The 144,179-nt window shown below is 39.6% G+C and overlaps 2 protein-coding genes and 1 pseudogene across 10 annotated transcripts; 1 reads left to right on the top strand and 2 right to left on the bottom strand.

The window, feature by feature from the left end:
* The first annotated feature begins 70,700 nt into the window (after positions 1-70,700).
* On the top strand, positions 70,701-97,789 carry STARD3NL (STARD3 N-terminal like). Of its 5 annotated transcripts, none has more exons than XM_084896426.1 (10): positions 70,701-70,921; positions 83,732-84,014; positions 85,547-85,624; positions 88,060-88,137; positions 89,163-89,237; positions 89,978-90,031; positions 90,546-90,663; positions 91,183-91,278; positions 95,408-95,480; positions 96,711-97,789. In XM_084896426.1, exons 2-9 carry the CDS (start codon positions 83,790-83,792, stop codon positions 95,461-95,463), a joined length of 780 nt encoding a protein of 259 aa, XP_084752552.1. In that variant the 5' UTR covers positions 70,701-70,921; positions 83,732-83,789; the 3' UTR covers positions 95,464-95,480; positions 96,711-97,789. The 5 variants fall into 5 exon arrangements, with proteins under 5 accessions (XP_084752552.1, XP_084752553.1, XP_084752551.1 ...); XM_084896427.1 differs by adding an exon at positions 77,094-77,154 and having other exon boundaries at positions 95,408-97,789; XM_084896425.1 differs by having other exon boundaries at positions 95,408-97,789.
* Positions 97,790-98,002: 213 nt separating this feature from the next.
* LOC311629328 (cyclic AMP-dependent transcription factor ATF-4-like) lies at positions 98,003-99,002 on the bottom strand (annotated as a pseudogene). The gene has a single exon. The product of its transcript is annotated as a cyclic AMP-dependent transcription factor ATF-4-like (transcript).
* A 6,310-nt stretch (positions 99,003-105,312) lies between these two features.
* On the bottom strand, positions 105,313-133,864 carry TARP (TCR gamma alternate reading frame protein). Of its 4 annotated transcripts, XM_084897588.1 has the most exons (6): positions 133,831-133,845; positions 122,498-122,561; positions 112,877-113,200; positions 109,465-109,515; positions 108,092-108,142; positions 105,313-106,143 (listed from the first exon to the last, which is right to left on the bottom strand). In XM_084897588.1, the coding sequence occupies exons 3-6, from the start codon at positions 113,160-113,162 to the stop codon at positions 106,001-106,003; spliced, it is 531 nt and encodes a 176-aa protein (XP_084753714.1). In that variant the 5' UTR covers positions 113,163-113,200; positions 122,498-122,561; positions 133,831-133,845; the 3' UTR covers positions 105,313-106,000. The 4 variants fall into 4 exon arrangements, with proteins under 4 accessions (XP_084753714.1, XP_084753715.1, XP_084753716.1 ...); XM_084897589.1 differs by lacking the exon at positions 108,092-108,142 and having other exon boundaries at positions 133,831-133,864; XM_084897590.1 differs by lacking the exons at positions 122,498-122,561; positions 133,831-133,845 and adding an exon at positions 117,063-117,231.
* Between the last annotated feature and the right edge of the window lie 10,315 nt (positions 133,865-144,179).

Raw genomic sequence — 144,179 nt, 5'->3', positions numbered from 1 at the left:
CCAACTACCCAGATCAGCAGGCGTTTTTGCCTTTTGTGTGTGTGTTTTAAATATATTCCAATGTGAGCATTCACAACATCCTCAGCAGAAGCAAATTTAAGTCACTCCATATCTCCCTTGGGGCAGCATGAGAAGGGGCCAAATGGGGCAAATGAGCAATCTTAGGAACGCCCCGATGCAGACTCTGAGCAAAAGCAATGATTTAGAGAATGCCCGATCATCAAAAGCTTCACTGTCATCCTGGACACTAAAGATTAGGCTTAAAGGAATATAAATCTCTTTTCCAGACAAACAAAACCAAGCCAACCAATTATTAGGATGATTTTTTTTTTAAAACAACCCTCTATGCTAATATTCATCACTCTGTCTTGGGGAGACTCAATGGAACCTAGTCAGAGGGTCATAAACTTGAAGTTTGTAAGCTGGAAACACAGAAGACATTTTATTTTGGTCATTGTAAGTTATAAAAATATACAAGCTTTAATAGGTTTACGTGTTACTTAGACACCCACTTGGTTTATGCCTCTCAGTGCTTAAATTTTTCAACTTAAAATGTTGCTCCCTTGATTGTTTTGAGAAATTTGACTTTTATAATTAATGAGGGGCTGGTGTATCTTTCTAAATTATAATTATTTCCAAGTATACTTTACTCTGAGGTCCTTTAAAGTGCTGATCTATGTATACCAAATGAATTATTGAATAAACAATGAATGTGAGAAAGAGAGTAGAAAAAAAGGAGAAGAAAAGACAAAGAAATATTGCTGATAATATAGCTGGAAGGGCAGCACATGCCTTAGGTAATACCGTAGGCACAAAAACTTAAAAAAAAACACCCATCTTGTCAGGGTGAAATGATTGGCCAAATCTAGAGAAATGAGGTACAATGAATAAATAAGATGGATTTATTCTCAGTCCAAAACCAGCAGGATCAGAGCAACAACAAAAAAGAATGTCAACTGGTATGAGGACAAAGCGCATTTTATTTTTATTAGTCAGTGGTGTAACTGGGTATGGATAAGTCATTCAACAAACATTTATGGAGTGCCTCCTTTGCTTCAGGCACTGTGGAGTCAAAGATGTAAAAATAAGCAAGTGAAAGTCAATACTATTATGGAGCCCTCAGTACTGTAGAAAGATAGACACATAAGTATATCATTATAAAATAATCTGATAGATGCTTTAAATGTTTAAAAATTTTTAGGAAAAAAGGAGAGAGACTTTGATGAGAGAGAGAGAGAGAGAGAGAGAGAGAGAGAGAGAGAGAGAGAGAGAGAGAGAGAGACTTTGATTTGTTGTTCCACTTATTTATGCATTCATTGATTCTTATATGTGCCCTCACCAGGGATTGAGCCTGGTGTATCAGGACAATGCTCTAACCAACTGAGCTATCTGGCCAGGGTCTAGATGCTTTTAAACGAGTGTGAATGAAACACTTTTGTATAAACAGAAAAGAGAGTGAATAACTTTTCCTACTGTCAGGGGAAGAAGGTAGGGAAGACATTTGAAGTAAGATAAGAAAAAGGAGCTTGCAGAAAAGGGGGTTTGTGACAAACTAATAGGAATGATCAGTAAGTGAAAATTCAACATTATACAAAAGCTCAGGTCCGTTTGGAATGGCTGAAATGTAGGTTTACTAATGGTCAGATGCATATGATGAGGCTAAAAATCTGGGCTGGGGCTGGATTTTGAAGGACAGTGCAGTCAATGCTACAAGAAACCCAAAAGCTACTGTGTTGTGTGAAAAGGACAAGATGAGAAATTGTGAGTATTGAATCTTCATTCATTCTCAAACAAAAATATTTGTTGAGTGCCTACTATGATGGTCCAAGGTCTGGTGATATTGCAGTAAACATAAAAGACTGGATCTTTGCCATCAAGGGGCGTATATACATGCATATGTACAGATATTTAATAAAACATCATTCTGCAATAAAAAGGAAAAAAAAACAGAGAAAGAGAGTAGAAGGTGTCTTGATTATTTCTAATCTATCCTTCTGGATCAATTATCTCTTTTCTGCTTGCCTCCTGTTTTTCACTGGTCATGAGGACTCATCACTGGGTCCCTGAATGGCTATCCGGGAAGACAGATCTTAAGCCTTGTAGTGTGGCATTTTCTCTGAATCCACAGGTGAGTAGAGCTGTGGAATTGATGGGACTTTTGCAGATTCCTTCTGTGGTATGGCACAGCCCAGAAGATGGGTGGCATCTTCAGGACAAAGGAGACCCAGGCTGAACTGTGTTGTATAGAAAGAAATAGAAGAGGACAAATATAAACACTGAACATGGACAACTTGCAAGCACTTTCCCTGTGAATGGGCAGGAGAGAAAAAGATATGGGGTCATGACAAGACTCCTCTAAAATGGAAATTTTATGGTATATTTCCCCCTTGGGAATGACCCATTAAAGAAGGGATGAAATGATGAGCCAGGAGTGGAAATAAAATCCTGAGGAGGAGATGGGAATGGGACCAGTACAAAGTGGAGGGTTTGTCCTAAGAGCAGACAGAAGGCAAAGTGCATGGGATAAGACCTTTGCCTGTGTATTTTGTAGAGAGATCTGTTCTGAATGAGTTAAAGTCTTCAGCAGAGAGTAGGAACCAGAGTGGGAAGATAGTGTGAAACTGTTTTTTTTGGGGTAATGGGCAGATGACAAGGCTAGAATTGGGAGTACCAAGTGCTGTTAAGGGGATTAGCTACGTGAGAATACATAAAGATGGTAAAGTCTGCTAAAATATTGATGTCAGGTATCTCTAGTGATTATTTCTTTGTAGTTTTCTGATTCCCCATGATTTCCCCAATAGGCATACACTACTAACATAATTAACTTTTTAAACTGTATATGGAACTGTGAAAAGCAGGACATACATATGATATATGTGACAGGTGAGCAGGACATACATATGACATATGGGAGGTGATATATGGGAGGTGAGCAGGGAATCAGAAAGACAACAGAGACACCATCCTGGATGTAATGTCTGAAAGCAAAGTCTGCAAAGGAATGAGGAACAAGACAAAATACTGCAGGCCTTTCTCAGGCCATCAGCTTCACTCCTTGTATAGGCCTGAGCCCCCGATTGTGTTTTACACTTGAGGTTGATCGGCTTAAAGATGGAAACCTTCCCGGGTCTGGCACTAGGCTGGCTGCCACTCTTGGCTTTTTAGGGGTGATATGCATTCTCATTCTTGCCTGCAGTTTCAGGGGTGTTTTAGTGGGAAGATGGGTGAGGCTCTGTCAGGGACTAGCCAGCCATCTCTTACACCAGAAACTTATTAATATTTTTAAAAATATGTATTTTATTGATTTTTTACAGAGAGGAAGAGAGAGGGATAGAGAGTTGGAAACATCGATGTGAGAGAATCATTGATCGGCTGCCTCCTGCACACCCCCAATTGGGGATGTGCCCGCAACCAATGTACATGCCCTTGACTGAAATCGAACATGGGACCCTTCAGTCTGCAGGCAGATGCTCTCTACTGAGCCAAACCAGTTTCGGCAACTTATTAATATTTTTAAATATAGTTTTTATTGATTTCAGAGAGCAAGGGAGGAGAGAGAGAGATAGAAACATCAGTGATGAGAATCATTGATTGGCTGCCTCCTGCATGCACCATACTGGGAATTGAGCAAGCAACTCAGGCATGTACCCTTGTTGGGAATCAAACCCGGAACCCTTCAGTCTGCAGGCTGATGCAATATCATCTGAGTCAAACTGGCTAGGGCTTAACTTATTAATGTTTTTAAGTTTGCTTGTTAAAATGGTTAAATGTAAATATCTCTCCTAACAGTCTCCTTTTTTTCTTTTACCATTTATGTCTTAACAGCTTTGTTTGACATTTAAAAAAAATTTCAATTAAGATCATTGTTCCAAAAGGGAATTTCAGAGGTAATACAGTACTAAGAAAGGACTGTTAGCAGTTTTAGAACATTTTCACCCTGTTAGACCCTGTAATATTAGCCCATATGTGCTTTTATTTCAACCCATGATAAATGGGGTGGTGAGTGAGGAATTTTAAGGCAGTATTTTAAAATGAGTTCCTCAGAGCAATTTACCCTCATTTTTCTGTTGAAATCTTTATTAGGATCATAAATCTCAGCTCTCAGAGCAAGCTGTGGGAATTAGATCCCATGATTGCTAAAACACTCCAAAGAACTCAGCCGTGTGCGTTCAGAGACAGTAACTTCGCAAGGGGTGCAAGATAGGGTACGTTTTGGAACCCTGAGGATGGTGAGTTGAAGGTTTCAGAGCCAAGATACTGCTCTGAAAGCCAACTCCAGAATTTTACATTAGGATAAAGGGTTGGGGGAGATATTTCTCTTGGGGTGAAAATAATATTCACCTTGACAATGTGTATTTGGAATATATCAGTCTTCCTTCATGAAATGTACACACTCATTAATGAATGTTTTCCATGATTAAACTATTTCATAATGAAGTTCTTACATAATAAGTCTCTTTGATAAGTTGACCCATTATTTGCATTCACACACAAAGGTTAATTCTTAAAAGAACAGCACAGTTATTTTAATATTGGTATCTATAATGAGAAAAGCATAATATGCTAATTAGATTGGATGTCCTTCTGGACAACTTTCTGGACTAAGTGAGGGCTGTGAGGGGAGTCCAGGTACTGGGAGCTAGAGGGAAGCCAATGCAGGCAGCCAGGGGAAGGAAGGCTTACTCTTGCATGGATTTTGTACATCAGGCCTCTACTATATAAATATACTATATAGCTATTGAGACTAAAGATAAGTAGATGAAGAATACTGTGAGTTTTGGGTCTTATTTGAAAACCACAGCATGGAAAGTTGGGTGATGTTAATAGAACTGTCTACAAATCAATGGAAGGGAATTATTTGCAACTGGGCATTTCTTTTCCTGAAGGAATGTCTGTGACGTCTCACATTAGATAGGCTGGAGTGAGGAGGTGAGAGTGTAGTTATTGTGGATGAAAAACTCAAGATATGCTTAGTAGAAAATTGTTAGGACTTCATTAGGAAGGGCTCAAAGAACTGCAAGATCAGTAACTGTCTAGAAAATGATTCAAGTTACTTTGGAAGATGAGCAAAAGATAGTTTTCCTTAAGAAAACTGGATCCTCATTGTCTGGAACTCTTGGCAGTCAAGCCAGCTAAAAACAGTATCGTTGAGAAAGTCATTAAGAATTCTTTTTCATATTTGTGCAATGAAATACTTTCTGCATTATAGGTAGTAGGATTTAAATAAGAAAATATCACACACACACACACACACACACACACACACACACACACCCTGGGTATAGTACAAGTTTAAAATATTATAGTTTATTATCAGCTTCCTGAGAGATGGCATCTATGATAAAATGATGATCAAACTAACCCCTTTAGAATTAGAGAACAATCTCAACTTTTGGGGGCAACATGTGAGTCCAAGCACCTGTAGCATCTGTAAGCCTGTCCTCTATTTTCTCTGAGGGTCCTGGTCTCTATACCTATAATCCTAAATGCTTTGGGAGTTGCATTTTTTCAGTCCTGATAGACTAAAAAACTTTAAGTACCTCTCCTTTTTCATTAGGAGCACAGAGGGCTGATCTCAGGGTTTTTTTTTGGGGGGGGGGGGCAGGGAGGGATGGAGATAGTGATCCTCATCTGAGGGTGGATCTACAGAAGTCATAGGAGACCCTGACAGTTTGGGTGGCTGTCTGCAGGCCCCGCCTGGCTGGGCAGGGCGTCAGCCATTGACTCTGCTCCAGCCAGCCAGGGGTCTGGCAGTGAAGGAGGCATACAAGGCGATCTGATAAACTGCAGAAGGGGAAGATTAAGTCAACCTCTTCCAGACCTATTATAGTCCCCTGAAGCATTAATGACCTTTTTGCTTCATACTGATACAGGGAAAATTTTAGTTCTTTGACCTTAGAAACATTTATGGCTCTTTGGAAAGCTTTTGTTCATGGAAACTGGCTTCACTGCCAAACACATTAATGGTGTTTATTATTCTAATAGCACCTGTCCTTTATGCTACTTGCTTAAAAAAAAAAGTTAGCTAAAAGAGGGAATGATTCATTTTGTATCCTGATGTTTTCTTAGGACCACAGCTGTGGCCACTTCAGCGTCCAGCAAAGTCTTTCTTGGGTGAGTGATTTAGGGAGGGGTGGAGAGTGGAACAGAAGAGGTTACTGGAAAGTCTCTGACACTGGGGCGTATTCTCTCCCTATTTGACTCCCAGGAATTCCCACTCATAGAGTCTGGCTTATCATAAAGAACTTTCATTTTCTGTACTTTATCCAACTTAATAAATCACGTCAACAGACATGGTGAATGAGGACTGCTTTTCACACTACAGCACAACTGCCTTCCTAGCTGAAGCTCTGGAGGGCAGGAATCTTAGTTCTGATTCCTCCTGTGAGGCATGGTCTCTGTCTCCGCTAGCAGGACCCTCTTGCTCATCACTGAATTTGCCTTCACTGACTTCCTCTGCACACCTAGAGTCTCTCAAACAGTGACAGTGTCAGCATCCCACAGACAGTGATTTCTCTCCATAACTCCATTTATGTTCAACTCGAATTTTACCGGAGGCCTTATCATTTTTTGTTTCTTTCATCTTTGTTGCCCCTGATCTCTAAGCCAATCTTCTTTTTCAATTATCCATTGTTTCTAATATTATGTAGGATTATCAATGGAAGATAGGGAGGCAGCATAAGTACATGTCCGTGTATGAACTGAATAACAGATGTGTGGTGAACACTCACTGTTAGAGTTTGAAAGAAGTGATATGATTGGTCTGGTCACAATGTGCATCTGTTATGTATGTAGTGATTTGTGGATTGAATGTCTAGCAGTGAAGGTCACATGAATGTATTGTGGTAATTGAAATCCAAACTGTGGTGTCGTGGTACTGATATCACTTAACTAAAGGGTAGCACCGGAAATCTATGTATAATTGCAACTGGGCAAAGCAAGAATGGCCCGATTATTACTAGCACACTTTTCTGACTTTTCCTTTTTCTTTAGTGTCTTTAATCCATCTGATATGCACTGGTTCAGGTTTTCCTCTAGGATGACTGTTACCTTATTCATCGTTTAACTAAGGACCTCACAGAATCTTACATGTAGTATTCATCCCAACCTAGGTGTTATAACCATCTTCCTGGTTGGCCTGAAGATGTACTTACCTTCTGAGATTTCATCTCTATTAAGCCCCAGGGGCGGGGTAACAGCTGTTCCTGAAAGTTGCTGTAGGATTAGATAATGGAGCTGCTCTGATAACTTCTATAGAAAGTGAGTTAGAAGATTCTGGCCTTTGTTAATCCTGGACTTTCTAGGTCTAATGGCTCAGTGGTATCCCAGTAAGGTGAATTTGAAGAGTTGTTCCTTTTGTTTCCTCTGCTTACTCCACAAGATTTGTTCTTCAAAGATCCCCAGCACTGTGAGAGTAACTACTGTGATCCCAAGTGGGGAAACTCTCAGTTAGACTTCTTAAAGTTGTTGTTTTGTAGGTGACGTTCTGTTTGCTGTCTGAGTCTAGGACGAGCAATCTTGACTTATTTACTCAAGACACGCCTCTCCCCGATACTGCTGTAGTGAAATACCCATGCCTCCTTCATAGTCTCTCTTTTGGTTCCTAGGAAATAGGACAACATCCCTGCCATTTTCTTTGCATATACTATAAAACAACCTCTTAAGAATAAGAGGTGAGTAGGAGGAAAATGTGTCTGTCTTCTTATTTGGAGCCCCCAAAGGAAAACCTATAGAGTCAAGCTGGGCAGACCTGGGTGACTATCTCGGCCAACAGAGTACAAAGGGAGTGATGCCACATGCCTTTTGAAATTAGAAAATGAGAACATCCTGCACTTCTGCTCTGTCTTTTTAGGACATGAATTCTTAGAACCTAGAGGGTATGTATTCTGCATTGAAGCTCAAGCTAGCCCACAGGCAGAGACGATGCACAGGGGACTTGGCCAGTAACCCAGCTGCTGCCTCAGCCAATTAGCAGCATCAACTGCCAGACATGGGAGTGAAGATGCATCCAGATGATTCCTATGCTCAGTTGTTGTTATCCTGTTAATGCCCCAGACCTGGTATAACGGACCTAAGCAGTCCAGTTTGTGTCCAGGCTAACTTCCAGATCCACAAAAATTTATGAGTCATTGTTTCCATTTTTAATTCAATTATATGCCACTGAATTTGGGCATTAGCAACTGGAACAGAAACATTTGACTCTTTAAAGACATTGAAATTGTCTGCGTAGTGAGATAAGTGAGAACATCTTTTTTTGTACTTACTTCCTAACATGCACAATGCACATGGGTAACTGGTGTGGGCAATAGGACAAAGAGAAGTGGCTGATTACCTGGTAGATGTGGATGAGGGAGGGAAGTGTCTGGGATGCCGCCCAGATTTCATATCTTTGACTTTTAGTGAGAAGGAGGCTGTTCTAAATTAATTGTTCCCCTCATCTCATCCATATAAAGGACACCTGTAGCACATTACTTCTTGTTAAAGTGTTGCATTAAGTAACTTTTTAGAAATAGCCCCTAAACTGCAATAAAATTTGTTGTGGTCATTTTCCACCTTCACCAAATACTGCAAAGGTGTGAAAAAATTAGCAAGATGGCTAATCTTGGGAGAGGCCTATCTTAATCCTATATACCCCAATTAATCCTATATAATCCTATTTAATGATCATTATCCCCATCTCATCTCCTGATTTTGTGCTTGAACTAATTTGCTTCAGTTTTAGGATCTTTCTGACAAAAATCAAATAAGCCAGCTAGATAGACGTGGCCCTCAGAAGAATAAGAGGCCGTGTGAATAAGAAGGATCAGCTTGACTACCAATTCACCAAGCAAAGCCAAAACGGTAGCATCCATTGGTGGCATAAATGCCTGTGCCAGGAATTGCTCGTTTCAACTAATTGAATTAAGTATATCATTGCAACTAGGCAAATATAAGAACTTCATTTTTTCTTAGGAGGTGAGTATAACTTACTCTTCCATCTTCTGGAGAATAAAAGCATTTACCATTTCTAGAGTGGATGGATCTGGATTGGGAGGTTCCTCAATTCCCCAACTGCCAATATCAGCAGAAAGTAAATTCTATAGGCAAGTCTCTCTTCATTAGATCTTTAAGATTGTATTCTGGTGGTACTGCTTATAAAAGAGAAAGAAGTAACATTTCACCTGTGGAATAAATTACAGGTCAAATGTTTTCTTTCCATCTTCTTTTAAAAGATATAGTTTCTGCAAATCTAAAAAATGTCTATCTTCACCAATTGGGAATAAAATAGTTGGAGATTGAAGCAAGGAATGACCACAAAATCCTTGGAGGGAAAAAAAAAAGGAAGAAGAAAATAACCAAAATTAGATCTTTGTTACATGAGTGGCCAAAATCAGAAAGCTTCATGCAATTTTTTTTTTTTTTTTTTTTTTGTCTTGGCAGCAAGTATTGCCCTTACACCATTGAACGTCATTGCAATCATATGGTATCAATAACAAATGAATTATGGCCAGAGTGTCTACAGACTTGAGATCTGAATTCTCCTTCTCACAAGTCTCAAAAGCATGCTCATTCTGAACTCTGGCCAATTGCTTTTTGACCTTTCTGCTGACCTGAAAGGGTTATGTGACTGAGGTAAACATCCCTCAGAGTGGCCAAAATATTTTCTTTATGACAGTGAAGCAATTTCCAAATCACTTTGTTTTCTGTTGCAGAAGTTTCTAGATTATTGAGCTCCACAGTATATCCCAGTATAATCATTTCCAAATTCTATCTCAAGATTTGGGTTTGGTCCTAGTTGGTTTGGCTCAGTGGATATAGTGTCGGCCTACATACTGAAGGGTCCCGGCTTCTATTCAGTCAAGGTCAAAGGCACATACCTTAGTTGCAGGCTCCCGGGCTGGGCATATGTAGAAAACAACCAATCTCAGTGGAAAAATATCCTCCAGTGAGGATTAAATAAAAAAGACTAGAGTTAGGCTTTTTTTTTTAATTATTATTTTTTATTTTTTTATTAAATAGAAGAAACACTTTGCCAATTGATAGCATTATGTTGGGCCCACTGAATTAGATTTTGATGCCAGAAGACAGTTATAGGATCCTATGTCTATTTTTCACACCATTTTAATTCATCTTTGTGGACAACATGGTCAAGACATAAAAGCTTTCACTAAGGTGGTAGGAATGAAGAAAATAAAATAATGAAAGAACTTGATGACATTCTGAATGTGGTTGTAAGGGAGAAAGGAAACAAAGTTGAGGAAGTCTTCTGAATAACTGGGCTAAAATAAGGCTTTGTAAATGTCCCTTCTCTTACTTAGCAACCTCAAGTGTAAGAAATTCTGTTAAATTTAAAGACAAATCACTTTTGCCCTGGCCAGTGTGGCTCATTTGGTTGGGTGTCATCCATGCACCGAAGGCTGCTGATTCAATTCCTGATCAGGGCATATGCCTGGGTTGATCCCCAGCAGGGAGTGTGCAGGCAGCAGCCTGTCAATGTTATGCTCTCACATCAGTGTTCCTCTCTTCTACCATCCTCTCTCTCTAAAATTTTTTAAAAAAATTATTAAACTATTCTAAAAAACAACAACAAAAAACCTTTTTATTTAAATGAAAAATAATGAATTAAATGAGACTAAACATATAAGAATTGAACATAAATTATTTGCCACTGGATATGGTTTTTAGAAAATAAAAAAACAACGAATTTAGGGACAGATAAATGATAATATAAGACTTAGTTTTTAAAACAAGGAAATAAAAATTTTTGTAACTATAAGTGATGATAAATGTTAACTAACCTTATGGCAATAATGTCACTATATATATTGTTATATATATATTATATATAACCATTATATTGTACCTAAAACTAATGTAATTAAAGCTAATATAATGTTATATGTCAATTATATCTCAATTTTAAAATAAGATAATATGAAACTCAAGAGAATTATTACAAACCATCCTTAATCAAATTGAAATTTTAAAGATAAAAAGTTCTAATTCATATTGAGAACTCTAAAATATCTTATTATACACAGAATAAAAAAAACCACATGAGTATAACCACATGTATAAATCTATAAAATGTTACTTGGACTATAAGACTTAACTAAATGGAAAAAGACTAAATGAGAATACACAATATCATTATATGTTAATTATCCTAGCCTCCTACAGCTTATAACTATGTTTAACAGAATTTCAATCAAATTATCAACTCTATATTTTTGGAATTTGAGTACTTGACTCTAAATTTCTTCTAGAAAATAAATGTGTAGGAATATCTTACATTTTGTAAGAATGATGAAAATTTGTCCTAGAACATGCCAGAAAACATAAAGCTAACAAAAAAAACAAAAACAAAAAAAAACAAAAAAAAAATTAAAGGATAAACCATATGTAAATATTGGTTAAAATAATGATTAAGATCTTTTAAATGGAAAAGTGGGCAAAGCATTTGAACAAAAAAGTCACATGTGGAGAAAAAAAAATACACTCTCTTCTCGAAGTGAATATGCCATATAAAATTAGGAGTCAGCCAACTTTCTATAAAGTGCCAGATGGTAAATACTTTAGGCTGGCCATACAGTCTCTATCACAACCACTCTGCTCCACTGTTGTGGTGCAAAAGCAGCCCTAGACAATATAGAAGTGAAAGGATGTGGCTTGTTCCAAAAAATTTATTTGCAAGAACAGGTGCCAGGCTATAGTTTGCCAGCTCCTGTGCCAAGTTGTTTATAGGAGTTCCAGCTGGGGCTAGGTTGAGGGGTGGGATGCTTTTTACTCTTTGTATGTTTCCATAATGTCTAATAATTTACAATTAGCATTTTATTTAAAGCATATACTTCTATTAAAAGCTCACTGTTACAAATGTTTCCCTGAAACAAAAAACTGGGTCAAAAAGCAATCAGGGGACACCTCAAGGTAACAAAACAAATCTGACGCAAATAAGCAGCAAAATATTCAGCATATTATCTGTCACTTAAAATGCCTACAAGAATACAGCAGATTTTATTGCCAATTACTATCAGAGGAATTACATCTGTTAATAATAAAAAATCTAGTAACCAAGATTTTTTATCCATACTTGTAATTTTCCATTTAAACAGATATTAACGACGACACCCATAGAGACAACTATTCCATGTTGTAACAAAAAAATTCGTTGCTTTTTCTTTGTATTCAGCACATGTGTTTGGATCAATGAATAAGTATATCACAGCATAAATATGAATATGCAGAGGGAAGCAGCGATTCCTGGGCTAGGGAAAGTATTTGCAAATAAGCTGACAATTACTTTTGAACTTTAAGATCAAGTTCAACTGCTTTGTCTTATTAATAGGAAAATAAATGTAAGCCAGTGTCCATGGTTTCTAAAGATTTAAAACCCACTTGTAGACCCAAGATATACACAGACATTAACCTTAGACATCCTGTGCCTCTTATTTTGGCAGGTATATGCAAGTGCTATAAAAAAAACAAAACACAACAACAACACACACACACACACACACACAAAAAAAAACAACCCCAAACAAACAAGAAGATTGTGACCTAGCATAGAGCAATCAACTCTTCAAAGAAGCAGAATAGATTTGGAGAAGGACAGAGAAAAACAGACTAAGAGAACAAAGCTTCAAATGAACTTGACCTAAGGACATGACCTTAAAGGACAGCGAAACCAGTTTGCTTTGGGGGCAAGCCAGTTGAAAGATCATAGACTCTCTCCGGAGTGCAGCGGGAGATTGAGCAAGCAATTGACGAGTTATTGAGGAAGATTTTGAGAGTATGTGTATGGTTCATGACCTTTTCCCTGATGAGCCATTTCCTTCCAACTTACTAGTCCTCCAGCTGCAAAAATTCAGACCACGCTCTTAAAACTGAACCAGGAGACTGGACACTCCCATGAAATAATGACAGTACAGCCGAAACCGGTTTGACTCTATGGATAGAGCGTTGGCCTGCGGACCGAAGGGTCCCGTGTTCGATTTCGGTCAGGGCACATCCCCAGTGGGGAGTGTGCAGGAGGCAGTTGATCAATGATTCTCTCTCATCGATGTTTCTAACTCTCTATATCTCTTCCTTCCTCTCTGTAAAAAAATCAATAAAATATATATTTTTTAAAAGAAATAATAGTACAAATAGCTAGATAGGACAGGTAATTCACTTCTCTGTCTAAATGAACAGTACTTTGAGCAAAACTGTCCCTGAAAAAGGCAATAATAGTCCATGCTAATGCTGTTTGTTTGTTTTGATGTTAGTCCCTTGTCTCCATGACAATATCTCTGACAAGATTTAATTGGAGTTCAAATCTTAAGAACTCCTAACAGAAGGCCTGATCTCTAGTAAAAGCATTCTTTAAAAATTGTTTTAAAAATTTATTGGTGTGACCTTGATTAATAGGGTCACATAGGTATCAAGTATACATTTGTATGATATAAGATATGTATATTGCACTATGTGCTCACCACCCAAAGTCAAGCCATCTTCTGTCACCATATTTTAAGCCCCCTCCAACCTCTTACCCCACCCCCACCCACTTTCCTCTGCTGTCTGTGTTCATGAGTTTCAGTTTATATCCCACATATGAGTGAAATCACATGGTTCTCAGGTTTTTCTGGCTGACACATTTCACTTAGTTTAATATTCACAAGGTCCATCCATGTTGTCACACATGGCAGTATTTCATCTTTTCTTGTGGCTGAGTTGTATTCCACTGTATATATGTATCACATCTTCTTTTTCCAAGTCTAAGCTTACAGCAGATAAAAGGATGGCTACTCCAGGTAAATTCTGGTAGCTAAGAGTGTTTCTTGGCGGTGGCCATTCTTTTATCCCCAGGAGGCCTAGACTCTGTGACTAGCGTCAGAGCTAGACAAAATCTTGCTGAGGCTTCTCTCTCCCCACCCCCTGCCATCAGGAGACTGTCTTTGCATTTGCAGGGATAGTAGCCCTTTGAGAGCAGTCGAAGAGTAACCCAGCCGTTATCTATCCTGTTTTTCTACCTTGATCTGCTTAAAATGCCTGTCATTCCTAATATCTGGACTAGGGGAAGACCCAGGTCTAGAAGTTCTGGGGAGGAAGAGGTGAAGGATCTAAGATGATCCTGTCCTCTTTCAATAATACAGAGTAGACCTTTTTTTTCTTGAAAGGTAAAGGTAGAAATATGAGGGTGAAAAATAGGACTCTGACTCTGTAGGACCTGAGAGAAATGGAGTCAGAGCATGGCAACAAGAAACAGGAAAGAGGCAGGTGCTGCAAAAGCAGGCCTCCTGAAACCCAGTACCTTTGGCAAACACACCGGACAGACTTCAGGACGGCTGCAGTGAAAGGGGCTGGTGCAGTAACACTGCCCCCCACGGATATACCAGTTTTTCAAATTTTGAAAAAAAAAGTAACATTGTTTAATCTTTAAGAAAGCGGTCTTTTGGAAAGATGAGATCATGGGAACAAGTCCAATTTGATTTAGTCTCTAAACCAGTGGTCGGCAAACAGCGGCTCGTGAGCCACTTGTGGCTCTTTGGCCCCTTGAGTGTGGCTCTTCCACAAAATACTTCTGCCTGGGCGAGTCTATTTTGAAGAAGTGGCATTAGAAGAAGTATGAGTTTTAAAAATTTGGCTCTCAGAAGAAATTTTAATCATTGTACTGTTGATATTTTTTAATGATTAGGAGGGGATGGAGGTAGCATTCTGTTGTTGGTAGTAATTAACTGTCTGCTACAAATTGTGGTGTAGAAAACCTCTAAGCCACAGACAGTCTATATTGAGGATGAAATTTCTGGGAAATATCTGAACTCACCATAAACTGAGTTAATGTTGGTATTTGTGATAAACATTGTTACTTAAAATTGGTTAAAGAATAGAATGTACCCAGAATTTTTAAAAAATATGGTTATTGTAGAACCACCATAAAGATAGCATGGTGCCTGTGTGATTTTTTTCCCCCCTGAAAAATAGAGGCAACATTTTTTTTTTATTATGGTCTCACATAATTGTCCTTATTCCCCCATTCCCATCCCAAACCCTTCCCTAGATATGCCCCCCCACCCCCCGTTGTCCATGGCCACTGGCTAGGCCCATATGTATGCACACAAGTCCTTTGGTTGATCTCTTCCCCTTACCCCCACCCTCCCTTACTTTCCCTCTGAGGTTTGAGAGTCTGATCGCTGCTTCTCTTTCTCTGGGTCTGTTTTTGTTTATCAGTTTATGTTGTTCATTATTTCCTCTAGATGTGTGAGATCATGTGATCCAAGAAATACCCTTGTAAGAACCTAAACTGCAACAAGCCATAATGGTTATGCTCAGGCAAGGAGACAGAACTAAATCTCACATCACCCTGCGAGGCAACATTTTTTTAATTTAAAAAAAATCTGAATAAAATGAAAGGAAAGTATACTTTAGCTTATGAGTATTCTATTTCTACAGACGTACACAAACTCCAATGGCTTTGTTTTGAGTAACAGCCATTTCACACTTGAATTTAACCACTTAGACATCTATCATTAGTGGATTCCAAGATAGCTTCAGAGTAGGTGGAAGCTACACTCACCTGCTCCCCACCCCAAACCAAATTTAAAGCTAAATTATAGGACAATCAGCCTGAATAACCAACGGAAGGCTAGCTGAACTGAAATATTATAACCAAGGATTTACAGAAGAAGCCACGTAGAGACTGGTAAGGGCTGAGATGCGGAAAGGACCAGCCCCTGCACCCAGGTGTGGTGGCTGAGAAGCCAGAGGGATATTGTGGCTGTAAAACCCTGTCCCCACAGGAATGTGGGGCCTCAGTCCCATGCAGGGATCCCTTACTCAGAGCAACAGAGATGTGAAGATAATAATGGAGCATTGATAATAATGGAAAAAATTGGTATTGATTCAGCCCACCTGGGATATTCAGATACCACCTTCCCGGGGACAAGCATTCCTATTGCTATAGCACCTGCCTGGGGAGTGCGCTGCCAGGTTCCCAGCTGCTGGTGAGGGCTCTGCTGGCTGCACCAAGCAGTGATTTGGGGGACCCTGTATTTATGGGGAGGCTTTGACAGAGACTCAGAGAGTGACTAAACTGCGTATCTTTGGAAAGAGGGCCAGTCTCCCCCATATCAAGCCCACAGCTAACACCCCTTCCCCAACCTGTTGAATCACTTGCCAGCCCATTCTGCAGAGTTCAGCTGTGCAGGGAGATCAGAGTGCTGTGCAGAGCTGGGATTTTCAAGTATGTCTCTGGTGAAGCTTTTGTCCTGGAACAAGACAGGTGGGTGCAGAGATGTATGGATACATTGCAGAGGGCCGATCCTATTGTCCCTGCAAGTTCAGCCCATGCTATACCAGGAAGGGGAGAGAGAATCATTGATTGGCTGCTTCCTGCATGTCCCCTACTGGCAATTGATGCACACCCCTGTCCTACAGGCTTGTGGGCACCACTTCAATGAGAGACTGGATCAGCACTGCCAAATCCCATGTACCCCACTTCTCAGTTCTGCAGGGAGAAGAAAGAGGGGCTAAGAGCAGGAATATTCAAAGTATGAGTCCCTTAGAGGCTATTGTCTGGATCAGGGATGAAGGGCTTAGCTGCCTCCTGCAGACTGGGCTGGTATCATTCCCCAGTGGGAGATTCTTTGGATCTGTCCCTCTGAGCCCAGTGGTTCTGCCTGGCTAAGTTTGTTTCTGCAGAGGGAATGGCTGGCTGCACCCTATCTGAACCTCTAGTGTGCCCTCCTGGGGAAACTAGAGTTGGAGACTCTGGCAGAGACTGAGTGGTTTGGCTTTGGAACAAGGGCTACTCTCCCCAAATTGAGTGTCTGACCACATGACCCCCCAGTAGTGAACCCATTAAGGACTGTCCTTTTAACCCCGGCCCTTCTGAGCTCACAACCTGTGGAAGTGTTTATGGGATATGGCCAGCCTGGACCCATCTAGTCTTTCTTCAGGAGGCTATGGAAGAAGACCAGGCTACCTCAGGGGGAGGCAGAGGAACTGACAGGGGGAGATGGAGCTCAGGGAGCCTCAGTCCTTTTATAGATCTGTCGCTAGCTCTAAGCTAGAATAAGCCGACTAATACACAGATTGGCCCTTCCTATGCCCACATAGGCCCCCAGTAGACACCGCCACAAACAGTGAACAGTGTGGTAGCTTCAAACAAGTAACCCAAGTCTGGTGACATATGCTGTCTGACATCTACCAGTAGCTGAACCCCACCAAGTGAACCCAGAACCAACACAACCAATGGTGGGCTTCGGATCACATCAGAGCTCAACCCAACTAAACAAACAAATGAAACCCCCAAAGAAGAATCGCAGCAGGCACAAGACCCTGCTGGGAACAACTTGGGCCTCAGGGGCATCCCCTGCAGAGTGTCTCACACACAGTGATCAAGTTTTATAGTCAGCGAGCCTGAAGGATTAACTCCATCCATGAAAGGGCCAGCAGCATTCAAGACTCAACTACAACAGGAGAGTGCACATAACCCTTAAGAAACATTCCTGGAGCATGGAGCTTGGGTAATCTGGAAGATTGTGCCACTGACTTAACAAAACACCTTCATCATAAAGCCATCATAAAACATTTGGAAGACATAGGAGATCTACCTACTACACAGAGACAAAATGGGATACAAAGAAATATGCCCAAATGAAAGAGCAAGAGAAATCCCTAGGAGGAAAAAAAATCAAATGAAATGGAAGCAACCAAAACACCAGATTGCAGAGTTTAAAAGAATGGTTATAAGATGATCAAATTCTAGGGGAAGAATTGGTGATCTCAGTGAGAACTTAAAAAAGATAGTAAGCAATAAAAATGACATAGAGTACTGGCTGATTTGGCTCAGTGGATAGAGCATTGGCCTGTGAACTGAAGGGTCTCGGGTTCAATTCTGGTCACGGGCACATCAGATTGTGGGCTCGATCAGCAGTAGGGGGGATGCAGGAGGCAGCCAATCAATGATTCTCTCTCATCATTGATGTTTTTATCTTTCTATCCATCTCCCTTCCTCTCTGAAATCAATAAAAATGTATTTTATAGAAACCATTAAAGAAAGAATTAGTCAGAAATGAAAAATGAACTAGAAGGAATCAACAGCAGGTTAGATGAGTAGAGGATCAAATCATCAATTTAGAGGACAAGATGACAATAAGTATCCACCAAGAGCACCAAAAAGAAAAGAGAATTTTAAAAAGTGAGAAAAATGTAAGGGACCTCTAGGATATCAAGTGTAACAACATCATCATAGAAGTGCCAGAAGAGGAAGAGGGAGAGTAAGGCATCAAGGACCTGTTTGAAAAAAGAATAATAACTGAAAACGTCCCTTACCTGGTGAAGGAATAAGTCACAGAAGTTCAGGAAGCATAGAGAGTCCCAAGATGAACCCAAATAGGCCCTCACCAAGACATATCATAATTAAAATGCCAGAGATTAAAAACAGAGAGAATCTCAAAAGCAGCAAAAGAAAGATAGTTCCTTACAAAAGAACTACCATAAAAGCTGTCAGTACTATAAAAACATGAGGCGAGACAGTTTAAACCACCTTGAGTAATTATAAAGGCAGAGTTTATTAAAATAGATTTCATTTTCAGAATTGAACTATCAGCTGTTGTATACATTTTGGGGGGACACACCGTATTAATCCCTGAAGATCTGAGTAAAGGCATTTTAGTCTGAGGTAACACTTGCTTCTTGTTGGTTCATATCTCAGCCTCTACAACTTATTCTAAAGAATTAACTGAAAATTTGATGAGATGAATTTTAAAGAGCCCCAAATATTATCCAAATATATTCTTTTTTTTTTTTAATCACACCTAGAAAAATGCTTACTCTGGGCTGTCTAGAATAAAGAAGGTAGACAATTTTTCAACAAAAATTATTTGACATTATTTCCATTTATCATTTCTGTTCTCTTCCAAACACCCCAAGCCACCTATTCACACACCTCTCTTGTTTTGAAAAGAAGAGTTTCGGAACAAGGGCAAGACCGAAGACTTTCTAACTACTACTCATTGGTTGTCTGGCTTGGTATTTATTCTGCTTTGTCAGTGTCTCAAGTTATGTTTGGAAAAGGACTTCTTCATTTTTTTACCCCCACTTAATGGAAATCCTCCTCAAGGTAAACATGAAGAAACCCTAAGGCGGTAATACCTGCCCTTCCCTTAGAGTAATTACCTGGCCAAATTACCAATTGTAGAGTCTTGAGTGTTGATAGGGACCATTAGACAGGTTCTTTTTAAAAATAGGTATTGAGCCTTTAAAGGATAAAATCCTGCTTCTTAACATGCAATTTTGTTAACCATTCTGTTTAGAAAACCGGGCTCCGTGTGGTTTCCCAGCTCCTGGTATCTCCTCTTGACGCATGAGGTTGGGGCTGCGTCGGTCATGCCACTTTAGGTTACTGGAGCTCACAGGATGCTACGAGGCAGACACACCCCAGGCTGACTCACTGAGTGGGAAGTTTAAAAAGATGGTTTTCCTCAGCCATCAATTAGATAAACCACATTTTTCCAGGAGAAAAACAGAATTCTGAACAGTTCTTTACAAACAAAAACTCGCTTGCTCATTCATGATGTCTTCGGTTATGTTTTCTTGCGAAGGGAAGTATGACTTTAACCTTAATTGCACTTACAAATTAGCAAGTAAAATATAATGCCACCCTTTCCCCCTTCCATCCTTCCTTCCTTCCTTTTTTTTTTTTTTTTTCTCCTCTGAAGGAGATACTTTCATGATTTTAGCTCTGGTAAAATTAGAGCATTCTTCCTCTTTGCCTCTTCCCTCAAGGCTGTGGTTTGGACCGACCACGTGGTGAATACATTGTAGATGCAGGCTTGAGCTCTGTTTGCTCTGCTCTGGCTACTCGTCCTTATACATTTCTCTTTTTCTTTTTTACAACTTCCTCAAAAATATACTGAAGAAAGGACATTTATAGGTTGTGCCTTTTCAAAAACAGCAACGTAGATTGAAGATGCACATTGGGAGGGATCAAGCACTGACTAATGATTTAAGCCGTCTCACCTCATGTTTTTACAGTGCTGGATGCGGGTTTGGAAAACACTGGGTAAGTGGCTCCCACTAAATTGTAAGATTCCCAAGGACAAACGATGTGTTTGTGGTTTCTATCTCCTAATGTGCAATCTACCTAATACATGTTCAAAAAAGCAGCCCTTCATCATGTAAAAGAATAAATAAGAGGAAAACCACACAATCAAAAATCTCATTTCCTTACCCAAAACTTGAGACCAAGGTGACAATAGTTGGGGTTCCATGTAGATATTTAGACCCGAGGAGCCCCTGTGCAGGTGTTTAATAAGGATATCTGGATCTCAGACCAGGAGTAGATGATCACTGTCCCCTTTCTGTACTCCTCTTGTGAGGGAAAGTTGTCCTTGAGTATGTGGAAACCAGGGACCCAGGAACACGAAGGCATTCCTTTGTTTGATGATCTCTTAGAATTTTATTTCCATTTGGAGTCAATTTTCAGCAGCCAGTGGTAAAATGTGCTCAGTGAATTCGGCTAAAAGTAATAAATAAGAATGGTGTGACCAGGTTTTTGTGTAGTTATATGTGTGGGTATGTATATACCATCCTATTTAGGACTCATGATAATTGAGGAAGATAGTATCTCCACTTCAGCAATGAGAAAACAGGTTCAGCGGAATAGTTTGCTAAAAATCAGAACACTGAAGTTGTTGATTCTGGCTTCAAAATGTGTATTCTTAAATATTCAATAATGCTGCTCCTACCAAATTATATTTTCTCTCTGGTATTAGCTATTCTGCCACTCTTTTCCACTTTGATTCCATTAGTGTTGTGTTTTTTTTTTTGTTTGTTGTTGTTGTTGTTGTTGTTTTTTCCTTAGAGTTAATTCACAGCATAATGGTAGGAAAACAGATAACAGAGATTTTTTTTAAAGCCTGAACTAGTGTAATGGCCGTGTTATGATTCCTTTGTCGTGGCCAAAGGTTCCACCACTGCTTTTTCTAGGATATGGGTGAAAGGCAAATACAGCTCTTAGTATGGATCCAAACAATACTATCCAAACTTTTCCATATCGTCACTGCTTCCTTGGGTGTCTTGGGCCCATCCTCTACTTTGAGGGGCTTAGGAGTACCTGAGCTTATGGGGTAGTTGCCTACATAGAGTAACTTAGACAAGCCAACAATCTTAGGGCTTAATAGGGTACTTCCTTATTGTACAATAAACGGGCAATACAGGTGCCTGCAGAGGGAGCTCAACTGTAGAGCAAGGAATGGCACATGGGCATCACAGGCTGAGCCTGTAAAGGCTCCGTGGTGCTGCATGGTGCCAACAGAGCAAAGGCTGAGCAGACTTTGGATATGGATTTCGCTCCTCTCTGTGAAGTCCAGAAGGCCTTTCATAGTCCTTCATCCTACCTGCCTCCACCCTACTCTATATCCTAGCCCATCCATTTGATTCATTGCTTATGATTAAATGTTATGCTCTTTCAAGCAGCTTTAGGATCATGCTTTAGAAGTCAGCGCTGAGCACTGTGTTCTATGAATGTCTCATCACAACCATCTAATGTTCTCTTAAGTAATGGGTGGAATGGGGGAGTTCATAAACAGGGAAAAGGAGAAAATTGCATGATATCAAAATATCATATTTCACTTAGGACTTCAAAGGTTTTTACACAAGGGTTTTTTTTTTTTCTAAAGCATTTGAAAGATTTTTGAATACCATGTTAGCACAATGTTTTCAAAAGTTGTTTTTCAAATACAGAATTTACCAAATGTTGCGCCAATATATTTTTTGTCACATTAAACTTATCAATTTATATATTGTTATTTGCTGATTATATACTCTACTGACCCTGTCCCAAGATATCTAAACTTCAGCAAGCCTTTTTACAAAAAATCAACAAACAATAAGTGTTGGCAAGGATGTGGAAAAAAAGGAACCCTCATGCACTGTTGGTGGAAATGCAGATTGGTGCAGCCACTGTGGAAAGAAGTATGGAGTTTCTTCAAAAAACTAAAAATCAACTGCCTTATGGCCCAGTGATTCCACTTCTGGAAATATATCAGAAGAAATCTGAAACACTAATTTGAAAGCATATATGCATCCCTACGTTCATTGCATCATTATTTACAATAGTCAGAATTTGAAAGGAGCCCAAGTGCCCATCAGTAGATGACTGTATAAAAAAAGCAGTGGTACAACCCTAACTGGTTTGGCTCAGTGGGTAGAGTGTCAGCCTGTAAACTGAAAGGTCCCAGGTTCGATTCCGGTCAAAAGCATGTACCTTGGTTGCAGGCACATCCCTGGTAGGAGGTGTGCAGGAGGCAGCTGATTGATCTCTCTCTTCGATGTTTCTAACTCTCATCTCTCTTCCTTAGTCTCTGTAAAAAATCAATAATATATATATATATATATATATATATATATATATATATATATATATATATATTTTTTTTTTTTTTAAAGCACAGGTACATTCACACAATGGAATACTATGCGGGTGTGAAAAAGGAAATCTTACCTCTGTGTCAGCATGGATGGACCTGGAAATTATTATGCTTACTGAAATAAGCCAGTCAGAGAAGGACAAGAACCATATGATTTTAGTTGTATGTGTAACCTAATGAATAAAATAAACTAACAAACAAAATAGAAAGAGTCATAGATATAAAGAACAAAGTGACTGCTATCAGATGGAAGGGTGGTTGTGCGGCTGGTGAAAAAGATGAAAGGATTTTATAAAATCTCATACACCCAGATAACAGTATTGGATTACCAGCCATTCAATCAAAGTGTAATATGCTAATGTTATGCTAAGGATGCTCAACCACTCGTTATGATGTGCACCGACCACCAGGGGGCAGATGCTCCAAACAATAGCTTGCTGCTGGGGTCTGGCTGATCCCGACTGGGTGAGATGGGCCACATATGCCCTGGAGCTTTCACACAGTCCCTCTCTGGCTGGCCAACCTCCTGCATCTCTTCCCGGCTCTGATTGTGCACCTGTGGGGTTTCTCAGCGTGGCCTGTGCCCTCTCACGATCCAGGACTCCTCGGGGGATGTCAGAGAGCTGGTTTTGGCCCAATCCCACAGGTCAGACTGAGGGACCCCACTGGTTAACCAATTCATACACCAAGCCTCTAGTGTACAAATAATAATGATTGAAAATTGGTCTAAATAAACATAAATACCACACCAATTTTGCCACTCGGGAAATTTATCTTTTATTTTAATGTCACCACTTTCCAAATCTAGATTTCTAAAATATATACACTACACCGACATTTTTTTTTGTTACTTATATGTAAAATGTGAAGTTATTTCTGATGAGATGCCAGGAATACTGCTATAGAAATAGAATATTCAGTAATCTCCAGCCTCTGTTGGTAGTAATTCAGTAAGTATCTCCTTCCTCATAGATAATGACGCTGGTATAATTTGGTAAAGTAAAAATACTATGATTCACCTGCCAGGGAATTGGTGTCTCAGAAAATACCAAGAAATATATTTTTTTTTGAGTAAAGATGATTCAAAGTCAATAACAATTTTCCCACAAAGGAAACATCAGATCCAGACAATTTCACAAAAGTTCTACCACACATTCAAGGAAAAAAGAATTTCAGTTTTGTTATAAAACTCTTCCAAGAGAATAAAGAGATACTACACCCCAGAATTTTGATGTTCAAACCTGACCAGAATATTCAAATAAATAAAAATTACATAACTACACTCTTGAACAAAAATGCAAAGTGTTAGCAATCAAATAAAATACTAGCCATCTGTATATAGAAATATTTAAGAAATGAATACATCTTGAGTATGGTTAATTTTAATCCTAGTAATGCAATGTTGGTTTAACAATAGAAAATCAATTGATACAATTTATTACATTATTAAAGAAAGACACATGATTATCTTAATAGATGTAGAAAAAAAGCATCTTTTAAAATTCAGTATTCACAATATGATTTAAAAATATTTTATCAAATTAGGAAAAGGTTAGAAATTCATTAATTTTACAAAAGACAAATAAAAACACACAAACAAAACCTGTGCAGTAAATATCAAACTTAAAGATGTAATGTTAAAGGCATTTTTTTTAAGATCAGGAAAAAGAGAAGAATGCCTGTTCCCATCACTCCTATTCAACCATTGGCTGTGGGATATAGCTGGTACAATGGAGTAGAAAAAGGAGCAATAGGAAAGAAAAGTCTCATTTTCACAAGTACAATTTGTAATAAGCTGAGATGTCACTTCATATCACCCAGATATATACACAGTCAGGAAAGGTGTTTGTTGGTTTTCAGACTCTGAATGTAGACCACCACTTATACATTTTGTACTTCTATGTAAATTTCTTTATACTGTACTTCTCCAGTAATTTTAATCCTCACTAATAGCTCATCAAAAAATATTGCTAGCATATTATTTAACTGCTAAGCAAAATATGCTTTCATCTTAACTAGATATTTAAGGATAATTTCATAAAATTAATCAAAATTAATTAATTAAAATTCTTTCACTGTGCTGAAGAAGCATACACACATATGTGTGTGATAGCTGTGAAAGTGCACTTTATATAAATATTATACTTTATTTTTGAAAATCAGGCCACAGGGAATTCCTGACAGTAGATTCAAAGCATGGTTTAAACTACCCAGGAAATACCAGCTAGGAATAGCGTATTCTACCACGCCCCAAAGTCAGTATAGAAATATCCAATAAGCCTCTCCTCACTAACCTTTAGCATCTTTTCTAGCAGGGTACCAACTCTCTATCCCAGTTCTTTCCACAGAGCACTCCTGGAAGCCACTATCAATTCTTCAGAGTTGGCAAAATAAAAGAAACTCACTTCCCACCTCTACTCTAGACCAAGCAGCGTGATAAAATACACATTTTCCACTTTGTCTTTCAGGAACATTCTCTTCTTACAAGTAACAGACATAAAGTGTCTTCTCTGATCCCTGAGCACTCTTATTTACAATCCAAAGCGCCAAACCTAAGAACTCTGAAGGATCACTGGCACACACTGCCATCATCTAATGCTAGAAGGGTTTATTTTTGTAAAAACCAATCTTATTTTTAGTCCAAGTCACTTTAGTCACTGTAACCAAGATTATGTAAACTTCCTAAATAGACTAAATACCCTAAAAACACAGTAAAACATCAGCCTCCACACCAACCAAGTCACAATAGGGGTGTCTGACCCAAAGCCACAAAAAGAGAATGATGGGAAGGTCACTTATCAAACTACAGTGACCATAACATGCTCCCATCACTGTGACAAAAGCAAAGGCAACCAAACAGCTACTACTTAGAGAAATTCCACATAATTATTTTTTTAAAATTAGAAATTTGCATACACTACAGCCCAGCAATGTAGCATTAGGGACTGTATCCCATGGGCATTAGGGTGTCAGAATATATAAAGAGAAACATATAAAAAATAAAGATATTACAGTATTGTTTAAAGTGGACAAAAATAAAGTGTAAGCACGATAAAGGCCAACCAAATGGAAAATGGTTAAATGAATCATGTGTAAATATTATGCGATAGTAACAGCTTTTATTAAAGAATAATTAAGCTATGTGAACTGCCTTGGGACTTGTGGTACTTCGAAATGTGTTGAATGAGGAAAATGACCTGTAGGAAAGAGTATTTAATATTCCACTTTTGTAAACTAAACAATGACAAAAATGTATGTGGAATGTATATGTATATAAAATTACAAAGGATACATAATGTAGGGGCAGGGTAGGGGCAATGAGAGCAAGAAATAGAGTGGGAAAGTGAGGTAAGTAGAAAGTCAAAGTCAGAAGAAGACTACTAATAAAGAATACATAACACTATGACATGATTTATATGTGCATATGTATGCTTACAGAAATTCAAACAAGTTGGATCTCTACATCTAACTTACAGAAAACAGTAAGTATCTAGTAAGGGATATCATGATTCTCTCTCAGTATAAAGGAAATAAACCACACTCTGTATAGATATATATCTATCACTATATGTGTGGGGCTATATGTATATACTGGTGGAAGAAATATCAGTGAGTTAAGATATGCAGATAGCAGTATCTTACTGGTGAAAGCAATAATGATTTGAAATGACTTCTGATGAAAGTAAAAGAAGAAACTGCCAAAGCAGGACTGCGCTTGAACATGAGACAAAAATCTTAACTATAGAAGAAATACACAACATAGACTATGAAGACATTGAAATTGTTAATGATTTTGCTTACGCTAGTTCTGTCGTCAATCTGAATGCAGACTGCAGCCAAGATATCAAGAGAAGACTAAGACTTTCAAGGGTGGCAATGGAAGAAATAAGGAAAGATTTCCAAGAGCAAAAACGTGTCATTAGAGACCCAGGTTAAGATCATCCGCATTCTTGTGTTCCTGATTACTGCTATTGGTGCAAAAGTTGGATCCTGAAGAAGGCTAATGAGACAGAAATGGATTCATTAGAAATCCGGCGTTGGAGGGAAGCTCTAGAGATACCCTGGACTGCCAGATATAGAAAAAACTTGTTCCAGAGCAAATTAAACGTGAAATATTGCTGGAAGCAAAAATGACAAAACCGAAGCTGTCCTACTTTAGGCACATCATGAGAAAGCAGGGTTCTTTGGAAAAGACAATAATGCAGGGAAAAATAGAAGGCAGCAGGAAAAGAGCAAGACCAAATATGAGATGGACTGACTGCATGAAAGAAGCCTTAGTCATGAGTCTAAAGCAGTTGAGCAGGGCTATTGTGGACATCACTCACACATAGGATCGCCAGGAATTGGAGTCAACTCAACTAGCATGTAATACATATATGTGTTTGTATGAGCAAAAATAAGGGCATTACACTGGCAAGTGTTTGTTGTTGCTTTTCATTTTAGCCATTATAATAGTTTAGTTGTTTCCCACTGCTATCTTTTACACAAAACTATATAAACAACCCTACATGGCAGGTGAAATCTATAGAACTGATTTGTTTTGAATAGCTTGGCCATAGCAACTCAGAGCTGGACTGATCTTTAAAATGGTGTCTGAAGTCACAGGTAACCTGTGTCTCCAGGATCCTGAGTCTCCCTTCCATGATGGTTAGATGTGAATGTATGTGGTTACTCAGAAGCAATCTGGCACAGAATATATTTCCTGGTTATTTCTGCAGTTTAAAGAGGTGATCACATCACAAAACCTTTTGAAGCTTTATGCAGGCTTATTTTTTTGATAGTGGGACTTACAGAAAATATAGAGAAATAGGAAACAGATGAAAAGTCAATCATAGTCTATTTAGGGTAGAACATAAGTTTAAATTGAGGTTAATTGAGATAGAGGGTAAAAATTATTGAAAAATAACATCCATAGTAAGCAGAGTGAGGCTATTATAAAATGAGTTGTTTATTAAATTAAATTTTCTCTGATGTGCTTCGCATGTAGTGATGACAGATTACCAGAAATCACTCTTGGTTTTTTCAAACCATAGGACAAAATGCAGAAGAAATAACAGTATGTGAATAATGTTTAACCCTCTGTCTTTATGATTCTGACTTTTGTTAAATTAATAGAATGATTCTACTGAAAATCAGCATTATTAATCATGATGTCACCTCTAAGGAATTCATTTGATGAAAGGTGGGGTGGAAAGAAAAATAAATAAAAATTTTGTTGGGTTTTCTCTGATGTAGTTTGAGTCCTTTGTTTTGGCAGGTGTTAGAGTACAGTTGGGGAAAATAAGACGTAGTAAAGAAATAGGATTGTGCGGTTTAGGGATAAATAACTGAATAATATGGCCCCAGTGAGACCTAGAGGTTAGAGTGGGTGTGAGAGAATGTGAACTGAATGCTGGTCAATTTTTGTTACTTTTTTTGAGGGAAAGGGCGAGATGGGGTGTTACTTTTTGCTTTTTAAATCCAGGATTACAGTTGAAGCTGTATTTATCCCGTTAGAAAATTATCAGTGGAATATAGAAACAAAAAATATGGAACTAGACTTTATTTCAGACCTCATGAGTGTGTGTGTGCAAACTGGCAAGCTATAATCTCTAGTGAGTTTAGTAAAAAAGTATGCCAGCTTCTATCTAACCAGAGCATCAGTGCTTACCTACCTCTCACACGGTTAAAAGCACATGTTTCTGATAACAGAAACGAGTGAGACTTTGCTTATCTTAATAACGGCTTGAACCTAATCATTTGGCCACTTCAGTGCCACTGTCCCTGCGGATTGAATCAGCAGAGAGAAAGAAAAGTGTCTGTCAGAATTCACCTTAGGCAGTTAAGCTAACTCCACAATTTATAAAAACATGCATATAAACAAAGTCCAACCTCAAAATTTTTCTCCTACTTCAGGTCTGTCAAATTACAAGTTAACTACTTTTCCTAGTTGATTGAATAATTCAACAGGCTAAAATTGTGTAATCATTTGCTTAAAGTGCAAATGATTTGGGAAATTTCCCTAAATGTTTTTATTCATGTCATGGAAAATTATGTATATTACTGTTATTCAATATTTAATCATCAGCCATTTTCTAAATAGTTTAAAATGTCAAGTCAAATATAAGGCACTACATTTTAAACTGTTTAATCCAATTGCACTAAGAATAGAAAAGCAAAAACAAATTATTCAGAGCCGACTTCTTAGACTTGCAAGGAGAATGTAAATTACAACCATATTTCCAATAGGTTCAACATAAGTTAATTTTATTTCTCAAGCGAACAAAATCCTTCTTATTTAAATAACAATCTAGTGTCCACAGAATTATAAATTTACTGCATGCTAGAAAAAGACATAAAAAATTGACCCAGATAATGCTGCAATGAATGTAAGAGTACATATAATTTTGTGAATAAATGATTTCACTATTTTCAGGTAGATACCCAAAAGAATACTGCTGGGTCATATGGTAACTTTATTCTTAATTTTTTGAGGAACCTTCATACAGTTTTCCATAGTGGCTGTGCCAGTTTACATTCTCACCAGGATTCCTTTTTTGCCACAACCTCTCCAACATTTGATATTATTCTCTTGTTGATATAGCCATTTTAACAGATATGAAATGGTATCTAGTTGTATAATAGTTTTGATTGCATTTCCCTAATCGATAGGGAAGTTGAGCACCTTTTCATATATTTGTAGTCTCCTTGGGAGACGTGTCTGTTCAGGTCCTCTCCCCATTTTTTAAATTGAATTGTTTGTTTGGTTTTAATGTGTGAGTCCTTTATACAATGGAACCTCAGTTCTTAAACAATTCATTCCAGGAGGCTGTTCAAAGAGAGAATCACTTTTTTCCCCCCACATTAGAAATAATGTAAGTTGAATTAATCCATTACAGATTCTTAAAATAAAAAACAAACAAAAAGACAGGAAAATATTCACACACAATTTCCTGAAATGTTAACCACAGGAGGTTTAGGAGTAAACTGACTCATACTCATCCATTCTCTCCTTTGTTTGTCTTCACTGATCAAACAGGTGTCAGTATGAAAGGGTTGCTGGTTTAGAGCCCAAGTTTTTTTCAACAACTGAGACATTTCCTGTGAACAACTTGGTAAAAAATCAAATTGTTTGAGATAAGAGACTTTCAAAAGTTGGACTATATATTTTGGATATTAACCCCTTTTCAGAGTTGTTTGCAAATATCTTCTCCCTTTCCGTTGGTTGCCTTTTTGTGTTGTTGGTGAATTCTTTACTGTATAGAAGCTTTTTAATTTGATAATAGAGGCTTGGTGAACGAATTCGTGCACCAGTGTGGTCCGGCTGGCCTGTCTCTCCCCAATCAAGGTGTTGGGGGCCCATTGGGGGTCAAATCAGGCTGATTGGCTGCTGCAGTGTGCATCATAGCCACCAGGCATTCCAGTTGTTCTGCTTTTCCGGTCCCTGGGCTTTTATATATATAGATAGTCCCATTCATTTATTTTTGCTTTTACTTCCCTTGCCTTTGGAGTCAAATTCATAAAATACTCTCCAAGACCAAGGTCCATAAATTTAGTACCTATGTTTTCTTCTATGTAATTTATTGTTTCAGGTGTTATGTGTAGGTCTTTATTCCATTTTGTGTCAATTTTTGTATGTGGGGACAGCCAGTAGTCTAGTTTCATTCTTTTGCACGGGGCTTTCCAACTTCCCAGAACCATTTATTGAAGAGGCTTTCTTTTCTCTGTTGTTGGAAATTGTTTTGCCTATACACATGCTGGTTTTGTTCCATTGTTTGTGGTGTCTATTTTTCTGACAATAAAATGCTGTTTTTCAGCATTATTTCTGGTGGCCGAGACATGGAAACAACTGAAGTGTCCTTCAATGGATGATGCATAAAGAAGACTTTGTACATGTATACAATGAAATACTTATTCAGCCATAAGAAAAGATAAAATACTGCAGTTTTCAACATTATGGATATATCTTAAGAATATTATGCAAAGCAAAACGTCAGACAGAAAAAATCAAGAACCATATGATTTCACTCATATGTGGGATATAAAACTAAAAGCAACAAATGAACAAAAACTCATAGACATAGACAATAGTATGGTGGTCAACAGGAGAGGGAAGGAAAGGTAGTAATAGGTAAAAGTGGTCAAGTATATGGGGGGAAAAGATTTGGCTTTTGGGTCATAGGAACACAATGCAATATACAATGGTATACTTGAAACATATAATTCTATAACCAATATCACCCCAACAAACTTAATGGGGGAAAAAGAATCGACACAAATAGTTAAAAATAAATCATTGGCAAATACAAAATGAATGCACGCTAGATAAGTGAATCAATTCAATTACACATTTAATTGAGAGACTTGGGATTTCCAAACATAAGCTTAATTTTTTTCCTCCTAAATTTGTTCAGCTTTGATTTAAGAAATACTGCATGCCTTACTATACTTCTTCATTCTACTGGTATAGATAGCATATTAGTATAATTTTAGTATTTGTTTTAATTCTATAACACACTATGAGATCAACAATCAAGTTCTTTAGCAAATAACTTGCAAAGGGGAGTGGGTGGTGGAGGGGGAAGCCAAGGTGAAAACAGACGTAAAAGGAATATATTAACTGATCATTACATGTAGGCCTTGTTTGGATGCTGATTCAAAGGAGAAAAATTTGTGTTATTAGAGATATAATGGAAGCCCAGAGATATAAAAGTAGTTGTGCTTTGACCTGTGAACCAGGTCACAGTTCAATTCCCAGTCGGCACATGCTTGGGTTGCAGACTCAATCTCCAGTGTATGGCATGCAGGAGGCAGCCAATCAATATTCTCTCATCATTGATGTTTCTATTTCTCTCTTCCTCTCTGAAAATTAAAAAAAAAAAAGTATAATTGGACATTTGAACACTACCCATTATTTGATGACATTGAAAATTATTAATTTTTAAAGATACAATCATGGTATTATTGTTATATAGATAAAAAGAGAGTCCTTTTATTTTAGAGTTACATACTGAAATATCCTATATAGTAAAAGCCTAATGTGCTAAGTGTCTGACTGTTTGACCATCTGACGAGTTGTTATGATGCACACTGACCACCACGGGGGAGATGCTCCGACCAGTAGGTTAGCTTGCTGCTGGGGTCTGGCCAATGGGGACTGGGAGAGACTGGTCAGACATGCCCTGGAACCCTCCCAAGATCCCTTCCCAGCTGGCCAACCTCCTGCAGTCACTTCCCAGCTGGCTGGCCCCCAACCAGCCTCCATCAGGACTGGGCGAGACAGCTGGACATAATACCCTGGAAGCCTCCCTCAGTCCCTCCTCATCATGATCGTGCACAGGTGGGGTCCCTTGGCCTGCACCCTCTCGCAATTTGGGACCCCTTGGGGGATGTCAGAGAGCCAGTTTCAGCTTGATCCCTACAGGCCAGGCCGAGGGACCCCACCAGGCCTCTGGTTTGTTCATATAATAAAATGTTGTCTGTAATTTACTACAAAATTCTTTGAGAAGGTGAATATGAGTAAGGATGTACATAAAATGGTTTTGTTGAAGCTAGATAATGGCACATGAGAGTTTATTATATTATTCTTAATATAGTTTTGACAGTTTCCAAAGTAAAACATTTAAAATAAAAACATACATTTGGTAGTTTTGCCTGTGCATTGCCATTCCTTGATGACACTTCAATGATATGGAATTTTCTCTATTATTAGATATTTCTTTTCCCTCTGTGTCTCAGAAAAGCACTAAGTGCTGCATGTGAGACCAGCTAGGGTTAAAGAGAGCTTGCAGCTGATACATCTGGGGAGCATTAGCTATATTAAGGACAAGCCAGCATGAAAAGGTAACCGGAAGAAGCAGCTGAGTGCTCTCTGGTCAGGCCTTGAGGTCATCTGAATGAAGGGACTGCGGTCACAGTCTAGAAAGGGACATGTATCATTTCAGCACTTTGTTTCAAACCCCAGCAAAAAGTTCCTTTGGTTTGGAATTGGATCAAAACCGAATAGAAGACTTTTTATTCTTAGTATAAGCAAGTTTAAATGTTTTATATCACAACACCTTGCAGGAAAGAAAGGACAGAATTTACATTTATAGTAACAACAATTAAATGTCTTTTAGATTTTTGTATGTTCAAAAATGTCCATTAGTCAGTCATATATGTCAATATTATGATAAACACTCCTTTTGATTGTCATACCAGTCAACAAATACCCACAATATTTATTACGTGGTGGCACTGCGAAAAGCCTGAACGTTATTAAAAGGCATGGTAGAATTATAGGGGTATTATAATTTCATGGAAAGCAGGACTTTGAAATCAAACAAAAATGATCTAACATCTGCCATTTCTCAGCTTGTTGGGTTGGGCCATGTCATACTTTGGTTCCATCTGTAAAACAGGGTTATAATCAGGTTTAAAGATAATACCTAAAGCACTTAGCCCATGGCGTACCTTCAGTACATGGAAGAATAATTGCATTCCCATTTGCTTTCTTATCTTCAGCAACTTATGACCCTTGCCTTTGAGTAAAGGCATCTTTGAGTATTAGACATCTTTCTCCTTTGGTAAAACCACTGCTAGTGCTCTTCTACCCTACCAGCTCAATCTCTAGTGAAAAAAAACTTGAAACAAGTCAACAGTTACAGAGCAAACTTTCCTTACAGTAAAACAATTTCTATTAAAAGTTAAAGGTGGTTTGTAGAACAATGTGTCAGAAAGACTCAAGTACTAGTTTTAATCTCCTAATACCTTGTTAATTCAACCAAGAGCTATGCAAAATTAACTATAATGGAATATGCTATTAGAAAAGCACAGTTCTTAAATCTAATGGTAACTGGAATTGTGAGCCAGGGCGGAGGGTTTTTTTCCAGGGTCTCATGATACTGAAGAATGAGCTCTGTGGTCAAGAAGGTTTAAAAAATATATATATATATTTATTGAATTTTTACAGAGGAAGAGAGAGGGATAGAGAGTTAGAAACATCGATGAGAGAGAGACATCAATTAGCTGCCTCTTGCACAGCCCCTACTGGGGATGTGCCCGCAACCAAGGTACATACCCTTGACCGGAATCGAACCTGGGACCTTTGAGTCCGCAGGCCAATGCTCCACCCACTGAGCCAAACCGGTTTCGGCTCAAGAAGATTTTTTAAAATATATATATATATTTTTATTGATTTCAGAGAGGGATGGAGAGGGAGAGAGAGATAGAAACATCAGTGATGAGAGAGAACCTTTGATTGGCTGCCTCCTGAATGCCTCCCACTGAGGATTGAACCTGCAATCTGGGTATGTACCCTTGACCGGAATTAAACCTGGGACCCTTCAGTCTGCAGGCTGATGCTCTATCCACTGAGCCAAATCAGCTAGAGCTGGACCAGAAGATTTAAGCAAAAGTGTGGAAAATTCGTTATAAGCAGATTCAGACTCCCCTCACAAGGAGGGGGCGCCCAATAATGGGCTGGCCTCCCGTAAAGCTTTATAGTTCGGGGTATAGATTTGCTACAAGCCTGCTTCTACATCTGTCCGAGTCATTACCTGGTTGATTCCCTCATTGTTCTTGCCCAGCAAACAGACCTGACTTCCGCTGTTTCTGTGTTCTTTCCCTGTTTCTATGCATTCGTAGTACACTGTGTTGCTGAAGGTCCTTCCCTGGTTTCCCATGCCTCCCGCTCTGGGTCCAGAAACATTTTATTATTTCTGCTTGGTTGGTCTCTGTGATTAGGCTGTTCAAACTGCCGTGTCTGCCCTAGTCCATCTCCCATCTGCCTTTGTTTTCCACTGGAACCCTGCCCTATCTGCCTGCGTTTCAAGTTAACCCTCTCACTGATGGACACAGAGCACTGAATAAGCCACACTTCAGCCATTTATGGGTTGAGCTAGGACATGGCCTCTCTTCCTGGTCTCTGGTCATTTATGGTTAAAAACAGCAGTGAATAAATAAAACATGTAAACCATTTTGATGTAATTTTTATTCACACAACCTCATGTCATTCTTATAAGCACTCATATTCGATTGTAAATCTCATTCTTATTATATGATAAAACAAACTCATTTCACTTATAGTAACAGCTAAGGCCAACAAGGGTTTTTCATCAAACCATCTGGCATTTAAGGTAGGATGGAAATTTCCAAAGCAAGAGAGTTGAGAGTTTTAGGCAATGATTAGAAAGGCACGAAGCCACTCTGCAATGCTATGAACCTACTTTCATTTCTAGTCATTCCATTGACTGGAGGCTGGTACAATAAGAAATATACTTTCTACTGTACTTGCATAATTGTTATATAATCAACCCAAGTCAATTGCAGAAAAATTAGGATAATAAAGAAAAAAATTAACCCCCACCTCGGGGAGGGTGGGTGGGGGAGAGGTAATCAACCAAAGACTCGAATTTGAGATGGAATTTTTGGATTGGAACTTGGATTCTTTGTCTGCCGGAATCGAAGAATGAATTCACAGACAGAAAGTGGTATAGCAAAGGTGGAGATTTATTGAAGAACAAGTACAGTCTCCCACATGGGGAGGGGGAAGAGTCCCACAGAATGGACTCCCACGTGGGGAGGGGGAAAAGGGTCCCACTGGGTTCCTCTTCCTCATGGCTTATAAAGGCTGGTGCCTTGATATCCTCTCTGATTGATCACTATTCCCTTAGACTGGTTACTATAGTAACTCCTGGGTTCAAAGGTCAAATCTCACATAGGACTTGTGAGTTCTCCCCCATCCTTTCTTATTGTTTTCCTGTTTTCTTTGGACTTTCTTCCTCTCCTTCTGGATGAAGGGCTTTCTTCTCTTTTCCTCTCTCTCTCTCTCTCTCTCTCTCTCTCTCTCTCTCTCTCTCTCTCTCTCTCTCTCTCTCTCTCTCTCTCGGTAAATATAGGCCTTTTACTATTCCCAGTTTCCTCATTCTATGGAAATGTACCTGTTACAGATTTTGAGCTTTCCTATTCTATGGAAATAAACCTGAAGCTGCTCTGCATCCCTGTGCTTCCTCCATGGTCCCCTTAACTTCTAAAATTTCCTAAACCTGTCCTATTTTACCCCTAAAATTCCTGTTTCATATGCATATATGCATAACCCGGGGACACAGACAATAGGGTGGTGAAGGCGTGGGGCGGGGGATGGGGATGGATCAGAAGAGCACAATGGGGAGAAAATGGGGGCATATGTAATACTTTAAAAAATAGTGAGCTGCCGAGACCGGTTTGGCTCAATGGATAGAGCATCAGCTTGGGGACTGAAAGGTCCTTGATTCTGGTCAAGGGCATGTACCTTGGTTGCTGGCATATCCCCAGTAGGGGGTGTGCAAGAGGCAGCTGATTGATGACTCTCTCTCATCGATGTTTCTAATTCTCTATCTCTCTCCCTTCCTCTCTGTACAAAATCAATAAAAATATATTCTAAAAAAAAATAAAGATTTTTTTAGTATATTAAAAAATAAAAATAAAGGTAACTACCATTATTATTATTATACATAGATATATATCTCAATCCAGATTTTGCATGAATAAACATATTTTTATGAAAATGTGTTCAACCAGGTATGTTTTATAACTTGTTATTTTCTCTTGATATTCTTTTGTGAAGACTTTCAATAAGATTTAGTATAGTTCGTAATGTAATAAAAATTGACAATACAGTATCCTGTTATATGGAGAACTCATTTTGAGAAGGCTAAAAAGGGCTAATGTAACCCTGATAATTGGGGCTAGTGACCTGAATCCAAGCCAGCAAGCTCAGTGTACATTCCTGATAACCTATAATTAAGTCCCTCTCTCCTTCTCAGATACAGATCTTGTAGAACCTGTTGCTGTGAATAGTGCACTGCCCTAGAGGGAAGGTTATTAATGCTGGTGCCAGGCCAGACCATCAGATATGGCCTGGAGACCCCCAACCCCTGGGGGCATTCTTGCAAGGCCCGCAAAAAGGACCGGAAGCATGATCCATGTTTGTGGGACAAAGATCACAGGAAGGGAGATATGAAGGAAAGCCCCATGCATGTTCCTTCACTCAGATTTGGAAGGCTGATCCCTGAGTCCACTGGTGTATTAAACAGTGTCCCTCCTTTTTTTCTCAGAAGCGTCCTTGGTTTTCTTTGGTCTTCTGCAACAATTTACTCAACCAATTTTCTGTTGCATATTTGTTTTTGCTGTGTGTTTTTTCTTTCTTATGTGTCTCTTGGTCTTACAGTATTCTTTAGATTCCAGTTATACTAGAAAGTGGAACAATTCAATAAAGAAGAAATATAAAGAAGATAATGCAAAAACAAAAGGGGGAGAGAAGCGTTCATCTCAGCAGAGTTTAGTGCCTCTTGGGTGCTCCCTTTGGATCCTGCTCTTCTGTTGACTGAGGCGCACTGTTCTGTCTGCCAACTCTGAGCCTCCTGGGAGGTACTTAGGTGCCAGCCACTGTCAGAAAGTGTCTCCTTTGGCTCTCAGCAACCTGTTTGAAGTCCAGTGAGTCACAGTCTGTGTCTGTCCCCACAGGAGTTGGCTGCTCCCAGGAGGGGCCAAGCTGCCCTCTACGGCCAGTTTGTTAGTAGCACACGAGGCCCAGGAATGGGTCAGCCAACTTTCCCAGGTTCCCCAGGCACCCCCTCCCTGCCTGTCAGCCCCCTGTCTGTCCATCTTAGCCACTGAAATGTCTGTTCTGAAAGGGCTTTAGGTGGACTGGTGAACATAAGCCCACTTATGTCCCGTGAGGGGGAAAGTGTTGGTGTGTTTCCCTGTCCCACCGCTACTCCTCTGAGGGTGACCCAGAATATTTCCCTGCCCTCTGCTGGATGGAGACCCTCCAATGCAGTCCAGAGGGATCGGCTGGAACGGGGTAAGGGTGGGGGGTGTTCTGTCAGCTCTCTGTGAGGTGGAAGCACCAAGCAGCTTCCCAGGACAGTGGGCTCAGATGATCCCACTTCCAAGCCAGTCCCTGACGCTCTCTGAGACTGCGCAAACCCACAGCTTTGCCCTCTGCTGCTCTGCTGCTGCCTCTTCTGCAAGGGCTGAGATGCAGGGTGTGGCAGGCAGGGCTCCTGAGGGCCCGGTGAACTGTATACCCTGGGGTGAGGTATGTTCCTTTTGCTGAGCTGTGGTTTCTGAGAGGTGCCAGTGCCTCTGAGGAAAAATGGCCGTTTCCGTTTATGGGGGTGCGACTGAATCCAGGACTCCTCAAATGTTTCCCACCCCAGCCTCTCCTCAGGCAACACCAGTCCACACTGCCCTCCCTCCACCAAAGCCTCAGCTGATTAGCTGCAAATGAAAACCCTGTGCTCTGTGTGTTTTTAAACAGAACTGTGGCTTTATCTCCAACCTGTTTCAGCCTCCTTGGCAGCAGGAAACCCTGCCACCTTGCGTGGCTGCATGTTAATGGGCTGCTGTTCTCAGCTCTGTTCTCTGGGCTGCGGAGCCCAGCCTGGACTCCAGGCCTCAGTCCTCTGGGGAAAACGAACCCTGGCAGCCAAGAGCTTCCTCCTCACGCTCAGTCTGCCACCTGAGAAGTTAGGCCTCTCCTGACCTCGCCCTTCCCCCAGTCTCCAGGTATTTTCCATCCTTCCTTATTGTAAGTCTTCTCCTCAGTGAGTCACTCCAGGTGAATGTTCCCCAACTCAGTTTTATTTCCAGTCTGGCCCTGGGAGGAAGTGCAAAAAAGTTCTGCCTAGTTAGCCGCCATCTTCTCCCTCTCTCCTGAATATGGATTTTTTTTTCATTTCTTTATTAAATTATTATCTGTGTACATATTTTAACATTAGGAAATATGATGTGGGAAAATTCCATGAAGTGGAATCTTAGTAAGTTTTTACTTCCCCTTCCTAATTTTCCAATTTGTATTCCTTAAGAGGAGTACTTTATTCATTTTCCATGGCAAACTTTTCTACATTAGCAATGCAGTATATCAATGGGAAAAGGCCACCGAAGATAGACTGCACTAGGCACCTGTCTTCTGTCTATAAAGCCTTTTGAACAGGTGTGGCCAGTGGTGACCAAGCCAGGGGACATACAAGTGCGTCGAGAGCAGATGTGTGTGGTCTGGAACTGTGATCTCACAGGGGCATCAGAGATGTGTGGAGAATGAATGTATTTGTCCAGATATGGTAGAAAGCTTTTGAGCAGACAATAGCTTAGTTCTCTACAAAGCCAACATGCAATACTCTTTAGGTAGTTTTAATTTTGTGAGTGAAACTTCACGTATCAGACATTGTAAAGGGTGCTCCGTGCATCAGGCTTCTTTGGTTCTTCTTCATAAGCTTCTCATTTTCTGTTTCTACTCTACCAAAGTCAGTCAATTCCCATGAAGAAAACCAAAAAAAAAAAAAAAAAAATGTTCTGTTTAAAGTTCACAATCAAGTTACATTTCTGGTTTTAGTGATTGTGGATAAGAAATAACATTTTTGGTGACTGAAGCTCTGTAATTTTTAGTGACTAACTACAAAGAAAATATTTACCAAGAAAAATTTTAGTCAGTGTCTATGCAGTGTACACGCACTGGTATCCCCCAGAGTCCATTATATGTGTTTTCTCATTTTGTAATACCCTGTTGGCACTACCTACCTCAAGCACCTAATTTAGGAGCATTCCACACATAGAGGAGTCAGAGGGTTGGCCAAAATTAGAATGAGGCCAACCTTTCCAACAGACATGTGCATCTTTGCTCATGGCTTGGTTTTGTATCATAGATGGAAAAAGAAATATCATTAGAAATATGTAGGCATTAAGAAGGTAGTAAGAAGCTATTATTTAGAACACTGTACCAATACATTTGAAATTTCAGTTTTTTAAAAGCTCAAATTTCTAGAAAAACTCAAACAACAAAGTGTCACATTAAGAAAAAGAAGATGTAAGTAGTTCTATATATATTAAAGAAAATGAATTTGAAATGAAAACTCATTCCACAATATGAACTAGCCTACAGTTTACCCAAGGTAAGAGGAAGCCCCGCTTCTGTAATGAGCTCCGCATTTTCTTGACCTCCCAGACCAACAAGGACCTTCCCTTTTCTAAAATGAAAAATTTAAAACTATGCTCTCTCTTCAGGTTTGGTAAAAATTCTTAACAAAATAATTGCACACACAATCAACCTCTGTATCTAAAAGAATAATATATCATAGCCAAGATGGAGTTATTCCTAGGATATAATGTTGATTTAACATTTATAATCAGTCATGTAATTTAGCAATTAACAGATAAAGTGAGAAAAATAATATGGTCCCTCAACAGAAAAGCATTTTGTAAAATTAATCATTCACGAGAATAACTTACAGAACACTAAGAATAGAAAGGTCTTCTTTATCTGATAATGAGCATCTCAAGAAAATACAAGTAGTACAAATGCAAACAAGAGATGCTTATCAAATTTAGAGGTAAAATATAGAAAGCATTTATCATGAGATTGGGAATAAGACATGAATGCCTGCTGTCACCACTTTTTATATAGGGCAGGCATCACAAACCCAAATGCCTGTAAATTTCATGGGAATAGGGAGTGCTGGGGTCTATGGAATTTGAGAAAGAATTTTCTGCCAAAAGTCATTCAAATTCAATTACAAGATAAAGCCAAACAAAACCAAGACAAAAGAAAACAAAGCTCACTGGGCCAGCCAAACCAAATATCTGCAGGACAGATTTAGTCTGCAGTTTGCAAACTGGTGAACTTGGTTGAGGTTATTTTGGGCTCAACTGATAGGACTCTGAATTTCACATCTTAAATGAAAACTGTAATCAAGAATATTACTACTGGAAGGAGACCTTGTATTTTAATAGAGGCCAAAGCTCAACTTGATGTTATTTGGAGGACAGAATGAAAAGGCAAGTCACATAACCGAAAGAATAAAATATATTAGGGTTATAATATGGAAAGGGAGGCTTCGACGGGAACTGATACAACAGCAGAACCGCTGGGCACCTCTGCCAGATTTTGTGATATTGTACAAATGTGAAAGAAAAACAAAACTGCGTTAGTGAGCTGCCTGTTTTTACTTACATATTATAGCCACAGGAGAAGTCTTTGTATGTAATAGCATTCCTCTTGATAGCTGATGTCTCGGAAGCACACAATAAACAGGAATGGCCCTTGATGGCCTTCAACTGATGTCATCAGCTTGCTCCTGATTCCAGGGTTGCAAACAGGGGAAGGCAGAAGGAAGGCCATTCCTCCTCCCACTCAGGAAGAGCAACCTCTTGGGTGGTCCCTTTTGCACATGTGTTAAGAACAAGTTTGACCCAGAACTACCACCTCTGTCATTTTTGCACAGAATGATGGAATCTTTAGGGCAGTGACTTTCTGAATCTAAACTGGCCTTGGCTTTTGTGTTTTCTTGGAAAAGCTTCTCTCATATTTATAGTAAGTGTATAATACATATATGTTTATATAGGACTCGAAAGTGTTTTTATATATAAATATAATAACATTTGAGTATTATTTACATAAAATTTTTTGAGTGTTATTTAGATAGAAAGCTAGATGATTATATATACATAATATATATAATTATTGTCTCAATTCAGATTGTTGGGGATTTTTTATATGTGTATGAAAATGCTTTAAATAGTATAATAACATAATTGAGGGTCATCCACAGATACAGCAGAGAGAGTTTTGGTTTATAAATGAAGGCATAAGGGTTCTAAGCCACCATTTCCCATGATATTTGCAATATATAAAATCTTCATTCTGAATCTCAGAAATCACACTGTGATAAGTCTTGGTGAATAGGAGTGTGTGTGTGTGTGTGTGTGTGTGTGTGTGTGTGAATGTCCATGTGCTTTAGAAATATGAAACCATATGACCTAGCCTCTTTTGCAATAAAATGGTAATAAATATAGATCCATCAACAATTAAATCTAAAAAGTAAACGAACAAGCATAACAGAAACAGACTCATAGATACAGAGAATGATTTGATGGTTTCCAGGGATGGGTGAAAATGGTGAGGGGATTAATAAGTACAAATTGATCATTACAGAATTGTCATGGGGAATATAAAGCACAGCATAGGGAATGTAATCAATAATATTCTATGCATTGTGTCAGATGGGTATGAGATTTATAAGGATGATAATTCAGTAAGTTTTATAATGTCTAATCACTGAGTTGCACACTTGAACCTAATAATATAATACATATCTATTGTAGTTGAAAAGAAAAGAAAAAAAGATAGATGGAGGCAGGGATAGATGGATAGATTTGTTAATTTTACCATCTAATTATATATATATATATATATATATTCTCTGTACAATTTCTTCAACTTTTCTGTAGGTTTTTAAATTTTTTATATTGAAATATTAGTAAGAAAAAGAAAACATGACATGTTCTTATGTCAAATATATTTCCACACATTTTAAAGGACTAATTAAATCTATACCATTTATGGAATGGGATACAATTCAATCACTGTTAAATTTTAGGTTGTTTAAATTTTTACAGTATAAGCTATGTTACAACAATCACTTCTTATACTTAGTTATTTAGACACTTATAGATCTTTAAGATAAACTTCTATGCACATAATTGCTAAGTAAATAAAAATTATAATTGGAGTTCCTATTTTCATTCATAATATTTAGGACAACTTTCTCTCTTACTAAAGAGAATAAGTCTACATCTTCATATTTCCTTAAACAATGTCCATAAAGATGGAGATTTGTTCTTTATAATCTTTGCTAATCAGTTTGATAGCTTTAGTGGAATATTCTTATAACTTATTTTTTTGGTTTTCTTCCTTAGCACTTCAAGATTAAGGAAAAAAAGGTTTAAAAGAAAATTGAGAATTTTCAATGCCCAGTGTTGAACTAGCAATCTCAACCTCAGAGATCCAAATGGTAATATTACTCTAGCCTATTTTAATTAATTGAAACGAAGTCTGCTTAATCAGAGATTATTTGACCAAAAACAAAAATCAGTTTACAGGTGTTCGATCAAGTCTTTTCTCTCTGTGAACATCCAATGAATGTACACAGGATACAAGAATATGGAAATTATTTACCCTTTATGCCATGACACTATGCATTGAAAAATCATAATTTGGAGTTGTATGTGCTGGTGCATGAATGCTATGCTTGGATCATTCATATTTAAATGATGATTAAAAACCCATATATCCATTCAAAAAATAAAAAAAAAGCTTCCTTTGCTGATGTGGCTCAGTGGATAGAGCATCGGCCTGTGGACTGAAGAATCCCAGGTTCGATTCCAGTCAATGGCACATGTCCAGGTTGCGGGCTCCATCCCCAGTAGGGGGCATGCAGGAGGCAATTAATCAATGATTTGAGAATCAATCAATGATTCGCTGTCATCATTGATGTTTCTATCTCTCTCTCCCTCTCTCTCCCTTTCTAAAATCAATAAAAATATATTAAATAAATAAATGAAAATAAGAAAAGCCCATACAATCTGTGCAGCAACCCAATATGCCAGAAGGGGCAGCACGCAAACAAAACATTCACTTGTTACTGTTCTGGTTCTGCTCTTTGTGGTGTGGGTTACAGTCCCGTTTTATCTTTTTCTCTTGGCTCTTTCAGCAACAGATGAAACCACCGAAGCCACTCAGCAGACAAACACACCAGCTCATAGGCCAGAGGACAATTTCCCTTTCCCAGCAGCCCGGGCCCTTCCCTGGATTTTCCCAATGACTGTTACAGGAGCCGCCCACTTCACAAACAGTCTTTCTTTTGATGGCCTGGAGCAAAACAACGATGCAAGGTTGCCCAGTGGAAAGCCTGAGATGAAAACTTCAGATCCAGCGATTACTTGGTTTAATGTGAATGCAAGAGACTTAAAAGGCAGCAAAAGTGAATACGTATGTATGTTTTCTCCTCATGGAACTTTAACCAGTTGGTGAGCAACAGGAGCATTTATACAACTTCCATAAATGGTATTAGGTGTCAAACCATTTCTCAATAGTATTCCACTGTCAGCTTTCAAATGGGTCAGCCCATTTCATCCATTTGAAAATCATGTCAATTGATTCTCTAGAGTTTATACTATTGACTTCCTTTTGGAATTTATATTCCTAGCTGATTTACTTGATATTGCACTTTCTAGTTTCCCATCTACCTCTTTGAATGTCTCTTTTCTCTCCTGATTGGCTTATTTCATTTATCTCAGACCCTAGAAATAACTTACTCAAGCTTCAGTCTTTAGCTTTATATTCATTTTATCCCTACTTTCTCCTGTAAAATTAAAAGAAAAAAACATCAGTTTCAAATTTCTTGGATGGATTCCTAGAAGTGGAATTAAAATTTTAAAATTTTTTAAATGGTAATATGTATCCAAATTGGTAAAAATCTGTTTACTTCTACCACCTGCTGTTAGTAGCAATTTCTTTGCATTCTTGTCAAACAAGTCCCCTTCCTGTGCCCAGTATTGGGTAGATTGGTGGGTGATATCTAACACATTAGCCAGTCATATGGATGGTCATGTTCTTTGTCCATTTTAAGTGGAAATAATTTTCTCTGTGTTTTTCTTCATTGTAAAGGACATTCAGATGAGCATCTCTTTTTTATGAGTAAAGGACAGGGCTGTGATGGCTAAGAAACTTGATGAAAGTGGTGAAGTACAAAGTAATTATTGTGAGTATTAGAAAAGTTAACTGGAGAAATATGGAGGAAATAGCAGACAATATCATAAGCCCAAATGACCATGGAGACCCTAAATTGGGGACTAATATGTATGGATTATTTTTAAGCATTCAGAGCTAATAGTCTATGTATGTAATTACCAATTATAGACATTTGGATTGATCTAGGGTTGGGTTTTATGGAAGAAACGTTTAAAAGGATGTAGAAAACATGTAAAAAGATTCAGCCATAAATGAAGACTGCATTGACTGAAATGAAGAATACATTAGATGGAATTTATAACAAATTAGGTGAAGTATAGGATGGAATCAGCAATTTGGAAGACAAGATAATAGAAAAAAAGGAAAATACCGTATGATTCCACTAGTGTAGTCACAGTCAGAGAGACAGAAAGATAGAATGCTGGTTGGGATTTATGGTTTAATGGTTACAGAGTTTATTTATGCAAGACGAAAAAAGTTCTGGAAATGGATGGTGATAATAATTGCATAACAATATGAATTTACCTAATGTCACTGAATTGTACACCTTTAAATGATGATGATGGGTATTTTACCATAAAACTTTTGTTTTACTAAGAAATATGTATTCAGTTGCAGAGAACGTTTGATCTTACTTTCTCTAGGACAATATGGAAATCAGGGAGATGGGTCAGGATACTTTAGTAACACAAAGCCAGTCCCCAAACTGAGTAGCATCATTACTTGAGCTCCTCTAAGGCTTGGTTTCTCCAACTTTCAACTCTATACAGCAGAGTTATTTAGAAGATAGTTAGAATGTGAATAAAAATTCCAAATACAGTATCTGCCTAGAGGATAAAATAGCATTTAAGTAATTAATAACATTTTTATTTCTTGTGTATAAATAGAATATTTATTTATTTATTTATTTATTTATTTATTTATTTATTATTTTTTTAGGGATATCCAAACTCAGAAAATAATTTCTCATAAACTGTGAATGGCTTAAAATGTTAGACATGCCCTGGTCAGTGTAGCTTAGATGGTTGAGCATCATTCTGTGCAATGAAGGGTTGCTGGTTTGATTCCTGGCCAGGGCACATGTCCAGGTTGCAGATTCAATCCCCGGTAGGTGGTATGCAGGAGGCAGCTGATCAACGTTTCTCTCTCACAATGATGTTTCCCTCTTCCTCCCTCTCTCTTCTTCTCTCTCTAAAATAAATTTAAAAAAATTTTTTTAAATGTTAGGTATAATTTCAATTGTCAGCTTCTGTAGTATTCAGCAAAGGAAAAGACTACATAACTGCAAAAAGAAAATGTCCTTTGAGATAACTTCTTTAAATGTTGTCTCAAATTTTCAAATTCCTTCAGCACAGAAACATGCTACCTTATCTTCAAAAAAAGTACTGTTGTGCCCTAACTGGTTTGGCTCAGTGGATAGAGCGTTGGCCCAGAGACAGAAGGTTCCTGGATTAGATTCTGGTCAAGGGCACATGCTTGGATTGCAGGCTCAATCCCCAGTAAAGGAAGTGCAGAGGCAGCCAATCAATGATTCTCTTTCATCATTGATGTTTCTATCTCTCTCTCCATCTCCCTTCCTTTCTCAAACCAATAATAATAATTAAAAAGTACTGTTATAAGATAAAAGGGTTAAGAGCTTCATAGGACATGGTTGCCATGAGTTTGTTATTAATGGCTGGTCACATCGCCTTTGGCAGGCCTAGTGGTAACACTGGCTTCCAGGAGAGAGGATGTTTTGGAAAATGATAATGTATGTGACTATCTGTTCCAATCCACCCTGTGTTGGCAGAGCCTCCTATCCTACTGTTTGCTTCCTCTGGTTTGGTTTAACCTATTTTTTAGTATTGTCAGTTCAAGTTCTTTCCTGGACTCTGCAGAGTTTCATTCTTTGCTTAAGATCATATGAGATTTTATTGTAAAACCGCAAACCATGTTAAATTTGATTGTTCTGAAATATGCCATCGACTTTGAGTTCCAGGGATCTGCTTAAATATTGCCTCATGGTCCAAAGTTTTCCTTAAAGAAGTAGATCATTTTCCAGCCTCCAAATTGTCAGAAATATCCAGGTCTTCATGACAGGACTACTGTTTAGAGTTTCTTTTGTAATGCTAAGATTTCTTGTAAAGACATTCAAGGTTTTTGCATACACATCTCTTATCTTTAATAATAAAAATATAATATGCTAATTAGAACGGTCAGCCAAAGACCTTCCGGATATCATTTCAGATGTCCTTCTCTAGATGAAGCCGCGCAGCAGGGGCCAAGGCAGAGGTGGTTAGGGGCGATCAGGCAGTCAGAGTGGTTAGGAGTGATCAAGCAGGCAGGCAGAGTTGTTGTCTCTCTATCTCTCCTCCTTCTTCTCTTAAAAGAAAGAAAGAAAGCAAAAGAATACTTGGAGACTACCGTGTTTCCTCGAAAGTAAGACATCCCCCGAAAATAAGACCTAGCCCATGGAAAAATAAGACATCCCCTGAAAATAAGATCTAGCGCATCTTTGGGAGCAAAAATTAATATTATAAGACACTGTCTTATTTTTGGGGAAACAGGGTACCATTAAACCAGGGCAATGTCCCACATGACAATTAAATTTCCCAATATGCTTATTTATTTATGAAGTGGGGAATAACTAGTAGACTAAAAAATGAACTACAAGCAACAAAAATCACAAGTCATTCTAAGGTGGTACCTTTGGAGTTAAAAAAAGAAAATGTGTACGGATTGGCAAGGTGAGATCAGATGTGCTTTGTTTTAATGCACATTGTTAGTTTGTGCTGGTAGAAGAGTGTGGAAAAGGCTTGACAATTGTTTGAGGTGCTTGTCTCATTTTAGAAAAGATTAGTAATCCAAACTCTCAGATTCCAGCTCCTATTCACTCATTGTTTGAGGCAACATTATTTGGATGTATCTGCTAGCATCTTATAGCAATTTGGTAGAATATTAGAATAGACAACAAAGATGAAAACAATTACTATATATTATTGAAATGAGGTCATACTATCCATTTGAATCTCTCTATATAAAAGGCTAAGTGACCATGGGCCGGCTGACCAGCTGGTAGGTATGACGCACACTGATCACCAGGGGGAAGACACTCAATGCAGAAGCTGCCAAACTGTGGGGACTTGGCAGCAGTGGTTCTCTGGTGATGCACCCCAAAACCAGAAAGGAGGGAGCTTGATTTCTCATGGGGCCACATGATTCCAACTTTGGCCATGAGTTATATTGTTGCTGGAGCACTGTCGCCCCAAATCTCATTTACTGCCGAGCTACAGTGAGCACAGATGCCCTTTGAGCTGCAGTGCTGCCCAGGTGCAGCTGGTCAGGGAGGAACCATGGAAGGTTGGCTTCAGCGAGAGTCCAACCCATTTTTCCCAGTCCTACCTTGCGGGCCACTTTCTAATTAATTTCCTTTCAAAGTGCATGAATTCGTGCATTGGGCCACTAGTGTATTATATTTATAGGCACCTATTTGGTATTCTTATTTCTAGTCAATAAAATAATTCATTTGTTTTTTTAAATTGAGGTGAAATTTGGATTTAAAAAATTAACCACTAAGCCATCCTGGCAGAAGTTGCATTTTATTTCAAATTAATAGGGCTGAATTTTTCATATTTTTCTCATTGGTTTGGTATCTACAAATATAGAACCCAAATCATTTATATTGGCTGGAAACTTATATTGACCCGTCTGTCCACTCCCAACATCCTTTTTCCTCCACATAGCATCTTTGTGGTCTCAGATACTTTGGGCAAGAAGCCAACACAAAATTAAAATATTTAATCATTATAATCTTTACCATGGTTTAAATGAATGCTTCTCAAAGATAGCCTCCTTACCAGCTGAATCAACATCCCTGGGAACTTGTTAGAAAAGCAAATTCTTACATTCCACTCCTGACCTACTGGATCAGAAGCTCGGCAATCTGTGTCTAAACAAGTCCTCCAGGCAACAGTGGTGCCACTAACATTTGAGAACTGCTGGGGATTCTGCTAGTTGCTATATATGCCTGTTATTTCAATTATGCTTTCTGGAGCTAGAGAAATAACCACAGGATGAGCTCAGGGACCTACTTGATCCCACTGTGAGGTGGATCTGAGCTAAAACTCCATCGCTCACCTGATCTCCGTAAGTCCCTCCTCTGGTGAACCACAGTGGCATTTTGGGTCTGATCATTTCCTTTTCCCATTGCATAGTCAGCCTGGAATATAGTGTCATACCAGGGACCGAGGGTTTATCTCTGTTGCTGGCCAACTGGTCACTTAGCAGTGGCTGTAGCTAGGTTAGCCTTGGTGAATGGATGTCCATGTCATTTCCAGGGATTACAGACCTCCGATCTTTGAGTCATCGATGTCTAGTAATTAATTAAATTTCTGATTTGTGTAGATGCCGAACATCATTGATTTCTTCTTTAGATATCCTTCCCTTTTTGACCTGACTCTTCTAGCAAGTGTTTTCACTAATGGCTGCTGTCCAACATCTGGTTCTGAAAGGAAACTACAGAAATCCATCAAAACACATTTGCTTGATTCCTGTGGGTTTTTGGGTGGGGAATAAATTTAAACTCTGTATGAACCTAATGAGGATAAAATAAGCAAGGACAGAAGAATGAAACAGAAGAATGTTAGGTTTGAACTGTAGAAAACAAAAACTGTGAGGTTTGTGCCCTGAGCCTTTCTTCTCTGATAGCCATACTGTTGGTTCCAAAGAAACTGGTCTGCTACACAACCTATCTTGCACTGCGAATACAGTATTCATTATGTCATAAATATCCTGTAAGTACCATCGAAATCTTTATTCTTCCACTTTGTGCATGGACACTACATAATTATGAAAAGATCTAATCCCATTCATAGGGTATAGTCTACTAAATAGACTCTCTCTCTCTCTCTCTCTCTCTCTCTCTCTCTCTCTCTCTCTCTCTCTCTCTCTCCCTCTCCATGCTTGCTACTTAATAAATAAGGCATAGCGCAGAAATTGACAGAAGCTGTACTTAAAAGTGTTCCATAGAGTGTGACAAATTTACCTAAAAAGAGTCCCAGAATATTCTACCCGTGACGTGAATTACAAAATTTTATTAATCTCCTCACACTAGATTCTCCATCAAGCTGCTCTGCTTCTAAGAACAGAACTTGTAAGTGGAAGTCATATACATGGAGAAATGTGAGGTTGGAAATAGAGAAATTCATCACTAAGACTTTGGTAAAATGCTTACTTATTCTCTTTGAGGGTAAAAAGTTAATTGGTGTCTAATAATCTATACTAATAAAAGGGTAATATGCTAATTAGACTGGATCTACCAGACATCTGAATTCCTTCCAGAAAAAGCCACAGTGGCGGGGGCTGAGGCAGAGGCAGTTAAGGGTGATCAGGCCGGCAGGGGAGCAGGCAGTTGGGGGTGATCAGACCAGCAGGGGAGGGCAGGTAGGCGGTGATCAGGCAGGCAAGCAAAGGCAGTTAGGGGCAATCAGGCAGGCTGGCAGGTGAGTGGTTAGGAGCCAATGGTCCTGGATTGTGAGAGGGATGTCCGACTGCCAGTTTAGTCCTGAACCCTGCAGGGTCCCAGATTGGAGAGGGTGCAGGCTGAGCTGAAGAACCCCCCTCCCCCCATTCACAAATTTCATTCACCAGGCCTCTAGTATGTAATAACAGGCTCCACATTCATAGAACAGAGAAAGCACTCATATCATATTTTTTATATCATTACTTTTTGTGGAATATTTTATAAATCAAATTTTATTGATTCTATGATAGTAACAATTTACAATTCAATAATATATTATGTTTTATGGTTTATAAAATTAAATAATGTCTTATGCTTTTATTTTACATTTATTGAAAGAAGTCTTTAAACATACTTAGACCTAGATTTTTATAATATATAACACTCATGTTTACATTATTTTTGCCTGCTCTTTAAAAATTTAGTGTAAAAACTACATATAACCACATACTTTACAATTTGTCCTTCCAACAGTAAAGAAATGATTGATTTCATGGTCACTATCAGAAATGAGTGCCATATTCTATTATGGGTAGAGTTTCTCCCTCTTTCTGGATGGATGTTCAATGTGTCTTGTTCTTGAAGTTATTAACAGTAGTACATAGTCCCTTAATTCTTTTATTTACCTTAAAAGAAAAAAAAGTTTATTTACACTCCCAAAGCTTCTTCCCATTCAGAGTTCAACTGCCCTCAGTCAGAGGTGTGGATGCCCATATTTTCCCCAGGAGATTGCCCTGAGGGCTTCAGGAGATGTGGTGCTACAGTATGTGTGAAAGGTGCCCACTCTCATTTTTGGGCATCTCTTTGGGGCCACTGATGCTCTTCAAGCTTTGGCGCTTCATTGAAAAGCCAACCAGAAGTTGATGGAAGGTTTTGAATCTGCTGGTTCTCACATTACTTTTTAAACAAGCCTTAAAATGTTGACTTAAAATGTACAGGGGTGCAGTTGTCCAGCCATGCCATGAGAAATAACAACAAAGTTGCTTTACTTGTTGCTGAGCTTTTACTTTGGCTCTTCCAATGCATGTCCACGGAGTGAGAGAAGTAGCATACTTAGTAATGCAGGGCTCCTACCCATCAATTTCATTCTTGGTAGATGTTCCACTTAATTTCTCTCCTGCTCTAAATCCTGGAGAGAGAAATAGATTTCTTCTTTCATCTTCCCTTGAGAGATTCTACTGGGTAAATTTTCTTCCCCTCAGGACCAATGCTTTTTTTTTTTTTTTTAATATATATATATATTGATTTCAGAAAGGGAGATGGAGAGAGAGAAACATCAATGGTGAGAGAGAATCATTGATCAGCTGTCTCCTGCAAGCCCCATACTGGGGATGGAGCCCACAACCTAGGCATGTGCCCTTGACCAGAATCAAACCTGGGACCCTCTGGTCAGCAGGCTAATTCTCTACTCACTGAGCCAAACTGGCTAGGGCAGGACCATAGCTTTTGATCAGCGATCTATTATTAAAATGATAATATGAGTTGCTATTCCCAGTTGACCCATGTGCAGACAATGATCCAACAGCAGTCCGGCCCTCAGTCACTATCATTGATGAGATGCCATCAGCTCTGGTATGGTCGAGGACTGCCTATTTTAGCTATTAAATGTGAAAATGTAGGGAAAAGTGTGGATTCGGGGATAAAAAAAAAATGGGTGGTACATTTATACCATAGAATGCTTACAAGGTGCAGCCCAGTATCACAAAGCAAGGCCTGAAGGGTGAATTTGGGGCTGAGACACAATAAATTGACAACTAGAGTGATTATCTTACTCCTTCGTTCTGCACCTGTCACAAAAACTCAAACTCTAGAGCCTGTTGGGAGATACAGAGTGACGGGAGAAAGGGAAAAGTCACAGCTTTATAAATCATAGATCATTGTCCCTGCAAATTCATAGGATCTCATTTCACCCGGGCCTCAGCCGCTTGGCAATGCTGTTGTATTAGTGACCATCTCTTCCCCACTCTCTAAAAATATCCATTGTAAAATTATGTCTTTGCATGTCTACTCTCCATCCTTGCCAATATTCTCAGTAAATGATTTTATTGTTTATTTCAAAGAGGAAGAAATATTCAGAGTAAAACTCCCCCAACTTTGTGTGCTAACTATAAACATGTGCATCAATAGCCAGCCTTGCCCTTCCCTTCTGTCCTAGAAGGGTATGTTTTTCCTTTATGGTGCATATTCTACCACCTCTTCTCTAGACTCCATCACTTCTCATACCTCTATGGACCAGTTTTTATTATTTTTATCCTTGTTCACTTTCTCTCTGCTGCAGCAGTTCTAAAATGATTCTTCCCAATACTTACCTCCCCGAGATTCACCTGGGGAACCCAGTTAAAAACACAGATTCCAGAGCTTTGCCTCAAACCTACCAGATCACCAGCTCTGTAAGCAGAACTCAGGAATCTCCTTTATATGAGTTGCTTTGGTGATACTTTATGCATACTAAGTGTCTGCAATAGTCCTTCTTTTGTTGTTGTTGCATGTTTATACTTTTTATTTATTAAAAAAATAATCTGATTCCTCCCTCTTCTGCGTTTTATTTCATCTTTCTTTGCCCCTTCACAATGAAGTTCTTTGAAGTCATTGCTCTCAGTGGGTTGCAAAGTAGATTAACAATCATGTCTGGCTTGTACTCCCAAGGCACTAGAATTGCTTCAGCCAGGTCATCGTGACTTCTTTGCAATAAACTCAAAATACTTTTTAAATGATTCAACTCCTCTGTAACTAGACTTCTGTAATGTTTGCCCTGAATTTTCTTTTCCTTTGACTTGTATTTTTTTTTAATTTATTCTTACTTCTTTACTCTACTCCTCAGTCTTCTGCTCAGATTTAGCTATCCATCATTCTACACCCCACAGTTTCCTCCACATTTTTATTTATTATTGAAAGTATTTCCCCACTTTTTTCCCCTTCACTCAACCCCTGTCCCACCCCAGGCCTTTTTCACACTATTGTCTGTGCCCATAGGCTATGCATGTATGCATATATGTGCTTTGGTTAATCTCTTCCAGACCCCACCACCACCTCCACTCTGAGATCTGTCAGCCTGTTTCATGTATTCATGTCTCTAGACCTATTTGATTGTTAGTTTATTTTGCTCACATTAGATTCCACAGATTAGTGAGAACATGTGATATTTATCTTTCTCTGACTGGCTTTTTTCATTTAGCATAATAATCTCCAGATACATCCATACTGTCACAAAGGGTAACTTCTTTTTTTTACAGCTGCATAGTATTCCATTGTGTAAATGTACCATGGCTTGGTTATCCATTCATCTACTAATGGAAACTTGGGCTGTTTTCAGATGTTAGCTATTATAAATGATACTGCTATGACCATAGGGGTATATTATATATTTTTTTTATTGTGTTTCAGGATTCTTGGTATATATTTCCAGAAATGGGATGGCTGGGTCAAACAGCAGTTCCATTTTTAATTCTTTGAGAAAACTCCGTATAGTTTTTCACAGTGGCTGTGCCAGTCTGCATTCCCACCAGCAGTGTGCTAGGATTCCTTTTACTCCGCATACTCACGAGCACTTATTGTTTGTGGATTTACTGATGGTAGCAATTCTGGCAGGTGTGAGGTCATACTTCATTGAAGTTAAAATTTGCATCTCTCTAATGATTAGTAATGTTGAGTATTTTTCATATGTCACATGCCCTCTTTGAAAAAGTGTATTTTCAGTTACTTTGCCCATTTCTAATTGAATTGTTTGTTTTCCTACTGTTGAGTTCTTTAATTTTAAAATATATTTTGGATATTAAACCTGTATCAGATGTATCATTGGCAAATATGTTCTCCCATACTATGGGTTCATTTTTCATTTTGTTATTGGTTTCTTTTGATATGTGTAAGTTTTTTAGAGGTAGTCCCATTTGTTAATATTTTTCTTTGTTTCTCTTGCCCTAGGAGATATATTGGCAAAAATACCAGTATGTGAGATGTCTGAGATTTTACTGCCTATATTTCTTCTAGGATTTTTATGGGGTTTTTTAATGCATGTCACAACTACTGAATAGAAGACATCAACCACCATTTATTCTTAGCATTATAATCATAAACTAGAAAACAGTATGTAGAACTCATTGTTCAATTATAATTCTTACCACTAGGTGGCACTCATCCAAAGTTGTATTTACTCCGGAAGGAGCCAAATTGATATGGCCTGGCTCTGGCTCACAAATGTGTTTTGATGGGCCCATAGTGTTTTTAAAATTTGTATTGTTGGTTAATGTTTAAGATTAGAGAATTCTACATTATAAAACTAACTGCATTTCTTGCTTCTCTTGAAAAATAGACCTGAAAACACTGGACCTTTACCCCACCTGGCGGCAGCCAGCTGACTCTACCAGGCCAAGTCTGTAGAGAGAGCATCTGGCCCTGTAAGTATTTAATTTTGTGATCCTTGCATTACAGTTATATCAGAAGTTCTCAAGCAGTGGCTGTTTATTCAATCAAAAAAATATATATATTTTTTTCCAGCATGTACAAAGCTGTTGGTTTGTTCAGCTGCAAAGTTGGGGAAATGCTTCCTTTAGGAGTGAATAGCAAAAATGTGTTTATGAATAAGGCATTTTTACACATACACGCACACACACAACACAGAAAAATATAATTTAATACTGAGAAGTATCTCAGAAATATAGATATAAAATTAAAAGAGCAGAAGTAAGACAGGAATAGAGATCTGGTTATTATATTACTTTAAACAATGAGCGTTAAAGAGCCTTAGAACAAGGTAAGCAGCAGGACAGTATAAAAGGGTAAAAAGCAAGCATTTTTGGCAAACACCAGCTGACTGGGTCCCGTGGTGGGCATAGAACTTTATGGACATTCATGCATTAAATTCTCAAAATTATTCTATGAGGTGTTTTATTTCCATCCCAGTATTCATTAAGAAAAGTGAGCCTCACAGTGGAATAACTTCCAAAATCATAGAACTGGGTTTAAGCACAGGTAGGGCTGAGACAGAGCCCATATCTGTAGTTTTTACTCGGAAGCCCTTGCTGAGGAAGATTACTTGGCAATTGGTTTGAGATCTATGTTGGTGCCATTAATACTGGATCTTTCTGAGCTCTAACATTTCTTTCCTACTGAATGAGGAGATAATTCCTAAAGGAGGACAGTAGGCGAGTTCTCCCCGGTCTTCTCCACTTTGAAGATTAGAGAGTAAAGATTCCTTTTCTTGATAGTGGCACATTCATTTGAATTGCAGTCATACTTCCTCTTCTCTCCCTGGGATTTTCCTTCCAATAAAAATTCCAAAACTCTCAGGAGACAGTCCCCATCCTCAAAGAGAACCAGAAAATCTGCTCTGTAATGGCCAGGGCCACTCTCTTTTTTTAAAAAAATTATTTATAATTTGTTATACCGTGGCGTTGTTGAAACTCAAGGAATAAAGCAGCCCAAGTATGGCCTGGGTGACCTACAAGTACCACCACCACCCATCATTTGTCTGGCAGTAGTTGCTGCATAGAGAGAATAAATCTATCCCTGGAGTCACTTTCCACTATGAAATTCTATGCTAGGTAGGCCTGAGCACTCCCGCCCTCTACCGGCCCCACCCACAGCTTCCATCTTATAATTAAGAGAATATTTGTTATGCATAGAAAGCCATTTTTCAAGAGCCACACTTAATCCCAAAGGTCTCCACCTTTGAAGGGATTTTTAGTCTCTGCCATGTAATTGCCCAGAATTAACTTCTGCCTCCCGCCTCCTTTGACCAACACCTAAAGAGAAAGATCTCCCTCTCCCTCTTTCTGTCGCAATGACCATCCTCTTTTTTATTCAAGGAAGAGTTAGATTCCTTTATGGCAGCACCTGAGCTTGTTGTAAAAGCAGTTATAAACTTAATGTTTGTAAATCTTTCTACTGCCCAGAGAATTACTCTGTATGGATTATATTCTGGTTTCGGAGAATTGGATGTGAATTTCCTGTGGGAAGCACCTTCAGTCACTCAGTGTCAAGAGGCTGATCCCCAAATCCCTCTTGTTAACAAATAACTGATGTTAAAAAAAGAAAGAAAAATAACTGATGTTATCACAAATTATCTCTCTATATAAAAGTATAAGCAACTGACCGACCAAACAACAAAGTGACCGGTCGACTGGTCGCTATGATGCACACTGACCACCAGGGGGCAGACGTTCATTGGAGGAGCTGCCTCCTGGTGGCCAGTCTATTCCCACAGCCAACCTCCCTTGGCTGGCCAACCTCTCGCAGTCCCTCCCCCCTGGCTCGCTGGTGCCGCTCAGCCCCGATCAGGACTGAGCAAGATGGCCCTGATTGTCCCCAGTCACTGGCCAGCCTGAAGGACCCCACCTGTGCATGAACTTGTGACCCAGGCCTCTAGTATCTAAGAAATGTTCCAGTTCAGTAAAAGGTGTTTCTCTTTTAATTCCACTGTAATTCTCATGGAATTATTTTTGTATCGTTGGGTAGAGATTTAAAATAAAGAGTAAACATGGAGAAAATGTTAAAGATGAATTTGGGGATCATGAAATGATCAGACCAGAAACAACCTTGATAAATTGTCCCTTTTGTTCTGGACATACAGTAATACCGTCAACTCTCAACTAATCAGAACAGAGAGAAGGTCACAAAAGCCCAAAGCCATAGCTGAAATAACTATGCATCATCTTCCATTGTGTTCCAGCTCCCTTCCACCAGCCTATAAGCAGCCTATCTCCAAGGCCTGGTTCTAATTTTCCTAAAACCACCAACTTCCTCTGGTCCTCTGAGAGTGGAGGAAGGGTGTTCTAGTGAACATCTATATCAACAGTGATAAATAACCACTGCCTAATTTCTGAGTCCTGCTGCATTATTTACATAGCTAATTAGGGATTCATTGAGAAGTGCCTGTATCCTAATCTCTACGGTCTTCCAGGAAGTAGAATAGCACATCTGTTCTTGTCAATCAGTTCTAGAGGTAATTAATTAGCCAAGGAAACCATAATTTTTACTTAGCAGAATATTGTTTAATTTCCATATGAATTAAGAAAAATGAATTTCTTGAGAAGTTATTTATCTTAAAAATGGGAGGTATTAGGAAATATATATTTTTACATCAGTGATAGAATCCCTCCCAAAGCAAAAGGAAAAGTTTAGAATTATAGAAAGGTTTATAGATCAAGAAATTGAAGCTTCTGACTTATTCACTTAAGATAAGAAAGGTCAGAAACAAACAAACAAAAAGATGAGAAAGGTCATTGCACTCCATATTAATCTTCTCATCTGTTAAATAAGGGCCTCAAATGATTTTACCTCAATCACAGAGTTACAAGCCCTATCGAAGGCACTTTCCGTGACTCCATGCTGCATTAGAACTAATCAGTCATTGTCTTCTGAAACCACAATTTCCCCCCAGAAATCAATGATATTCTACATTGCAATTCCAGACTATGGCTTTTAGAACACTGGGCTGGAGCTGAGAAGGAAAGTTGCTGGAACTGTGGCTATTCTCTGTGGTTTGCAGGCAGTCCAGACATCAGATGTGTGTTGTTATATTTCAAATCTCAAAGACTCTGATGGGATCCCATGCTTAAAATAAAAATAGAGACCTCCTCTCTGAGGCTGCGGGATGACAGGCAGTTTTGTGCCACTTCATCAGAACTTGGTCTTTTGACCAGAGCGTTTATTACAAAGTGCAGTAAAACAGAGTGGACCACAAAACAAACACCAGAGCTCTCCTTCCCTTTCTGAATTAGTCTGAGGAGAGGATTTTCCTTCAGAAATCACATGTCTGCCTCAGTGCTCAAAATCCCCCAATAAATAGATCTGTCTCACTGGATGAATTTCCCATAGAGTTGTACAAAGAAAATACCTGAGTTAGGTCGAAACCGATTTGGCTCAGTGGATAGAGCATCGGTCTGCGGATTGAAAGGTCCCAGGTTCAATTCTGGCCAAGGGCATGTACATTAGTTGAGGGCACATTCCCAGTAGGGGGGGGGGGGGTATGCAGGAGGCAGCTGATCAATGTTTCTAGCTCTCTATCCCTCTCCTTTCTTCTCTATAAAAAAAAAATCAACTATATATATATATATATATATATATATATATATATATATGAAACTAAAACACTTAAAAAAAAAAAAAAAGAAAATACCTGAGTTAGGAACTGAAAAAATACCCATTTACAGCCTCTTTTATTGAATGTCTTTCCTTCTTTCTTTTTAAAATATATTTTTATTGATTTTAGAGAAGAAGGGAGGAAGGGGGAGAGACAGAGAGAGAGAGAGAGAGAGAGAGAGAGAGAGAGAGAGAGAGAGAGAGAGAGATGGAAACATCAATGATGAGAAATAATCATTTATCGGCTGCCTCTTGCATGGCCCACACTGGGAACTGAGCCCACAACCTAGGCTCGTGCCCTGATCAGAAATCAAACGGCGACTTCCTGGTTCATAGGTCAATGCTCAACCACTGAGCCATGCTGGCTGGGCCTCCCTTCTTTCGACGGAAACTATATTATCAAGTTATCTTTGGAAATTGAGCAGGTAAATATGTGTGGAGATTTTGTACGAAAGAGAGATGCAGGACAGGATATATAAATGAAGATGTCCCTTAGCAACAGGAAAAATAAATTATGCAAGGCTGAAATTTTGGGTTAGAAAAACTGAAATAAAATATTTTACTCTATGTAGAGTGAATTAACATGTGTGAAGAAGGATTCTAAAAGTCTGACACCAGTTTTCCAAATGAATTCCTGTTACCACTTTATTTGTTTGGGTTCAATTAAGCCTACTTTGCATCTGTCTCCTTCTTCTGTGATTCCTGCAATAGTTAAAGTGCCCAGAACGATTCTAACTTGCTTTATTATTTTTAACCTTTCTTTTCCCAGATACTTAAAAAAATACTTTTTTTTTTTTTTCTAAAGTTGCCAGAGGCTATGTTGGATCTGGAAAGTTGAGGACTAAATCGAAGCAAGCTGTGGGCTTGTGTTTCTGAATTATTAAACATTTACATTTGATGGGCCAAACAAACTACTTTTCCCCCTAAATGTATGCACCTGAGAGTGGTGTCAGTAGTTTGGAGTTCAGTAGTCAGGAGTCATTGAGCAACTGAGAGTGGTGTCAGTAGTTTGGAGTTCAGTAGTCAGTAGTCATTCTATCAGAAGGCATGTTTTAGGCCCAATTTAGCTAAACTTTGCTGATGGGACAGAAAATTTAAGTACAAGTATGGACTTTAAAAGAAAAACCTTATACCCGTAAAGTACATAAACACTCTAAACCAGCAAAGCAAAGAAAATGATGTGTTCATGATGCTAATTGCTGAACTTCACCCACCCCATCCAAGATATATTAAAAAGTTGCTTAGATTGGCAGTGGGTCTTGTTTCCATTGTCAAGCCTTTGCCTTATTTTTCTCCTAAGGTCAGAGCACCAATCCTGAAGGAAGAGGGTAGAGAATCCAAATAAAGTGATCCAAGGATAAAAGCATGCTAATTCCTGCTCTTTCAGGGTCCTAATGTCATATGATTTCAGGGTTAAAAAAAGTTCACAAAGCTTTCAAATATAACAGATGTGGAACCAAAACAGAAATGGAGTACAGAGTGGTATAGTTTCTGTGTGAATTGTAGGTGATAATATTCAAGGGTAAAATGGAATACCAAAGTACACTCTGATAATCTGCTTTGGAAGATAAATTATTTATCTACTCCCTTATTGCCATTTTCCAAAAACTTTTTTTTTGTGTGTGAATATTTCACATTTTGCAAACTTTGCAGATTGGGAAATATAGTGGTTATCCACAATAGTTAATGAGAATAGCCAAAGATTTCCATTTTTCCATAGTGTTTCAAAACCTCGAAGCTAAGTCATCCTCTCTTTGACGTATCTTTAAACATTACACCTAGTATCAGATTATTCCATCACATGGCAGTTTGTTAAAGTACGTGGAAACAAGTATATAATATATTTCCTGTGGTACAATATTCCCACCTTGAAAATATTACCACCAGTGGTTGCTCATAATCACATTATGCCTGAGTGGTGATTGAGGGAATGTCTAATAGATTAGCTTTTCCATTCTTCTGCATAGTCAGCTATTCCGAGTCTCCCATTAATAGATGCTTTTAACCAAATTTCCCTTAAGTAGTAAGATACAAGGAGTGGGAATCAGAAATTGTAAGTCAATAACCACTCTGCTGTTTATCCTCTAGCACTGATCATAGGAATTAATGAAGAGACCATTAAACATTATTGAAATAATCCTTTGGGTCTTCATCTTCTTCCTTAAGCCCAAAGACTGATCTGATTCAATTTTGGTCTCAAGGATGTGTTTAGTCCTCAAAAGTCATAGATTCCAGTAACCCATACTGGCACCACAACCTTGACCTTCTACTTCTCAGAGGATCTCCTCATCTTTACCCATAGACCTTCCTCTCCTCAGTTCCTCATCTACCTTCATCCAAATGTGTGTTTTCATTAGTAGCTTTACTACCTACCCTGAACCTTGTGATTAATTTATCCACCTTCTCACTAGCACTTTAATTTACCTACACCCTATTCTCTTGCCATGCTGGCTCTGCATATTTCCTGATCTTTGGTTAAATGACAAGAAACAATCCACCTTTTCTCCTACTCTATCCAGGAGACTGAGCCCTGCTGGAGAAAGTCGCATGACCCTGAAAAAACAATGAAACCTAACTTTTGGTCTCTGGCTTCATGGAACCATTAGTGGCTCCTACTTGCACCTTTATTAGCTGATGTAAGTTTTCCCTTCCATCCTATTCAATGTCTCCTCTAAATTTAAACCCTTGCTTCTCTTTCATTAAATTCACAGTTCAACTTCCAGTTTTCTACTTCTTGTTCTCTGACATCTTTTCAGTGTTACCTTCTACTTAGATTATGCTTACAGCTTTCAGTCATTTGTTTGTTTTCGTTCTCTAGCTCTGCTCCATCTACAAATTTATTTCCATTTTTCCATAGTGTTTCAAAACCTCGAAGCTAAGTCATCCTCTCTTTGACGTATCTTTGACCAATCCACTTTTACCTTCTTTTCTCTGGTCTAAATTCTCCCTAGCCAAATGATAGCCAACTATCATTTTGTAATATCAACTAGATATTCTTTACTTTTAAATATGTGTTTAGGCAATGGGATAGTTATTTCCAAATACATGTTATGATATTTATGAGTTGAGTGCTCTATTTTTTTCTCTCTCAGAAATATTTGCCTGTATTAGCTTAATGTTTTCCAACTTACTTGTTCCCAAGGCTGTCCTAAATGACTAATATATGTTCAGAGCTCGTCCTCTGGAGAGGCCATTACATTGGAGCTGGGGCAGAAATCTGTATATTTAATTGTTGCCCCAGGTGGCTCTTATGATGGGGCAAGTATAGGAAGGAATGTCCCAGCTGACTGGCCCAATTCTGCTGATTGGGGGAAAGTGTATACATGCAAGTCAAACACTTTTAGTGTTTTTCCTAAGACAAAGCATAGTCAAATTCAATAATTCTTTCCTCAGAGCCAGCAGAGGGTTAGCAGCCTGCAGGGCTGAAAAGTTGATCAGAGTGAAGGTTGAGAAGGTGATTTTGGTGTTGTTATATGTATTTTCCAAGTAATCCCCTTCATTTCTGGTTTCTCAGTGGTACACTGAGGATCTCTCTTCCTAAAAACCAAAGCAGAAATAAAGACTGAAAAATGTTACCTTATTCCATATGGGCTTCTATAACCAATGTAATAGACCAGGTGGCTATACACAACAGAAAATTCTCTTTCTCAGATCTGGAGGCTGTGAAATCCAAGATCAAGGCATCAGCAGATTCGATGTCTAGTGAGGGCCCACTTCCTCATAGAAAGCCATGTTCTCACTATAACCTCACATGGCAAAGGACTAGGTAGGTCCTGATGTCTTTTTTATAAGGGCACTAATCCCATTCATGAGGGCTCCACTCTCATGAGCTAAGCATCTCCCAAAGGGACCACCTCCTAATATATCATTTGGGCATTAGGTTTCAACATGAATATTTGCGGGGGCAGGGAAAACAAATAATGAGTCTATAGCAGGAGCCTTTGGCTTCAGTGTCAGACAGTTAGGTTGTAAGACATGCTTGCTAAGATCAAGGTCAATACAGAAGACAGAGGAAGACAGATATCAAAAGGGCCTGAGGGAAAGTGGTGGGTGAGGAATACAGAATACATATCCTCCTTGTCAAAATCAATGTATCCTTCCCTCCATTCAATAATGTTTTATGCTTCAGTTATGAGATATAATATTACTGATTGCCTATAACCATAATCCTATGTAATAAAGAGCTAATGTGCAAATGGTTGTCACACCCTCACACTGTCACGCCATAACGGCTTAAACACTCAACACTGGGGAGAGAGGAATGGGGACCAGCCAGGCTGTGGTAGGGAGAGAAGCCACACGCCTCACAGTCCCAGGTGCCAGTGGCAGCCCAGGAGAGGGACAAGCTGCCTGCCCTGCAGTCCTGGGTGCCAGTGGCTGCACCTGCACCTGTGGCCTGGGAGAGGGACAATCCACCTGTCCCATGGTCCTGGGTGCCAGTGCCTGGGCCTGTGGCCTGGGAGAGGGACAAGCTGCCTGCTCTGTGGTCCCGGGCACCCCACAGCTGCAGCCTGGGTGAAGCTGCGGCCCACGGTCTCCTGCAGCTGCAGCCAGCCTGGGTGAAGCCAGCCGGGTCCTGGGTGCCTGCGGCCGGCCAGAGGGAGGGAAACCATGGTCCCAGGTGCCTGCGACTGGCCAGAGGAGGGAATCCTGGGTCCTGGATGTGGGCCAAGGCAGAGTTGGTTAGGGGCAACCAGGCAGGCAGAATTAGTTAGGGGTGATCAGGCAGGCAGGTAAGCAGTTAGGAGCAAGCAGTTGTGGATTGTGAGAGGCAGTCAGACATCCCCAAAGGGGTCCCGGATTGGAGAGGATGCAGGCCTGGTTGAGGTTCGCCCCCCCACACACACCATGTACGAATTTCGTGGACTGGGCCTCTAGTGTATATATAAATGCCATATGTGTGTCTTGCCAAAATGCTAGAAAGCCCAAAAGGGCACTACACTACCATCACAATATCTTTCCAGCTACTCAGCAGCAGACCTGGCAAATAAAAGATGGTCTCTTATTTCTGCAAACTTTAAAGAGCTATACAAAGTGATTCACATCATTAGATGTGAGATAAAGATGTTAATGATTGTATGTTACTCTCTGGTTTCCAATTTCCACAATCCCTGCTCTCCAGCTAACCACAATATTTAGCTCTGCAAGAAAACCCAATCTTGGCTACAATTCCTTTTCTCTTTTTATAATGGCCTTCTTTGGCTGTACATTATCTTTGATCTCACTTTGGGCATGACCTTTTGTCCTAATTCTTAAAATTGAACTTCTGCCCCAACCAGTGTGTTCAGTGGTTAAATGTTGATCTATGAATCAGGAGGCCACAGTTCGAGTTCAAGTCAGAGCACATGCCTGGGTTGCAGGCTTGATCCCCAGTAGGGGGCATGCAGGAGGCGGCCAATCAAGGATTCTGTCTTATCATTGATGTTTCTCTCTCTCTCTCTCTCTCTGAAATCAATAAATATATATATATTTTAAAAATTGAACTTCGGTCATATTTTGTGTTTTCTAGAACACTTGTATGTAACCTGACCCTACTACTCCAGTACCTCTAAAACTTGGTTTAGCCTTTGTTATGGGTTATAATTTGTCATCCATAAAGATATGTTGAAGATATAATGCGCAATACCTCAAATGTGTCACCTCCAAATGCGAAATAGGAATGTTGCAGATGGAATTAGTTATGATGAGGTCATAGTGGAGTAGGAAAGGCTTTTAACTCCATATGACTAGTACTCTTATAGAAAAAAAGAAGGCAGAAGACAGACACACAAGGAAAACACCACGTGATGACAGACAGAGACTGGAGAGATGCAGCTGCAAGCCAAGGAACACCAAGGATGGAAAGCCATAAAAAGGCTATACAAAGTAAAAAGAAAAAATGATATTCCCTAAAACTTGCAGAAGGAGCATGGCCCCGCTGACACTTTGATTGAGAAGTTCTGAAATATATCTCATAGAAGTTTCAAAAGAAAAAGTTGCAGGGAATGGCAGAAATCATTTCCAGATTTGAACATTTATAATATATAATATCGATGAATGTGTACATTTGGATTAAAAGAACAAATAATTCATTAAGAAGCTATAACTGGTAAGAAACTAAATACCAACAAAGTAGCATCAAGATACATAAAGCAGACAACAACAACAAAAAATAGATAAATTGGACTTTATCCAAATTAAAACTTTTGTGCATCAAAGGACACTCTCCAGACAGTGAATAGACAACTCACAGAATGGGAGAAAATACTTTCATGTTATATATCTGGTAAGAGAGTGATATTAAGAAAGAACTAAAACTCTATAAGAACAAAAAACAACTCAATTTTAAAATGAGCACAGGACTTGAACAAAGATTTATCCCCCCCAAAAAAATACAAATAGACAATGAGAACATGAAAAAATATCACTAGTAATTAGAAAGCATAATTAGTCATTAAGGACATGCAATCTAATCCAAAATGAGATACCACTCAACACCTAACAGAAGGGCAACAGTGCTTCAAGTTACTGTCTTGTACCAGTCTTACCACTCTCCGTTCTCCCCTAACATCGACCAGTCGCTGATGGCCATAGTTTGCATGTTGAGACTCAGATTTTCGGCTGACAGTTCGGTCTTTAAATACTTTAACAACAGCTGCTCTTGAACATTTAACAAATTCAGCTGTTTTGTTGATACTCTCTCCATGTCTCTGAGTGCCAACAATCATCCCACGTTGAAGGCTGTTAAATCGCATTGTTTACCCATATCTTCAGAAAAAATCACTTCTGCTGTCGTGGTAAATAACCTCCTTCCCTATTTATAATGGTCTGGCCCTCTAGCAACTTTAGAGTGAAATTATAGCTAATTTGCCTAAGCATCAGGTGGTCGTATTAATCCGGCCACTCAGTGTACAGTGGGGAATGTCTATATTCATCTATCAGAAAATATTCGATTGAGTGGTAAAACATTAAAAAGGATATAATACATTTAAATGACAAAATGAAATTGCCAGTGTGTACATGAGAAGTGTTCCACAAAAATACACAGAATATGTTCATTTAATGTACACATAGAATATTTAGAAAAGATGCAATGCTAAGAATCAATAGCATGTAAGTTATATTCTCTGACTGTAAGACAATAAAATCTGAAATAAAAACCTTAACATTGTTTAAAAGAAAAAAAATTAACCCTTCATATTTGATTTCAAAACATTACAAAGCTACAGCAATCCAAACAGTGTGATACTACATAAAGACAAACTTAAAGACCAATGGAGCTGATTGGAGAGGCTAGAAATAAACCATCATACATATGGTCATGTGATCTTGGACAAGGGTGCCAAGACTACACATAGGAAAAGGACAACATCTTTAACAAATGGTACTGGGAATCCTGGGTATCCACTTGCAAAAGAATGGGGTGTGTTTGAAAGAAGATATTTGCTCCTCATGCACATCTACTATTTGAATTATTTGCAAGGGGTGTGTATCCCTATATCATTTACATAAGTGATGTGAGATGTTTAACATATTATGCAAGTTTATTTCTTTTTTTAAAAAATATATACTTTATTGATATTTTACAGAGAGGAAAGGAGAGGGATAGAGAGTGAGAAGCATCAATGAGAGAGAAACATCGATCAACTGCCTCTTGCACACCCCCTACTGGGAAAATGCCTGCAACCAAGGTACATGCCCTTGAGCAAAATCAAACCTGGGATCTTTCAGTCTGCAGGCCAACGCTCTATCCACTGAGCCAAACCGGTTAGAGCTAAGCAGGTTTATTTCCTATAAGTAATAGTTCTGTCGAAATATTGTGTACTTTGTTATAACCCAGATATTATTAATAAACCTATTCAGAAAGACTAACTTTTTAAAAAGTTGTTGGAACCCAGCATCAATAATAGGGCTAGGTGTAAAGACTGTTTTCTTGACTTCTCTCTCTCTCTCTCTCTCTCTCTCTCTCTCTCTCTCTCTCTCTCTTTCTTTCTCTCTCTCTCTCTCTCTCTCTCTCTCTCTCTCTCTCTCTCTCTCGTAGCAAAAGAGGAAATAAGGTAGGAAGGGAGGGAAGGAGGGAAAGGAAGGGAGGGGGAAGAAGGAAGAGTGAGGAGGAAGGTAGGTTCAATCTCCTTTTCCTATAAATTTTTAAACAGATCAATTAAAAAAACCACTAACTTCATTAGCGCCTGCTAATAGTAAATGAATTCACCAAGAACAAATACTGAGCACTATAGTGCTGTCTGCTTGAATTATCTTTTAAATGATTTTATGGAGAGAATAATTTTATGGAGACATTTTACATCAACATGGTGCCTCCAAAAGTTAAGAATTACTAGAATTCTGTTCTTTAGCATAGAAACAACATTAGGTTATATATGCTTACAATAAGACTTAAGGAATCCCCCAGTAAGTCACAAAAGCAAATTGGGAAGGTTATACATTGAACAGTTAAATTTCTTTGAAAATAATTAATGATAATGGTAAACATTGTTTTCCTGGATATTCTGCTATGATTTTGGCCTTTCCTCAATGTTACCACTAGAATCTTACAGGAGCTGCTTCCTGCCAACATAAGCATTGTGTGAAAACTTGACAAACATAGCTGGGAAGAACAGACCAGTGACCTCTGTATGACTTCTTAGCAACTTTGCAAAAGGGAAGCCGAATTTTACATGTGGATTTGGTGGTTTGACTGGCCTTGGCTAACATCAGCTCCACATGTAAGGCGGGCGCAGCGGCCCCTACCCCAGGCACCAGCTCAGTCTCATGTGCCATGAGTCACAGTGGCGGAAGAGAGCCTCCTTCCTGGTTGTCTTGACTCACTCGGGAGCAGCAGAGGATGCTCGTTGGGGTTGTGGTCCTGGGTTAGGGGAGAGACCGCAGTGAGCTAAATGGCTTCACCAACATGCAACCAAATCCCTCAAATTGGGAGAGAACAGGATGAGAATGACCAAAGTCACTGACGGTTTGGGCTGGCAACGTTCTATGAAGTTCTAACATTAGCTCTGGGCTCATAAAGCATGTTTTATTTTGCCTTTTTTAAAAAAAAATTTTTTTATTTCTAATAGGTAAGTTGCTGCAGCTAAAGTTGACTTTTCAATAAATTCTGTAGGAGCATACATTCTGTTTAAGAGTGAATTTAAATATATTTTATTGATTTTTTACAGAGAGGAAGAGAGAGGGATAGAGAGCTAGAAACATCGATGAGAGAGATACATTGACCAGCTGCCTCCTGCACACCCCCTACGGGGGATGTGCCTGCAACCAATGTACATGACCTTGACCGGAATCGAACGTTGGACCTTTTAGTCCACAGGCCGACGCTCTATCCACTGAGCCAAACCGGTTTCGGCTTAAGAGTGAATTTATATTCAAAGTCTATCTTGGGTCAGACCTAACTATCCCAGCTTGCCTCAAGACCCATGTCTCTTTGGATATTATGAATACTGACAACATCTATCCACTATTGAATTCTTCTCCAGAATTGATGTTTTTCTTTTTTTTAAATCGAAGTCACCAATCTCAGGTTTCTCACCTTTTTATTTACTCAGGATTGTTTAATAGGGACTAGATTATAATGAGCACTAGTGATTTGTCTAATTATCAAATTACTAAAGGGATGTCTCTTTTTAGATAAGCTCCTAAGATGATTTTAGTTGCAAACGAATAATAAAAGGGAATATCAGAAAAATGTTTGAACAAAATAAATCCATGCCTCCTTTCATCACAGGACCAATCACAGGTCCTCACAGAATCAAAGTGATTTGTCAATTTAGATCATTCAGGGACCTTCTGTTTCATGGGCCGTTCAATCACCCTCTCTCCAGGCTGCTCAGTTACAGATCATTGCCTCCATTTATTTTCCTGTAATGCTGTCCTTCTCCATCTGCTACTGACTTTCTCCCTGCTTTATATCTCTTACATCCTTAAAGGTCCAAGTTACAATTAATCTCTTTAAGTACATATTTTCACATTTGCCTTGCTCTGCTAGAATTTGTATTCTGTGTTTTCTTAATTCTTGCTCACTCCGACTTAAATCTTTATCACTTCATCCTTTTCAAAACACTATTTTCTCGGGTCACTTAATGACTCTTCTGTTGTGTCTTCTCTGAGTTCATTGTGTCTACGTTTCCTTTTGGTCATTCTGCTTCCACCTGCTCCTTAAAAGATATTCCCCAGGATCCTGCCCAGGGCTCCCCCTTCTCAATCTCTTACTCTCTCGCTGAACGATATTGCCCTGGAGTGTCTCTCCTGAACGCTCCATGTTTATAACCTAGATGCCCACACATTTGCAGATATAGCTCACGCATTTCAACTCAAAATGTTCAAAAGTAAGTTTATGACTCAGCCCTGACCAATCCAGCCTTCCTTCTAAAATCCTAATATAAGTTAATGGCAAAATTCTCCAACCAACCACCTTTTACCTAGCCCTCTAGTTTCCCAAATAAGTTGTCAATTCCATCTCTTAAGAGCTTACATATCCATCCTTTCCTTTGCAACCCACACTAATGTATATTACTGATTTCCATTATCAACATATCTATTTCAAGGCTTCAAGCTTTTATCACATCTCATGACTAGAGGCAGAGTGGAGGATGGATTAGATGGGAACATTGTATTTGCATGACTTTGTAACACACACACACACACACACACACACACTGCAACACCATTCAACAAATATTTCATTTTTCCCCAATTATAAATATTTTATTGTTGATATGGGGAGGATTTCATAAATACGCTTCAGCTGTTACACTGATACTTTTTAAATTTTATCTTTCGATTACAGTTTACATTCAATATGATTGTATATTAGTTTCAGATGTACAGCAAAGAGGTTAAATAACCATACACTTTACAAAGCATTTCCCTTGATATTTCCAGTACCCACTTGGCACTATACATAGTTATTACACTATTATTGACTATCTTCCCTAGGCTGTACTTTTCATCCTCATGACTATTTTGTAACTGCCAATTTCCTTCAACTTTTCACTGAACCCCCAATGCCACTCTGACAGCGTATTCTCTGTATCTATGAATCTGTTTCATTTTGTTTATTTTGTTCTTTAGATTCCACATATAAGTGAAATTATATGGTATTCGTCATTCTCTGACTGACTTATTTCACTTAGCATAATACCCTCTAGGTTCATCCATGCTGTTACAAATGGCAAGATTTCATTTTTTTTCTGGCTGAGTAATAATATTCATATATATAGGGTACCACAAAAAAGTCTATACCACACTTTGAATAATTACAAATGTTTATTAAAATACATTTCATTTTCAAAATTGAGTTATCAGCTGTCAGAGCATGTGTACATTTTGGGGGGACACCCTTTATATAAGACCACTTTTTTATCCAGTTGTCTATTGATGGACACCAGTTGCTTCCATATCTTGGCTATTATAAGTGACCCTGCACTATACATAGGGGTACATATTTCTTTTCAAATTAGTATTAGGGATTTCTTCAGATATATACCCAGAAGTGGAATCATTGTTTCATAAGAAAAGATATATGTACCCTGAACTCTTTCCTAGATAGAACCCAAGTACCGAGGTTGCTGAACCCAGGTTTGGTTTAACCCCACCGGACATACAACTGGTACCATTCCATTCCCACCTTCTACAACATTTTGGAAGCATTGCAACCTTTAACATAAGTGCATGTGCCCTTTTGCACCTATCTAGGAAAGAGTTCAGGAGCCAGACTCAAACTGTTAATAGAATATTTATTGGGCAAATTATAGAGGTAGAAAAAATAATTTTTAGAAGAAATAGACTTAGGAAACAAGTTATAGAGGTAAAGGAAGGGCCCTTGGAGAGAATATTCAGCAGTTTTCTGGGTGTGTCCTTTCATTGATTGACTGGCCTTCACTGACTGACTGGCTGGCACCAGGGCAGGGCTCACTATCCAATGCAGCTGGTCCTGATATCAGCCATGACTTTTCTGTTGCTTATCTGGACCTAGAGCTGAAATACAACTGAGGCATAGAGGTTATCTTAAGGGAGGAAAATGTGTGTGTGTGTGTGTGTGTGTGTGTGTGTGTCCGTCCCTCAGGACAAGGTCCCACCCTAAAATTGTCCATTGCTAGGCACCAGGGGCTTTTCTACCCTGGTGACCTTCTGTACTTGACCCATTGTCCTTGCTCTGCTCAAGTCTGTCTAACTGCCCACAACCGAGAGGGGCGGTGGGGGGGGGGGGGAGAGGAGAGAGAGAGAGAGAGAGAGAGAGAGAGAGAGAGAGAGAGAGAGAGAGAGAGAAGGGTAAGGGAATCATAATTATATCCATTGGTTCTGAGGACTACCGTGAATTATTTTGAAAGCATTGGGTAAATTTACATAGAGGTGTGAAAAGATCTCAAATATGTAATGTTGATATATAATAACATCGATGCATATGTAAGTGCACAGGAACTAGGAGTCATCAAAAAGGGACTGGGTTTACAATTAGTGCCTGAGTAGGATATTAGCCTAATTTGTAATGTTTAAATTTATGGTTATGTGTAACTTAAAATTAATAACAGCACTTAGAATGTCTTTGGAAGAATATCCAAGATGTCAGCAACACTAGTTGCCTCCAATAGGTGAACTGAGTGCCTGAGAAACTGGGAGCAGAAGAATTTTCACTGCATAACCCTCTATTTCTTTAAATATTTCAAGGATATAACTAGCATCTATTTTTTTTGGGGGGGGGGTGTTAATTAAAATATATAGAAAACTTGACTTAAAACAATAATTTAAAAAATGCCCAATCTCCTAGGAAACGTCACTAAAAATGTGACTATTATGAAGATCTTGGTGTCAGTATGCGATAGGAGCTCAGAGAAAGGTCTCCTAAATTCAAAACGAAGGTGAAGATAGAACAACAACAAAAAAAGTCCCACTTTTTCATTCCTGGAGAGCTTAGTGTGAGGCGCCCACGGGTCCTGACATCTAGTCCCAATGTTATTTTCAAGGCGGAAGAAGCAAAACTGATGACGATAGGGAAGCGGAGAGGCACCGGATTAGGTCAAGTGCAACCAGCGCTGGCTTTCAAATTCCCACCCTCTCCTGGGGGCAGAGAAGCCCGCCCTCTTTCGCCGTTCCGCCTCGCTTATTGGGGCAGAGGATGATTGACATACATACGTACCAATCAGTGAGCCTATGACGGGCACTCGGGGCCCCAGCCGGGTCTTTGGTCCCTAGGGCGCCTGGCGGACTCTGTGCGTCTACGTCAGCGTGCTGACGTCAGGAGCCGGGTAATCGCGGAGGTTCGGGGGCGGCTGGCGGCCGGCGCTGGGCTGCGCCTTGCCCGCGGGGCTCGATCCAGGGTCCCGCCCTGCAGAGCCCGCCCCTCTGCTCGCGAGGGCCCCCCCACGAGAGGGCGCGACCACGGAGTTGTCCTCCCCGGGGCAGCCTGGGGCAGCAGGCCCGGACCCACCCAAGGAGGTAGGCTGGGTTTCTGGTCCTCCTGTTTGACAGATGGGACCACTGAGTCAGTCGGGGTCACGTGACCTCCCCGGGGCTCGCCGGAGACCGGCCACCGGAGGCCCCAGCCCGAGCATCTAGCTGTGTTTGCTCAGCCCGGCGGCGTCCTCCAGGAGGAGGAGGCAGAGACAGGGGAGGCGGAGGAGGAGGATGGGCTAGGCAGGCAGGCTCAGTGTATCAAAGATCCACCAAAGTGAAGTGGCAGCATGCTAGCCCACGTTCATCCAGGGCGTGGGCTGGGGTTCGGGGGATGTTTGCAGGAGCGAGGTCTCCATGCCTCCCCGCTGCAGACCCAGGGGAGTGTTCCGTGGGGTCCAGCCTCTTCCTGACGCCGTGGGCCCTCCAGAGCCACCAAGAATGGGGCCTCGGTGGTGCCCGGGTTATACGATCAGGTGTAACCGGCATCTTGTACTCATCCGTAAAAGCTGTGTTCAAAACAAAACTTAGAAATGAAGACACAAGTCATGAACGTGTTGTTGGCTGTGGTTTAGTTCAATGCCTTGCCCACCGATGGGCACCTGGCCATATTTCAGAATCTCACCAGCATGCTTTCTTTCGTTTAGGATTAGCAAGGTTTTATTCCCCCCCCCCTCGTCCCCCCCCCCCCCTCTTTTTAGTTCAAACATGGGTTAACGTGAACTTTTCTTACCATTTCCCTAATGTGCCAATTTTTCATCATGACCTTTGTCTTTATTTCACATGGAGTCACTGAATCATCACTTGGGTAAGTATAACAAGGTAAAGTAACAGGTTTGACCCCTCAGGTATACTGGAATGAATTCAGTTTGTTTATCTCCAAACTCTGTTGAGAAGGGTTCTGACAGATAATGTCTATATACCATCTACTCAAATATCCTCTCCTAGAAGCAGGATCTCACAAGACTTAGGATACTATTACTTTATTCATAAGGAAAAAACACGTATCACATAATATATGCATGCCATGAGTACATATTTTCTATTATCTTGAAGGATTTATTCTCTTTAAATCTTGCTGTCTCAAACATTGATCTTTTAACACTGCATTATTCCCTACCACTGCATTAAAGAAGTGAAACTAAAGCCATTTCCAGGGACTTTTGTCCACAGAAGGATGGTAATATCACTTGAATTTATTCCTTAAACAAGTTTATCTGATACCACACTTTGTTCTAGGTGTTGGGGACTGAGTGCTGAAAATTTTATATAAGGTTTTTGCCTTCAAAGACCTTAGCTTTTGGTGGAGATACAACAAACATGTAAACAAAAATGACAACTTGAGCCTGGCCTGCTTGGCTCAGTGATTGAGAGTGGACCTCTGAACCAGGAGGTCACGGTTCCATTCCTGGTCAGGGCACATGCCCAGATTGCTAGGTCAATCTACAGAGGTGGGGAGGGGACATGCAGGAGGCACCAATCAATGATTCTCTCTCATCATTGATGTTTCTATCTCTCCCTCTCTCTTCCTCTTTGAAATCAATAAAAATATGTGTGTGTTTTTTAAATGTCAATTTCAGATAATGATAAATGCCAGGAAAAAAAAATTGCAGGGTAAGGGACTAGATAATGGGATATGGGGGGAAATTTAGGTATGGTGGTCAGTGAAGATTTCTTGAAGAAGTGACAGTTTGAGACCTGAATTTTAGGATGAGTCAGCCATGGCAAGTTCTGCTGGAAGTTTCCAGGCAGATGTGCAAAAGAGCTAAAGGAAAAACGTGCTAAGCATGTTCCAGAGATAGAAGAGAAGCTGTGTGACTGGAGTGGAGCGAACCTAGGGAAGAGTGAAGTAAAGGACAGTGGTAGGAGATGACACTCAGGAGATGGGCAGGAGCTGGGTCATCAAAGGGACAAAGGAAATAGGATTTGTATATTGCCAAAGGCCTCTTTGTTTTCTTTTTTTTATATTGATATTTATTTATTGTCTAAAGTTTAACATATGTCTCCTTTTTCCCCAATTGACTCCTCCCCCCAATCCATCCTCACTCTGGGCAAGCCCCAATGTCTGTGTCCATTGGTTATGCCAATATGCGTGCATACAAGTCCTATGCTAAGTTAAATAAGCCAGTCGGAGAAAGATAAATATCACATGATCTCACTCATATGTGGGATATAATGATCAACATAATTGGATGAACAAGAATAGATCGATCTAGAGACAAATGGTAGGGGAGAGGGGGTAAGAGAGCCACCTCTTTGTTTTCTTTAGTGATGGTGATAGACTCTGACCATCTCTCTCTTATTTTGGTTATGAAGTCATTGCAGTAATCCATTATATCTTTTTTTCACCAGAGGTCGTCCTCTTTCTTAAAGAAAAAATGTCTTCTTCCTCAGACACTCTGTCCCAAGATGTTTCTTCCCTGTTCATTGTTTTTATGTGCAGGACTCTGCTTGTCTTCAACTTCCTGGTTTTGTCCTTCCCATTGCCATCCATGAACCCTCTCTAGTATCATCTTTATGTTCTCACTCTCTGGAAAGGACTAGAAGTTAATCTCTGCTCTTCTCCAAGCTGAGTTCTTGGAAACTGCGTTGGTGCAGTTAATAACCATTTTCCATTGATTAGAGATTCATGTCTTGTCTTCATTTAGTGCCTACCGTGTTCCAGGCATATTACATACATTTTCATTCTCCCAACAGATTCGGAAGGTAAATATTATCCCCTTTTTTATGGAAAAGGAAACCTAAACCCAGCTAACAATGAAGGAGCCTAGATTTGAACACCCCAATTAGCCTGTCCCCAAAGTCTAATCCATATTTCTTCGCTGCTTTCCTCAGTATGTAACGGCTGCTACAAATCTCTTATCGTTTTGCATTATATTTTACAAAATGGCATTGAGAGGTCATGATTCAGTACTCTCAGTTGAAAGCTGGGCTGTGGGGACGTATAGATGTTTGGTGATTTCCAAGGCATAACTGATGCCAAGTTCTCCCCCTGCTGATGTTCAGCCTAATGTTTTTTGAAAATTTCATCACAGGGAGTTTCTGTATATATAAAAACATGGCATCCCAATGTCCATAAACTTACACAGGGTCATTTTTAAAAGTTTAAAGCACTTGTGTCAAACACAAGGCCCGCGGGCCAAATCCAGCCCGCCAGGCCTTGCAATGTGGCCCGCACCGCGCTGTCATCACTGCACTCCGCTGTCAGTTTATGACATTGTCAGTTTATGACTGTTCAGTAAACCATTCGGCCCGCGATTTAGGCTGGATTTTAGATTTTGGCCCCTTCTCTGATTGAGTTCGACACCCCTAGTTTAAAGAGTGCTGCTTTGGGGGCTAAAAAAAATCCTTTATTTTCCTTCCCTTTTCTAAGCATTAAACCAGAATAAGCTTTCTGGATGACTCTTTGGTGTCTGTTAGTAGAAAGTCATTTCAAATAACTTTAATATTTAATTTTTATTTCATGAATCTTTGAAAGGGACTTTAAAGTTGCTAATGTTTTCCAGCTTTAACCTTATTCTTACAAGGATGGGAAGCTTTTTCATTAGTCAGTTAGAATAATGTTAATCAATTAGCACTGTCTTTCTTAAATGTTGAAAGAAATTTAAATTTAGGCAAAAGAGAGCTTTTTTAAAAAACAAAATATTTTAAAAATATATTTTTATTGATTTTTTTAAAGAGAGGAAGAGAGAGGGATAGAGAGTTAGAAACATCGATGAGAGACAAACATCAATCAGCTGCCGTTTGCACACCCCCCGCTAGGGATGTGCCCGCAACCAAGGTACATGCCCTTGACCGGAATCGAACCCGGGACCTTTCAGTCCGCAGACTGACACTCTACCTTCCGAGCCAAACCTGTTTCGGCCAAAAGAGAGCTTTTGATCTTTAAGCCATCTAACTGGATATTTTGTCCAGGTATCTCTATCCTATAAGAACATTCATGCAACTGATGATCAAGACTGTGATTTGGCCTCAAATCATAGTGCCCTTCTTCCACTACGAACCCTGTACCCCAAAATGCACTCCTAGCCTTTCCTCCAACTTCAGTGCCATTGTCTGTACTCTGCTTGTAGCCTGGAATGCCTTCTAGATGGACAAATCCAGCCAGCGTTCTCCCTGTCCATCTGCACCCATCTGTGCTACTCTCTCAGTGAGATATGTCCCACGTCCCTTTCACAGCCCTTTGGGGAGTTTTTCTCTGCACAGGTTACCAATCTTGATATCTTTGGCAATGCACTGTTTTATTCAAATAGATGTTAGCTTGAACTTAAAAGAGACCTAATTCATGTTATACATGCAAAGTTTTTTGTAGATTGTAGAACCCTTTAGTTTCATGCCTGCATTCATTCCTCATCTTTGAGAGAAGAACGGATATGCTTTTCTTGGCTTTGGTTCATACAGACTCTTTCCTGTTTCAGTTAAGGCTCTGACTTCTATAGTTAACAAGGGGTCCCTTGAGAGGAACTCAGATCTTTGGGTTGTAAATGTTGAAGAGAGATTGTCGCAAATAAAAATCAAAGTTTTGTGTGTTTATCATGTTAGAAAAAAATAACAGCTACTCCACCTATTAATATTAAAGATAAGAAACTGCAGGCACTGAGAGAATAGCCGAAGACCCCTGCAGTGCTGGGATAGGAAGGCTGGTCAGGACCCAGGTTCACAGTAGCAGGAGCCTGTGCAGGCCATTGTTGGCTCCGATGTCTTACATCAGAACTCCCGAAAGCCTCTCCCAAGTGTATCAGCGCAGCTCAGTCATTTCCGGACTGTGTTGCTTGCTTTTGTTGTGAGTTGACCTGGATCTGGAAGATAACATCTTGGTGGTGACTCAAGATCAAAGCAGGACCTCTCACCAAGGATCCTTGACTGAGCTATGGAAGCCTCAGGATCTTCCTGAGCAGGCATGGGGGTCTATCAGGTTTGGTAGACCCTTAAAAAGTTCAAAGGAGGCTTCTCTTTGACTTCTCCTCTTATTATTGTAGTTTTCCCCCCCAAAAAAATATATAATATATATATATATACACACACATACATACATATTGGGACCGATAGGCATCCTCAACACATTAAACTTGGAGTTGGGAAGAATTTGGCTTAGCGCCTTATAAGTTATGGTAATCACAGGTTTCTGTGTCCTGTATTTTCTAGAACATTATACTTTTCAAATATTGTGCATTATTGCTTGCCAGAGTATATTCTTATCTGCTTTTTTGTTTCAGGAAAATATATTCTCATAATTATTTTTTTTTAATTAATCACTTGCTTGTTGAATTAATGACTTGGAGCCAGAGAATTTTAAGTACATTTCCTTATTTGTATTGTAGTAAAATTCACCAAAGGTAACACAAGCAGCTCTTGAGCTATTAGATGTTTCATCAGCTGAGGTGGAAACACCAGCCAGGATTTGCTTGTGTCATTATTGATAATTAACGGTGCTCTTCTCAATGCTTTGTCCGGATTTCTCATCCTCAGCACTGTTGGACATTTTGGATACTCCTTTGTTGTGGGGGCTGTCCTGTGCATTATAGGGTAGTTAACAGAGTCCCTGAGCTCTACCCACTAGATGCCAGGGGCACCTCCCCAAATTTTGACAATCGGAAATGTCTCCCCAGCCTCTGACACCTTGAGAACCACTGCTTCATATCAACTAATTTATCGCTCCTAACAATCTTTGTGGTATTACTATTGTTCTCATTTACTAAAAGGAGAAGCTGAGGCATAGAGAAGTTAAGTAATTTGTAAGGTTACACAACTAGTAAGCAATAGTACTATATGTGAAGCTAGGCAGTGTTTCTTTTGGAACCAACTCAGAGTAGGCACCAGCTAGTAGGGATCTTAAGACCCATGTATGTAAACAGGTGTTAACACAAGAAGCATCCAAACCGTAAAGAATTTTTGTGACTATTTGAGCCAAACTGCTAACAATTGTCAGGAAGCAAAATCTCAGGGTATTGGGATAATGCTCTGGAGAATGGCAGTTTTTCCTCTTGTTTTATACATCAGAGGAGGAGATATCCGTGGGTTACATGAAATTCATTGGTGATAGATTAGAGGAGGTGAGAGAAAGCAAAGGGGCGGGAACCTCTGGGATTGGATAAAAAGTAAAATGATAGACACATGCTTCTTTTACATAGGTGGGTACATAACACCTGTACATAGGTGTTAACAGGTGACAACTGGCTGGATAACAACCAAGAGGGAATCTGTGGTTTCTTCCCAGGTACTACTTGTGCCCTGAAGGGTCCAGAAAAAGGGAATTACAATAACCTGACATTCCACAGGCATGTTATCTTAGATGCAAAAAGACAATGGGCTCAGTAAAGATCAAAGTTGATCTTCTGCAGGGAAGATACTGGCCTAGGATGTGCCTACCCACTGTAAGCTGCTTTTTAATTAAAGGTTTTCATTTCAGACCATCCTTTGAGGTTACTTCTCTTGAGTTTGCAAGGTCACTCACTGTGGAGGCCCTTCCTGAGTTAAATTAGCACGTGGCCCTGTTTTGTCCACAACAGCCTTTAGTCAGCTGAGTCTGGGTTTAACTCTCTTTGAATGACCAGGCTTTCTGCCTGTGTTTTAGTATCAGAGGAACTCCTACTGGCCTTACTGTTTTCCTTTTTGACTTTATAATTGCTTACCTCTTGTTAAATAATTTGAGGGGGTTGGGGGGGGAAGTTGTTTGGCCCTTTGACCTGGGAGTCAGCCTTGGAATGCAGTCTATTATCATGGAAAGGTTAATAACCTTGTTTCCCAAACAGTGGAGTCCCTGCCTGTAACTTTTATACCCATTCTTATTCCTTTTGCCTACTTCCTCATGTAATCTTTGTCTTACCCAATCTAAGCAGCTGGCTTATGGGCAAGGTGTTGCGGGGGGGGGGGGGGGGGGGGGGGGGGGCTGCCTAGCAAATTTTTATGGATGAGGCTCTCCCATAGTGCCAGCATAAATGGAATAAACATTCATATATGATTTAGCCCTGTTTCTGCTTAATTGGCTCAAGTAGTGACAGGCAGCCTGTACCCATTGGTTGTCCAGTTTTAGCCCTTAGCCCTACTACTTTTGCGATATCTGAGCCCTTTCTCATTATTAGGCTATAATTCATAAACCGTTTTCTGGATATATTAGCCTATAGTTGCATTGAAAGACAAGGGTACTGACTACTGATATTTTTAAAACCTAGGCATTAAGATTTTGGGATTTCCTTATCTGTCACATGCACCAAGCTTTGGACCTCAAGCCTTCCTTCATCATGGACATCTAAATTCAGATCTAAATCAATAAGATTGCCAATTCTGTCCTGAGAATAGGGTGTATTTTGAAAATTGCTTGCACTTACTACAAGCAACTAATAGCTCAAAGCTTTAAGTTCCGTCTATCTGTTCCTAAATTTCTATCTCTAGCTCACACCTCTCCACTGAACTCCTGACTTATGTCCAACCACTTACTTTGTTTCCACTTGAATATTAATAAGCATCACACACTTTATATGTCCAAACTAAACTGATATTCTTATTCAAAGTTTCCCCTCTCTATCTTCACTATTTCAGTACATAACTCCATCTTTCCATTTCCTCAGACTGTCGATCTGGCAGTTTTCCCTCAGTGCTTCCTTTACCCCATTCCCCTTATCCCTCTCATCACAACATGCTTCTGGCTCTGTATTTAGAACCAATCAGTCTCACCACCTGCACTAACTACCACAACCCAAGTCTACTACATCAATATGTCATCTCTCTTCTTGAATTATTGCCATAGTCCCGTGGTCAGCAAACTGCAGCTCTTTGGCCCCTTGAGTATGGCTCTTCCACAAAATACCTCGGCCTGGGAGAGTATTTTGAAGAAATGGCATTAGAAGAAGTCTAAGTTTTAAAAATTTGGCTCTCAAAAGGAATTTCAATCATTGTAATGTTGGTATTTGGCCCTGTTGACTAATGAGTTTGCCAACCACTGCTATAGTCCACTAACTGGTACTGCCACTTCTATGGTTCTCAGCTGGAGAGCCTCTTAAAGTTTAGCTGGATTATGTTACTCTTCTACTCAAAACCTTCCACTGGCTTTCTATCTCATGCAGAGTCTTTATCATGGAGTATAATGTCCCCTGCCTGTTGTTACCTTCTCTGTTATCATCTACTTCTACTCTCCCACTGTCATCTCCAGGAGTGCTGAAAGCTGATGACCTGATTGAACTCCTACCTCAATATTCATTAAAATGTTCTATTATTTTATGTTAATGATTACTCATTTATCCAGGTCATTGACATTGGCTCAAAATTCAGACAGAGTGACTCCTATCTGCAGTCACTAATTAGAAGTCTTTAACTTCTATAATCAAATCTCCACGTAAGTCTAGGTGATTTAATCTATACTGATAAAAGGGTAATATGCTAATTAGGTGGATGTCTTCTGGACCTCCCTCTGGACAAAGCTGCAGTGGCTGCGAGGGCCGAGGCACAGCTGCGAAGAGCCCACACTCAGGCTCTCAGTGGCAGCAGCAGCTGGGTCATGGGGGCGGTGCCTTCCCCTGATCTGCCAATTTGCCTCCCGCAGAGGGAGGCCAGACTGCAGCTTAGGCCAAGGTCTGAGGTGGTTAGGGTCAATCAGGCCAGTAGGGGGGCAAGGTAGGGGCAATCAGGCTGACAGGGGGGCAAGAAAGGTTTGAGCAGGCTGGCAGGGGGCCAGGTAGGGGCAATCAGGCTGGCAGAGGGGCAAGTTAGGGGTGATCAGGCCAGCAGGCAGAGGCAGTTAGGGACGATCAGGTAGGCAGGCGAGTGGTTAGGAACCAGAGGACCTGGAGCGAGAGGCCTGATCCCACAGGGGATGCCCTAAACTGGCAGTCAGACATCCCTTGAAGGGTCCCAGATTGGAGAGGGTGCAGGCTGGGCTGAGGGGCCCCACTCCCATGCACTAATTTCATGCACCAGGCCTCTAGTAGTTATATAAAAGGCAGAATGATTTGGATACCCCGAAATCTAATAAGTATAGGTTTTCCTTTTAATTTGTCATGGCCTCTCAAACTGCTGTATATGGTAGAGTTATTATACAAAGATGTGTACAAAATCCATGATCATTCTATTTGTAGAATTATTTAAGAGATTTTCTAGGATTATTCTGTTTCCTTACTCTGTGCTTTTATAGGCTCATACCAGTGGCTGGCAAACTCATTAGTCAACAGAGTGGCAAACCATGCCTCGAGAGTCGCATGTGGCTCTCGAGCTGAGCAGCAGTTTGCCGACCACTGACTGATACTAAATAGCAAAGTTAATGATTTTGTTTTTGTAATGAAAACTTGTCTTTACTCTCTTCCATACCTATATGTACTGCATATACTTATATATACTGTTAACCAAAGAAGAGGTTCAGGCTGTAAGAAAGAACAAAAGGCGATTGCTGAGATGCAAATTCAGCTAGCAACCCAAAACGCTCTCTGAATAGAACAAAGAAAGGATTTATAAAGGCAAAACCACAGAAAGTAACTAAAATGAAGGATTGCATTCTAGCTTAACAGGATTGATTAGTTCCAATATGCAAAGTTATTCTCATGCCATTTTCTTTTCTTCGTTATCAATACTATATGCACATTATGTCTAAATATTTTATTTTGTAAATATATTTATATATATAAAACATTCCTTTTTTAAAAAGTATTTAATTGATTTTTTACAGAGAGGAAGGGAGAGGGACAGAGAGCTAGAAACATCGATGAGAGAGAAACATCGACCAGCCGCCTTCTGCATACCCCCCACCGGGGATGTGGCCACAACCAATGTAAATGCCCCTGACTGGAATCGAACCTGGGACCCTTGAGTCCGCAGGCTGACGCTCTATCCACTGAGCCAAACCGGTTTTCACTGAGCCCTAACAAACTTTTAATAATTTTTAGCGTTTACTAAAAATTTTTGCCTAACCTTGGCCAGGTGGCTCATTTGGTTGGAGCATCATCCCGTTCACCAAAAGTTGCAGGTTCAATCCGTGTGGGAGGCAATCCATCAATTGATGTTTCTCTCTCTCTCTCTCTCAAAATAGTTGGCCCATGTTAGCCTTTGAGTTTGACATGCTTGGCATACACTATTCTCTGATAGGTATGGAAGAAAGAGTAGGAGGAATAAAGTTTCCCTAAGAAAGTGACCTTTATGTTAAGGCTGATAGGAAGAGTAAGCGCCATAGAGGTACAGAGAGTAGCACTCCATGTGGAGAGAAAAATAGAAACAGAGGTTCCAGAGAATGATTTTTTTTTTTTTTTAAAGGAAACTGCTTGTGATTTTTAGTATGGTGAAGTGGTACTGGAGAAGTAGATAAAATAAGTCATGTGCTAAATTAGGCAAGATTAAGGAGTTTGTGGTCTGTTAAAGGTCTCAGTAAACTGTTGTCAACATAAGAAGCTTTCAAACCTGCAGAGAATTTTTATGAGTTTATTTGAGCCAAACTGGACATTGGATTGAGAAAATGTTCCAGAGAACGGCAGTTTTGCATCATATTCTATACATTACAATCAAAAGAGAAAACGTAAGTGGGCTACATGAAATCCATTGGTAATAGATTAGGGAGATTGGTGAAAGCATAGCAGGGGGTGGGGTTAGGTGGGAATTCTGGGAATGGATAAAAGTAAAACGTAGACACTTGCTTCTTTTACATAGGTAGGTACAGTATAGTTGACAGTCAACAATTAACTCAGTAACAATAAGAGGATTTGTGCCATGAGGGTCTGGTAAAAGGGAAATTACCCTGACATTCAAAGTAATGTTATCATAGATGCAAAAAGAAAATAGGCAGCTGAATTAAGGTAAAGATTGACTTTTGTCAGGGCATATTCTAGCCTAGGACATGACTACCTGCTATACACTGCTTTTAGTTAAAAGGTTTTAATTTCAGACCATCCTCTGTGATTCCTTTAGGTCTCTGAGTTTGTAAGTCCACCATGTAGGCCTTTCCTGAGCTTGTCAGGGTTAATACCTGGCCCTGTTTGGTCCACACTATATTTTCAACAATAAAGAATTGTTTTTAAAATATGGAAAAAATAAAAGGAGGAGAAAATATAATCTTATCAATCAGATATAAATCAGTATTAATATATGATACATTTCATAGGTACATTCTTCTAAACATACGGTTTTTCTATTTTACAAAGTTGTGATCATACTGTGTATATGTATGTATTCCATTTAGTAGCTAGATTTTAATCTAGTTATAATAACACAAGCATTTTTCTAAGTTATTATAAATGTTTTATAAGTATTTTAATGACTGTGTTATAGCTATACTATGACTTATCTAATTATTCTATTATTAGATATTTAGGTTGTTTTCTACTTGGTATTATTATAGATATATTATGATAAAGTATTTTTTGATAGAGACTTTTATTGAAAGATAACATACCGAATTCATGTATGTGTACATGTAAGCATTTGAATTTTTCACAAGTCAACACACCACTGAAACTACTGCCCATGCCAGTAAATTTTTACTGAGTGAGCACAGCCACATCAGCACTACACAGGCCAGGAAATAGAAGTTGGCCATGCCTGTGCCCCTTGTCACTCTTCCCTCCCTCTTTCTCAAAGGCAATCACTAACCCCACATCTAATGACATAGATCAACTTTTATCTTGAAGGTCCACATTTAATTTCTGTTAGATTTGAAGTAGGGTTACTAGATCAAGAAATATAGATGTCTTAAAGTATCTTAGTTTATATAACCAAATTATTTTCAAAATGTCATTTTATCACCACATTGTATGAAAATGTGGAACGGACTTCCGTTTTGAATGTGAGAAGGGAGAGAACTGAGGTTCAAGTGTAAAGAGACAGAGTCCTGGACTGTGAATATTACCAAATGGGATTATATTACTTGAGGGGAATTCTTATAATGTTTTGAAATTTTATTTTACCCATCTTGAAAATGGTCTTCTTTATCTGGACATTGCTAGTCATAGTGGCAGAAAGAAACGAGAGCATGATAAACTATGCACTTGTTCTTAAGATCTGGAATGACACAAACTTCTGTCCACATTACGTTGGCCAAAGAAAGGCACATGTATTCAATAGAGCACTGGTATATAACATAATCTTCCCATAGGCAGGGAAACTGGAAAATTTGGTAAACAATTACCATCCACTGTACCTTCTACTTGATGACTGCCTCCTCCATAAGGACATCAAATCATTTATAGTACTAGATCTTTTTCTTTTACTATAGAAGTACATCCTGGCCTTGGGGAAGGAGGGGAGGCTCTGTAACTACTGAGTGTGTAACTACTGTAATTACCAGTGGGGCATTTATGTGTGCTGAACTTGTTGCAGTGTGCCCATTTCTTTTTAAAGAAGAAGCCCAGAAACATGCTTATTCCTTAAGAGGTGATGGGGAAATACGAACTTTAGTTTACTAGATACCTTTGGTGGAAAGCAACTCCTCTCTAGGGTACACATTTTTATAGTTTACACATTCTGGTTGCATGCTCTCTGGGAAGCTATTCAGTTAAAGTTTTCCTAGCCTGTGGGTGATGACAGAATTGTAGAGGTTTTCTTCTTGGCACAGCAAGAGAACTGGCTTGGCTTGCTCACCAGGGGGCCCTCTCCAGGTTACCAGGCACACCTTTTGGTTGGGGTTAACATCCTGTCCCACTGTACGCTTGCATTCTTCTCTATTGAAATTCTTTTCCATACAGCTATTTTGTAGAATTAATTGTTAACATTAAGAATTGCTTCTTCTTTCACTTTCTCTTTATGTCTTCATCAAGACATAAGTGTTTTCCTTTCAGATGCTCTGTGCTCCCTTAGAGAAACAGTTGCCTAGAGGTGGGGGTAATGCTGAGATGTTGGGTGAGCTCTGATTTGACATGGTGTCTCTCTTTCAATCCCCAACAGGCCTCTTCTCTCTAGGGATGGTGAAGTTGGAAAAAGGCTCCTGTAACTCCCCTCCAGGATGAACTCCCTGCCAGCAGACATGGAGAATGCTCTCACAGGGAGCCAGAGCTCCCGCACTTCTCTGCGCGATGTCCATTCCATCAACCCTACACAGCTCATGGCCAGGATTGAGTCCTATGAAGGAAGGGAAAAGAAAGGAATATCTGATGTCAGGAGGACTTTCTGTTTGTTTGTCACCTTTGACCTCTTATTTGTAACATTACTGTGGATAATAGAGTTAAATGTAAGTGTTCTTTTCCTTTAACAGTGTAAGAATTGTTTCCAGAGACAAAACCATTTTCTTTCTTTCTTTTTTAAACATAATTTCTATCTCAGTGAATTTTGTTTTTTTTTCAAATGAGGCTATATTGATCTCCAGCTGAATTGAGCATTTCTTTTTCTTTACTGTTTAAACCAAACCTTGTTAATTTAAAACTCATTTTGTCTGGGATTTTGGAATTTGAATCCATGATGTTTTGTATTATAGTGAAATTTGGCACACTGTAGCCTGGGGGTCAAATTCAGCTGGACTGCTTTTGTAAATAAAGTTTTATTGGAACACAGCCCTGCCCATTTGTTTACTTACTGTCTATGGCTGGCTTTTCTGCTGAGTGGTTGTGTATTTGTGACAGAGTCCTTCTGTCCCACAAAGGCAAAAATGTTTATTCCCTGACCCTTTTCAGAAAATAGATTGCTGATCCTTGTTCCGTAAAAATGTAGCATGCTTCTCTAATATGTTTTAGATGTTGCATCTTCTTTTCTAATTCCCATACTTAAGATTTTGCATGCTATTTACTCTACCTTTTTGCAAAGAAATTATTAATTATATGTTATAAAAATATTATAGAACCATTTGGAGGTTTGTCTATATTTTGACTTAACAGTTAGTTATATAGATCAATGATTTTCAACCACTCATAACCTAATTAGTAAAATTCTGTGGTGCACCAAAAAAATATATTTTTTGCCAGTCTAACAAAAAAAAACCAGGTATAATTTTAATTCACACAGGACAGCTAGTGTGTTGGATGTTATAATTTTTTTTAATATTTTTTTTATTGATTTCAGAGATGAAGGGAGAGGGAGAGAGATAAAAAAATCGATGAGAGAGAATCATTGATCGGCTGCCTCCTGCATGCCCCCTACTGGGGATTGAGCTCACAATCTGGGCATATGCCCTTGACCAGAATCAAACATGGGACCCTTCAGTCTGCAAGTCGATATTCTGTCCACTGAGCTGAACCGACTAAGCTGTAATTTTTTTTCATTTGACAATCTAAAAGAAAAGAAGTCAATACCTCTGATTAAATAATCAGACATTGCTTGTTTTTAAAATTCTTGCAGCCCTCTGGTTGAAAATAATTGGTCTAGATCAGTACTATCCAATAGAAGTATAATGCAAACCTCATATGTAATTTTAAATTTTTTAGTTGCTACATTTATTTAATGAAAATAAAAGTAAATAGGTGAAATTAATTTTAATAATATATTTTATTTAACCCAACATACCTGTTTTCTCCCAAAGCCTTGGTTCTGTTTACATCTTACCAACAATACAAGATAAACTCTTCCAGATGCTTTCCTCCCAGGCAGAAGTTGCCTGTTCCCTTTATTTATTTATTTATTTTTCTCACCTGAGGATATGTTTATTGATGAGAGAGAGAGAGAGACATCACTGTGAGAGAGAAACTTTGACCAGTTGTCTTCCATACGTACTCTCTTGTATTACTTTCACACATAAATCATTTTGTTTTTACCTTTTACTCTCCTTCGTAGGTGAATGGAGGCATTGAGAACACGTTAGAGAAGGAGGTGGTGCAATATGATTTCTACTCTTCTTATTTTGATATATTTGTAAGTATTTTCTATTATATCGTTTATTTCAGATATGATGAAACTAACCAAAAGGCAAATTTCCTCCCAATAAACCTCATATTCTATGTAGTTCTATTTGTTTCCTTCCTTGAACACTATATTTCCTTTTCCACCCCAGTTACTGGCCCATTCTATGTTCTCTTTACCTCTTTCTAAGGAATTATTTGGTCATTTCAAGATAATAAAAGATACAAGAAAGGCAGCAGAAGAAGCCTTTCTGATTTTCTTAGAGAAAAGCCTTTATTTTTTCAAATAACTGAACTAGAAGCCATTGGCACCAATCACTAAAAGGAAAATTTACCTATTTATGTAACAACATCATGATAATGCATTTTCTTTTCAGTATATTTTCAATAATAAATCTGTTTCATTTTTCTCTAATATAATTTAGGAAAGTTTTATATTGGTAATCTTGGGTAACATTAGTCAGTTGTAGAATTACAGATGCAGTTATCTGTAGATGAGGCATTCATTTACTCAAGTGAATTCTTGCAGTGTCTCTAGAACACTTTTAAAAATATATATTTTTATTAATTTCAGAGAGGAAAGGAGAGGGAGAGAGAGATAGAAACATCAGTGATGAAAGTGAATTATTGATTGGCTATCTCCTGCATGCCCTCCACTGGGAATCAAGCCTGCAACCCAGGCATGTGCCCTGATTGGGAGTTGAACCATGACCTACTGGTTCATAGGTCAATGCTCAACCACTGAGCCATGCCTGCTGGATCTAAAACACACTTTGGTTGGGTTTGACACATCTCCCTGGTATATCTCTTTATGATGTAAGTAGATCAGATACTAACATTGTGTTAGACATAGCATAGGTACTTAAAATTCACAGTGAATTCCCCCAAATTCATTTTAACTTCTTTATTCACTGTCTTTAGAAACTGTAGAATCCTTAAAGTCAGAAAACCTGATTCACAACACTATTATTAGTTGTATATCTTTGAATAAATTATTTCTAAGTTTCAGTTTCCTTAGTATTTAAAATGAGATCATCATCATCATTCTAATAAAACACTGATACAATGTAGTAATCCCCTTATTTTTCCAAATGAAGTAAATGAAATCATACATGGAAAACACATAATCCAATGATAGGTAGAGCTCAGGCTCTGCAATCACTGTCATTATTTGTGTTGAAAATTTTAAGGATTATATTTTCTAATGTTTTCAAAGTACTCTAGAAGTCTTATTTCCTTTTTGAAAGGGCCTGAATAAGTCTGTCTGGGGAACAAAGTGGGATTGCCAATAAGTAGAGATCAGGATTCCCTTGTTTTCACCCCCTCAAAACCTGACCAGTTCCATTTTTATCTATACAGTATGTGAGAGTTCATTCTTTGTGTAGACAGAGCATAGGCACTTAAAATTCACAGTGAATTCTCCCAAATTCATTTTAACTTCTAGTATGTTAAGATTCTATACATTAGGTTGAAAAAGTGTTGGAATGCTACCGAATATTTGGAAAACACTAATACAATGTAATCCCCTTATTTTTCCAAATGAAGAAATTGTGTTTCATGGTTCAGTGTCTTGACCTAGTCTAGGTCATGGAAGTTGGTGACAGAACATGTTATTTCCCAAATCTTACGATATTTCTTTTGAAGTACATTTATGTAAAAGAATCTTAAGTGAGGTTATCTAGTCAATGGCAGCAAAATGTTCAGCCTGCAGCCTTTTAGCTGTATTGACTGGTGAGGAACTTTTGGCAGACTTCTATCCTGAGTCTCAAGGGTCCAACTCAGAATAAACATATTTTCTGATATGTAAACTTTTAACCTATGTTTATTTCTTAGCGGATGAGAGTTACTGAGATAGCTGTAGTATAGTAATTAAGAGCCTGGTCTTTGAAGTCAGGCTACCTGGATTCAAATCTTGGCTTTCTCACTAAGGAGTTGTGTGGTTTTGAACAATATTTCTAGTCATCTTAATCTGTATGATATGATTAATGATAGTAGTTGACTCATGTAGTTGTTGTGGGGATTACATGGGATAATCATACTCACAAAGGGTTTCACAAAAGTCCCAGAACCATCTTGAATAAACAGATAGGAACTACTGGGATAGGCTGAACTCTCCCAATACCCCTGTAACCCAGAGCTTTACCGTAGACTTGACTAAAATCCTGCTGTCTTCCAGAAGTGAGCATTTGTCCCTGAAGTGGAATCGGAAATATATGTGGACCTCAGTAGAAAGGAAAAACAAACATTTAATTTTATGTTCTTTTGTCGAGAATGACAAGTTGAGTTGAATCCTTATTTGGGTGGTACTACACAAATTCTAGAGCAGGGATCTCAAATGCTGGTCTGTAGACTAGTGCTGGTCTGTAGACTAATGGGTTCTTCATAAAACTAAGTTACTCTTCTTTTGTACATATTTTTAAAAACTTGTCTTTTCTTTTCTTAATATAGCTTTTGGCAGTTTTTCGGTTCAAAGTGTTAATACTCGCCTACGCTGTTTGCAGACTGCGCCATTGGTGGGCAATAGCAGTGAGTATACCTGGACGAATGGTTTGCCTCCTCCAGTGCTGGTGGCTAGGGCCTGTTCAGAGCAGGGCTGAGCTGGGAGAAGAGGCAGTTTTCATTTCGGTTGAATTCTACTAGCTTTTCCTGAGTTCCCTTTCCTCTGCCTTCCAACAGTTTAGCTTCTTTCCAATGGTAATGACTAACTAGCTTTGTCTATATGGATACTGAGCCAATTCAGAAATCCAGAGGCCCAATTGGACTACTGGCCAAGCACCAACCCTCCCTCTACCTCATTGTATAATGAGGCATAAGATCAGTATCTCTGTCACAAAGATATTTTGAAAATTTCCTGTTGATTGAAACTGCTTAGTGATTGTTCATGACTTGCTCTCTGCTCATTTTGATATTTGCCTTCCTCCCTGTTTTATTCCCCTTCCTCCTGTCTTAAAGGGAAATGCTCTCACGTTCCTTTTTGTTATGGCCTTAGGCTTCTTAAAGGCAGTGGCCTTTTTACTCATTTTCTGTCTCCTTTTATCCAGCATAGAGCACATACTATTCACCCTAAATAAATATTGATTGATTGAAAGAAGAATTATAAGCCATTTTTCTATTTCCACAGATACCTGAACACTCACCTTTTTGAGAGCTCTAATAAGGCAGGTATATGAGGGAGGGGAATGCTGCTTAGGAATAGCCTGCAGGTCTGCTTTGGAGTGTGAAACCTGGGTCTGTGTGGGCCTGCGCAGGCTTGTCCAGCACTCCTAAGACAGAATCCATCAGGGGGCACCTCTGCCTGGGCCATCTCTCCTGAGCATCCACAGAATCGTCAGACCATCCATTGAGCCCTAAGCTTGCATTTCACTGATATATGGGCTGACAGTTTTAGCCGGACTTGACTCCAGCCTTCAATATGAAATAGCTATTGGCAATACCAAATAGCTGATGGTTGTCCCTTCCCAATTTTCTATAATAGTCTCTATTTGATTCTCTGTAACAACGTGCATTATTATTTGTCAATCCAACTGTCTCAGTGTTGTGTTTGTTTTCAGGAAAAATGGTTGGCATTCAGTGAGAGTTTTAAGAAAGTATCTTCAATCTCTAATTGTAAATTATCAAGAGGACAGGTCAGATTTAGCATATATTCATTTTATCTTTTCTGTTTTTTATTTTGAAAAACAGTTGTAGAGAAAGGTCCAGGCAGCTGGAAGAAGTCAGTTCGTACCTAAACTTAGTTCAGCCTGTAAAGTAAATTAGTATCAGAAAGTAAAATGCTTTCTCTCCAAGTGACTCCCTTTAGCTGCTGTGTGTGTGTGTGTGTGTGTGTATTGGGGGGGGAGGTGTTTTGCTAACAAATACCTATTTTGCAACTTTGTTAATACTCACTAAGCATGATATCTGATGTCCCCTGACCTCCATTCTGTCAATCAAGGCGACTATTTGGCATTTGCTTTGGTCAGGTTTCATATTGCTACAAATCTTAGTTGGATGACAGAGTGACCAGGGCTGAGTCCTTATGGGATAATCACTACCCCAATCCCAGGAGCCCAGCCTCTGAATTTCACTCTCCTTTCTTCTGTGGTGATAGTGTCTTTGGATAAAATTTAGTTTCCCAACACACCAGCTTGCTAAGGGATGGAGAAAGGAGGCCATAAGAGCCAGGCAGGGATTGTGTGTCACATAGAAGTCCACTTTTCCACAGTCTGGGTTCAGGGCATAGAGATGGCGATGTGGGAAGGAGCCAGCCTGGGTGTGTAGCTTCTCGGGCATTGTGTACTTCTGGCTCAGGTGGGTCTCTTGTGTGAGGAAGGTGCCTCTACAATTTTTAATGTCTAATTTGAATGGTGCCGACTTTTGTGTCTTTCAGTTGACGACAGCAGTGACCAGTGCCTTTTTACTAGCAAAAGTGATCCTCTCCAAGGTATGGCCTACCACTTTTTCTGAACAATACTATCTTATTCTTCTATACTAATAAAAGGGTAATATGCTAATTAAACCAGGAGACCTTCTGGAAAAAGCCAGGGCTGAGGTAGAGGTGGTTTGGGGTGATCAGGCTGGCAGGTGGGGCAGTTAGGGGTGATTAGTCTGGAAGGGGGTACAATTGGGGTGATCAGGACTTCAGGCAGAGTAGTTAGGGACAGTCAGGCAGGCAGGCAGGTGAGTGGTTAGGAGCCAGCGGTCCTGGATTGTGAGAGGGATGTCTGACTGCCAGTTTAGGCCATAAGGATTGGGCCTAAACCAGCAGTTGGACATCCACCAAGGGGTCCCAGATTGGAGAGAGTGCAGGCTGGGCTGAGGGACACCTCCACCCACTGCCCCCATGCACAAATATCATGCATGCACCAGGCCACTAGTCTATAATAACCAAGCCTTGTTTTCCACTCTGAGCTCATGATAACTGGATTTCCTTCTGCTACTCACATCTGTCCTTCCAGCTTTTCTCTCAAGGGGCTTTTGGTTATGTGCTGCCCATCATTTCATTCATCCTTGCCTGGATCGAGACGTGGTTTCTGGACTTCAAAGTGTTACCTCAAGAGGCAGAAGAAGAAAACAGTAAGTTCCTCTCCACATTGGCCTCCTGGGACCGGCTAGGTGCTGAGCTGGAAGGAAGAGCTGTGGGTGCCATAATTTGAATGAAGGGGCAGGTGGCTGAAGTTAGCAGATCGTGGTGTCATGTTCTTTGATGAGTGAAGCTGATAGCGTAAGGAGAGCATATGTGCAGACTATAGACCACTTGTCCGAGCTGACCGGTTTTCCTGTTTTGCCTTGTATTTGGTTCTGATGTCGATCTCTGTAGGGAGAAAGCTGTTCTTAAAAGAAGATGATGTAAATACCAAGTCAAAGAATCACATGAGTCACACAGGGCCATTTTTAAAACTAGTTGAAATCTGTCCTTACAGTACAGGTTCACAGTTTATTAATAACATTTATATTTTGGTGGAAATATTTTCAAAGTATCTCTTTGGCTAACACTTGTTTTTAAATGTAATATTAACATCATTGTATTGTGGTTAGCCTTGCCAGAAGCTGCCAGAATGCGCACCATCCCAGTCTGAATCTCCTCTCTTTCAGGACTCCTAATAGTTCAGGATGCTTCCGAGAGGGCGGCCCTTATCCCCGGGTGTCTTTCCGATGGCCAGTTCTATTCTCCCCCCGAATCAGAAGCAGGTAAAAAAGTGTGATTATCATTTATGGTTTTGTCCGTTATTCAGATGCTCAGCCCGCTGTCTCTCCCTCTGCTTCTCATAACACTTAGCAAACATTTAGCATATCAGGTATTTCGGATATGAGGACAACTAAGACATGGTCTTGACCTGTGATTAGTGGTCTCACCTAGAGATGTAAAACTAAATGGAACAGAGAGCCAGAGACACTGGCTTATTTATAGTCTGCATCCTAGAAGACAAGGATACACTGTATTGTATGTTCACCACCCTAAGTCAAGTCTCCTATCAGCATTTATCCCCCTATAAATGGTGGGGGGATAAATGGTCCTAGAAGGAGACTTTTATCCACATCCACCTCCCTCTACGCCCCTCCCCACCGGCAGTTATCTCGCTGTTGTAAATGTTCATGAGTTTTTCTCTTCTTTGCTCACTCCCTCCACTCCCCCATCACCCAGCCCCCCAATCCTTCCCTGACAGCTGTCAGCCTACTCTCTGTCTACGAGTCTGCCTCTGTTTTTCTTATTAGTTCATTTTGTTCATTAGATTCCACATATGAGTGAAATCAGATGTGTACCACTTAATTCCACCCTAAGCTTCAATTCAGCATTTCTTGCTTCAGTTTCTGCAATGCCTCTCTCCCTGCCTTAGTTGCCTTCTCACAAGCAGCCACCAGAGAGCAGTATTAAAAATAACAGTCGCATTGCTTCTCATAACCACTCTGATGTGAAAGTCTTTCTCTCTATTATAGAGATAAGCGTATTGAGGCACAGAGAGGTGAAGTTATTTGTCCCACATCATACAAAGAATAAGGGTTGGAGATAGGATTTGAACACTGGCTCTAGTGCTGGAGTCCACGCTCATAGCCTTTTAACATGGATGAAAGTTACAAATTGATCACATTATTGCCCTGGCCAAAAGCCTTCGGTGAGATCAAAGATTAAGAATGTCATGATTCCTTAGCCTGGAAGAATGCACTTCTGTGACCACCCTTACCCAATTGTCTAGCCTCTCTGCTAGTTAACTTCCCTTATTTTTCTGAAAATGCAGCGAAACAAAACCCTCTCAAGCCATTGTACATCTTGAGAGGGTTTTTCTATCTTTAACACTATATCTCTGCAACCCTAGTCTCCACTCATGTGTTCAGAAGGCTTCTCCCTTCCTCCCACCCACGCTGGCTCCTGGCAGTGTTGGCAGCATGTCCTGTCGTTTGTGTATTCTTTGGGACGTGCCCACAGCCCTGTCACTCTATATTGTCTGCACTGTCTTCAGCAGGCACCTGGCCTGTTTCTAGCACTGAGATATAAACTTGAGTTAGAGTCTCCATTATTTTATTCCCAGTGTTATGCTTAGTAAATATAATAAGCATACATACACGCGCGCACATGGTGAAACAGACTCCAGGCAGAAAGAGCCATGTGAAGATCAAAGGCACAGCACTGGGACAGCATGTTAGGGGAATGTGAAGTAACTTGATTTTCTGTACTATTGGTGTTGGCTCTAAACGCAATGTAAATCAAAGGCCTGGAGTCAGATGATAAGATATATGAACTAGAAGAAAAGCTATTTCTCAGCCATCAGAAACTATTATATTGGAGTAAGCATTAAACTTTCATTACCTCATCATAAGGGTTATTTCATTGAGGTTTGTCCATCATAGGACTCGTTCCTTTAAAAAATAAGAATTTTGCACTATAGTTCATGCTTTTGCATAGCGTTTATTTTTCTAAGACTATTAAAATTTGTCAACACTAATGTATTTTCTTAATTGGAAGTTCAGAACAGTGGAGTAATAACATGGGGAATACCGTCCAGGCACTCTTCCGACAAGCAATCCATTGGCTTCCTGCTGGTGACTTTTAATACCACCTAGTGGTAGTTGGAAATATTACCATTTCACTGGCTTAGGCTAACCAAGAAAACAAATCCTTTCCCAGTGTTCCCCTGGGGAGCTGCTTTGTCTCAGACAAAATGCAGCGTGGTAGTGGTCAGAGGAGCGTTCAGAATGGCTTAGTTTATTGTATTATATTGTTTATTATATTATACTAGAGGCCCGATGCATGGAATTCATGGAAGGGGCTTGGCCCTCGCAGCCCTGGGTTCCTCCGGAAGGTTGTTCGGCAGTCCGGTCTAATTAGCATATTACGCTTTTATTATTACAGATTATTTTCATTGTCTTAGTGTTCAATTTAAGAAAGGATTAAAATTAAAAACTGTTATTGAAATTAACGTGCCCAGAAGATTATACTGTAAAGTTCTTCATTCGGCCAATGGCTAAATATTGTATTAAACTGTGTGTTAGCAGCAGAAGTTATAAGCTTCTGTTGTCCTGATACAGCTCTGATTGGCCCCTGGAGGCAAGACCTGCCTCTCCTTTTCTTCAGCACGTAATACAGTGCCTGGCACATGCTAACCTTAAACCATGGGAGGAATACAAGAAAATAAGGGGAAAAGTTGAAGGCACCAAAAATTGAAATGTCAGCATTTTCCTTGTAAAGGAATGACTTGAATTTTAGCATCACAGAGATTTGGAAAATATTTAGTAGATGTACTTCTAGAGGATATAAAGGTTGTTTGCTGGTTTGCTTTTGGTCTAGGCATGTCCTGCTCACCTGTGTGTTAAACGGAAAGAATGAGGAAGCACAGTCCTCTCTCAGATGACGGGTTGAAGTGGTTGCGTGTGGTCACACAGCTTAAAGGAAGCAGTGGTGTCCAGAAGCGTTATAGCAGTTTAACAGGCTGGAAAGTGAAGCCTCAGTCTAGTTAGTTATCACAGACTCACCCTTACCTGTGTGACATGCATGATGTTGAGATGTGGGACATAATCTTGCCTTAGGATTCTTGGCCTTTCATTCTCCCGGAGCGGGTTTCTTTTTGGCGATAACCCAGGCGGACACAGTCATGAGAAAAGCGCATCACCTGACAGGTGCAGCCGCGGCGGGAGGCAGGCTGCTTTTGTGTGTGCAAGTTGTATTGCTGACTGCTGCCTTCGTCTAATCTCTGCTTTTTTTTTTTGTTTGTTTCTGATGCCTGGCTATGAGAGTAATGCATGTTTTTTTTATATATATATATATAAATCAATATATAAAAAGGTAGAAAGAACAAAAATAAAAGATGACCTGTTCGTCAAACTATTCAGCAACCTCTATGTTGACAGGTTAATTTGTTTCCGTCTAGTTTTGTGTTTGTAATTTCTGTAATTGTGGCCAGAGAGCCTCTATTATTTATATCCTGTTTCTAAACTTGTGTAGTCACCGTGGATTTATCCTAGAGGCTTTGGATTAATCCAGGACTGTGTGTACGTCGCCTGGTTGTTCTCTCCTGGTCTTTCTGACTTGCACATATGTATTTAGTATTTTATTTTTATCAAACATGATCTTACAATATATATAATTTTTTTCATTATATATTTGTTTTTACATTATAACATGCATTTTTCATGTTATAAACTATATAAACATAATTTTAAATGGAAGCAAGGTATTTTGTGGAAATGTAAGAATTTTTAACTGCTGCTCTCAGAATTAGACTTTTTCCCACCACTTTTGAGAGGAAGAAAAAAAATCTACGTAATATAAAATAAGTACTATTTCCTCAAGTTTATAACCTAAGGATATAATTCAAGAGTGGAACGATTAGGTCAGGGCACAACTAATGTGAGGCTCTCTGGACACTGACCCAGAAGGGTTAGGACAGCACATGCGGGGGACCCTCTGGCATCACTCGGCCTTCAGGAAGCCCTCACTGCGCTCTCACCGGGGCAGTGCTTTTGAAAAATACGTAGGTTAAGTTATTTGTACCAAAGCTCAGTTATTTGCCCTTAAAAAAAACATCTATAAGCTTGTCAGCACGGAGGTGGAGAAGGAAGAGCCTGGGTAAATAGATTTCTGGTCTGGATGAATAATTTTAACAGTATGTCAGTGAAATCCATTTGATCCCGTATTTATTTCACAATAAATACGGTGAGACTTTATTTTATAGTTACAATTTTAACCTAAATCTCTGGAGGATTAAACACGTATTTCTCATTTAAAACATGACGTGTATATATTGTAATTTTAAAGGTATCGTTTGTTACTTTAATATAAAACAATACTTTTTTGTTGTTGTTGTTCCCCTTTCTTACCACATAGGATCTGAAGAAGCTGACGAAAAGCAGGACAGTGAAAAGCCACTTTTAGAGCTCTGAGTCCTAATTTTGTTAAAGTAAGTCTTTGAAAATGAAACGGTAACAGCAAAGTGCTGAAATAGGGAGCATTTCTTCGAGTGGATTCCAAGTAAAATTCAAAGAATGTGAGTGAATCTGTAGCCAGATTTCTCCAAGTTACATGAATTTATCAGTCATATTGTAATCTGTGCAAAAGGTCTTAACATTTTTTGTATGGGTATAAATTTGTGAAGTATGAAAAATACCTCAGAGACCCCAGTTTCTAAATAAGGATGCATTGATTTTTGTTTACTTGGCCAGAATGTCTCCATGTCAGACATCGTTTGGGTACAAACCCTAGCTTATGGAGGATGGGAGCGTAGCAGACCTGTGTGATGTGGTATTGCTACTGTCTCCATTTACACTTGAGGCAGCTGAGAGAGTTAGGGGGGTGGGTGGGTAACCTGTTCAAGGTCTCCCAAATAGGGAATGGCAGAGCCAGGACGCAGGCCGTCCAGTCTGGTTCCAGTGTGCGCTCTGACCCTGCCCTGAGATGGAAGACGGAGCTTCTGAGGTGGAAGATGTGATCCAGTCTTTCAAAGAAATAGCACTTGATGTACCTCAAGGCGGGGGCACGTTGTTAAATCCCTTCAAACCATCAAAGAAGAACATTCAACCTCAGAAATACAAGAAGATAATGATTATAAATTGTAGTAGCAGTGACTGATTATTTAAACACAGAAGGGAAAAGAGAATAGATCTTAAAAGTCCTTCTCAGAAGGAAAAAACCAGTGTTGTAACTGTGTGGTAATGGATGTTAACTAGACTTAAGATGGCAACCCTTTTGTCATATATACCAATATTGAATCATTATGTTTTATACCTGAAACTAATATAAAGTGATGTGTCCATTAGATCTCAATAAACTAACAGTAGCATTTTAAAAAGAAGGTAAGCATAGTAGACAGATTTCAGCATCGGTGGGAAGCCAGCATAGTGGCGGACAGGCTGGCCAGTGCAGGCCCTGCACCTGCATCAGCAGCGCCCCGTACTCCTTCCCTTCCTTGCACAACGGCGCTGAGACAACACGGAAATGTGGGCATGTGAAGAGCCGATCCTTTTCTACAGTGCTTAAAAATAAGTTCCTGCATGACCATACCCATTGCTCTTTAAGTGTCTGTAACACAGCCATCTTCGGCACAGACCTTGTTATAAAAACATAAGGCAAAGTGTAGCAATACTTCCTTTCAACAGATCTCAAATGTTTCTGTGTTCTTTTCTTTTCTAAGTTTGAAAAACCCTCACTGAAAATCACCAGAGGCAAAAAGGACCAGAGATGGGGTCTCTGCCTGGAAAGTTGAAATGGTGGCATCACTGATGACATGATTGATTGGCTAATAAAGAGTTTTATTTATCGTAATACCTCACAGACACTGTATCATATTCACAGACATTTAGTAACCTGCCTGTGGCTGGTAAGATAGTAATGTCATGATCCATCCTGTATTCGTGAGATTGAGCCCGACCTGTTGATGAATAGTTGCAGAATGGTCTTATACTGTATTCCTAATCAAAGGACTTCTTAATGTATTAGCATAACACTTCTTTGGTAAGCAAATATCTTTTTGTTTGCATTCACAGAGTGGACTTGTTTTGTTTCATGTCTCAGATTTCTTTTTTTTAACACCCTACATTTTCCTTGTCTTTTTTTTTTTTTTTTTTAACTCATGCACATGTGCTCTTTGTACAATTTTAAAAGTAATAAAATCCAACATATCAAAATAATTAGTTTTATTTTTCTCATTTTACATTTGGCCAAAAGTGTGGGAATTACAAAAGAGGAATTGTGAATACATATAAAAGGTCACTAGACATTTGTATTATTTTTATCATGAATAGTATCTTTCTCTTCTCAGTGTGATTCTAAAGGAGTCTGAACCCAACTATGAAATTGCTATCATATTGTTGGAGAATGGGAATTTTTTAGCATACTTCCAGAGAGGCTGTGGACTATGTCCCAGATAGAGTTGTCAGTGCTGACACCAGGCCAGGCCTTGAGATACGGTCTCATGGCCCCTTGCCAGCACGTAGGCCTTCTTTCATAGAACACTGTCAGCTTTCTGAAGAACAGGATGACCCTGTGGACAACATGGTCGTCAATGGCATGACTCTGACGTTGCTTGGGAAAAACTGTTTTGTCTTGGGTTACTTGTTCTGCAAAAACAGGATGTGGAAAATGGGCTTAAAAGTGGTCCTACACAAAGGGTCGCGCCTCTCTCTAGTCTCCCTGCTTGGAGAATGGCAGAGCATTTGTCCAGCTAGTCACTTGCCCGGCTGGCTAATAAAGGCTCTTTGCTTTTGCATCGGACTCTGCTCCCTAGTGGTCTTTGGGGATCTTGAAACATGGGCATAACAATCTTACCTTTGTGTTTACCTAGTTTGAATTAAAGTAGACTAAATTATATTGAGTTTTTTTATTTATTTATTTATTTTTTTTACTTTCACTACAGAATACTTTATTACAACACACAGCTCCAGCACGAGCCCCCTATGTGCAAGGTACAACCACACACTGACTACCCTAACAGGGACCCCTTTCCTTCCCCCTTGCCTTGTGGACCTCTTCTATCAAATATTTCAGATCAGGATCTCCTTGGCCAGGGAATTTGCCTTCTCTCAGAGCCTCGCTTTTCTTGTCTTGTTCTTCACACTCGTCAGGTAGGGCCTCCTGCTCTGCCCTCTATTTCTGGTGGTACCTGGTGGCTGCTGTCGTGCTCTACTCCATTTTTTTCAGCTTTTTAATCTAGTTTCTTACCCTTTACTTTTGCTGCTACCATCTTGTGTCCAGGAGGGCTGTAGGGCTTGGAGTGGGCAGAGCCTCAGAGGGTGCCTGGAGACAGACAGCAGGAACATTTCTACGTGGAGGGGTCCTGGAGGGAGGAATAGGACTCTGGGCTCAGAGATGCCACTGTCATTGCCTGAGGTGACCTCCTCCTCTCTTATGCATTGAGGGATTATGGTAATAAAAACAATTGAGTCAGACTTCCTATTTCCTTCAGAAAAAGCGACTTTACTGCCCAACTCTAAACTAAAGGAATGACCCGGAGTGGACAGGGCCCCTGGAGAAAGGGGAAGAGATTGCAGGAAGGTGAAGGGGGAGAACAGGTCAGTTTAGGGTGAACTTTCTGAAAGAGGGCTAATTGGGTTCATTGTCTACAGGTGATGGGGACTCCTTATTAACTTCCTGGTCTAGGGGGTCACAGAGATCACATGTGTCATCCAGTGTAGCCAAAGCTCAGAGGGCATGGTTTCCAGGTCATCCAAACAGATCGTCAAAGTCAAACTCCTTGGGATCCCATGTCTCCACCATCCAATCTGTCCTGAGAAGGCATCTTCCTCACACTGTCTGAGGCATTGACCAGCCCGTCCACAGCCGGCCATCCAGAGGAGCCCACGTTCGCCTGGTCGCTGGAGAATCCATGAGATTTGAAGTGCTTGGCCACCCCCAGATGGTCATCTAAGAGACCTTGACTTTCTTCAGCCTCCAAACCCCACCGATTGCAGGGAGACATCAAGTCCATCTGTGCTTGTTCTAAGAATGGGCCACATGACAGGTATGCCACAGAGGAGGCTCTCTGGGAGGCTGGAGCCTGACCTGGAAGAGCTTCTTATGGTGGAGAAAGGGGTGAGGGAAAGCTCCAGGGGCTAGCTTCGGACTAAAACCTTAGGAACTCACTGGCATTCTCATAGCGAGAATGTCCTGTCCTACACCAAGCCCTCAGATGTTGCCTAAACCAGATGTCCTTGCCATAACTTAACCTGAGAAAGAGCTCTCACTCGGCATGCTGGACTGAACCCCTGGAGTACAGCCCATCGTCATAGGGAGCCAAGGCTCCCAGAAGTTGGCTCTCGGAGCACAGACCAAGAAGAATGAGGTGTCTCATTTGCATGTGCCATGGAGGGAGAGTGGAAGCCTGAAGCGTTGTTCCCAACAATACAGCCATACTTCCCCCCAGGACCGTGCCGATTGAGCCTGTGGGCCTGGGCACCCCTCTGTACCAAGCGTGGGTGGGGTGGGGCCCACATTTGCTCTTTACGTTTACAGTGCTGACAGCCCTCTTCTACTCGACCCCGATCACCCTTCTATCTGATGTGCATGTCCTCTGTTAAGCTTTGCTCAGGCTGACTGAAGTATTTTTCAGGCTTACATGGTCCCGTATAGGACCTTCAGGGACACAGTTGAACGTAGGGCCTCGATAACCCTGTGTTCTTACGAAGGAGAAAGCCTATCACCATTGTCTACATCCATGGTCTGTCCATGCTGCGGGGTTCACAGACACAGGTGTCAACCTGTCTATACTGAGAAAACGAAACCCGAAAGGTGGAGGCCTCAGTAGATCAAATACTGTGGAAAAGCCCAAATATTTTGGTGAAATGTTAAGGATTATCCCAATGCTGTTTGCTGACCATCCAGAACAGCATCGTGATGGCCTGAAGGGGCAGGATCTGAACAGTCCTGGGCATAAAGTTTGCCTCTCACGCAGGGTAGGCTTTATTAATCTCCTGGCCTAGGAGTAACGGGAATAAGCCTTGTATATGAAAAGTGGGGTCCCCTCCCCACAGCCTAAGTGTATGTCTAATAACACCCGCCTGCTTGTGTCTGCTGATGGGTATTTTCTTTCACATTAGCTGTGCCCTTTTGAAAGTGGTTGTGGTTTAACTGTCCTTATTTTATCTTATAACACGCCAGCCACCACTGGTACAGACCCAACCCGTGGGGGCCGGTTTGAGTTGGAGCCTTTTCCACGAATCAACCGCATTTGCCAGAGCATGTAAACAAAACGGGCCTGAGAAATGAAACACCCTCAGCTGCACCAGCACCCTCCCACCACACACGCTGGCTCCTCCACCGCCACCTCCGCTCCCCTCTCCACCGCCGGTTTCAGGGCAGCCCAGGTTGAGCTGGGGAAGGAAGTGGCCACGGAGTCTGAAGCCACAGGAGATACTGGCTAGCAGCGCCCCAGCTGTGAAATTAGCCACACCAAGCACTCAGTGATTTTGAGCTCCCTCTGCTTCTACCTTTCCCCAAGCAGAAATAGTTTCAATTCTCTTAAGTCAGCGATCTTCAATCTTATGTCATGGCACACATAAACTAATTAATATTCTGCAGCACACCAAAAAATGTTTGTTTGTTTTTTGCTAATCTGACAAAAAAAAGTAATAATGTCGATTGACTTATGAAAATAATAATAAGAGTAATTACCTACCCTTTTTACTCAAAGGAACTTTTTAAAAATCAGATGCATATAGTACTTGTACAGTGGTCGGCAAACTCATTAGTCCACAGAGCCAAATATCAACAGAACAACAATTAAAATTTCTTTTGAGAGGCAAATTTTTTAAACTTAAACTTCTTCTAACGCCACTTCTTCAAAATAGACTCTCCCAGGCCGTGGTATTTTGTGGAAGAGCCACACTCAAGGATATTATAATGATTTCTATTATAGTACCAAGCATTAACCAATCCCATGCAACCTTATTATTAGATGTAATCCATAAGATGCAACTCTTTAAATGACCTATATGTTTATGGTTTAAGACAGGCCATTTACACCAGCAGGCTATTGTTGTGTTGGCCGTTGTCATTTTTTAATTTGACAATTTAAGGGAGAAGAGGTCAGCGCCCCTGTCTAAAAAGCCAGGTATTTACTGTTTTAGAAATCCTTGTGGCACACTGTTTGAAAATAGAGAGGTACTTAGCCTAATGAGGTTTGATCAAATCAATGAGAATCAAGCAGGAGATCTAATTAAATGTAATCTTCCTTGTATCTGCTTGGTCTTATTTTACTTCCCAATGGGAACCTCTACTTGGTTTCACAGAACCTAAAACTGATTGTAAACAAACAAAATCTTTTCGATTTTAAATGAGACATTGTTTTCATTCTAATATGTAAGGGTTTTTGTTTTTGAAGGATTCATTACAGAAAATAGAAAAATATAATCACATTTGTTTTCCACCCACCAACCATACATTGAACATTTTATTTTATGCTGATGCCCATGGTCATACACAGACACACGGATACATGAATGTCATACTTGTTAGTATTATTAATAGAAAAGAGAACCAAAGGACATGGGCAAATATTTCACAGAAGGAAAACATGAATAAACTTTAAATATATGAAAAGTTGCTCACCCTCACTCATAAGAGAAAAGCAAATGAAAGCCATAATTAGACTATTTTCCAGTTGTCATGTTAGCCGAGGCCTGACATTGGTCAGCACACTCTTGGCATTCACCTACATTGCGGTTGAAATGAGCAATGCACACATTCAGAATGACATTAAACACTAATATTTATTTCAGCATTTTTTTATAACAGGATTGGGAATAAGCCAACCGTCTATCACGGAGAACTGATTTTATAAAGGACTGTATATTTACCAGTGACATACGCAGCTAAGTGCCCCTGTGTCCTGGCATGAGCTCTAGGATGAACAAGTAAGAAAAGTGCAGAATAACATGTATTGTATTCCCCCTTTGTGTGCTAAGGGAGGAAATTAGAATATATATAAACATGCATATGTATTTATATATATATGCATTGATTGCATAATGAAAACAAGAAGGATGCCCGAGAAATAAAAATGTGGTCTGTAAGATAACACATTTTACAGGTGTTGTGATGTTTGAACCCCATGGTGGTGTCATCTAGCAGTTGTTGCAGCACGTTGTCCTGTGGACCAGGCTGTGATGGCTCCCGGCTGCCTCAGAGTGGAGACAGCAGCACCGGAGCTCAGGAGCTATTTCAGTCACCTGCTGGCCTCATACCGGCTACGCATGAGAATCACTAAAAGTTTATTAAACTCCGGTGCCGGGCCTGTGATGCAGTCTGGGCCTCAGGGATTTTTTTTGACAATATTTTTAATTGACTTCAGAGAGGAAGGGAGAGGGAGAGAGAAACATCAGTGATGAGAGGAAATCATTGATCTGCTGTCTCCTGCACACCCCACTAGGGAAGGAGCCCAAAATCTCGGCATATGCCCTGACTGGGAATCAAACCATGGCCTCCTAGGTCACATAGGTCGATGCTCAACCACTGAGCCATGCCAGCCTCAAATTTTTTAAAGGCACCAAGAGGACAGCCGCTGACATAATGGGTAAAACAGCAGATTTTCAGTCAGGTGGACCTGGAATCGTGTGGATGGGGGCAGTACCCACATTTAACCTTTGGCATAGCAGCCTCTCTCCATGTAGCCTTCCCATTAGCGCAGCATGATACCTGCACTGTGTACAGTGAGAGCATCAGACTGAGCATGCAAACTGCCGAGCAGGAATTTTTTATGCTAAATTCCTGATGCTCACTAAGTTGCAGATACTTGCTGTTATTCAAAAAAAAACAGAAGAAAGCGAACAAAAAAATAAAATAAAAATAGTCTAACAGAACCTGACAGTGACCATGCATTTACCCAGATAAGTTTTCATGGCTAAAGACATGTTGAGTTTCTAGCTTTTTGGCTGACATGTATCATGTGGGTGTAGTATCTCTGACTATCTCTTATTATTCAGAATTTCTAATTGGCCGTTCTATAGAACTTTGATTCATGTAAAGGGAAAATCGAGTATTACATCATTGTGGCTTGCTTGATTGACAGAAAGCCTTCACAAAAATCTATGTGTTAATGGAGAAAAGAATCTAAGACAGTGGAGAGACTTCATAACTGGAAAAGGTTGCTTTGTTGTTTCCCTTCTCTTTGTGGTTGGGAAGTGTATGGAGTACTTGAATGCTGTAAAGACTCTTGAGACGTGAGTGCTTTCATGTGGAATTGAGAAATCTTTGCCTAAGTTTCTCATTGCACACCTGCGGGTGCCACCTGTTGTCCTGGTGTTTGTTTCACCCAACCACGTGCCATGGATCCTAATCTCAGATGTCTGATTGGCGTGTGTGAGGTCAGCATGTGAAAGTCTTCCCAAGATGAGAAAAATTGTTGGCCCATAACCCTCTAATTGTATGGACAGCATAGGAGTAAGGAGAGAAAGCGTAGACAGGTAAAGAGGCAGTTCTCTTCATTAGCTCTTAGCCTAATAAGGAAGAAAATTTTCCTGTCTTAACTGAAACTAAAATTAATCCCTTTCTACTCTAGTAGCAACTAATGTAGATGTGAGAGCAGAGCTCTGGGAACCAGGCTTCCTGGGTTCAAATCCAAGCTCTTTCTGTTATCAGCTAACTATGGGGACCTTCTTTATCCCCTCTTTGCCTCAGTTTCCCAATCGGTAGAACAGAGATAATTGTACTTGTTTCATAGCGTTCATTAAATGTTAACACATGCTTAGATAAATATTAAGCACTGTGCAAACGTTTGCTGTTATTACTTCATTAGGATGTTAAGTCACTGAATTTGTAAATATGCTAGAAATGTGAAATTATTTAAATCGAACACTTTCTCGTAAAGATGGGTAAACTTAGGCAATATGACATGGTCAAAGCCTGGCCAGTGTGGCTTAATGGTTGAGCATTGACCCAGGTGGTTGCAGTTTGATTTCCAGTCAGGGCACAGGCCCAGATCGTGAGCTTGATCCCTAGAAAGGGACATGTAGGAGGTAGCCGGCCAATGTTTCTCATTAATGATGTTTCTATCTCTCCCTTCCTCTCTGAAATCAATAAAAATACATTTTTTAAAGAGAATAAATGACACAGTTAGAGCCAGGCCAAGTAACAGGCTCTAATTATGGAGTGGGTTCCTCCCATCACACCGTGTGGCAGTCTTTGTGAGGGAAAAGTCCTGGACCAAAACGGAAGTGTACCCATTTACCTCAGAGATGCCCACAGACACAGAGAGGCTTCTACACAGTGATTCTGCGGACCTCGGGCCCAGAGAGCACCGAGGGCACCATCAGACGTCCTGCTCTGCCTGGCGCTCTCAGTTCATTTCATTCACACCCCAAAGAGCAGCTGCAAATCTGGGACACATCATATACGGCAGGATTTCCATCCTGTTGCTAATCAAGGGAGCAATTACGGTTCTACCAGGAGATAATGCAGATGCACCTGCAAGTCCTTAAGAAACTTCTCCCCGGCTCCTTGGAGAATGCCATTGGTAAAGAAGCAGTGTATGTTTCATTTAGTTTTGTTTTTCCCAGTTGAAGGTAGGTGAGGGGGAGGTTATATGATACTAGGCAACAAAATATGTCTCTGAGTCTAGAGAGACCTGGCTTCAAATGACCATTACTTACAAAATGGTGACCAGGAGCAGATAAGTCTCCCCAGTCTGTGAACTTGGACTACACCCACCTCCAAGGGCTCTGAGAGGATGAATGGGATTGCCTGGTTTGAAGCAGAAACTCACGGAGGCACTATTCCACCCACATCTAACCTCTCTGCAGGGAAATAAGATTAGAGATGACTGTCAGTGTGTGTGTGTGTGTGTGTGTGTGTGTGTGTGTGTGTGTGTGTGTGTTCTATTATTTCTAAAGTAGAGCTAGTAATCGTTAGCTTCTAATGCTATTGAGGACTTACATGGACCAAAAATTATTAACTAATTCACACAAATCGAGGAGACCAGCCACTGTAACTGCATTCTACAAATGAGAAAAGTATGGCACATGGAGTTCAAGGAGTTTGTCTGAGGTCACACAGATAGCAATGCCAGACCCAGGACTCAAATCCAGGCACTTGGGGTTCAGAGTCGACGTGCTTCACCCATCCCTCACATTGCCTCTCCAAAGCCAGTTCTCACAGGGTGATCGTGAGAATTGGGAAACTTGATGCTTGAGAAACACTGGTATCGATCTGAGCACACAGTGCAAAAACCATGGTAGGTGCCACAGTGTCGCCATTGGAATTCCCCAAACCAAACAAGTATGGCTGTGGTGACCTTTGACAGAGAAGGAAGCTGGGCACCTTCATTTGGTACTGGCTCCCCTCGGAACTAGTGCCCCAAAGAAAGCATCAGAACTACCGTCTCAGGGAATGAACTAGCAATGTAGTGTGGACCATCACGCCAACACTGAACTTGATACCTCATTTGTCATGTCTTTCTTATCTTGGACTTCCAATTAGATTCATCAGATTAAAGTACATGGACAAGAGGAGACTTTTGATTGAAAAAATTTTTTATTGTCTTATGAAAAACAAAATACAGAATTCAAGTAGCAAATTTGGAGTCTTCTGGGTGCGTAAAATGGAACGTTCAGGGCAGTTGTTTGGTGCAAAAGCTCTAAGGAGTGTGACTAGAGGCTGCGTGCTGTCTGTACTCAGAAGGCGTGATGATTAGGCGTAGCTAGAGGAGCTGACGGGGATTATGGGAAGATGGTGCTAAAGGGTGCCCTTTGGCCCTGCCCCTGAGTAATGGCAGAATTTGTTATGTTAGACAGTGAAGTTTTCTTTTGCCCAGTGGTTTGAAAATCATTATGCAAAAATGACATCATAGAAAAAATGCACATGTGAACTGAAATCATCTAAACACGGAAAGTCCAGCTAGGTCCTCAGCAGACAGGTTCAGAGACAAAAAAAAAAAAAAAAAAAGACAAAAAAAAAAAAAGAAAAGAAAAATTGATCCTTTTGTGCCATCATCTGTTAGGAACTCTTGCCATGGTCACAGACTGCTGTTCTCCTAACCAGGCAGACGGAAATGACGGCCAAGTAGACCAGGCTCTTGAGGAGGAGGAGGAGGTAGGTGTAGTAGGCAGAGGTATTGATGAGCTGCAGCTGAAATATATCTAGGAGAAGTCATTTGATTAGTTTCACCAGTTCTTTTGAAAGGGTAGGAAATATTAATATTAACTTACTAATAATTACTTCTTATGATTTTTCATTAAAGTGATACCCTCACACCACCAACCTCCCAAATGAGCAAACATCTACCATCTCTACCAACAAGAACAAGACAGTGTAGAATCCAGCTTGCAGGCCAAGTCAGTCAACAACCTCTGCTAAATTCACTTAGAGCACTCCAAAATATTAAAAACTAAGGTTGCGTTTTTAATGAGTGAGTCCACTGAGAAGAAAATATTTGTGGTAAATAGCTTTTAGCATCTCTTCACCCTTACCACATATCTAATTAATAATAGCCAATATTCATTAACCACTACACAAGTGCCAAACACTCTGAGTTCTTTGTATGCAAAGCATTAATCTTACATATTTTTACAACAAGCTATGAGATTATTATTTTAATTCCTGCTTTACAAATAAATGGGGAGAGATAAGTAATTTGCCTAATATCATGCATTTATTATAATAAGTACCAGAAGATGCATTTCAATCTCAGCAACATGAATTTACAGATCACATTCTTACTCTGTAATTCTGCATCTCCAGGTGCAATTAATAATACTCCAAATATCAAAGGATTAAACATGAGTATAAAGTTGAGTTGATGATTTGGAAGTATCTGAAGCATTACATGTGCATGCAGTATGATTCCTACTAAGGGTACAATCCATGAAAATTTGGTAGCGTTCACAGTGGAGTGAGTGTGAGGTTTCAGTAGAGGGCATTATGTTAACTGGAAGAACGTGGTTAATGCAAATTCTCTGCAACTTTAAGAGGTGATGGCTCACCTGTCTTTCCTGAAAGTTTCTTATTGGGGCTATGATACTATAGACCCTATAGTTTGGTTGGCAAACTGTGGCTCTTTGGCCCCTTGTGTGTGGCTCTTCCACAAAATACCACGGCCCGGGTGAGTCTATTTTGAAGAAGTGGCGTTAGAAGAAGTTTAAGTTTGAAAAATTTGCCTCTCAAAAGAAATTTCAATCATTGTACTGCTGATATTTAGCTCTGTTGACTAATGAGTTTGCCAACCACTGCTATAGGGCAGCTAAATGAGATACCTTATGCTAGACATTCTACATATATGACTTTATCTCTTTAAGAACTGAGTTGGCAGATGAGGAAAGTATTTTTTATAAAATGTCAGTACCCATATTCATGCAACTAATTATTAAAGGAGTTGGGGTTGAAACCCAGTCTGTGGTACTCAGAAGCCCATGCACTGTCCCTAGCCCCGCTCCAGCCATTCATCCATTGTCTTAGGGTCTTGGCTTTTGGCTTTTTTGTTCTATGACTCAACTCATAAAGGAAGCATAGAGAACTAAGGAAATATATGAACACTTGACTCAGGTGGCCTGTGCTGAAACCCCAGATCTAGCTGTGTGGCCCCATGTACGGAACTTACTTTTAACTCACTTGCTCATCTGTAAAATGGTGGAAAATATACTTACCACTTCATAGGAGTATTATGATAATTGAACAAGTAAATTCATTCAAAACACAACACTAAGCCTTCTGTATAAGAACTGCTCAGTAACTGTCAGTTCATGTTTTTAACTACTAGCAAAACCAAAGATAAACATCTAGAAGCTTGTTGATAGCATGTGTTCCCTAATCAGTAGAAACAAAAGCCATGCAGATGAATAAAATCCAGTATTGAAATAATTCTGAGCATACCACCGCACCCCACAGTCATCTCATACCAAAATACGGCATTTACTGTGTTAACATAGGTAATAGGAAATGATGGGTTGGCTTAAAATATCACAGTATATTCTGAAAAATCCAGCCATTCTGATTTTTCTACCTTAAGCCAGAGAAGTTCAAAATTTAAGTTGATCAGAAGGGGGGAAATGTTACAGCATGACACAAAGGCAAACATATGCAAAAACTTACCACTTTTGTCTTCCAGATCAACTTCTTTTTTATGATTAATAACAGCAACTTCTACAAGAAATGAGAGCACTATTAATAAATTATTCATAACCATTATTTGACTGCGTGTCTGGATAGACAGATACATAGATGATAGGTAGACAATAGATAGATAGATGATGATAGATAGATAGATAGATAGATAGATAGATAGATAGATAGATAGACAGATGATAGAATCTACCAACAGAGAAGAGCCATTAAAAATATGAGCCCCATAAATCCAGGAATAGTTGCCCAGACTCTATGCAATTCAGTAGACCTACTACATATACTTTGTTCCTGCAGGTGAAGATGTTGAAATGAAGGGTACATTTTAATTTTTGAATCCTACTTGGAGGCTATGGTCCAAGACTACCTGTTTTCCTCCTGCACTCATTGCTCCTAGCACAGTGCCTGCCGCAAAGTAACTGTTTCATAAGTACTGTTGAATGGGAAAAAATGAACAGAAGAAGGAGCTGCTCTACAAGTCCTCAGCACACACTGCTGGCACGAACAGTTGCTACCCAAAGAAACTTGCTTAATTGTAGAACCCACAACAGAATCTCACATGTTTGAAGGAGTCTGGTGTAGACAAATTTCCCATTGAAGAAGCCATGCCTTTCCAAATCATGCATTTCCCCAATATGCCCCGCTCACCCGCATAATTTTCTGCAGTTGTGTTTGTGGACATGACAATGATATTAATAAAAGCTAATGTCTTGGAAGTGATCATTACTGTGCGAAGCTGTGTGACACAGTGCATGGCCAATGCTTCACAGGCATTATCTCACTTAACCCCCCAGGAACACTGGAGCGAGTTGTATTTTGGAGGGCCCCATGTCACCGACGAGGACTGGGGTGTAGAGAGCATTAGTGACTTGTTGAGAGGCACACCAGTGACTGGCAGAGCCAGCATTCAAAGGACTGTTGTGGGAGATTAAATGGGAGAGAACATGTGGAAAGTACTCTTTAAAAATAAACCATAGAAATGGAAAATAATCTATAGAGAAACAATATACGTCCACCATTGTAGACACTAAAACATCTCTTCCAGGTGTCTTAGTTATGCTTAGCAAATTACCTTTTTACTACGGGAGCTTGGCATTTCAGGGCAATTCTTTTCAGATAAACCAAGTCACACTTATAGTTAGTTGGATATATAAAACCTATGTTTACTGTGTTAACATAGGTAATAGGAAATGATGGGTTGGCTTAAAATATCACAGTCTATTCTGAAAAATCCAGCCATTCTGATTTTTCTACCTTAAGCCAGAGAAGTTCAAAATTTAAGTTGATCAGAAGGGGGGAAATGCTACAGCATGACACAAAGGCAAACATATGCAAAAACTTACCACTTTTATCTTCCAGATCAACTTCTATTTTATGATTAATAACAGCAACTTCTACAAGAAATGAGAGCACTATTAATAAATTGTTCATAACCATTATTTGACTGCGTGTCTGGATAGACAGATACATAGATGATAGGTAGACAATAGATAGATAGATGATGATAGATAGATAGATAGATAGATAGATAGACAGATGATAGAATCTACCAACAGAGAAGAGCCATTAAAAATATGAGCCCCATAAATCCAGGAATAGTTGCCCAAACTCTATGCAATTCAGTAGACCTACTACATATACTTTGTTCCTGCAGGTGAAGATGTTGAAATGAAGGGTACATTTTAATTTTTGAATTCTACTTGGAGGCTATGGTCCAAGACTACCTGTTTTCCTCCTGCACTCATTGCTCCTAGCACAGTGCCTGCCGCAAAGTAACTGTTCCATAAGTACTGTTGAATGGGAAAAAATGAACAGAAGAAGGAGCTGCTCTACAAGTCCTCAGCACACACTGCTGGCACGAACAGTTGCTACCCAAAGAAACTTGCTTAATTGTAGAACCCACAACAGAATCTCACATGTTTGAAGGAGTCTGGTGTAGACAAATTTCCCATTGAAGAAGCCATGCCTTTCCAAATCATGCATTTCCCCAATATGCCCCGCTCACCCGCATAATTTTCTGCAGTTGTGTTTGTGGACATGACAATGATATTAATAAAAGCTAATGTCTTGGAAGTGATCATTACTGTGCGAAGCTGTGTGGCACAGTGCATGGCCAATGCTTCACAGGCATTATCTCACTTAACCCCCCAGGAACACTGGAGCGAGTTGTATTTTGGAGGGCCCCATGTCACCGACGAGGACTGGAGTGTAGAGAGCATTAGTGACTTGTTGAGAGGCACACCAGTGACTGGCAGAGCCAGCATTCAAAGGACTGTTGTGGGAGATTAAATGGGAGAGAACATGTGGAAAGTACTCTTTAAAAATAAACCATAGAAATGGAAAATAATCTATAGAGAAACAATATACGTCCACCATTGTAGACACTAAAACATCTCTTCCAGGTGTCTTAGTTATGCTTAGCAAATTACCTTTTTACTACGGGAGCTTGGCATTTCAGGGCAATTCTTTTCAGATAAACCAAGTCACACTTATAGTTAGTTGGATATATAAAACCTGAGGTGAGAGTTGTATTTATCTACAATGTTTTTGTTTGTTTTTTTTAAAGGCAGATATACATACAAAGAAGAAATTTCTTAAAAAGAGCATTGACCATTGGGTGAGAAAAATAGTTGCAATGGTTGCTTTGGCTTATCCTTTTTCTACTAGATACATTCTTGTCCATATGGATGTGGTTCTGGTATGCATTTCTATGCACTCAATGAGGTCTTTCTTTGCTGAGGTCTAAAAAAAAAACAAAAAAAAAAAAACTGGCTCTGAGGTACAGACTTCGGGGCAAACCCCAAGATTAAAAATGTTAGTATAATCATGTTTAGATGTTAAAATATCCCCCAAGGCCTCACTTTACTATGTCTCAAATGTCCCTTTATCTTCCTTGCAGTGACTTTATTCATTAAAAATAAATAAAACTCTCCTAGCACCAAGCACTGATTTAATCAAAAAACAAGAAAGTAACAATTTTTCATCATAAAATCCATGTGTGTATCCTAATTCTCTTTCCTAATCTGGCAGAAAACTTGGACCAGATTAGTTTTCTCTCCCTTCAAAATCACTTCAGTGATTTGTGCTTCTATGTTATATTTTTAGAATAAAAAAACGACACACAGCAATCTTCCAAGAAACAGCATGAGAAATTTGCCATAGAACGATATCAACAGAAACACCCTCGTTAGCTTTGCTGCCGTGAGACGGCCCAGGGAGACATTTGTTTCAGAAATTAGATGCCAAGTAAAACACCTGGTAATGGAACCTTCTCTCCTTTACGGTAGTCATCCCTGGTCACTGGAAAAATAAAAACCTAATAGGACATTGAAGTTCAGTGATTGTATTAAACTTGTGCTTTGCCTATTTGCTTCCTCTCTGTTTTGTAGCCACAGAAATAGGGAAACTTAGGGCTATCTTGGCAATCTTAACCTAGTTTTAGGAAAGGACATAAATAAATACACAGATATGAATAAATACATTCATTTTATATTTTTGAGAGCAAGCATTTCACAGACATTATTTCATTTGTCTTTCATCACAGCCCCAGAAGGAAGCCAAGGCAAGTGTTCCAACCTGATTTGATCTTTGGGGAAACTCAGATCTAAGATAAAGACTGGTACACAGCAAAGGTCTTAGCACATCTGACATCCTCTTTTCCCAGTGCTTAAAAAGGGCTTGTTAATCACAGGGTAAAGTACCAACTGGTTCCTTCTTACGGGACCTTGATCTGTTGTGTTAATACTCAGGACTTTAAGTTCTGAGTCTAGGGAGTTCTGGGACCACGGCTGGGGTCAGGGCATATCCGGCCCTCTGCCCACACTGTCTAAATATGTACAGCATCTGAATCAAAGGCACTCCTTTGGGACATCATGTCCGAATCCCAGGTGATGCTGCATGTCTAGGAAAAGTCTACATTCTCTTCACTGTGTGCATCCTCCTGGAACAGAGATTCGTTCTAGTGTATTCATCTTTCCCCTCCCAGGCCTGACACGCGCTACCACTGCACTACATGTTTGTTGAGCAGCAATACCAACGGCAAGAAATATACTCATTATGTAGAATGGAAATATGTTTCTAGGCACTAGACTCACCAAAATTTACCCGCAGAGGTATATAAAATGCGAATCTAGGACCGTAATAACACTGCAGGGCTAAATTATCCTATTTTTTGGTGAACCCCAATCCAGCCCCTTCAGAATGACACCAATAGTTGCTTAAGATTCATTGTTATGGGTATAGCAAGTATAGCAAGACTCAGGCACGAGTGACTTTGCTTGCTGAGCAGAAAATTCCTGAAAGATGTATGCTTATTCTCATTTCCTGGCCAAGTAAGATAATCAAAAGTGGAATCTCTTTTTGAGCATTTCTTGTGTGCTAAATTGCTGGTGCTGTCATGTAGGTTGTTTCATCAACAACCCTAAAAAATCATGAGGCTTTAATTTTGGGTGATAAAACTGAGGCTGAGAAAAGTAAATTTTTTATTTATCTTTTGATGTTCCAAAATGTATACTATTTTTAATTCTATGGGAAAATAGTAAGATATTTATGCAACTATTAAGTGTAGCAACATTTGAGGAACATATATGTATATATAATGGTTATTATTAGTATTGCTTAATAGACTCATGGGGCATTCCCTTTGGGGGGGTGGGAAAGTGTTCTGGGAAGACACACACACACACACACACACACACACACACACACACACGCGCGCGCGCGCGCGCGCACGCACGCACGCACATGCACACATACCTTTCTTTATTGCAGGAAAAAGAATCTCTTGATCCTCCTTATTATGCTCATGTTTGACGATACATCTGTGTTCTTTATGCATTGACTCCTCACTCACAGTCAGCCAGCTGAATTTCATGTAGCTGTCGCCAACCTTCATGGTATTTCCCTGCTGAGATTCCAGAATTGTATCGCCGTCTTTTTCCTTCCAGTACACCTTGATAACATCAGGGAAAAATTTCTCAAGAAGACAAAGATGTGTTCCAGCCTTATGAAGGTTTATTTCAGCAGCTGAAGGACGAAACATAGTAGGCTTGGGGTAGAACTCTGAACCATAGCTCCTATCTGTGGGGAAAATGGAATAGCAATGAAGAATTAGAGACACACAAACACTGTGTGGTTTGAAACAACCTAGCCTATAGTGAAAGGAAGGAAAGCTGCCACTGAATCAGTGCTTTGAATGGCCTCTCATCCACAATATACCAGTAGTGTGGCTACTTATTATTGTTCTTATTTTCAGACATGAAAAGAGGGTTCATAACTCGCCCAGTGTCACAGCTATTAAATGGCACAGCCTGAATGAAAATTTGGCCTTTGTTCCTTCTCCATGTGCTAAAATGAGATAAAGCTTTTAACTGCTCCAACATTTGTGAACTTATTTATTTATTTTTAATCTCTCATGCTGTCATAGGTGAGGAAGGATGGCGGGGATAGGGGAGTAGGGGAAGAGATAATCTCTCTTCAGATGAGAATTCTTGGTGGCTTCTAAAGTGCAAATAAGCAAAACCCAAAATGGACACAGATAACACTATGGTGACTGCCTGAGGGCAAGAGGTTAGGGGAGGCAGAAGAAGGTACAGGGAGGATAAATGGGGACGGAAGGGGACTTGCCTGGGTGGTGAAGGCACGATGTAATATACAGATGATGTGTTACAGAATTGTACACTTAAAACCTGTATAATCTTATTAACCAATGTCACCCCAATAAGTTCAATAAAAATTAAAAGATTAAATAAAAAGTAAGGTACTTTCCTTCCCACATTATGACTTTTGTAATGTAAGCTCTTTTTGGCCACACAGACTCCTGTTCTGTAACTCTGTGGGAACTCACTCTCTATGAACTGATCTCAAAATATGCCAAATTATGTTATTTTTATAAAAATAAATGCCAGAGGAAGTTTTTCATTTCTTTCTAAACAGTACACAGTCACTTGTTTTAATAGGAGTCTACTGCCAGGTGTACTTTCTTTATCCAGTTATTCTTTTACCTTCCAATATGGACCCCATGCCTAGTTCTGAAGTAATAGAGTTCTCCCAATAGGTTTCACACCTGAACCACTCCAGATTTTTTAGGGCAGTATTGAAAACTGCACCTCCAAATTGTTTATGATGCCTTGAATTTAGAAGCAAAATAGCAACAATTCCAAAATTTCTATTAAAATTTTCATTGATCATTTTCAGAAACACTCATCTTAATCTAGCGAGTAAATGCCCTTAACAGAATTTCATTTTGCCATTGAAAAGATTCACCAAAAGCACATTTTATTTTGGAATTTCATTTGAAGTCTAAACATGACTATTATAACCATATTTTAAATACACCATATTTTGACTCTGAGTATTGTTCATGAAATTTTTGTTTACCCTACAAGGCTGCTGAGCTATTTTAGAGCTCCATAATTTTTTGTTTTTTGTTTTCATGTGCTGAGTAAAATTTATATATAATTGGGATAATGTTAAGAGCTATGGTTCTAGAGTTTCTTGCAGAATATGTAAAAAAACATCATATATTTACAAGGCATGCCACATGCATGCTGGAATGTTACTAGATTATATATTTATTATTAATCTAATGATTGAAATTATAAATGTTAAAAACCTTTTCAATTTTATTTCTGATTAAAATACAAATTCCTTACTATATTCTTTTTGAACTAGCTTAGATTTAGTTTAATAAGTCAATGGGCAAATTTTAAAGAAAAATTAATTGAATTTCTCATTTGAGAAGGAAAGGAAAAAAGTTCTTGAGACTTTCTATTTGTGAAGCAAAGCTCCTGATTTTTATACTAAATCAGTAAGAAAAGAATGTTGGGTTTATAAATCATGTTGTAAACATAATTAAGTCATAATATGCTTTTTAAATTTTATATAGTATCTTACTTTTAGTGCAATAATATTTTATATATTATAATAGTAAGACATTCTATATTTCTCCAACCATATATTTTATTTTTAACTTAAAAACCATCCTATATAAAATAATGTTAATTTTTAAATTTTACATTATATTTATATAATTTGAGTCTCTAGTCAACATATTAAAGAATCTAATTTTCATCTTAGAAACTTTTTTCTTCATAGTCATACTTCTGGTTCATTATATTAAAGACATAGAAAAACAAATGACAAACTGGAAGCGCTTTTGTGTGGAAACACACTATTTTTATTGCCTGTCCCTTTTCCTTAGCTAGATTCTTTTCATCATTCTTTTCAAGATAAAATCAACCTTGAACTTCCATACCTTTCTTAATGTAATAGTTAGCTGAGTATTATATAGTATACTTGATTGTATGTGGTTAGTACCTATATGCTGGGTAAATTATATTACATGTTTTTTCTTTAAACGTTCTTTGTAAAACTTACGTTTTTATGCTCAAAATCTTGTTCATGATGTATATAATAGAAATCAGTTCACAAAATAAAAAAGCCCTCCCTCAAAAAAAAAGATAAAACAAGGTTTATCCTGCTGAAGTAACATTTTTAAAAAATGGGAGTTTACTTACATTACTTTATCAACAATAATAGAAATAAAATGCAAAGGATCATCCAGAAAAATCTATAATAATAAAAGTGTGATATGCTCATTAGACCAGCTGTCCTGATGACCTTCTGGAGGAAGCTGGGCTGTGAGGGCAGCCGGGGTCCCAGGTGCCCGAGGGCAGCCGGTGCTGGCAGTCAGGGGAAGGAAAGCCTATTCTGGCACAGATTTTGTGCATCGAGCCTCTAGTAAATAAATGAATAAATAAGCCTTCCAATACATGGATGTAGTCACTTGCATTACCAAATAATATGTCTGCGTTAAATTGCCCAAGTTGTTTATATTTATTAAGATGCAGCAATACTATGTAAATTTACCAAATTCTATGTAAAAGTCAACTATATTTTCAATTGAAAGTATGATATTTCAAACCTACCTTGATATTAAATGTTCTCTATTTTTCTTTTATCAAATACATAGTTATAGCTCTTTTATGGTTATATCTGAATTTCAAGCTTATGAAGTTTCTAATTATATTTAATTGACTTTACATATTGACCATTTTCTGTATGAATTTAAACTCTTTTGATTAATATGAGCATGAAGCTGAAACTTATTGGCTATAAATTTTAGGGCCAATAATTGTTGGTATTAGAAATAATATCAATAAAGATAAAGGATTAAGATTTTAAGCACATAGGCCAATAATAAAAATTAAAAACAAACACATGTTAATCACATTTTTCTTGCCAAGAGTAAGGAAAAAGTTACAGTAAAAAGAATACCTCCAAATTAATTTTTTTATAAGTAGTTAGAAACACAGCTTAATTCTCTGAGGAATTTCACTCTCAATGTTACTGCTGCAAACACCTCTTCATACTGGATACAATTTTTCTTCACATTTGAACTGGAGGACACTATTCAGCACCTATTCTATGTTAGACAGTGTGCAAGTACTTCATTCACACCATCTCAGTCAATTCTCATACAAATCTTCTATACATACTTATCCCACTTTATGAGTTAAAAAAAAAAAAACTGAGGCCAGCGTAATTGCCCAAGATCATATAAGCAGTAAGTGATGGAGTTGGAGCTCCATGTCATCCCGACCCCATTGCCCTGGCTCTTCCACAATATCCTTCTACCATCAGAACAGGAAATGTGTCAACTCACAAAACTGACCTAATAATAAACCTTATCCTGGGGCCAAACACTTCCATGATAATCGCATACATTATACATGAGTCTTTTGTGCAAGTCCACATGTGCCCAAAAGCCAAGTCTTGTTACAATATTTGCCTTTGAGGATTTGTTTTACAATCTCTCCTAAGATTTCTGTATCTAATTCCCATCACATTCCTGTTCTTTCTAAATATTCTTAGTGTTATTCCAATTTCATTGTTTCTTGCCTCCCTCTATTACCTCAAGAAGTTGCATTCTGACACCTACCCGTGACAATAAGTTTTGTTCCATCGCCGAAGACTTTTCTATCATAATTCCACAGTGATTCAACCACTATCAAAAACTTTAGGCTAATTTAGCTTCTCTGAGTTTTTCAAATGCTAGTGGAACTAGGACAGCCTGCAATTCAAGAGATCAGTGTTCTGGTCCTGGTTCATTTTACTAATAACAAGGTCTGTGTCTGAGCAAACAAAGTCAACTCAAGTTTTTGATGCTTTATTGATCTGAAAACAATGATGCTAATGCAAATCAATTTGACATCACTGCTTGTGTCCAAGTGAGACCAAAGCGAAACAAGATTTGAAAAACAATTTGATTTAGAATGCTATGGAAATAAGCAATTATAATAATTATTAGCCATTTTATTATGATGGCTTTGTGCTCCAACCTGACTTTTTAACTTCATGGGACCAAACCTTGCCCTAATGAAGAGGAATTCAGCACTTTGAGGTGGCAGCTAAGTCCTTGGCAATGCATCCCACTTTGCTCTAATATGTCTGGAATTCTCAAAGCCATCATCATCAGAAGTGTGCCTTTCACACGCTTAATTAATGAACTAATTTGTCTAGTCTGATCTGCATTTCCAGTGTTAAGAAAATCAGAGGGAGCACTAGCTACAGCCTAATAATATGAGGTCAGTATGGGAGCTGTTGCATTTGTGTTGTCCAAAACAAATGGCTCTTTCTCCAGGTAAGCAATAGCACTACTAGCATTCCATGCTTTCACCAGAAATTTTCCAGCCTCAAATGGACATCTTTCCAGTTCCTGTTGCAAGTTCAGCTTGAAGCTCCTGGTAGTGGGCCTTCAGGCCAGAACCACAAGAGAAATGGTAGGATGGCTGTCCTCGAAGTCTCCACTTGTCATGTTAGATCACCTGCCTGACCACATCTGCTGAGGGTCATGTCTGTGAAAAAAGCAACTGCTCTAAAGTCCATGGCATTGAGGCAGTGGTAGCATCAAAAGGGTGTGTGAAAGACTATTTCTTCCATTTTATAAGATGAATGTCCTGGACAATATTCACTTTGATTTCCCTTTCGTCCTAAGGGACTCATGCATTGAAAATGTCATAATGTTATAGTGAGAAACACATGTTTGAAAATTTGAAGTGCTTCATTTTATTAATTAACAACGTATATGCTCTACTTCAGTTTTTTTCTTTTTTAAAAAAAATCACTTTTTAAAAATTGAGATATAACTGACGTACCTCTCCTACCTTACCCAGTCCTCTTGCTGGATAATTACAGGCCATTTTCTTCTGCTTTCTTTAACGATTTTGATCTTCTATTTTTATTTTTGGTCTGGCTATAAGTTGGGTTTCTGTTTTTTCAAATAGATTTTGGTAATAGGCAGCTTAAGTAACTGACAAATAGTTTGTGCATTATAGCTGGCTTCTTTTTCTGCCCGTGAGGTTGATAGTCTAATCTCTAACTCAAAGATGACACAAGAGATGAAGGAATATGTTTGTAAATTGTAGCTCTGTGATATAGGTGCAAAACATGTGGAATTCCAACAGACTAAAAGTGCCAGAACATAAGGTGAAGTTTTCTTTCCCAAAACTATCCCTCGCAAAACAGGGGTTGCTTTGAATTTCAGTCCTCTGTGAAATCTATCATATTAAAAGATTATCTTCTAATACTCTGCTTTGATCAAAAATGCTATTTCGATAAGATATCAAACTGAAATAAATTAATTTTTTAAAATTTAAAATACTAGTTTTAGAGCTATCATTGGTTATAGATAACAAAGAGGTTTAACTTTGCACAGGTATAGAATAACAGAATAAATGAAAAAGTGCTTTTCTTTAATTTCATAAATGGTAATTGTCTTTTCAGATTAAATTTCCAGTGACATCATACATAATAAAGGGATCCCAAAATAAACAATAATTTAGAAAGTTGCTCTAAAATAGATGGTTTAGATGCGTGAGAAGAGTCTAAATAGAATTTTTAATGAAATGTAAGGGCAAAAAAAAATCATCTGACATTTATATTGATATAATATGTATTGATATTTCACACCTAATATTTATTTTGATATAATTTTTATCTTTGTAGCTATAATCTAAATTAAGACACTAAGTATTATAAGTGGACATTTGACTTTTCTCCATACGACTATAAATTTATACATGAAAATAGCAAGCCCCTCCCTCTCTCTTACCTCTAGATATTTCTACTGGAAAATGAGGAATCACCTTATATTTAGGTTAATAGTATTTGAGATAATGGTTATTATATTCTAATCATTTTTCAAGCAGGTAACAATTAGAAATTCAAAGTATTGTGCAAATACTGACCATTTTTTTAAAAAATGACCTGTAGATTAGATAATATACTTATCTGTACTCCTGATTTTATGATGAGCTCTAATGGGTGGAAATCTGAATTCTGGAGAATTCACATTTTTATCACTGACCATGTCCCAACCTTTGTGGTAGGTTATTTCCATATTTAACTTCATTTAATTCTCACAACAGCTACTTGAAATGCATATATACAATGAATAAATGGAAATATATAAAAATAGTAACAGTGATGTGTCAACGTTAAATTTTATTTCAAAATTTTTTTATAATTTTGAAAATTTTAAATTACAGTTGACATACAATATTATATTAGTTTCAACTATAAACATAGTGATTAGACATGTATATAACTTATAATCACCCTGATAAATGCAATAACCAGCTGATACCATGAACTATTACAGTATTTCTAACTATATTTCCTATGCTATACTCTACATCCCTTTGAAAACCTGTCTATAATTTTTATTAAAAATGTATGGGAGCCATACAGAGGATACACCTGGGAGCTAGATCGTAGCAGACTGAGAAAAATGCTTTTTTAAAAATTCCTTATTTTATTGTATTTTCCATTTTTTCCATAGTAGGTATATATTATGATTATAAATTTAATAAAACAATAACCACTAAATCAAAATTTATTTGTTAAAGGATATTTATATAGAAAGTGATAGACCCAGAATTAAGTCTATAATTTTCCCTGCCCCATACTCCTAAAACGCATTTTTTTAGGACCCTCATGAATTATATGTGTGTCTCCATTATTATTGCTATAATTTATATTGAGTATGGAGTCATTTGGACAAAAGAGGACCGGAAAGTTGCTTTCCAATTTATGAATTCATTTGCTCATCTGATCACAACCACTAGGAAAATCAAAATATATAATTTATTTTTCAATGCTTTATCAACTGTAAAAATTCTTTCAAAACCTTCACTTGAATGGATCTAATAGGCTAGAACATCCTTGGGAAATGTTCTCTCTCATTCAGGCAAGGTTTCATTTGTAAGGCTACTGATGAACAAACAAATTTATTGGACTGAATTTCACAAAAGCAAATCCAGTGTATGTCCTTCTTGCATATGATCACATAGTCAAATATTTTGATATTAACCATCCTGGCCAAATGACAAATGTAGCAATTAAAAAAAAATACAAAACTTCCGTTGGTTATCTTTGGTATCAAATAAATAGATTCTATAAACTTCTTTAAAAATCTTTCAACATAAAAATACCAAGTGGACCTAACATCTCCACCCCTTAGGGAACCTCAGTCGTTAACTCCTTATTACTGTCCTCCATGCTAGGTCAGGAGATGATTGCCTCCGAACACCTGGATGAAGTCATTAAGCTCTCTCAAGATCACCTCGATAGGTGACCAAACGGGGACTGAATCCAACAATCCTGAGCCTGCACCAGCACCTAGCCCGCAACACCTGCACTACCTGCCTTTTGTCGCTGAAAGACTGCGCTTTTGGACTCATTACACCTACAGTTGCTAGGGCACTGACCATACATTCTGGGTTGCTTATCAGAGGACCTTATTGGGCTTGACATTTCTGTAGCTGTCCCATTATGAGTGGAAAGGTGGCCTGAATTATGCAATTTAGTGCAACTGCTTTAGTTCTTTTACTGGCTACACTATTTCTAGCAAACTTGATGCCAATACAGAAAGAATATTGAGTGGAATGGTATCAAAATGACTTGTCATTTTATAGAAAGAATCATATCTTAAGTATTTAATTAATGCCTTTCAACATGGCCTACTTGAACTTTCTGGAGGGAGAGAGGGGTGCTGTGATTAGAAGCAGAAGCATTGTTTTCACGCAAGAATAGTAATCCAGACTATGAGCTATTGCTAGTAAGTAGTCAATTAAAAGTCCATTTCAAAGGTCAGACTATAGAAGAGTAAATATTCAGAAGACAAAAAAACACCACTTAATGTTTCCAATGTCACATAATGGTCCAGACCATGCACTTTGGAATAGACAAATTTCTACTGGATTCTAAACTTTGCCATAGTAACTAGCCGTATGACTTGAGACAAATAACTGAACTACCTTAAGCCTCAGTCTCCTTATCTGTGAAATGGGAATAAGAGGATCTCCTGTCCAGAATTACTGAGGAATGAGATAAGGCACTGAAACTATTAACGTGGTGCCTGGCCCTCAATACAAATATTAGCTGATATCTTTCTCTTTAATGGACGGTCTGTCCATGTTATCAAATTCTTCCACCGAACAAAATGCATGCATTTTATAAGTAATAACACTTACATAAATAATGGAAAACAACTCATGAACACAAGATCATCTTCCTCTGTGACGGCCATAGGCCAAAGAGCATGCGACCCAATCAAGCCGGAATCTAGAAAACTTATCTACTAGAATGGAAGCTTTGTGAGTGTTGGAACGATGTCCTTTTCATTGTTTTACCTCCAGCATTCATTCAGCACAGAAACTCTCTTCTATAAATGTTCGTTGAGACGACGAATGGACAAATGAGGGTGTAAAACCATGCAGACTTTTTTCATAGAGTATGGAGCTGCAATGGCATATTGATCTTATAATTCATTAAACTGGTCCATCTCTGGGCAATATAACAAGACTCAGGGTAGCATAAATTGTAATGTTCTCCACTCATTCACTGTAAGAATTAGGCTTTCGCACTGTGGTTAGGCATAAAAAAAACTAATAATATGGGTTTATCAGATTATTTAGAGAATGGTGCAATATATTTCATCTCAACATAGAGAAGATATAATTAATAAAAGTGTCTCTCAATAAAAAAAAATACCTTCTCCAAGAAAAGTATCTTAAACCAATCATTTATACCAATGATTTACAGACATGGTGCTCAAAATGTTTTCATTTCTAGCCTCAATCTACCCTTTTGTCCGTATGTTTATTCTAAGAATAGACTTTCAATCTGCTTACAAGCAGGGAAGTAATAAACCATTTACAAGGTAGTTCTGTCTCCATATTCAGTGACCAGTAGCTGCAAAATTGCTCTTCATATGCTGAGGCTGAGAATGTGGCAGTCAGATTGAGGTGATCCTAAATTGTTTTTATCTAAATAGCATCTACCAGTTTTTAAAAATAGAAAAAAGTTACTTACCACGGGGAATTACTATGAGTTGAGTCCCTTCCGCAAATATCTTGATCCAGCCTGAGCTAACACACTGGTTACGGCTCCTACAAAAATCTCTCCATGCTCTTAAGCTTCATGACGTGACCAGCATTGAAAAAAAAAAAAGAAAAAAAAAAGGCAATTTGATCTTTAAGGAAGTCCTTACACACAGGCTTTGTGGCATCTGTAAGTTTCCTCCAATGAACTGAACCAGATGTCTGCTTTCCATGAAGGCACTAATCATTGAAAAGGACTGGTAGAAAATGAAAAGAATAAGAGCAGAAAAAGGAGAGATCAAGCCCAACTGGTCAGCCAACTACTTCTCTAAATGACAGGAAACGTATTCAGAAAATGAAGGCTTTTGCATTTCCGGGTGTTCGATTGTGTGAAGCTGCTCAGAGGTTGCAGGAAAGGGAAGGCCTTTCCTTCTGCTCTCACACCACCAGGGCTGCCCCTCTAGCAGTTGGAATGTGTCTCTGAAAGGAGGAAAGGCTTCAGTCACTGAAAATGCAAATCCATCAACACAAATACACCTGAGAAATGTGAACAAAATTCTCCATTTTTAATGAAGCTGCTTTTATTAATTGACAGTGTGATTCTTCACCAGGCAATGCAGAGTAAGAAATTAATTTCTATGATGGCATTTCTTTTCCTGGAGTAAAAGAATAAATTTATAGAATTCTAGCTCCTATGAAATAGGTTTCTTATTTAAACTAACATTTAAGAGCAAAATCTAGCCCTAGCTGGTTTTCCTCAGTGAATAGAGCGTCGGTCCGCAGACTGAAGGGTCCTGGGTTCGATTCTGGTCAAGGGCACATACTTTGGTTGTAGGCTCAATCCCAGGCAACTAATCCACGTGTCTCTCTCACATCGATGTTTCTCTCTCTCTGTCTCTCCCTCTTCCCTTCCACTCTCTAAAAATCAATGGAAAAATATCCCCCTCAGATGAGGATTAACAGATAAACAAATCTAGTTCAATATGTTAAAAGAAGAACCCTCTTTGGAGTTGTTCTGTACTCTCATGCCACTTGTCTTGGATCAGGGGGAAAAAATCGTCAGAAGCAGCTGAGTGCTTCTCTGAGTACAGCTGAGTTGTCTTTCTGCCAGGACCCACAGAGGACATGTCGCGATGACTCCCTTGTGCATGTTGGAACCAAGTCAAATCCCATGAGCAAACACTGTCTCTGCGCCTGAGAATGAAACTATGAGGTGGTCATTGGTGGGCCAAATGTCCATTCACAGTACCCAACACACTGAGAGAGGGTCAACAATAAAACAAAAACAACAGAAAAAGAAAATTATGTTGTAAAGTGTGTGTTTTTTTTAACTAAGTATGCCAAGTTATTATAACTGAGAACGGTCAAATACCTTTTGCACCAGTTGTAGGTGTAAATGATACTCACTCAGTTCCTTTCTAATAGCTTGTTCTCTTTTTCCCCTTATTCCAAAACTATGAGCAAAATTATGTATGTGGAGCTTTAATAGTTGTCTATATTTCGTGATCCAGGAAGAATTTGTGATTAAATAAATACAAAAGAGTAAGTAAAGAGTTACAAAATCTTTTATTAATTTATAAGAAAATATAAGAACTATATGAAGAAAACAGTAAAAGATTTTACTAAAGGACATAAAATAAAACCTGAATAAATGATAGATACACCATATTCATGAAGATAAAACTCAATGTCATAAATATGCTAATCCTTCTTAAATTCATATATATAAATTGACTGCATTATCAATTAAAATTATGAAAACATTTTATTTTTTGTTCTATGGGTGTAGAGTTGGGTGTGGGCAAGATAACATACTTTAAATGTTAATATTAAGAATAAATAAGAGATAATTGAAAAATAACTTTTTGAAAAATATTAGGGAATTGACATTTGGCATAATAGAACTTAACATTTATTACAAAGCTACTTATATAATAATGGTATAAGAATAATGAAACAAAATAAAACATAAATCCTTCAGGAAATCCTCCAAATATATGCCAATATGAATATAAGATATGGAATTTTTAAATATGATAGATAATTTAAAAATTGACTTTGCTATTAGTGATCTGCTGTGAAAGCAAAAATAGCTCTCTACCTCATAAAATAGGTCCCAAGTATATTATAATATTTATTGATTAATTTATTTTATTATTGACACCATTACAGATGTCCTCATCCCCCACACTTACCCACCTCCATCCAAACCCCTCTCCACTTCCCTTTAGCCCTCACCACACAATTGTCTGTGTCTATGGGTTATGCATATATGTTCTTTGGTTAATTCTTTCACTTTCTTTCATGTAGTTCCCCTCCCCTACCACTCCCACTTCTACCTCCACTGGGAGCTATCATTCTGTTCCATGTATTCATGCCACTGTTTCTATTTTGTTCATCGGCTTATTTTGTTCATTAGATACCATATATAAGTGAGATCATGTGTCCCTCTCTGACTGGTTCATGTTACTTAGTATAATAGTCTCTCCAGGTCCATCCATGATGTCACAAGAGAAAATATTTCCTTCTTTTTTATGACTGCCTGGTATTCCACTGTGTAAATGTACCACTGTGTTGTTGTTTTTTTAATCCACTCATCTATGACAGACACTTGGGCTCTTCCAGACCTTGGCAATTGTATATAATGTTGCAATGAACATAGGGCTGTATAGATACTTTCCAACTGGTGTGTCAGTATTCTTAGGCTACATTGCCAGAAGTAGGATTGCTGTGTCAAAAAGGAGTTCGGTGATTAAAATTTTGAGAAAACTCCATATGGTTTTCCACAGTGGCTGCACCAATCTGCATTCCCCCCAACACTACATGAGAGCTCCCTTTTCTCCACACCCTTGCCAGCATTTGTTGTTTGTTGATTTATTAATGGTAGCCATTTTTAGAATTGGTGATAATATAAAAGACATTATGAACAACTATGTGCTGGTTACCCCACATGTGTAAGCTACAGGAAAAATAGTTTTTAAACTTGTGTTAAGTTAGAGAGAAAGGAGTGGGAGTGCTCTGCACTGGACCTAAGAGTTTTGGTTGGGCACTCTGTCTGGGCAGCCAATTCTAGTCTCAGGTGGTGCCTCATGGGGTTGGTTGGTTGGGTTTGTGACTTACTTTCTGGCCCAGGATCACCTGTGTCTTTTGTTTTTTGTTTTTTCAGATCTCAGATTATGAAAATGCCTAACGAATACATAGGTTTCCTCATTTATTTTCCTCTCATTACCAGAGGAAACAAAATATGTGAAAAAACCAAGAAACACCAGCTGCTTGACAAAATATCCTTGCCATGTGTTCACTGACACAATACACTTTTGTCCTTTACTGAGAAAGGAACGTTTGGGGAGAAAAAAAAAATACTACAAATAGGGGATTGGGATAAGGAAGTGAGATTGGAATCAATAATTTTGTTCTGGATACTTATTAGACATCCAAGGAGAAAAGTTTTCAGCTGCAATGTAAGAGGATAGCTTGTTGTTACTACTGTTGTTATTATTTTCAAGGTGTGGCTGCTGACACCTTGGGCATGAAAATGTCCTGCGTTACTCTAACAATGAGGATAGCAAGTCAGGGCTATCAAATTAGGAACCAAGGGCATGACCATGAACTTAGAATAGGTGTCAGGCCTCAGTGAAAAGCAGGGAATTTGAACCTTGGTTCAACATGTTGTTCTGTAACTGGTGAAGATTTACAAATACACTAATGACAAACCAAGCTCCACTTCCCACATACCCATATATTTGATGTGCATGCCAGGGAGACTTCCTCATTATTGGGAATTTCAGAGCTAATAAGAAACGAAGGAGAGTAAGTAGCCACAGGGGAAAAAGCATGGAGACAGGGGGAGTTTGGAGTCTGTCTCCTGCTGACGTTATCCTTTTCAAACAGTGTGAAGTCACATACTTTGCCTTCATATCAGACCTTCCCACGTTCTGGGGAGGTCACTTATGAAGGCCTGGTACCATTGTTAAAGCTTCCTTTGGAAAGAAATACAATTTTGCTAAAAAAAAAAAAAAGTTCAACACTGACCATAAGAGAGGCAGGAAAGACCCTTCACTGAGCATATGAAAGCGGAGCCCTGGCTCTCTGGTTAACTAGTGCTGGACCAGTTGCTTGCCCTGTCTGAGCCAGCCCCAGCTTCCTCAGTCCAAGTGGGCTTTGTGCTGTCTATGTTCTAAGAGCCCTCCCTGTCTCAGTCGTTTGTGGACTTAGGAGTAGGAGCATTAAACAGCCTGTTGTGGTTACTCAGGTGTCACAGGAGCTGAGGACCAGTGATAGAGAAGGTTTTCTTACAGGTCCCCGGTGACTCTGTGACATAGTGGGATCCCAGCAGGCACAGTAGTAGATGGCTTCATCGGACTTGGCGACATTATTGATTATCAGGTTAAAGGTGCCGTCCATCCTATACGTCTCCATGCGGGGATTGAGCTTGTTGTCCTTGCTGTTCTTGGTTGAGCCATAAAGGATTCGTCTCAAGGGCTCCCCTTTTTTTTGTTGATACCAGTGCACAATGGCATCCTCCAGGGGAATCCCGGACAGCTTGCAGCTTATGTGCACAGTTCTATTTGGTCTTCGGATAAAGGAGAGTTGATCTTGGGATAGTCTCACTTTGGTGTCTCCATCTGAAAAGCAAGGGAGAGAATTCAGAGCACTTGAAAAGTGTTTTTTTTACCACGCCGGAGATAAAAACACCGAAAAGATAAGAAAGGTGGAAAGTTAACCTACAAACCCAAGCCATAGACACAAGGAAAAGCCACAGGGTTGGCATTGCCAGTGACTGGTCAGATTGGACACTCGGAGGGGTGTGAATCAGGGCTGTGGATGCAGGGACAACCCTTGTTCTGCGGAGGCAGGCACGGCGGAGGAAGGTTTGCCTTGGGATCCACAAAAGTTCTTCTCGGTAAGATCTGTCACAGTGTTATTTTATCATGTTCCTGGTATAAAGGAGCTATCAGGTCCCGGAAGACCACATCACAGCACCTGTTTTGCAATAAGTCAGTGATAACTTCCTCTTGAGAGCAATTGCCTGCCATTTTTTCCTTAAAGTCTTGTTTCAAATACATCTATTCTGGAGCTCAGTTATAGATTTTCACCATATTTTGTGAGTGTGGGTAGCTTTGTGTGGCTAGCATGAGAATGGGAAGGACACGATCATTACATAATAATAAACTAAAGATACAACATTCCCATAACGTCATGCAAAAATGTGTACATTTTATAGATTAATAGTTTGGCAAATATTAACAATTACTGTAGATATTACTTTAAATACATGATATTACTATACTCTGCTGTGAATGAAGAAAGTTGCTGGAGTGAAAAATATCCCCTTGTTTAGTTTCCTTTCAACTCTTTTCCTACTCACAATTCTTAGCCTTTCAGAATTAAAGCTACACTTTGTTGTTTGGGGGACAATGTAAGATGTCATTTCTAATGAGGTCCTGAGATGGCTCAGTGAAGTGTTTTAGTGATAATGGGAAAGAACATTGTGATTTGATGAACACAATGTAAAACCTTCATGTATGAAAACTCAGTCAGTCCTCAGCAACCTTATGAGGTGTTGACACTATGCCTACTTAAAACTGGGAAATCAGAATGAACCTGATTCAGTAACTTTCCTGGATCATAAGAACCTGTCTGTAAGAACCTGAGCAGAAATTTGAAGCCAAGGTCTATATGTCACTCAAAAGACCTTGTATCTTCCAGCATTCATTCATTCATTCATTCATCCTTTCATTCATTCATTGTCACAGGATTGTGGCTTCCTTTCTAGGAAGCTTCCATAGTTGGTGAAGCAGTGACAATTCAGGTCACTTTAGAAAAGCCAGTGCAGGCCCCAGAGAGGTGGGGATAGCTTATAGTGACATTACTGAGAGAAGCATCCCAAAGTGGTCCTTGGGCTCTAGCTCCGACCTTGCTCAGACCCAAGTGCAGGAGACCCAAGTGACTCTGTGGACATCAGTTCGGTCCCTCTGGGAGGCGGGAAGGAGGAGGTGTGTGTCTGTACAGATGGGGCAGCCTGGGGGTTTTTGTTCAGCGACAATGGCGTTTCTAGGCAGTGTGTTCCATCCATCCAGCTGGCACAGAAATACAGTCCAGCATCTGCCTCCTCAACTGTGTGTATCCTGAGGCTCACCAGCAAACTACTGTGATGCTTTCTTGCTTCATATCTTTCCTCACTAACACCTGGCTCATGTATAACATCGCCATCTGAGGAAATACACAGAATTCGTTTGAGTGTCTGGTCTCGCTTCTGTCGGTACCAATGTGTGTATGAATTCTTCTTTAAGATCCCTCTTATTTGGCATTCAAGAAATGCTGTTGTTCCTTTTCTCTTGGTAATGGAAGTGAGGGCTTGTGTTAGTTGAATGTCTCCACTTGTGTCTGAAAGGGGGGGGAAAAAAGCAAACATTAGTGAGATTTTTTTGGCATTTATTAAAATAGTATACATTTGTTCTCTGGTAATGATAATCTTGGGACCTTGCAGTTTCTACTTTGTTTTTCCCCCCTGAAGAATTCAAGGTATGGTGGAAGCTTAGTTTGAATGACCGTGTGGCTTTCTTCCACCTGAGCGGGCTGTTAGACTGTCCAGGCTTTCTATTGCCTCCCTTCGAATGAGTAAGTTACCCGCTGGGTCAAGTCACTCACAAGTCCAAAGGCAGGCTGCCAGGATGACCTGGGACAGGAGCAGCATCCTGCCAGCCCTTGTTAGCTGAGGCCCTTGAATAATGGAATTGTCACAGAGCCACCCCAAGGGCTATTTAGTAAGAGGAAGTGGCGCTCTGAACACATACCTTAAACCCATAAACCGCAGGAAAAGGGCTCTCGTGGTATTTCCCCGAAACATCCTGTGGAAACAGGCCTGCTAACTGATTTAGCAGCAGATTGCTGTCATTACTGTGTGATTGTTACCATCGGATGATATCAGTATAAAGAAGCCACCTTTCTGTTATAGGACTAAAGTCTTTCACAGGCCCCCAATGGAGAGGTGGAGAAGGAGTGAGGAAGGAAGGAGGGAGAGAGGAGGTAGAAAAGGATATTTTTGTGGGGTTGTTAGTATACCCTATTATTTGTGGTTCCCAAGTGTTCTCTCTCGCCCACTGGTCTGTACTCCGCTCTTGTTATTTGATTACCAATATAAAGTTTGATCTTCTGACTAGATTAATTGGTGCTTGACAGCATCTGTCCCAGGTGAGCAAACACTCACAGCTCCTGTTTCTTCCTGCAAGTGCCTGTCTGTCCCCAAATTTTGAGTAAGTCACTTGCCCTGCAACCGAGTTCTTTGAAGAGTTAAGCAAAGTCATTGACTTTCAGGAAGTCCCTGTTTTATGTTATATCTCTGGGCACATGCTGGTCCTCCTCCCCATTTTAAAAATTGCATTGCTTTTTAAATTGAGTTGTGAAAGTTCTTTGTCTATTTTGGACACCATTTGTTTTTTTAAATACGTGCTTTGAGATTATTTTTTTCCTAATCTGTGGCTTCTCTTTCCATTTTCATAGCAGTCTTTAAAAAAAAAAAAAAAAAGAGCAGAAATGTTAATGTTGATGAACGTGCAATATGTTAAATATTTCTTTGTTTTTCCTGTCCTAAAAAGTCTTTGTCTAAACTGTGTCACCGTGGGTTTCTCCTGGATTTCCATCTAGAAGTTTTATTGGTTCCAGTTTTACATTTAGTCCTGTGATCCATTTTGAGATAATTTTTATTTATGGTGTTTGGTATGGATTAAGTTTGTGCTTGATTTTTACATGGATGAACAAATGTTCCAGTACTATTTGTTAAAAAGCGTGTCATTTTTGTATTTGTTAAAAACCAGTTAACCACGATGTGTGGGCCTATTTCTGGGTTGTTTTTTCTTGTGTTCCTCTCCATGTATCTGTCCTTTCACCAACACACACTGTCTTGATCACTGTAGCTTAATAGCATGTCTAAGATTTTAATGCTTTTAAAACTGTTTTGACTATTCAATGTCCTTTGTCTCCCCATATATATTTTACTATCAGTTTCTTGATTTCCACAAAAAGTCTTCCAAAGATTTTGATTGGGATTACATTAAATCTTTTTTTATTTTTTATTTTATTGATTTTGTACAGAGAGGAAGGGAGAGAGATAGAGAGTTAGAAAAATCGATGAGAGAGAGTCATCGATCAGCTGCCTCTTGCACACCCCCTACTGGGGATATGCCCGCAACCAAGGTAGTACATGCCCTTGACCTGAATCGAACCCTGGTCCCTTCAGTCCCCAAGCCGACGTTCTATCCATTGAGCCAAACTGGTTTCGGCACATTAAATCTTTTTTTTTTTTTTTTTTTTTTTTTTTTTTTTTTTTTTTTTTTTTTTTTTTATCAATTTGGGGAAAGTTTGACATCTTTAATATATTGAGTCTTCCAATCCATGAACATGGCACCTCTCTCCATTTATAGAGCAGTTCTTCAACTTCTGTCATTGAAGTTTTGAAGATTTTAGCATATAAATCCTTTACATTTTTTGTTAAATTAATCTCTAAGTATTATATAGGTTGTAGTTGCTCTGGTAAACAGTACTATTTTTTTTTAAATTTAAATTTCCAATTTTTAATTGTCAGTACAGCTGATTGTTGAAGAACACAGATTTGAACTTCATGGGTCCAACTATATGTGGATTTCCCCCCCCCCCCCAATAAATTCAGATGGCTCTCCATATCTGTGGGTTTTATATCTATAGAGTCAACCAATGGCTGGTCAAAAACACCATATTTCAACTCAGGGTTGGAAGTTCATGAATGCAGAGGGCCGACTGCATGCACTGTTTTTTTAAATAAGGAACTTGAGTTCTGCAGATTTTGGTATTTTGGTATTTGCAGAAGTTCTTGGAACCAATGCCCCATGGATACTGAGTGCTGACTATAATATAGTTTATGGGGTGTCAAAAGTTATTCACAGATTTTTGATTGTATAAGTAATCTTCCTTCCTCTGGAGGAGGCGGGTCAGTGGCCCTAGTTCCCATGTTATTCAAGGGTTAACTTATATACAATTACAATTAATTTGCATCTTTCATTCTATTTTACAGCTATATATGCTCCATTATGCATGTGCCATCAATTTTTTTAACCAATTTCCTATGGTTTCATATTTATGTAATTTCTAATATTCTGCAGTTACACAATGACTAACTTCATACATATGTATTTTAATTTTGTTGAAAGTTAAATCTGCAGGGTAAATTTTTTTTTTTGCTAGGTGAACAGGTAAATATATAAAAAATTTTTTACATAGTCACAAATTCCCCTACAAAATGGTTATATTTTTCACTTTTATCAGCAGTGTACAGTGGCTATTTTTCCCCATTACTTACCTGACAAAGTATATTAACAAACTTTTAAATTCTTGCCAATCCATGGGTGAGAAATTACATATCTATGCAGTGTTCATTTGCATTTATCTTATTAGAAGTAAAGTTGAGCATCTTTTTATATGCTTAAGAAAACTTTTATATTGCTCTTCATGAATTGGCTTTTTATATCTTTTGCCATTTTTCCATAGGATATTCTTAATCTTTTTTTCTTTATTTTTTATATCAGACATAGCAGGCCTTTATCTGCTAAAGAGATTGCAAATATTGCCTGTAGTTTGTGATTTGTCTTTTGATTTAACTTATGTTGCTTTTTACCATGCAACTTTTGCTTTCATTTTCCTATAGTAAGAGTTATCAATAATTTCTCTTATTGCACCTTGAATTTGAGTTACAAATTGATTCCCTAACCCCATGTTGCACAGTAGAGGCTGGCGGAATTTTTCTGTAGATGGTCAGATGGTCAGATAAATATTTCTGGCTTTGTGAACCTCTGCCACTGTAGCTCAAAAGCAGTTTGTACATGTGTAGGTGTGACTGTATTCCAGGAATGCCAGGACAGATATTCTATTAGAAAAATGTCCTTGAAAAAAGAGTTTATTTTTAAAAATTTATTCCTAATATTTCCAAAAAAATAAGAAAATAATAAGTTATTTGTCTTATATTTTGCTATTGTTTTATATTTTGAAAGTCAAACCAGCCATGGTGTTTATATTTATTGTAGGAAGAAAACACTTAAATTCAGACTCAGCTTTGAATAGTAATTACTTGTTTCACTGATTATTTTGTGAAGGAGTTTGCTTTCTCCTTAACGCTAGGAACGAGTTTAGATTCCTACTGCCTGTGTCAGAGGCAGGATAGCACGGAGGCTGCAAGGACAGTCACTGAAGCCAGAGAAGCCCAACCCTCCATCCCCACCCAGTAACTTGTGCCCACAGACAAAGTAAGCAGCATCTCTATGCTCCCATTTCCTCGTCTATAAAAAGTGAATTATGGGCTGAAACCGGTTTGGCTCAGTGGTAGAGCGTCGATCTACGGACTGAAAGGTCCCGGGTTCGATTCCGGTCAAGGGCATGTACCTTGGTTGAGGGCACATCCCCAGTAGGGAGTGTGCAAGAGGCAGCTGGTCGATGTTTCTCTCTCATCGACGTTTCTAGCTCTCTATCTCTCTCTCCCTTCCTGTCTGTAAAATATCAATAAAATATATATTTTTTTAAAAAGTGAATCATGGTAGCATGTCAACAGATTGTCACAAACATGGGATGAGGTAGGACAGTGCCTGGGAAAGAGCAGCAGCTCTGAAAGAATGACCGCTATGGTCCTCACAGGATCCCAGCAGAATCCCAGGGAAAACTTCCTGATGAGACTCCGCCTGGTTGTGTGATTACCTGATGCCCCCCAGGGGGATCTGAGGCCTGTGCAAATGGAGGTGTGCTGGTCTGGCTGTGACACCATCCTTCCATGTAAAATGAGTGATCTTCCCCACCCCACCCCCCCGGGAGGAGGCGGGAAGCCCTCTACTCCAAATTCACCCCCAAAATCTATGGGTGAATTCACCCCCAAAACCACTGAACATCTTCAGGATGGCCTGACAGAGTTGAAGCAGTATGGGGCTTAAGGTTTTAAAAGTATTTTTATCACTCTAACCTTAAATTTTTAAAAGTGGGGGTAAATGATTATTACAATTGCAAAAGTAATTGCACAGTAGAGGCTGGCAGATTTTACATGAAATGTAATATCACTAGCATGCTTTCTGACACTCACTGATTTCCTCCTGGAGTCTAAGCCACATTAAGAGTAATCTCTGTAGTAAAAAACAAAAACAAAAACAAAAAAACACAGTACAAGACTCAGGTGCTGTGGGGAGGGAGCCTCAGGTTGGTGCCCAGCTGTGCAACCTCTGTGGTGGCCCATTTTGAGAAGGATGTGGGTGGGCACACACCTGAAGATGGTTCTTGTGCAGCTGATCCTGGCAACTCTAACGCCGTGTCTACCAGTCCAGCAGGCACAGAAGTACACGGCCTCATCTTCTTTCTTTAAGAAACTTATTTTTAAGGTGGAAGTAGAAGAGTGAAAATTTTTACTTGCCTCAAGTTTGTTGTTCTTCCCACCAATACCAATGCTAAAGACAACATATAATAAATGTTCTATACTCTGATCTGGTTTCTGCCGGTACCAGTGAATGTGATCTCTGCTAAAGGTGCTGGAGGACACCTTACAAGGTATCTGGACGCTCTCACTCCTTGCCCTGGTGATTGATATTTCAGGTTGCTCCAACTTCAACTGCCCAAGGCCAACAGCAAGCAAAAATAAAATAAACATAAACTTCCATGAGCAAATGACATGTCCAGAGGTAACGATAGAGCATTTCTTGGGTCTGTCTGGTAGACTGAAACGATGGGGGAACTCACAAGCCCAGAGGGACATGAAGATGACTGCTTCCAGGAGTGGCATCCTGTGCACCAAGCAGCTCACAGGGAGAAGCTCAGACACTGAGGTCCCTGTTAGCAGACCAGTGGAGGGGGCGGGGCTGGCTCTGGTTTCTCAGAAGAAGTGGTGGCTCATATGCTCCCTGGGGTTCTTCATGACCTGCTACAGCTATGACCAGTTCTGAGGCTCCTTGTGTCCCGTAAGTGCTGGGAAGACTGGGTAAGAGAGTTCATCATCTTTAAAGAAATATTCTGAGATAAATGTGTCCATCTTGGGGTTGGTCAGGGAAGGTTCTTATAGCCACTCAGCTGTTCCCCATGAAATACCATGCCATAGAAGCATTGCTTCAGAAGTATGAAGACTCGCCTGCTATGTTCAGCCACTAAGCCCATCTTTCTGTGAAGTGCTGTTGATTCAGGACTTGGGTATGAATCCTGACCTTTATTTTTCTGTTACACATCAACTTAGAAATCAGACACTGAAATGCCTCATTGACATTATTTAATATGCCATATGCAGGAGCACGGAAGGACTTTTCTGCTTTTTAACTTAATTTGGTGTCACCCTCCCCAATTTTAATATAATTAAATTTAATTAGATTATAACCTCGGGCACCCAAATTTTATTTATCATCTGGGTGCCTCCAGGAAGGGACTGGACAATTCATGGAACTCAGCTTCTCATTCTGGACTTTGGAGCATGAACATAATTATCCCACATTCAGGAGTATTTTCACAGTTAAATTATGGCTAATATGTTATAATAAGCTTTAAAGTTAATGTGGCATTTAATATCCACTGAGTAATAGTTATTTGTAAGGCATTACTCTAATTGTTTTCTTATTTATTTAATCCTCTCAACAGCAGTGCTGTGAGGTAGCTGTAATGATGATCTCCATTTGGCATTGAGGACAGTGGCAAAGACACATGACTCATTCAAAGGCCCAGATCTGGGAGACGGAGGAAGTCAGATAAGAAACAGTTGCTCACTCAGGAAAATCTGAGTAAAATGATATATTTATATATATATATATATATATATATATATATATATATATATATATATATATATATGACTAGGCACGCATTCTATACTTTGTCTCTTTCTCTACTTCTTTATGAATAGAAATAGGATTAATTGGTATTATCTATAACAATAAAAGTATAATATGCTAATTAGACCCGACTTCCTTCCAGATGAATTTCTGAATGAAGTCAGGGCTACAAGGGAAGCCTGGGTCTCAGGTGCCTGCCAGCGGCTGGGAGGAAGGAAGACCTACTCTTGTACCAAGTTCCTGCATCTGGCCTCTAGTATACAAATAAACATTTTAAAGTAGGATATGAATATTTCTCTTTATATTCTCTTCTTTTGGCTAACTTTTTTTTCATCAATATGGAAGTCTTTCAATAATCAACATGAGTATTATAAAATAACCAAAGATTATTTAACACCTTCCTATGTCACTTAATAATGTGTTTCCCCGAAAATAAAACATCCTCTGAAAATAATTTACTACCCCCCACCCCCCCACAGAGGGGAAGAGAGAGGGAGAGGAGATAGAAACATCAATGATAAGAGTGGATCACTGATCCACTGCATCCAGCATGCCCACTACTGTGGATCAAACCCACAATCAGAACATGTGCCCTGTCTAGGAATCGAACCCTGATTATATGTATCATTTAGAGCTATTCTAGGATTCCATTATAACATTATATTACAACCAAACACTCAAATATTAGTACCTGGTGTATCAAGAGTCTTCAGTGATGTCATGAAGTTTTATTAATATTATTATCTAACAAGATAAAATTATTTTATTGATAAGTACTTTATGATAAAATCATATAAACACATTTAATAAAGTATGTAAAGTTATTCAAACTTCATAGAAAAAAATAAAGTCACCTAGTCCTTCAGTAATAATTATTATAGTTTTAGAGAATTCACTTCCCTGTCTTCTTCTTCTTCTTCTTCTTCTTCTTCTTCTTCTTCTTCTTCTTCTTCTTCTTCTTCTTCTTCAATGGCCTCCCTGCATTGAGAACTAGAACAGGGTTCCTTAGAAGAGGAGGTGGTGTGGATGCCTATGTTGCCACCACCTTAGAAATGATCAAATAAATTAGGGAGTGTGTATTGGCACAGAGGCAAGGTGATGTCCATATTCTTTCTGTGGGTACCCAGGATGTACTGGATAAGAAGAATGTATACATTAAAGAGTAGTCATTTTTTTCACAATTGTTTCAGAGGTGCATTATGAAATAATGGTATTTTTGTTATACATTTTAAAAAATAAATTAATAACATTGAAATTTTTTTGCGTTCTATGACGACTCCAGATAACTAAAATCCTGGTCACATGATTCAGTATAAGGTAATACATTGTGTTAGCAATAGTTTCACCAAGGTCAGTTTTATTTTCTCAATAGGTGTAGGAACAATGCACAGCACTTCTCTTCTTTTATCCTTTTATGGACTAGAAATCAGACTCTGGAGCTAGATTAGATGGGTCCAACCCCACTTTGCTTCATATCAGTGTGTGTGTGAAAGGTTGCTGGGATACAGAATAAATATCTCACTTGCCTCATGAGTAAAATGGGGCTCATAGCAATAACGGAAGACACCTCATAGGTTACTATGAAGGATGAAGAAGTTCATGTGTACGAAGAATTCAGAACACTAACAGAAATATCTCTGAAACAGCCAATTATTAGCTGCTCTTTCCCTTGGCCCATTCCCACTCTGATTGCATAACCAGAATCAGGAGTCACTCACAGAAAGGTAGGCTCGCCTATGGCCCCAATGGCTCTGACCTCCTTTTTGCTGACATCATGTTCCTAAAGCCATGAATGTTAAGTGAGGAACTGTTTTCCTCCTCTCCCAGCAATAGGAGGCTTGCTCCATCCCAGATTTACCTCCAGTGTTTTGCTTATTATAGAATTGTGATATGTATGTTTTCAAGTAGTATCATGGCCCAGTTAAAAACACATGGACTTCTTGTCTTTGACCAAATACTTAAATTCTCAAAGCTTTACTGTCTTTAAAACGGCCAAAAATGGTTCTATCGCTGGGGTGTGACGATGATTGTATGTGGTAATGTGTATGTACCATATCTAGGCATGCTGGTGGTGCACAAAGATTGCTCCCTCAGCCTGAGTCTTTGCGTTAGTGGAGTTAGTTTGCATATCACCAATCATGGCTGGTGATATGCTCAATGGGCCCTATGTGTATTCATTCCAAGATGAGACTTCAGTTCACAAGGAAGTCGGGTTGAATAAAGATTTGGAAACATCATGGTCTGAAATGCCTCCTGCTCACGGTGGGGCCTAATGTGTGAGCAAGCACAGTTGGCTTCCTGGGAAACGCAGATGTGCAGCAGAGAAGGCGAGGTGGAGGCTGGAAGCCCAGGCAGGAGTTAGCTGGATGTGCTTGAAGGAGGGCTGTGGTGGGGCAGAAACCGGAAGAGGCTGTTGTTGGGCGTCCTGGCTCCTCTAGTGCTGTGGGTCCCACCAGCACAGTAGACAATGCCCACATGTTTGACTATGAAGTTTATGGTCAGGACTGAGCTAGAGTTTTGAAAATGTTTTCTTGCCTCAAATTTGTTGCTTTCCTTAGCTAACTGGACTGGAGCTTGGGTTTTTGTTGAGATGATTAACTTCAAATGTGATGCAATTTGGTTTGGTTTCTGTTGATACTAGTCTACAACCTTATTGTCAAAATGTTGAGTGGACATCATACAAGACATGAACACTTTTTCTCCTGTTCTGAAAATTGACGACTGTAATGGCCCGTGTCCAGTGGCAAACAAAAAGGGGAAATTCCCATGAACATCTGACATAGAGCCAGGAAACCAAGAAAAATCTCTTTCATCTCTCATCCATGTTGATATAAATGAGAAGCAACTCACAAGCTTAGAGTGAGGAAATGTTTCCAGCAGGGACATCCTGTGTCTACCAGACTGTGTCACCCAGGAGGACGCAGGAAAGTGAGGGCTCAGGCTGTCCAGGTGAGTGTGGGGAGGGTGTGAAAAGGTGAAGCAATAGGTCAGGTGTTCCTTTGAGATTTCTGAAGTCAGTATTTGATTCACACTTTCTTTTAAAAAATATATATTTTTATTAATTTCAGAAAGAAATGGAGAGGGAGAGAGATAGGAATCATGAGAGACAATCATTTATCAGCTATTTCCTGTACTCCCTATGCTGGGGATCCAGCCCGCCACCAATGCATGTGCCCTGACCAGGAATCAAACCATGTCCTCCAACGTCATGGGTCGATACTCAACCACTGAGCCATGGTGGCCAGGCTTTCTAGCTAAGTTCCTGGGTCCCAGAAGCTGGTTACAAACAATAAGTAGATGACTCAAGTTCCTTGAGGAGGGAGGCTTAGGCTGGTGCCAGCTGTGCAGCCTCTGTGGTGGCCCATTTTGAGAAGGATGTGGGTGGGCACAGACCTGAAGATGGTTCTTGTGCAGCTGATCCTGGCAACTCTAACGCTGTGTCTGCCAGTCCAGCAGGCACAGAAGTACACGGCTTCATCTTCTTTCTCTAAGAAATTTATTGTCAAGGTGGAAGTTGAAATTGAAGGATGTTTACTTGCCTTAAGTTTGCTGTTCTCTCCAAAAACAGTGGCTCTGTTGTCAATGTATATTAAATGTTCTATATTCTGATCTGGTTTCTGTTGGTACCAGTGAATGTGATCTCTGCTAAAGGTGCTAGAGGACACCTTACAAGGTATCTGGACACTCTCACCCATGGCTGAAGAAATCGATATTTTAGGTTGCTCCAACTGTAACTGCCCAAGGCCAACTGCAAGAAAAATAAAATAAATATAAACTTCCATGAGCAAATGACATGTCCAGAGGTAACAATAAAGCATTTCTTGGGTCTGTCTGGTAGACTGAAATGATGGGGAAACTCACAAGCCCAGAGGAACATGAAGATGACTGCTTCCAGCAGTGGCATCCTGTGCACCAAGCAGCTCACAGGGAGAAGCTCAGACACTGAGGTCCCTGTTAGCAGACCAGTGGAGGGGGCGGGGCTGGCTCTGGTTTCTCAGAAGAAGTGGTGGCTCAGATGCTCCCTGAGGTTCTTCATGATCTGCTACAGCTATGACCAGTTCTGGGGCTCCCTGTGTCCCATAAGTGCTGGGAAGACTGGGCAACAGGGTTCATGATGTGGAAAATATATTTTGGGATAAATGTCCATCTTGAGTTTTGTCAGGGATGGTTCTCATAGCCACTCAGCTGTTCCCCATGAAATGCCATGTCATAGAAACATTTCTTCAGAAATATGAAGACTTACCTTCTGTGTTCTGTCCCTACCCCTATCTCTCTGTGATGTGCCATTGATTCAGGACTTGGGTACAAAACATGGCCTTTATTTTTCTGTTACATAACAACACAAGAGTCAGACACTGAAATACCTCATTGACAGTTTTTAAGACTAGAGTCCCAGTGCACAAAATTTGTGCAAGGATGCAGTCCCTCGGCCTGGCTGGCAATCAAAATGCAAGTGTCTGGCATGGAAGGGCAGGTTCCAGCTGATCTCTGGGCCCTGGGCAGCACCAGGCCACTGGAGCATCTACTAGCCTCCACCTGAGTCCCACACTGAAAATGTGGGACTGCAGGTCAGGGAGCAGTGTGGGCCTCTGGGCCACCCAGCAGAACAGCACGCATGATGTGCATTCCGTGCTCTCTCTCCAGGCTTGCCTTACAGACTGGCTCCTGCCCAAAGCCACAAGGAGCCTGACCAGCCCCTGCCGTCCCAATAGCTGTGGCCCTGCTAACTCAGAAGATGCTGAGTGGGTGCAGGGCAGGCTCCTCAAGGGTGCCTGGCACCAGAGTGTGGGCTCTTCCCCTGCAGGCCAGCTCTGGCATCCTAGGAGAGCATAACAGGGGGAGTGAGAGGGTGCTCTGACAGACACCCTGCATTTTCCCTGCACCTCCATCACTGTTACTCCCACCCCCAGGTAGCCTGCAAGAGGGTGCAACATATTGCCCATGCCCTTCATGTTCTGCACCGCCCCCTGGTGCTCAGCATATGTAATATTGAGCAATCAAACTCCAGGTATAATTCCATGTGGAGGGGACAATTTGCATGTTAGGCTTTTATTATATAGGATACCATATTCAGAAGCATGGAAGTACTTTTGTGCTTTTAGAAATTAATTGAGATGTCAGCACACAGACACCTCAGCCCTGCCACCAGAGTGTCATTTTTGTACTTCCTAAGAGTTTATTTTTAAGAAGTGGCCCATGCCCAAAGAACAGGTAAGATAATGCTCAAAGGCTGGGTCCCTGATGGTTCCCAGAGGATGGGTTATGTGTGGGGCGGAGGGGTATAACTAATTATGGTGATTAAGAGAGTTAGAGTCACAGTCAAGGGCATGGTCTCTATTTATTGGTCCAGGATAATTTTTGGAATAATCAGTTTATCTTGCCCAGATGTCAGTTGACCAAAAACTCTTGTCTCTAGAGTCAACACACCTGATGCTGTTTCCAAAAATGACTTGATGCCAAGCAGAACCTCATGGTCCAGAGGGCTTCATGATTAAGGGAGAAGCTGTGCAACGGAAGAGGAAGCAGGCTAGTCAGGGTGCAGGATGGGCCCAGTTTTCATCAAAAGGAAAGAAAAGTGAATGAGTCAACACCTGTTCATGTCTTCTAGGGCCCTTCTGTGCACCAGCCAATGGACCTCTTCAGTCCCATAGCATTTTGGGTTGTTACTTTCAGGAGGGGCAGCCGTGGGGGGCTAGGAGGCCTTGTTCAACTCCACTGTCTGTGCCAGTGTCCAGCAGAGCTTTCAGCCTGCTCTGGGGAATCTCAGCCTGGAGGAAGGGCCCTCCCTCTCTGCTTCTTTTTGTAAAGTTATGCTCCCTCTGCACAGGTTTGCTCTCGGTCTTAGGCATGAGAAGGCACCCAGAGAGGTTATTTTAAAATATAGTTTCTCAGCACCTTCTCGTTTTAATGAATTAGAATTTAAATGAATTGGAAGGTTTCTCCCCTTGGAGCAAAGATTATATGAAGTTGGGGGGAGGGGCTGCTCCATTATGAGCTCTAGGTGCTGTGAGCAGGCTGGTGCTGCCTGGAAGTCAGGTGCAGAAGATCTGTAACCCAACATATAGTGCAGGAAGCCACTCCCCTCAGGGACTCACACCTCTGGTCACAGTGGGGTGGAGGGCAAAGCACCTGGGTCTTAGGGACTCTCTCCTGTTTGGGCCAGGATGGCAGGAAAGGCTGGGCCCCAACCCCATGCACCTCTTACTTTGTGCTGAGGTGTTTTTTTGTTTTTTTTCCCCTGCAGTTGTGGCGGCAAGTGGGGCTACTGAGTACCTGGTGGGGAGTGGAATGTACCCCACCCAGTACTAGATCCCTCTCCCAGACAGTCTACCTCCACTCAATTTATTCACAGCGAATTAATAATATTGGCTCCTTCAAAAATAAATAAATAAAATTATTAAACACCTACAGCCATAAATCTTACTTTCATGGCACATGCAGTCCTGAAGGGGAGACATAGGATAATCAGCTAATGAAAATTTGAAGTGACTGGTATATTTCATGTTGGTTTGCACTCTGGGGGGTGGGGTGGGAAGCAGAGGGCAGAATGTGGAGAAGCAGGTGGTGAGGGACGGCCTCTCTGAGACTGTCAGTGAGACCTGCAGGAGATGCCCCCATCATAGTTACGTCTGTAGATACAAGAAACCTCTCTCCTTTGAGATTTCGGAAGTCGGCATGTGCTTTACACTTCGCAACCAGGCTCCTCATTGCCAGGAAATGGTTACAAACAAAACAGTACATGACAGGTTCTGTGTGTGTTTGGAGAGGGGTGGAGAGGGGGAGGCTCATGCTGGTGCCCAGCTGTGCAGCCTCTGTGGTGGCATATTTTAAGAAGGATGTGGGTGGGCACAGACCTGAAGATGGTTCTTGTGCAGCTGATCCTGGCAACTCTAATGCTGTGTCTGTGAGTCCAGTAGGCACAAAAGTACACGGCCTCATCCTCTTTCTCTAAGAAACTTATTACCAAGGTGGAAGTGGAAGAGTGAAAATCTTTGCTTGCCTCAAGTTTTTTGTTCTTCCCACCAACATTGGTGGTGGAGACAACGAATAATAAATATTCTATAATCTGATCTGGTTTCTGCCGGTACCAGTAAATGTAAGTGCTTATAAAGGTGCTAGAGGACACCTTACAAGGTATCTGGACACTCTCACCCCTTGCCCTGGTGATTGATATTTCAGGTTGCTCCAACTTCAACTGCCCAAGGCCAACTGCAAGAAAAAAAATAAAATAAACATAAACTTTCATGAGCAAATGACATGTCCAGAGGTAACGATAGAGCATTTCTTGGGTCTGCCTGGTAGACTGAAATGATGGGGAAACTCACAAGCCCAGAGGGAGATTAAGATGACTGCTTCCAGCAGTGGCATCCTGTGCACCAAGCAGCTCACAAGGAGAAGGCTAGACACTGAGGTCCCTGTTAGCAGACCAGTGGAGGGGGCGGGGCTGGCTCTGATTTCTCAGAAGAAGTGGTGCCTCAGATGCTCTTTTGGGTTCTTCATGACCTGCTACAGCTATGACCAGTTCTGGGGCTTCCTGTGTCCCATAAGCATTGGGAAGACTGGGTAAGAGGGTTCATGATCTGGAAAGAAATATTCTGGGATAAATGTTTCTGTCTTGGGGTTGGTCAGGGAAGGTTCTTATAGCCACTCAGCTGTTCCCCATGAAATACCATGCCATAGAAGCATTGCTTCAGAAGTATGAAGACTCGCCTGCTATGTTCAGCCACTAAGCCCATCTTTCTGTGAAGTGCTGTTGATTCAGGACTTGGGTATGAATCCTGACCTTTATTTTTCTGTTACACATCAACTTAGAAATCAGACACTGAAATGCCTCATTGACATTATTTAATATGCCATATGCAGGAGCACGGAAGGACTTTTCTGCTTTTTAACTTAATTTGGTGTCACCCTCCCAATTTTAATATAAATAAATTTAATTAGATTATAACTGAGGGCACCCAAATTTTATTTATCATCTGGGTGCCTCCAGGAAGGGACTGGACAATTCATGGAACTCAGCTTCTCATTCTGGACTTTGGAGCATGAACATAATTATCCCACATTCAGGAGTATTTTCACAGCTCAATTATGGCTAATATGTTATAATAAGCTTTAAAGTTAATGTGGCATTTAATATCCACTGAGTAATAGTTATTTGTAAGGCATTACTCTAAATGTTTTCTTATTTATTTAATCCTCTCAACAACAGTGCTGTGAGGTAGCTGTAATGATGAACTCTATTTGGCATTAAGGACAGTGGCAAAGACACATGACTCATTCAAAGGCCCAGATCTGGGAGACAGAGGAAGTCAGATAAGTAACAGTTGCTCACTCAGGAAAGTCTGAGTAAAATGATATATTTATATATATATATGACAGTAAAAGGCACGCATTCTATACTTTGTCTCTTTCTCAGCTTCTTTATGAATAGAAATAGGATTAATTGGTATTATCTATAACAATAAAAGTGTAATATGCTAATTAGACCCGACTTCCTTCCAGATGAATTTCTGAATGAAGCCAGGGCTGCAAGGGAAGCCTGGGTCTCAGGATCCTGCCAGCGGCTGGGGGAAAGGAAGGCCTACTCTTGCATCTGGCCTCTAGTATATAAATAAACATTTTAAAGTAGGATATGAATATTTCTCTTTATATTCTCTTCTTTTGGCTAACTTTTATTTTCATCACTATGGAAGTCTTTCAATAATCAACGTGAGTATTATAAAATAACCAAAGATTATTTAACACCTTCCTATGTCACTTAATACCGTGTTTCCCTGAAAATAAGACTTCCTCTGAAAATAAGACCTAGCACATGGAAAGATAAGACATCCTCTGAAAATAAGACCTAGCGCAACGTTG

The sequence above is a fragment of the Pipistrellus hanaki genome (genome assembly GCF_964339955.1).
Source record: "Pipistrellus hanaki genome assembly, chromosome: 10".
Classification (NCBI taxonomy): domain Eukaryota; kingdom Metazoa; phylum Chordata; class Mammalia; order Chiroptera; family Vespertilionidae; genus Pipistrellus; species Pipistrellus hanaki.
This window is presented reverse-complemented; position numbering and strand designations above follow the sequence as displayed.

Coding starts and splice junctions, on each gene's coding strand:
- STARD3NL (XM_084896426.1), top strand. CDS start 83,790: ATGAACTCCCTGCCAGCAGACATGGAGAATGCTCTCACAGGGAGCCAG. Junction 84,015..85,546: donor TGTGGATAATAGAGTTAAAT/GTAAGTGTTCTT, acceptor TCTCCTTCGTAG/GTGAATGGAGGCATTGAGAA. Junction 85,625..88,059: donor CTTCTTATTTTGATATATTT/GTAAGTATTTTC, acceptor TTCTTAATATAG/CTTTTGGCAGTTTTTCGGTT.
- TARP (XM_084897589.1), bottom strand. CDS start 133,863: ATGAGGCCGTGTACTTCTGTGCCTGCTGGACTG. Junction 122,562..133,830: donor CTTCTGTGCCTGCTGGACTG/GTAGACACGGCG, acceptor AGCCGTAACCAG/TGTGTTAGCTCAGGCTGGAT. Junction 106,144..109,464: donor TGATCTGGAAGATAAAAGTG/GTAAGTTTTTGC, acceptor GACTTCTCCTAG/ATATATTTCAGCTGCAGCTC.